At 38.3% G+C, this 118,977-nt stretch overlaps 1 protein-coding gene across 1 annotated transcript; it reads right to left on the bottom strand.

Annotated features, from left to right (window-relative positions):
• Positions 1-23,776: 23,776 nt before the first annotated feature.
• dchs1b (dachsous cadherin-related 1b) lies at positions 23,777-117,574 on the bottom strand. Its single transcript, XM_032576163.1, has 29 exons — positions 117,074-117,574; positions 100,140-100,979; positions 99,853-100,050; positions 98,791-99,564; positions 48,313-48,495; positions 46,801-47,032; positions 45,942-46,178; positions 43,872-44,924; positions 43,483-43,670; positions 42,872-42,968; positions 42,614-42,771; positions 39,773-40,213; positions 39,155-39,450; positions 38,887-39,002; positions 37,120-37,359; positions 35,570-35,695; positions 35,255-35,464; positions 34,114-34,370; positions 33,817-34,023; positions 33,334-33,730; positions 33,126-33,239; positions 32,801-33,012; positions 32,517-32,668; positions 31,674-31,804; positions 31,283-31,569; positions 30,314-30,455; positions 30,055-30,226; positions 28,839-29,248; positions 23,777-28,758 (listed from the first exon to the last, which is right to left on the bottom strand). The coding sequence occupies exons 2-29, from the start codon at positions 100,959-100,961 to the stop codon at positions 26,714-26,716; spliced, it is 9,897 nt and encodes a 3,298-aa protein (XP_032432054.1). The 5' UTR covers positions 100,962-100,979; positions 117,074-117,574; the 3' UTR covers positions 23,777-26,713.
• Positions 117,575-118,977: the final 1,403 nt, after the last annotated feature.

The following is a 118,977-nucleotide window of genomic DNA, read 5'->3' as shown; positions in this document are numbered from 1 at the left end:
TTGTTTTGGGACAATGCAATTGGCTCCACTAGAAGTCTAACAGCATAGCAGAGTTCATAAGAATGTTCTATAAAATCACTAACTACACTTTCCCAAAAATACTGCGTATATAGATAACCGCTGCCAAGTATAAAGAGCTTGTTGCTTCAACACCTGAATAAGACGCAGACGTTTCCTCTGATGGCTTAAATATGAGTATATCTTATGTAATTGTTTACATCTGTTGCTGCCATCATTTTTATTGACTTATTGCATGAATAAGCTTATTTCCGTGTGTTTTTAATGTAATTTCTTATTTAATGGAAACAACACAATTGCAAAATTGTTTTGTTTTTTATCCACATCAGCAGAATACCGACAGAGATTTGCTCACATTTGTAATGGAAACGGAGCTAAGGATTTTGAAAACCTTGGTTGATTTTCTATTTTTTACAATCATGTCTTATACTGTGTCGGCATATCACTTATCCCAATAATATACAGTAAAGACCAAAAGTTTGGACACAACTGTGTGTCCAAACTTTTGGTCTTTACTGTATATTAAAACTCATCTTTGCCACATAATAATTATGAGAAAAGGGGTGTGAATGCTTCTGCAAGTGACTATACAAGTGACCGCCTTTTTACCAAAAACATCAACATGTAAACAGCAATCATATACAAAGGCAAATATTGAGCCTACTATTTAATCGAAAGAGACAAATGGACACTAGCCAATACATTGAATTGAATTGTCCAAAAACCCTGATCTCAATCTCTGCAGCCTCTTACGGTGACATGGACATAACATTATCCAACTTTGTATATTAACATTAAACTGCTTTTTAAAAACTTGACAGCATCCTCTCTCCTAAATGGTCTAACTCAAAATCTAAAAATCAGACTTTGGCAATTTAAAGCAGGCATGCACACAGACATCTGCTTTAAGGATTGTGGACAAGGTAACATTATAGCCTTATAAGGCAAGCATGTTTTTGTTTTCCTCACTGTGCTGTTGGCTGGGACCAAAACATTGACTCGCTAGGAGAGTTGGAAAATCCTGAGCCTGGGTTAGTAGAGCACAGAATGTTGTCTTCCAAGAGATCTGTGCTACTGATGTGACGAATGGATTTATGTGTTCTGCTGGTTTTTGAGTTAATAATGAGGGGTTGTCTTCAAAAATATATTTAAATTAGTCAGTAAATTTAGCCATAATAAGAAAAATGCTTTTATAAAATGCACCTGTTTGTCATAGCTTTCTGTGGTATTGATAATTTTTGTGTATAAGTAGTATTGCCTGCACTGTAAACAACCACCCTCTACTGCAAAGAGAGAAGTGCTGATCCGATCTGTTAATGTTAATTCAACATTTGGAAGAATAGCCAACTGAACAGCTCAGTTCACTTCCTCTGTTGCAATTGATAAGCCTACAAACTAAAATTCTAAACCAGTGCAGAAAATTGATATCATTGTTCACAACTTCTCCTGTTTGGTGATTGGTCCAATAGAAGTTCTACTGGAAAAATCCAAGTAAATGGGGTAAAGCCCAGACTGTGAGATTTTATTGAGCGGAATAGCACAGGAAGGCAATGGCCAGACTAAAATGAAATCGACTTTTGCAAACCCTACTCTAAGAAGGAAAAGAAACTTAAAGTAACCAGACTCAACATTGCTTCATGGGACCAGGGCTTAATCTGTGGTCTGTCATGAAAACTCAAAGCTTTTGATTGGGGCGTACTATTCAAATCAGCTTATTTTTTAATAGCTGGAGCTGGCAAGATTGCTGAGACACATGGTCATAAAAAAACTCCATTTCGATATTTATTTTTCCCCACTAGTTTCATCCACTTCATCTTCAGAAGTACCACAAGTAAAAAGAACATGGGTTTTACTGCTGTGAATCAAAATAAATAGTAGAGGAGGCATAACCCAAAGATAGATGACTGATTAATGACATTCATTTGGAAAAACATATACGATCAAAGTCTCTGCACTTCAAATGTTGTCATGTTCCAAGATAAACAAAGGATGCATTCTCCAGATGTTAAGAATATGCTTGATTTCAAACTGTTGTTCAATGACATCATGCGTCAGGTAAATTAATAACTTTCAGAATAGCATCTTCTTTTGTGGGTTCTTTTCTTCACATCATGCTTACTCAAGCATGATGTGAAGTACGAGTACAGACAAAAAGTGACAAGTATTTGCAAATATTTGCAAAGCACAAACAGCATCCCGAACAGGTTTATCTTTCAAAAATAAGTTTCATACTTTATTCAAAGTATGCCAACAACACACAAAAAAATCATCCAAAGTAGATGCACATGTTGCCTCACAGTCCTTACTTTGTTATGAATTTGTGGTGCAATTGGCAGATGTTTGGCTTGCTAATATTTGTTTTCAGACCTGTGTTTACGTACATGAGAGAGATTCTCGAAATAGCTCTGATCTACCTCTGTATCTCCAGTCTTTGCTAATTCTGCACATGGTTCTTCTTGCCAAACCCGTATTTTCTAGCTTGTTGGACAGAAATGTTTTCCTTTAACGTCTACTTAGCTGCATAGAAGATCTTGGATTAAATAAGTGTATACCAAATTACATAGCAACAAAACAAAAAGGATGCCACAGGGAATCACAGAGAAATTAATTTTTAATGTAGATCAGAGTTTTTCCCCAGCTGCACTGTTCTGACAATGCATTTACATTTCTCAATGAAGCTTTTATGGTAGGTAGAAGTGTAAATGTAAGCAGAGAAGTGTAGTCATATCAAACATAATCAGACAACGTTGAAGTGTTTTTTTTTTTAAAAACGCACATTTGTTCTGAAATTTAATGCCAAAAACCTGAAAAGCGGCAAGGGCAACAAAGCACAGAAGAGTTTGTGTAATGCCTTTGCAAACAACAATTGGAACCTCTTGTAACCAATTATGTTAACCTAAAACAGGCCCTGAACATGAGTGGATTTTAGAAAGAGCTTCCAAAACAGGCAAAGTATGTCAAAAGAAAAGATGGAGAAGGATTTCACATTCTGTGAACAAACATATGAGCAAGATATTTTAGAAATCCAAGAATGGCACTGGAAAAGATTCATGGATTTTAAAGGTTGAAGTAATCAAGAGGAAACAGTTTTTTTTGGTGCAATTGCATATACAAAGACAGGTATTATTTGGTCAAGCAAACAGTGGAAAAAAAGCCACTGTCTTATTAAAACTTACATAATATATTTTTTCATTAAACTGCTGAGAGGGTTTAGGGTGAGTGTAACCTTTAGCTCAGTTACCCTGAACCCTCAGCCTCATGTGATTCTGTATTTCCACAGCCATATTTTATTATTATTTACACTTTAACAAATTAAGATCACTCAAAACTATGCAAAGAGATGTCATTAACTGGCCTTTAATAAATTACTTTTCAAATGCCATGCATCTTTCAACTTAAAAACATGCAAATAAAACCAGATACAAAACATAAACATTGAACAACAATTTCAATTAGACCAGGCCATTGCCTTTTTAAGCAATTTCACTCAAAACCAATCTCACTTCACTGCTCACTCTGAGCTTTCCTCCATTGAAATGGATTTCTGCTGTATAATTTCTACTGGGCCAATAAGCAAATAGAAAGAGTAGTTGTGAAGTATGACTTTGACTTAATGCACCTTTTAGAAATGTAGTCTGCCTGTACTTTTAGCAAACGCAAAGCAGGAAGTGAATGAAGAGATGGTTGTTTACAGTGCAGGAAATCTTTGTCTGATATTTCAGTTCATTTAAAGATCTGAAACATTTAAGTGTGATAAAATAGCAAAAGCAAAAGAAACCATAATGAAGTACTTTTTACAGTATTTCATTATGTAAAATGCTGATTGTATAATTTCTTTGTTTTTTTCCTGTATAAAAAAGCAAAAACATAAAATCAGTGTACTATAGTATCGCTTCCCGGTCATCCTGTCTCCTCATATTGTTAATTCCTTCTCTGAATCCCTTCACAGTTTTACATAAGTTCCAAGAGGCATCAGGTTTCAGTTTCAGTTTTTTTTTTTTGTCTGATACTCGATCATCTGTAACGCCTCACCCTTCCTAAGGACTTTGTGTGTCAACCTGTGACCTCTATGCCAACATCATGTGGATCTGACTCCCTCGAGATTAGTCTAAAATTCAGCTCAAACTATAAAACACAAAACAAGTAGAGCAAAAAACTGTCAGCAAAACATAAATCGTTCAGTTTTTTCTCTTGCTTATAATTAAGGATTTGAATGTGTCATTAGTCAACTTATTTTAAGAAACCAGACTTGCTATCTGACCTGGATGTCCAAAGCTGCTCTTGTTGCAGTCAACCGAGAATCCCACAGAGAAATCACTCACATTCACAGAAGGCTAACATGCAAACAAGTAAATCAATAGATGAATAAATTGGCCTGTTCAAGGGGACCCAAAGGAGAATTAAAGGGTAGTCAAATTAAAGGGCAAGTGTGTGTCTTTCCAAAGAAAACTAGCCCTGAAGCAAATCTGCTCAGGCTGGTTTTGCTTTAATGAAGTTGCCCTCTTGAATTTAAATAAGCAAGATGCTGGAAGAAATAAGGGGATTGCAGGAATAAAGGGGCACACCTCAGACAAAAAGATGCCTGTACTTCATGACTTATTCATGTGCCCTGCGTGGATGCTTGGCATCCCATGGGAGGAATTAGATAGATGGGAGGTAACACAGTCAACCAGTTGATTTCTCCAACACCACGAGGTCACACAGAAGCTCTCTGAGCAGAGCTTGGCCTCTTTTCACATAAGTATTAAGGCTGACTTAGACTGCTCATTAATAAACAGTTATCAACCCATAAATGTATATGTCAAGTATATGTCTCTCTGGGACATGCAGTGGTCGGCCACTAATTCATCATTCTGTCTGTCTCTTCTTCAGATTTTGGTGGAATTTGCTTTTGTTATGCAAAAAAAAAATAAAATAAAAAATTCTCAATGGCTCAAAAAACTGCTTTGGAGTGTGTTAATGTTAAAAACACTGAAATAATCCACCATCAAAACCGAAATTCTTAATTCAGACACACAAAAACCCTACCCCTGATGGCTGGAGGGAACAGTACATGCCGGGGAGTTGACCTGGTCTTTGCACTGGCTGCAGAGTGTGACAATCCAAACCATTCCATACTGAGAGGGAGGCAGGGAAAGACAGCATGCTGAAAACGCATTAGCAGATGGACATAACTCACCAGGCAGGAGCTCCCTCAGTCAGCGGCAAACTCACAGAGTTTCTAACATGGTTTCAAAGACCTCTTGGTTTTCTTCCAACAGCACTAGAACAGCGGCGCTTTTTTATGCCATTGAGAATTTAATGGGATTCAGAGTTGTGGTGTTGACTCAGTGAGGTTTGCCTTGGTTTAGCATGGCAACCATTCATTATGGTAGGACCATGTGAGCTCAGAGTGTACTCAACAGTTGTGTTTATTCAGCTATGAGATTATTTAATGCTGTTGTGCTTCTCTGTGGTTATTTGTGCAACTGTTTGTTAAATGCTGTCTTGTTCTCAGATGCTATAAACCACAAAGAAAAGGGCAAAAGATTTATATTTTACATGGTTGAATTATAATAACCAAGATCTATAAATCTCAGAAAATATTTCTTTATTCTCGCAGATGCACATATTGTAAAACAAACAGAAAAAAAAAAAAAAACTAAAAATTGTACATATTTCACTGGCTTTTTGAAATCTCTAATGGTCTACATTTCTTTTTGTACAGTTTCATACTGTGTTTTTCCCCCTAATTATGGTGTGAATAACAGTGGTTGAAAAGATGTTTTTTATTTTGATTATGTGGCATCTTTTGGGCATTAGGGACATTTAAGGGTGACCTTAAAACATAGTTTCACATCTCAAATAGAGATGGACTGAGATGGACATCATAAAAAGCTAAAATCTAAAGGATGTTGTCTTTGGTTTCCATTTAGTTTTGTAGCAAATACTTTTGCATGCACTATTTCTCATATAACTAAATAAGACTAGAATATGAGCGAGAAGAAGTTATTTCTAATGTTGCTGTTTTGACCTAAACACTCAGATCTTTTGTCCAAGTCTATATAAGAAATAACATTTTAGATAAAACTCAAGAATTGAAAAGTAACCTGATTGCCCTGAAGGGTATGCAAATCAACAATGTAGAATAAGATCAAAATTTAGCTTTAGAGAAAAGAGAGGAACAACAAAAGAAGAATGGACAGAAGGTGAAGTGCAGTAAAAGTGCTCTGGAAGGATCTTTATTTAGGTTAGACTCAGACCCTAAAGTGAAAGCAGATGGGACTTCAGTCTTGAATAGTTTCCACTTGAAGTCTTGTGCTTGTGTTTTCTCTGCGTGCTGTTTCTGACTTCATTCCAGTTTTCTTCAACAAGAGAGTCTGAAGCCCACATATGCAAATCCTTCCTCTGCTTACAGGATTGTCAGGGTGCACATCCAAACATCTACAAAGGCATGCACTGGGAATAATGCTTTGCAAAGCCTGAACTGGTCAAATGTTGTCAGCTGAGAGAGTCTCCGCAATGACACATGGCAAGTTGAGACAAAACACAAAAGCAAAAACAGTGAGATGTCCTGGCGAACAATCCGTCTAAACAATGCAGAATGTGGTCCAGTTCAAGTCAGCTGACTATGTTGTTGACATGTAAAACAATAAGGTGCAGCGAGATCTTACACTCTGGTGACATTTTATTTTGTTCCTGTTAGAATAATGTTTGTAATTCTTCCGTCTGTGCCATGGTGAAGAAAAAGAAAAGTGGTCAAATAACCAACAACTGGAGTAATTTCTTCATGGACAAACAACGTCCTTGCCTTTTTTGTTCGGTGATTTGGACAGAGTTTGAGTTGAGTTACGTGAAAGACAAGAAGTGTTGGTGAAATGTATTTTAACTCTGCCTTCTTAAAAGTTTTTAAATGAAATTTTTCACTTTCAATTACATTCACTCAAGAGTTTTGATTTTCTTTGACTTTGTATCGCGATCGTAATGAGAGGTATTCCATATCAGTTGTCATTGAAATGTTTATGTAGCATAACTAGTGTCCAATTGCACCTAATGGAATTTATTGGTCAAAGAATTACAAACAACTGTCCAAATAAAGGTCCTGCAGTTCATGGTTTATGTCAGAGTAAACAAGGAGTAAATGTGGGGATGTGTCCTAAACAATTCCTGTAGCATCAGAAATACCAAACTCACAATCACTTCAAAATGAAGTCTTGTAGAACAAACCTTAAAAGATCAGATTCCTCATGTTAGTAATCTATAAAAATAAGTCTAGGTCAACCAGTTCACTAACAAGTCATTGATCTATATTAGTGAGAACCAGAGTTTAAAATGTAAGGATTGCGTAGTCTAAAGAAGGCCAATTGTGAGTAAAGGTTTATAGATAATTGATCAGATAAAAGCCCCTACTATGTTGCAAAAAATATGACTGTCTGTTATGAATTCATCAAATTACTGCACATCTAAATTACTCTTAGATCATAAAACTTAGAATCCTTCTAAATAGAGACTTATAGAAAACAGCATCATTGTGCTGGGACATTTTTCCTTCCAAAAGGTGATGACATAGATGAAGAAATGAAGGCCAGAAAACTCTCTCTGTTCATATAGGCAGCTGCACTCAGCCACACACACACCCACCCCCATGCACGAACGCACGCACGCATGCTTACATACATATACACATACACACACGGAGTGGGTTATGGTTAAGCAGTTCTCACCATTTCAAGATTCTCTGGAGAGAGATTGTTTGGTCACATTCTCTATCACAGAGATATGCTTGTTTTATTTTTAGTCTGTGATTAATAATATGAGCTTCATCTACCAAAGGGATCTAACATGCATGAACTATGAAGTGGGAATCAACAATATCAGGGCAAAACTTACACTAGTGTGTGTTTGTGTCAAGCTACTCTCAGCCTGTTTCTTATCTTGCCACATATGGGGAAGAAACTAAACATGTTTTTTGGGAGCATTTTGTGAAACATCAAGATTTATCTCTGACATGCATTCAACTCATAAGATCACAAGATGCATAACTTCAGGATCACAAGATTAGGGAGTATTTTTGGAAACTACAACTCCATTTATTTGTTATCACAGAATTTAAGTCAAGGTTTCAAAAATCAACAGCAGTGTTTTAGTGACTGTAATCAGTGAACTGGAAACAATTCCAACTATGGCATTTTTATACATTGCAGTCTTTGTGCTTATGTCTGATTCTGGTTCTAATGCCGAGAAAAGTTTGGAAAGGTTCCCTAAATAGGATAAGTGATTCATAAATCTCAAAATGTGCTTTTGAAGACTCTGCTTCAACAAACAAGAGAGCAACAGAAGAAATGGAGAGGAGAGATATAACCTGATTTTTTTAGATGCTGATCACTTATCTTAACCCAGGGTTAAACAAAGAGCTCATACCTTAACAATTCCAAGACATGTGAAGAATGATCTATTTCAAGGTAAAAACAATCATTTATATGTTTATTAAATTATGTTCAAGAATCAGTCAAATAATGATTCTTTGTGTATCCACCAAACTCAGGAGTTCACTCTCAGACCTGAGGCAGCCAAGTAGTGTAAGAAAAATTTCAACAGCATTTAGAATACTGGGTATTTAGAACAATCATTCAAATATTTAAACCTGTTACAGATGTTTTACAAAATTTCACACTAAGCTTAAAGTGTTTAATCTGACAGGCAAGGGTAGTAAAATTTGTTCTCTCTCATCATCCATCTTATTTCAGCACAAGGTCTCCAGGATTCGTTTGGCTCCTATGTATTTCTCCCTCCACCATGAATGATCTAACTGCTCCTCTGAGTAACATGCCACTCTATCTGGGATTTAGTTTATTTGAGCATTGAAGAACCACAAACCTTATCCTTTCCAACCTGGACAGTACACTCAGCAGAGGGTAAGAGAGGTGTGAATGAATGTGAACGCAATTTCAGCACTTTGTGGGTCCAAAATACCAAAGGTCATCATGTCAGGTTATCACATTCAAATATGTAGTAATAGTAAATGCTTTTTTTTAGCTGCTGAAATATTCATACAACAGTCATAAATGCTGACAAAATACAGAAGAACATCTAAAACTGGCAAGGTACCAGCTACCAGATACCTGTACTCTCTTTCTCTTTAGCTTTCTAGCAAACTGCTGAAGGGTTTGGGACAAAGTTAATTAGTATTTGAGACCATGTTGTTTTATCTCCCATATTTTTTAACCTCCACTTCCATTTAATGAACAGTAACTCCAAAACATAATGCTGCCATCACTATGTTTCACTGAGGATGCTGTTCTTTTAGTGTAGTGTTGCTTTGGTGCCAAGTACACCATTTGAAAATATGGCCTACAAATTTAAGTTTGTTTGTTCATTAGTTTTGAGAAGAAAAAGAAAAACCCTCCAGGTTATGCAATGATCAGTTGTTCCATATATTCTTTTGTTACTGGTGACTGCATTCACTGAGTCATGGTGTAGACAAGATAGTGTGGATCGCTATGCATGCATGACCTGACTGATACATAAAGAAAAAAATGGACCCTTTAATTAATTTAAAATTAAAAGATTTAAACAAAGGGTGAAGGGTGTGCACAGTTATGCAGCCATGCTACTGCAGCTTTTCATTTTTCATGCTCTCTCCACTATTCATTATTTTTGTTTTTCATTTGAATCATACAGGATAGAATCACATTATATGTGGAAATAACTTTGAGAGAGTTTATCTAAGTCTCATTTTTTACATCACAAAAAACATGGCAGTTTAAAATGGGTGTGTACACTTTTGAGGAACAATGTATTGATTCTTTTCCAGGCATAGAAAATCACTGAGCAAATTGTAAACTGCAGAAAAATCATTTCTCATTGCAGGAAGCTGAAAATCCATATGGTGGAGATTTATTTAAACAGATATCAGGGTGGAGTCCTAGAGGAAAAGGATATGTCACACAGGAATTCTCACTCTTCCAATTTTATTCATGTCAGCATGACCTAAAAATGGCTCAATCAAATGCAAAATGGATCCATTGAAATTTGACTTCTAGGTGTAATCCCACTTGTATTAAATCAAATTTATGTCTTAGTGCTGATGTCTCTTTAGCCAAACCTAAATCTCCACAGACGTCCTGTTTGAAGAGACCTACTGTGCAGCGATCATTTACACTTACAGGAAAAAATGCAAATAGAAAGCATTGATCAAAACCAAACTATATGGTAAATTGACTTTAAGCTGAGAAATAAACTGTCAAGGGTTCTTTTACTGCACCAAATCAGAAGGAAATAAGAAAGAATTAGACTAACAGTAACTTAGTCTAGTCTAGTCTAAGAAAAAGAAATGCATTTTCTTGTAGCACATTGGGAGCTGAAGGGGGTAACTAGGAGACAATATGGTTGAGGAGGTGGCAATGATGGCTGTGAACTCTTATGCAAAGGTTAAGGAGGGAGTCAACTCCATTGACATGACAGAAAATGTGAGAGACTTGGGAGACTCTTTGAGGATGTGCACATTAAGACCTCATAAATCTTCATCATTCGTGGTTCAACATGTGTGACATCTATATTGTGCACTTAGCAGCTTTCATCAGTTAAATGACCAGACCCCTTCCTTCAGATTCCAAACGTTAATTACAGGAAAACGCTCTCATTTGGATGTGACTCACTTTATCTGCACTTACACCACCCACTTTGATTGAGACAATTCTTTTGAGGCCCTTGACTTTTCAAACATGGATACGGGTGTGGAATAAGATTTAATCAAATTTAACAATGATATAAATCATTCCAAATTTTCCTTGGTTGGAAAGCTACATTTTTTGGAAGTAGCAAAACCCAAACCTTGTAAATTTATATGATTTCACATGACTCCAGTTTTGTGGACAGGAGGAGAAATGTGGTTGCATTACTAATGCCGGCCAAAACCGATTCTTGTTACTGTTTTTTGGGGGGTTTTTTTCCCTCTTCTAAGACACACCAGGAAACCTGTGGAGCCCTGATACATGAGTAATCAAACTCATGAGCCACAGTACCCTGACTCAGTTACTAATACTACTGGCAGCTGTAGTGATTCGTTCTTTTCAAAGAAACATTTAGATGCCATTTACAGTAATTATTTACATATTTAACATTGCAGGTCACATACTTTTGATGTCTCAGAGTTAAAAGTATTAGCTATCCCCACTAAGTCTAATAAAAGGCCTGTGATACAAAGAAAATAAATATTTGTTTGATCCGTTTGTGTGTATTTTAATGATCTGCTTCTCCACCTATGAAACTTCCTAAAAATGAAACTATTGCATGACTGTGTTTGTCAGCAATTCCACTGCTAGTACCAACACATAAGCAAACCATAAAACTGCAGCACCAGCAAAAGAACAGAACTTCCATTATCTATTATGCTGCAACAGCAGTCCTCTGTCAAATAAATGAAGGATGCACCTTGAAGAACTTCATTCAGCCTCTCATGTACAGTTATTTTAGTTTCACTGCTGAAAGTAATATATCACTTTTATACTCTAAATGGGCAGAAGTAATCAACATGCACTGCTTTCTAAGCAGATTCACACCCATTTTTCACATTTTGTCAAGTTACAACCACAAACCTCTGTGTATTTTGTTACCATTTTCGGTGAAAGACCAACACAAAATAGCAAATCGTAAACAGAAAGAAAAACGAATCACACATTCTCAAACAAAAATCACACAATAACACTTGCAAATGTAAAGTGTTGTGAAAAGCTATTTGCACTTCTTGAGAACCATTACATAAGACAAGAGTGTAGCTTTGCTACATCTACTAACTGGTAGCCAGTAAGCATCGATGGCCACTCCCACGGAGCCAAGTAAACGCTACAAAGGTGAAAATGAAGCAAAAAAAGAAAACAGTACTCTACCACGTCATGACAACAGGTAGACTCTATCAAGTAATTAAGTCTCTTCTGAAGGCAATTGGCTGAGGTGTGTCAAATTAAAGGGCTATGGAACCATGGCAAACTTTTCAGATTGTTTTCTAAGAAAAAATTTTGCAAAACTATCTACTTTATAAATATTCACTACTTTTTGTTAATCTGTCACATAAAATGTAAATGGAATTCATTCAAGTTTATGAAATGAGATAAAAATGTGAAGTGGAAAAGTAAAGTATAGTTCTGCAACACATTGCGAAAAAGAATGTAGGACATTGAAATTCAAATTTATGCTCTCCCAGTTTGTTTTAATCCATAAAACTCAAAACTGTAAAACATTACTTTTCACAAATCAAAACTACAAAGCAACGTATCTCCATTGTGACAGTAACATCATTCAGACTCAAACCTTCTCTGTGCTGAGCCCCACATAACTCAGTTTTCTTCTTATAAAACATAACATTGGACTTGCTGACACTTTGTGTGCAAATATGGATATAATTCTTGTTGCTGTAATACTTTCCCCCTTTCAGCTTAATCATGGCATTCTGTTTGGATTACGTTGTGCCTAGAGTTGTTAAGCAGGTCAGTCCTTTTAGCTGAAAGATAGGCCTGATTATCGTCTCTTCTTCTCATAAATACTCCCTCATTCCCTGCTTTGCAGCTCCATTTTGGGTACACTGACTCATAAGAAGATGGAATGACTCTTTTTTCTGTGAGCTACTAGAGGCTCTACGAGTTTGTTGTGACACGTGAAAAGTAACAGAAACAATGAGAAAATCTGGAAACAGCTTCTTCTAAATGATTCACTTTACTATGAAAGCATTGAAAACATGACCATGTTTAGAAAGAGAACGGCACATGTATTTAACTGTCAGAGCTTTAACTGCCTTGTTTCATTTTTCTAAAATCTCCATACTTAAGTGAGTTGAGAATGCTAATTAAGAAGTATTAATGCCAACATGATTATGTAACATTGTTCAGCAGCTATTTTAGTCTCAAAGAAAGGATAAGGATGATTGACAAAGACCCTAGCCTGCAGATGACGTCCATGCATCTGTCTGAGTTGGACACATAGGCCACATTTTATAAATTTTACTAAATCAGTGTCAGGTTTAAGACCTCATCTTGATTAGGAAGCAGGAACAAATTAATCAATAAGCACCATTAAATGGAGATGTCTCTATCAAGGTTTCCAGGTAGCATTCAGATTCTTTTAAGATTAGGCATACTGATTAAGAGTCCCAGAACCACAATTAGCAGTAGAGCACTCACATTTCAGGTACGTACAGTACAGACCAAAAGTTTGGACACACCTTCTAATTAAAATGGGTTTTCTTTATTTTCATGACTGTTTATAAGGCAATAAATCCCACTTATTAACCTGACAGGGCACACCTATGAAGTGAAAACCATTTCAGGTGACTACCTCTTGAAGCTCAACAAGAAAATGCAGAGTGTGTGCAAAGCAGTAATCACAGCAAAAGACTTTGAAGAAACTAGAATATAAGGGGTATTTTCAGTTGTTTTACACTTTTTTGTTTAGTGCATATTTCCACACGTGTTATTCATAGTTTGATGCCTTCAGTGTGATTCTACAATGTCAATAGTCATGAAAATAAAGGAAACTCATTGAATTAAAAGGTGTGTCCAAACTTTTGGTCTGTACTGTATAACTGCTTCTAAATCAGCGAAATCATGGTTATTGCTATTTAGACAGTTCACTCACCTCTGGTAGCTGGATGCTTGAAACAAAGTGAAAAACTGATGGTAAAATTTTATGTTATAATAATTTGGATATGACTGCTTGGTAGTGCTCAGAGAACATTGAAATGTCATTTTCAGAGGGCAAGTTGATTTTTTAATATGAAAACTGTATTATTCCACCCCTCATTTTTCAATATATAGAGAGCAATATTCATAACATAAGTACATCAAAAATCCCTATTATTACTCACCTCTATGTAAATCCATAGGCATACATTGTGGGATCAAAATCAAGTTTTCTTTCACGTTTAGCATTTTATATGTGGGTCAAAAAGTTAAAGGTTGCTCTCATCTGACCAGAGCTAGACAGTCACATAAAATCCTTCTAAAATAAGCTGAAGTTTCTCATTGTTATGGCACTAAATTAGGCAAGTAGTTTGCGACTTGGGAACTTTACAATTTATTCTTTATGGCTTAAAGGAGGAGTCTTATTAAACATAGTATATGATAACATGTCAGGATAAAATGTTAAATCGGAGCTTTACCAACGAGATGAGCGACCTCCTCCATCTGTTTTCACTGGGTTCAAAACACAAAATAGGGTATGTTAAAAAAAATATGATGGAGATGTACAGTACAGACCAAAAGTTTGGACACAACTGTGTGTCCAAACCTTTGGTCTGTACTGTACTTACAGTTTGCTCTGCTTTAATTAAATCCATTCCAAAGTTTTGCATGCATGAGGTTTTGAGTATCAGACAAATAATTTGAAAGGAATGCTGTTTTTAACCTCACAAGTAAAGCTGCTGGTTATTGTTTTGTACTAAACAATAAATCTGCAGAGGATAATGCCTCATTTCTCCCTGACTGTGAGAGGTCTGTAGCCCACAGCTGCAAACAGAACTTTGGAATCTGCTCCATGCACAGTTGGAAAATATCAGGTATATGTGTAATATTTGTATCATGGAATAAATACATGGGCAGCTGAGGTGTTAAGAGTTGTATTAAAAATGTTCTGTGCTGCTTAATGGAGTTCTTCCATCCATGAAAAGGCCTGACTGTCAGTCTATCAAACAATTTATCATAAAACCAAATTTGTTTGTAATGTGGAGCATGCCTGGCTTCCACCATCTTCTCAGTTTTTCCGATTTAAAAAATAGTTTCCTTGATCTTGTTTTGTCATTTGCAGCACCAAAACAATGTGGGGCTTTGTTGTCATGCAGTTTTTTCCCCCCTACTGCTCACAGTGCTGGATTAACCTTATTGAATGAGGGTCAGGAGTGTTTTCTTAAGTTCTATATCTCTGTCAGGCTTTTTGGCTTACATCTAGCATGAAAAAGGGCACAGGATAATCAAAACTGGCAGGGAGAAGGAGATGGAGAGAGGACGGTGACAGTGTTATAGGGGAGAAATAGAAAGAAATTTTGAGGCATGAAAATCGAAGTAACACACACAAAAAAAAGATGAAGGAAGAAGGGTGGAGGAAGTGAGGAGGTTGAAGTTTACAGAGTGAGTTGCAGATGACATTATGACAGTCCTAACAGGCTGAGAGGCATTTGTATCAGTACCAGCTCTCCTGCTGCAGTTACTTACTGCAGAAATATGCGGCAAGGGAGAGAGAAACAGAGGAGACTGAACTGAGTGAAGAGATCCTGAAGACAGAGGCATGGAGTGCATTAGAGCTTCAGCAGAGTGGGGAAGATTGAATAATCCTGGCAATCGTTCACTTAGCTCCCCTCCCCTTTATTCTTGCTTTTCCACTGGGTATCATCCACATGAGCTTTGAACCCATTCTCAGCAACCGTTGTGCATAACTCATGCAAATAAATGATTACTAACCAAAAATCTGCCCCACCCTGTAATGTGCTTTCTGGCGACATCATAACCCTGCGCAGAGCTAAATGGCCCATTCAGCCTCGGACCATGAGATCATGAATAAATGGGTTAGTGGGCTTCATCACTCTTACACTCTGTACTGTCACAAGACAAATGTGTTTTTATTTCTGCTAAAGTAGTGATGGAATGACTGACCTTTACTAGTGATCTTTTTCCAGTGAAACACTTCAACCATCAAAATAAGCAAACCTAAACCTTATTCTTAATCCTACTTGTCACACAGAGTAAGTAATGAAAATCTGATTTTCAGTAAGCCAGAGAGGCTAAAAGTGTTTCGTCACTACAATCTTATCTACAAGGATATTGCGCCATCCAAAAGTATTCTTACCCCTTTTAATATTTACAATTTAGTTCACGTCCCCACCGCAAACTTCAATGGATTTCACAAGAACTATTTTAAATGATAGAACAACAGAGATTAGCACGTAATTTTGAGGGGAAAAAATGGTACTTGATTTAAAAGCTTTTTATATGGATGAAAATTTGAAAAGTGTGGCTTATAGCGTCCTTCAATCTGAAAACCCTAATTACAATTACTATACATATATATATATATATATATATATATATATATATATATATATAATTACTATATATATATATATATTCCTAAATAGGAAATTTACAGATGTCTGCCTGTATTTAATTTTGTTAAAAAAGGCCCTAGAGGGTTGTTAGAGAACATTAGTGACCAAACAGTCTAATAAAGGAAGAGTTGTGGAAGAATAGGAAGGAAAATGTAATTAGAAATTCTGCAGTTTGCAACCTCAGACAGTTAATTGAAGATGTTCTGGTCAGAAAACCAGCATAATTTTTGGGGGGCTTTGATTGTAACATGCTATGTGGAGAAAAACTAACAATGCACATCATCTTAAGCATGTTGTATCTGTGTGGTAAAACATGGTGGTGACAGCATCATGTTATAGGTTATTTTATTTCACAATGGCCATAAAGCTGCTTAGAGTCGATGGAAAGATGGATTGAGTTTAATACAGAGCATCGAAAACTTGTTAGGGACTAAAAAGTACCTTAGACTTCTTTGGAGGTCCAGCTTTTAGCAGGACAAAGACCTCAAACATGTAATCAAAGCTATAACTTATTTCTCAAAGAGGATTGGGCAAAAAAATCTAGAGTATGTGATTCTTACTGGTAGAGGTCACAACAAAAAGTGGTTCTGAAACTATCACAAACCCCTTTGGACTTTTATTTGTCAACCCCCCCGGCCCCCCCAAAAAACATGTCTCTATTTATTTCATAACTGTGTGCTATTTCTGGATGGTCTATCCCATAAAAGCCACCTTGAAATATTTGAATTTTTATGTTAAAAATGTAAAAAGAAAGAAATCAGTAGCTGTAATTACTTTTGCAAGGGGTTGTAAAGGATTAGTTGAAAAGTGAGTATTCTTACTCATCTCTTTGCTGTGACCCTAAACATGAACTTTAAAGTGTACAGAAATAGACTCGATTTAAGGCCTTTTTTTTATCTATAATGATTAAAACAGGAAGCCTCTGAAAAAAAATAAATAAGACCCTTTGACAATTTTGATAATATCTTTTCTGTTTTCTACTTCCTTCTTTTGGTTCACTATTTAATCACTCAATTACATTAAAAAAAAATTCTAAATGTTTATCGACATCTCAAATGTTACAAGCCTCAAATTTTATAATGGATAGTCATATAGGTAATACTTTTACCTGATACTACCGAACAATTCTGGGAACAATTTGAGATTAATATTTTTAATCTTGCACAAGCTGGGTTTTTTTTTTTTTTTTAAAACCGACCGCAAACACAAATTTATATTCTTAATCTGCAATGTCTAAAACCTGCGTGTTCTTACAAGAAACATGTTGAAGTCTTGGGAAAATTTTCAGAGGGAAATTTCATTTTTCATACAATTCGCTTGTGAATTCTCGGCACGGAAATCCAGAGAACAGGTTTATTTTTATAACATTAAAAGCTGATTAGCCATGCTATGTTAAACAATAGATAAACAAATTCCTTTATGGAGGGCTAAAATTGCAGCACACTGGAATACTTTGGATCAGTTATCGAAATGTCCAACTAATTAGCAGAACAGTAGAGGTCAAATGCTGACTTTATATTTTGACTCTGTGGAACATGATGTGATTCCATTTTTATATCCAGCAAGTACTGCAGCGTGTTTTTGTTGCTCCCTTCTCTCCCCCTCTGTATGAAGTGAGAATGACACCACCACCAAGTAAGTCCCTTAACACAAGGTCAGCACAAATGAGAACCAGGCTCACACTGACTCAACTCTCTTCTCTCTCCTGCCATTTTCCTCTGTTTGACACCACAAGAAAAAAATAACAAAATGTAGAAACCCACTAAAAATTGCCAACCATGGGCAAAAAGCCAAATAGCTACAGGGAAGGTTTTTCGTCTTTAATTTACACAGCACAAAAAGAGGAAGAAAGTTAGTCTAAATTGCTACTCAGGGATAATATAATAAAAAAATTCTGTGAAGTATGTGTTTAAAGAACAATGCTACTTGTTAAAAGAAACAAACAAAAAAAACCAACAAAATAATAGGTGAACAGTTCACCCTGTGACATTATTAATGTGCGAGCAAGCTATAAAACAATAGGGCTCGAAATGTGTCCATAAAAATTACACCCAAATGTTCTCAGCAGAGATACACTTGACATTCCGACTACAGCAAGACACATTCCAGCGCTATCAGAGCAACTGATAAATGGTATGAAACTGGATCTCTGCACCATAAAAACTCCTGTTGAGGCCTTAAATGTCACAGACTGCGGGGATGTTTGTAATCTCCTCCTGTGTGGACTGCTGGAGAAGCAGAATCAGTGGGAGGCGAGTTGTCTGACCTCAGAGCAAAACTCAACTTTGCCAAGTTTTTTTCATGGTGCTTTTTTGTCAGTTTTACCTCGTACATTTATTATTGAATAATTTATATCTAACCTTGATTTGGAATACTACACGATTGAGTAAGTGTGGTGGAATAAAACAAAATTACAATGAAGATAGTCATTTTACCCACAAACAATACTCTCTTTATGAGCCTCTTTTAGGTATGGCAAAAAGATTCTAGACAGACTGATATCTTTTCAAAATTTTCTAATGGTGGCAATCTGCATTGTTTCAATTTTGCTATGAAGAGTGAAATGAAATGCAAAGTTTATGAAAGCCACTTTCATCGCAAAAAGATAGATTATTGCACTAAGGTGCAATGCATTATTTCTTTTTGCCTGAATCCGATGTGCAGAAAGGTTGCTTTAAAACTGAGTGTTGCTGAAATTCTTTCTTCTCTTTTCTAGAATGGTTACTGCCAAATAAATGCATGCTGTTGTGTTTGCATAACTTTGAAACAGCTTTAAAGACGAGATTCTAGTTGCTTGTCAGATTGCACACAAATCATCCAGTTATCAGATCTTCAAGAACTTAAAGGAGATATGTTCAGCTGTGATGAAGAAAGCTTGGGCTTGCTCAGGAAAGTTCAATAAGTGAAGGGCTGTGTTCTGAAAAACGTTAAGCTAGCTAGGACAGAAACCAGCAACCTTTACAACCTAAATAACCACTTTTACTTTCATTTAAAAGCTCACTAATCACTACATGTGTTTGTTTTGTGGTTAAATTAACAGCAGATTGCAAACCTTTGAGCACTGGTGGCAACCTGTAACAGCCGTAATTGTGTAGTGTCTCTTTAAGATACATTAGTATTGCTAATGACGTCACAAGTATGCGCCACGGCTTCTCTGTAGAGAGCGTGGGAAAAACGTGCTAGACGGACATGTTAGCTTTCTTTAGTAATGTTACAGGTTGTTTGGACTCTGCTCACTTTCATGCCTGATAATATAGCAGCCGTTCAACCGGGCTTGTAAGGTTGGTGAAGAGTGTGTTTATTAAAAGACAACACTGTGGAAATTCCCAGTACCAGTGTGGTTGTGCGTTTTTGATCGCCCTGACAGTCTACCGCCTCCTCTCCTCCCTTAAATACAACCCAACCGTTAGAAACCCCTTTTTAGGTAAGCACTATGTTTGCTCATCAATGGTAGCAAGGGGGGAATATTTCTGCCCACATGTTGAGATGCAGACTTTTAACTCTGACGCAATGTCCATAAGAGCAACAAAGAAACCACTAATTTTCAAAAAAAAAAAAAAAAAAATCCAAAACCCAAAACAAAATGAAATTTGTACAGAGCAGCAGGATTCCATTGCAGAGGGTGGGACAAAAGTATTTCTTTTCTGATTGAATTACCTTCAGAGTGTTTATGGCATCTGGAAAAGGAACTAACTGTCCAGAGAAGAAAATGTGAGGGTGAAGCATCCCGTAATCATCCATGTGCAGAAATGACCCATGTCCAATTAAAAAGCCAGACTCATAATGGTGCCAAAAAGAACTCCCATGAATAAAGAATGTGTTAAAATGTCTTTCATAAGAAACTTTTTCTCCATATGAAGGAGCCATTTGGTGATGAGTAACGCTTCTTCCAGCATGACGAAACAACTTGTCACAAGGCCAAACTGATAAAGCAGTGAAGAATCAAACTGATAAAATCTCAGGTCCCCAACCAGAAAACTTTCTATCTTAAGTCCTTGTTAAGATAGAAAGTAATCTTTAAAAAGCAAGTAGACAAATAAACAAGCACCTCCAAGTACTGATAAAACAAGAATAGATCACCATTAGTCAAAAGTTGGTGTCCAGTACACCAGAGCAAATGGCATGAATGTCTAAATTTCAAATATTTGCACTTAAACTTGATGGATTGCTCATTTAAAACCTTTGAAAGGTATAAATCTCTCATTGAATCTTAATCTTCCATGGAAACATTGAACCAAAAATATGCAACAACAATGAAGCTGCATAATTTCTGTCAGAATTGAAACATTTAGCCACACAGTTATATTTTGATGCCCACCAGCAACGAATGCGATGCCTTCAGTTTTAAGTCTGTAAATTCGTAAACATGAAAAACCAAATGTGAACACCGAGTGCTCATGTCTTCTTTGTAAATGAGTTTCATGTGAAAATGTGGCTTAGCTGGTAAAAATAATAATAGAAAAATACAGTTGGTGCTTGATTCAGGGCATTTCTGCTCTGGAAATGTAAAGGTTTTGATCCCATAATTACAATTTTTATGTCTGAAAGAAGGTTCTTTTGTCAAATAAAAGTTGGAAATCCCTGCAGGGGCTCAAGCTAAGCATAAAGAGGCAATAAAAGTTGTTACTTTCGGAGATCTGGTCTATATTTTCCCTCCCTCTTCTCTGACCTACATTCACAAATGCTGTATCAGTTGGTGGGGCGTCTTAAAAGTTTGCCTTACTTCTTAACAGCTGCATGTAGCCAACATTAATCTTTTTAATAGCTGTGTGTTTATGTGCACTTACTGATAAATCATTTAATTAAATTAGGCTGATCAAAGTCCAAATGAATGAGCACCTGGACACTAATTTCCTAGTCAGAAGTGATGGTTTGCAGTTTGATTCCCATAGAGCGCAGCTGCAGATTTTCCAGTCCTGTTGGAAATAAAGAAGTCTTTATAACAGAGTGTGCTTGTTTGGAATGTTACATTTGTGGAGACCGTGATTTATCAGAATCCATGTTTTCCAAGGAGGTTGTTTCTGTTCCAAACATTTGGTGAGCCTTTTCTGTCATTTAAGGTTACATTCTAAAAACCGTGACAGTAAAAACAATATTTTTTCAACAACAGAATTGCTGTAAAGTGGATTCCACAAAAATGGAATTGCATTTTGAGAGCTACTTATGCTCTCATAACCTTTCTTAAAGGGGTAGTATTATGTATTTTTCAGGCACATAGTGCAATTTATACCATAATTAAATTACTATGTTACCTTCAGTTGTTATGAAAATGCTGTATATATGACTTCAAAGAAATTTGACTTTGTAATTTAACGCCTTGAAATTAGACTTCTGTCTCTTTAAAAGCTCCTGCTCTTTCTGAAATGGCATTTTCAGAAAGTCATCACACCGCTCCTCTATCAACCCTTTAACAACGTTTTTACCTACATTTTACTAAGAAGTAGCTCCTATAATGAGCTCAGCAGATGTGCAATTCCACCAGGATTTGCTAATTGCTGCTGGCGAGTCTAACAGATCTGAGTGGTGGCGTCTCAGAGGAGGGCTGCTCTGTGAGGCTCAGAAGCTTGGAAACTGCAGCACCGAGGAGGAGCTGTGTCTTGAAGGCGGCACTAGGTCCAACCAGGAATTTTGCATAACTGAGTGGTTGCAACAGGAGATTAAAGGATTTCACAACCTGAAATAATCAGGGAAACACTCCATGTATGCTTTTGATGAGGGAATAACATTACAACATGGTGTAAAGCTAAAAAAAAAAAATCAATTTTAGATAATACTGCCCCTTTAATTATCTAGTATGTGTTTGCATTTTGGTGTGCAACAAATTTAAATAAATATAGACAGCAAACTAAAACTTTTTTTTTTTTTAACAAAACAGTTTGTACTGTACATGAGTAAAACAACCTGGAAGTACTAGCCGTTTTGGCCAGCTAACAGTCCTTTTTCTGGAGGATTCCATCCATTTTGCAAATATATAACTGCTTCAATTAAAAATACGCATTGAGAATACATAAGATGCATTTCCCGATTTTCAAAAATCGGCAAATACACCAAACCAACAAAAATGTTTGATCAGGAGGTAACACTTTACAATAAGGTACACAATATTTGATAAACTACTTGGAAACCCCTTTGGAACTAAGGATGTACTAATGGAGTAGTACATCCTTAATGGGGAACACACAATTACCTGGGAAACAAAGAGGGACTAATTGAGAATTAAGGGGTTGCTATCAAGAAAACCAAAGAGGAACAAATCAGGCGTTAGTGGCTATTTAACCAGTACTTACTGGGGAACACACATCCCAGGTTTACTCAGGGACTACTGATAAATCATTATGAAATCAAAGAGGAATGAATCAGGAACCAGTTAACCAGGGACACACAGCCCAGCCTTACCAACCAGTACTTATGGAAGAACACAGAGTCCAGCTTTAGTAACCTTTACTTATGTGGAACACATAGCCAAGCCTTATTAGAGGACTACTGGTTTTGTTGCCACAGAAACAGAGGAGAAATGCTCTTTGTGGGTTCTTAATAAATCCTGCACCACTGAGGTCACAGCTCGTAATGGTCAAAATCAAAAACCTATTTCCTAGTGATTGCCAATTCTCTCTTTTGTAAACCTATAATGCAAGACATAAGCAATTTTATATTTGTGTACTGTGGTCATCTTAAATATGTCAGACTATCCTTTTCTGAGGAAATCACCACCTGGCTATTCTTTATTTTCTTTTAGGTGGGACAGTTTGTAGTTGACAGAAAACAACAGCACTTTTGTCCTGTTGAATGTTGTAGTGTAACAAACATTTTGAGTAATGCTTTCTTGTTCATTTCTACATTATTTTTCATTGAAAAAGCAGCACAGTTTTAGTTTGTTCACTGAAAAACAGAATCTAGGCCAGCTATTGTTAGCTAGGTAGGCTGATGTGGGACATATGTGGCACTGAGCAGCAGTCTCCAAGTTAATTTATCTGTGTGCTTGTAATTATTTATTGTAGGTTGAGGCAGCAGACTGCAGACAAAACTTTGTTTGCAGGTGAATATCTAGGTCAAGCCAGCAAGTTTTTCTTTTTGATATCTGCAGGTATACCGCTTAGTTCATCTGTTTAAATTGAAATTATGTAGACTGATTGTATGTGTATGGATAACAGTCTAAATTTAGTAACTCACAAATGGGAGGATTTTAGTGGTTTGTCCATTGAACAACTCTCCACTGTAATTAGAGTGCAATTCTGTTTTCTATTTACCAGCTGAGATCATATAAATACTAAAATCTTTACCCTTTTTAAAAATAGATCATGCTCATTCAGTCACATTTAATGTGGTTTGTTTGAGGAGTATTTTTTATGTCTTTACACAGATTCTCCATCCATCTTCCTATCAACTCTAACCAATTTTGGCAGCAATTATTTTAGTTATTGATTAATTTATCAGTGAAAATTATTAATTTTCAAAGAATTTACTTTTTAAATTCTATTTTCTTCTATTCAGAAATGTATTTTGTAAGTTCAAAATATGTCTATAACAAATGCACACATAGTTTGACCTAATATATGCACTAGATATTTGCAGCTTATTTTTTACTTTTGTTTCTTTTAAGTCTGATTAACTTTTGTAACAGTTCTTCTCTAGTAATCTTAGATTACTAGAGAAACTTGGATATTCTACAAAGATGAAGTCTGACTCCAGTTTGTCAAAAGAGATCAGTAGGAATTTATTATTTGCTTTAAATACATGTACAACTTGTCTCATTGTTATTTCTTTTGGCCATTTGTCCACTGATCAGTCACTGGCATCCATGTTTAAATTGAAGCTTACCAACACAAATGTTTTTGAGCAGTAATAAAATTGTCTTAGCATGTCAGCCACAGCATTCTGCTTTGCATGAGAGAACATGCAGTGTTATGATGAACAAATAACAGAGGTAGAAAACGTATTTTGGAAACAACGGCACATCCAGAAAATGCAATTTGGTTAGATGGTCTGAATGGAAATGAAGAGTTAAAAACAGCCCCTGATGTGGCTTACAGCAAGAAACACCAACACAAAATGCATTAAACCTGAAAGTAAAACAGACACAAACACTGCACTGTTTGCCAAAATCTTTTACATTCATTGGGGACTGAGGCTTTTGCTTCCCATTTGTTTGGCTCATGAGTTACATTTCTCCAACTTGATTTTCCCACCAAAGCAGTTCCCGTCCTAGGCTGGGGTTAGAGCTTGCTTAACATAGGATCTTTCTGCTTTGAACGCCAAAGTGCAATCTTCAACCCTGAAAAACACTGCTGTATCAACACCTGGGAGTTGAGTCTGGAAGTGAAGTTAAAGAGATGTTACTGACAATCGTGTTAAATAAATACAAGTAAGTGTAGCATGATCTATGCGAGTCTAGAGAAAAGACTCACATAGACATAACAAAATTTGTCTTCTAAGCAGTAAGAAAAAGCTATTCAGTTGACTGCGGTAATTTTCAACAATATAAAATTTGCTTCATATGTATCATGAACAGGCTTTTACAGATTTTGATCAAAAATGTCTTGAATAAATATTGTTTCTGAGAAGAAGGATTTTCCAGAAATCCTTCTTCCAGCTCATTCTGGGGGATAATGAGGTGTCCCAGGCAGAAAGTAATACACCACCTTAAACAAGTTCTGGCTAACTCCTCCAATTAGGCTGGGGAAAATCCTAGTTTCCTCGTTGTGACCAAATCCTCAAACTACTTCAGCCAAGAGTTTTCATGGCAACGGATTAGATATGTTAGATCTCAGTGATGATCAAGTTTTTCACCTTTTTTGCAGGAGAAACCCAGCCTCTTTACAAAGTAAGGTTATTTGAGCCACCTGGTTTCCTTAAGTGAAGGTCAAAACATTCATAGAATAGTAGGTCAAGCTTCACTTTTCTTCATGACAATAGGACTGCTCTGTCCTATTGTCACTCGTGAATAACACTCTTTTGTTGTTCACAAAGGAAATCAGAAGGGAGAGAATCAAACATGTACTGGATTAGAATATTGTCATGATGTACCTCATGACAGCTTGAGGTTTGAACTATAAAAACAGTTCTTAGTTTTGTTTTTATTTTTGCTTTTTGTTTTTTCATGGAAACATTCGGGAAACAGCTTTCACTCCTGCCCAAATCTAACAAATGAACTGTTTTGTGGAAAAAACCTCTTATGTTTAAACTCTTTCAGTTAAGAATCTCAGCTTGTTCATTGTCTTTTCATTAAGCTGAGATGTAGACCTTCATAGCCTAATGGCCGTGAATACTGTCGTTGAGGAAGCACTTTTTTCAAAGACACATAGGTGATCAGGAAATTCAGATGTCCCTGAATGACAGTGGGAATGTGCCACTATGTGCAAGCACACACAACATAATACTGAATTACTGGAGAAGCTGAGATTTATATACTTAGCTTAAAAAATAACAAAATTGTCAAGATTTTGTAACAATGATGTTTGGGAAAATATCTTATTTTGTTTAAAAGCCTGTTTATTTTTTTTAAAGGTGCCATGTTTAGAAGGAAAATGTACGCATTTCTGCTTAATTGTGGCATCACTTTAGAAGAAACAAACAGACTTTTACACACTAAGATTTCTTTACAAACAACATTGTTATAACAACAGCCAAAACAAAAACAAAAAAAACAGACAAAACATAAATTTTCTTATTTTTTGTGCTAAGTTTATGTTGATGATCTTCATTCGACTTCTATTTTGGAGTTGGGCTGATCAATAACTTGACCCCAAAAAGAAATCGGAGAGTAACAATAGGTCAGAAACAGATCAAACTGAGCTGTGCTTGGTTTCCTGTTGCCAAATTGTGGCAGAAAGTCTGTATTTTCATATAAATAATTGTACAAAAACATCTTCCAATCTTACACAACTGTCACAAGAGTCTCTAAAAATGTAAGAGATACATACAAATATACATACATGCAAATACACAAAACAATAACCTCTCAATGTAGAATAATAGACCTGAAATCATATATTCATATAAAAATATAAAAATAAAATCAAAACAAGTGTTCTTTGACGTGGAGGGAATCTCCATTTCTGTCCACTATGTGATGCCTTTGTGGGTCCATCACTGTGTCTCTGCTCATGTCCAGAAGCCATTTTAAAAAGCACCCACAACACAAGTTTAATACTTGTAAAAACGTTCATTGACACAAAGAGAGGGTCCTTAGCTCTCTGGCCAGCCAGTGAGGTAAACATGAAAAACAGCACATCTATCTATCTACACACTAAGAGATCTCTGACTTTAAGGGCTGGTCAGTGGAAACACCGACCTCCTGACCCTGTTCAGTTCATGGAGACCTATGTCAATTTAAAAAATAAAAGAGTTTGGCTGGTTTTGTCAAACCAGACATGTTTTCACTTTTGTGTATTCCTACAACATTGACAAGTGTCTGAATAACAAACCCAAGTATTAAACTAGGTAAATGTGCAGTGTTTGTCCAAGAGATGTTTGAAACCAAAATTGATCAGCGCATTTGTGAAACGTTTTTTTCTTTTGATGAAATCAGTTATACCAGAAAAGTATATGTTCTTCAAAAGAACATTTAGAGGGCTTGCATGCTTTGGTCATGACATCAGTCTTAAATCCCTCTGTAAATAGTGCCAATCATATTCTCATCTCATGATCAGGACTTTGCTCAAGTGAAGGCTCTCTGGTGCTAATCATTGATGCAGAAGGCCCTTGGTTGACTCCAAATGGAGAAACAGCTGGAGACCGAGCAGCCAAAGGTGACAGGGAAGGAGAGAAGCTTGGCGACATTGCTGCTGAGGAAATTGATCCTTCATGACTAATAGGAGACCTACGAAGAGAGGACAAGTGGGGGAATGTCCGTCCAATTACAGGGACTTTAGGGGGCACTGTCATAGCCCCTGGGTGAGCCACTGATGTGATGAGAGGAGGAGGGTCAATTCTAGGTTTGGGATCCATTTTGGGCTTGGGTTGAAAGGGTTGGCGAGGGTTCTGATTTTGCTGAGTGGTTTCATCTTTTAGTCGGGCAATCTCAGTGAAGACATTGGCGAGAGGTTGGAACTGAGGACACCAGTTGAGCAGGTAATCCCAGTTATAGCTTCCACGAAGCTCCTCATCACTCGCAACAATAGCAGTGAGCGAACCATCAACTGATGGTTTACCATCCTCAGGGAAGGCATAATCCTTGGGGAGGGAAATATTTAAACCACGACCTACTCCTAGGTAACCACCTCCTTCATCCCTGTAGACTGGGAGCTGGCCAGAAAGCAAGGTCCCACTCAGACTGCCACCCAGTTTCTTTCCTTTGAACCACGTGCTTCCCTCCAAAGCTGCAGGTTCACAGGATATGTCCGAAAGTTGGTCAGCATCCTGCTGAATTCCAGAATCTGGTCCTCTGGCTGAGATGTGTTCCTGCATGGACGAGGTAATAGAGGCAACGCGAGGGTACTCATTAATCATTCGGATTTCATCATCCTCTGCTGCCTCAGCTGATCCTCTACCACTGGAATGAGAGGGGTCCAAAGAGCCTCCTCTAGGGTAGGGACCACCACCAGCTCCTCCCTGATCAGCAACATAACCTGGCAAAGTCTGGTGGTAAATATTGTCTCCTCCAGGTCCCGAGGTGCATTCATCCAATTTCTTTAAGGCAGTTCCTGATGCAAGAGTCCTGTCTTCTGTATCTTGACCTTTTTTCCTTCTGTGTGACTTGACAAGGAAAACTACCACAGCCAAAACTACAAGTAATATGATGACTCCCAGAGACACAGCAATGATAATAATAAGCAGTATGTTTACATCAGCAGCCAAGCCAAAGTTGGTATTAGTGACGTCAATGGAGATCTGGGTGGATGTAGAACGAGAGGCATCAAGTGGACTGTGAGCTTTTACATCCAGGGTCATAACCCTGGTTTCCCGTTTAGCCCGGCCTGACCCACCGCTGCTGCTGCTGGAACTATCTAACTTAAGAAAAATCACACCAGTAGTTTTGTTTACATCAAAATATGGTGAGTTGGAAGTTATAGAGTAGAGAACCACACCATCCACTCCTTCATCCTCATCCTGTGCTTGAACCTGGCCAATGCTCTGGCCTTTCTTGGCTCCCTCTGGCACTTCGAAGGACAATTCACTGGAAGTGAACAGTGGGTCATACTCATCTTCACCTGTGACAAACACCTGTACGGTTACAGTTGCCGAATGGTTGCCTGAATCCACAGCCAAGGCTTCAAAATTGAAGGAGTTGATCTTTTCATAGTCAAATGTAAATTTACTTCGAATTTCTCCTGAATTCTGGTCCACAACAAAGTTGTCCTTTCCTTTTCCAGACCTCTCCACCATGTAGTACTTCAGTTGGCCAAAAACCCCTGTGTCATGGTCTATGGCATGGAGAACAGTCACAGCTGAGTTTGCTGGCTGGTTTTCCTGAATACTGGCTGTTAGGACATCCACAGGAAAGAATGGATGGTTGTCGTTTACATCCTTTACTTCAACAATGACTGGAGCTAGTGCAAAATGGCCATTGCCATCTGTGGCTTGAATAATGATAATGTGCATAGATTGGTGTTCCCGGTCAAGTGTTTGCTCAAGCTTAATGGCTCCAGTCCACTGGTCAATGGAAAATAGGTTCACCTCATCTCCAGAGCTGATGGTATATTGGACTTCGGCATTGGGAGTTGAGTCTGGGTCTGCAAATTGAAACAGAAGAAGCAGATTAAAAAGAAGGGACAGTAACTAAATTAGGTAAGCATATAAAACATTTGCCCACCTGTTGCAGTCAGTCGTATAATCTCAGTCCCAGAGGCCGCTCCCTCGCTGAGTGACACAGTATATTCTGCTCTAGTGAACACTGGAGGGTTGTCATTAACATCAGTGATGGTTATCATTGCAGCAACATTAGAACTCCTTTGGGGGACACCTCGGTCTGACACCACCACAGTGAGGTTATAAAGTGGTTTGATTTCAAAGTCAAGCCTCTCAGCCAATAGCAGAGTTCCGACTGTCTGAAAGCCCCGTCCTTCCAGGAAACGTACGCTGCTCTCAATCTGAAATGCATTTCCTTCATTTCCGCTGGCAATGGCAAAGTCAAAGCCACAGTTTTCTCGTGACAGGTCACTGTCAAAGGCCTCAAAGGTCAAAACTGTTGACCCTGGGATGGCGTCTTCAGAAACTGTAGCCCTGCATACAGAAAAATATCACATACAAGAATTAATGCTGAGACTATGCCACCATGCTCCAAGGTTTACTAATACAACAGAATCATTTAGAATATTGCCACAAAGTTAATTTATTCCAGTAATTCAGGTAAAAAGAAAAATTGACATATATAACAAGGATAACCACAGCCTTGAGAGGATTGTGAGACAAATATCATTCATGAGTGTGCTTGAGATCAACCATGGCCTTATCTGCCATTTACCATAGTATTACTGCATTTGTCTGAGCAGAAAAGCTCATAAACATAAATAAAATATTAAAATAAAAATATTCTAGGTATTGTTAGGAGCAAGATAAAAGACAACAGACCCAAACCATGCAGAAGAGCTAAAAGTTGCTTTTAGGACAAGTTGGTCTTCTTGAACACCCTTGCAATGCCACAGGCTGATTGTCTTCATGCAATGCAGCATTCATGTATTAATTAATGCAAAATCAAACCCAACCAAGTACTGACTGCATTTACTTTACAATATGTGAATATACTGTATTTTTCAATAAACAAACTTTTTTCTTTTAAATATTTTATTAGTCTTATGTAATATACTTTTCTGAGAAGATGAATTTGGATTTTTCCTAACTAAGCAAAAAAACAAAAACAAAAACAAAAAATTCTACAAATGAATACTTAGATATATTTTTCTGTTTTTATGGAATCTATATAATATGAAATAGCTATAATAGCTTTTTCTATGTGCTGCTGAAATAAATTAACTTTGCAATGATGTCCTGATTTATTCAGATGCACCTGTAAACAAATGTTGACTAACCTGTACTCTGACTGGTGAAACACAGGAGAATTGTCATTGACATCAGATATTTGAACTTGGACTGTAGTAAGAGTGAAGAGTGGAGGTGAGCCTCCATCTCGAGCTTCAATGACAATGTTTACTGCTGGGCGTTCAGGGTCAAACTCAGCTCGGTGGTTGATAAACAAGGTTCCTGGACAGAAAAGGCAATCTAGTCACTGCAAAAAAATGCAGTGAGGATCAAGTAATATAGAAAACTGCCAAACGTAGATAATCTTACCATTGTTGGGGTTAATATAATAACCCTCCTGAGTGGACGACATCACTCTGTAGGTGATCTTTCCATTATCTCCAGAGTCCTTGTCAGTAGCTGTTACTGTGATAACTGCACTTCCAGGTGGTGTGTGCTCAGGCAGGGTAATCTGGAGGTTTAAGAATTGATTAATTAATTAACAGTAAACAAATAATTGGAAAATGTACTGAATTTATGTAGCATCTTTCCAGTCATACTGACTACTCAAATTCAAACTTAAATTGTATTTATCAATTGACAGCCCTAGCTTTTTGTTGCATACAAATATCTAAAAAATTGACTTTTCAAACAACAACTCAACAAAACATGCCAGTTTTCCCTTTACTAACAGAAAAAAATGTGAACATGTTAAAATGTTTTTTTGGGATAATTTGATTTGTTGTCTTTTTGTGAAGAAGTGTGAATGAAACAGTTACACCACAGGGCAAAAAAGGGAAACCAGTTACATAAATACTGTGATAAATCCTCTAAATCCAAGTCAAAAGGGCAACAGGCAGTAGCCCCACAGATGAGGAAAAGCACATATCATAGCACAGTCCCTGTTTTTCCTCAGAGTGTGCTAATGTTGAGGTAATTTCCTGACACAGTTTATATAGGCTCATCTCTACAACTTTTCACCAGTTAAAATTAGGCAGTTAACTTTTATCGCCCACAGTGTGTGCACACAGGCAATGCGCCTGCATGTTTTTACAACAGTTTTAAAGCTGTGTGCTGCAGCGACAATTTCTGGTGTAAAATTTATTATGGTGTCAAGTCTTTAGAGGTGTGAAGAGGTCAAAAATGTAAAAGAAAAATATGACTGCGTGCATTTCCTAATGCAGATGTAATTTATTGTGCACATTAAAAAACAATGATTTCAATGAGTTTACATTCATACAACAGTAAAAAAAAAAAAAAAAAGGAAATTTTATTTCCCTTCTTTATAGGTCATCCTACCTGATAGAGATCTTGGGTGAATGTAGGTGCATTGTCGTTAATATCCTCCACGACAATTGTAATGTTTGCCTCAGTTTGGTGCTGGCTGTCTGTGGCTCTCACGGTTAGGGTGTACCATGTTTTCTCTTCAAAGTCCAGCAGGCCAGTGAGTGATACACCCCCACTGTAACGGTGAATCCCAAATTTTCCTAAAGCTGTTGGGTCAAGCTGCAAGGAGTAGGACAGGGCAGGACTGGAGTCAACGTCGTTGCCCGTCACGAGAGTGATCTCTGTGCCGATTAATGTATCTGACAAGAAAGGGTATTAAGAAAATGAGACATAAATGTTTGTTGTACTTAACAGTTCATGATGAACATGAAACAGATATTGTTTAAACGTTAAAAATACTCACTTTCTGGAATGTGAACCTCCTGAGGTAAGGGGATAGTAGGACTGTTGTCATTCTGATCAACAATTATCACTGTCAGTGTAGCTGAACCAGCCAGTCTTGGACTTCCTCTGTCTGTTGCAGTAACTACTAGCCTGTGAGTTGGGAATTTTTTTTTTTACAAAGATATTATGGATATCAAAATATATAATAGGAAGAGAACATGAATATGTACATATAAAGCACCCAATCAAGTCATTATGGTTAGGCTGTGTAACAGCTCTTAAAATAAAAATCATATTTTATTGCAGTAGCATAACCTCACATTAAACATTGCTAAAATATATTTCCCTGAAGAAATTTCTTCATTTCACAACAACAAATCATTTCTTACAATTAGCCCAACCACTAAAAATTCAAATGAAAATATAATGAAAGCATCTTTTTGGAGTGTCTCAAAACTTTTAGCAAGTACTCCATAATCTTCTGATTCATGAAGGGCTACATATACAGTAGATTCATATTGAAACAAATTTCTTTCAGTCATTTCTTAAAATGAGAAACACAACAAAACATGCAGTTTAAGGATTTTACATATCTGTTCAACTTTACTAGTCCGGAAATAGCGACAACAAACTAGCAACACACCTAAGTCTACCGAAGTCTAACAACTTGAAGGGTGAAAAACAAGAAAAGGAACAACTAAAAACTCCATGTACTTACAAGGAGTCTTTTGTGATATTACAAACACTTATAATGTTTTTTGAATTAATATTCAATATATTGTGCAGCACTAATATGTATTCTGCAAAGATGTATGTTAATTGTTTTTGTGCATGTTTATCAGGACTAATGATTTATCCTCACTTGGTTTTTGTAAAGATCTCCCGGTCCATGATGGCAGCTGTCGTGATGCTTCCTGTCATCGGGTCGATCTTAAACAGGCCGCTCATGCTTGATGACTGGATGGAGTAGGTCACCTGACCATTTTGCCCTTGATCCACATCCTCGGCTACCACCTAGGAAAAGAATTGAGGAGGGAATTTTAAAAAACCCAAAACATGTTCATTTTACCTCTAGAACTGTCAGTGGGTTTAATACTGATAGTAAGAGTTAGTAATGTAAAGTCAACGTTAATGACTTTTAGACACCTGTATAATTGGCATTTCATATCCTTGTGCCTCTTTCATGTAGGCAACATAATTCTGCAACTGGAAGCGAGGAAGGTTGTCATTGACATCCTGAAGCACCAAATTAATAGCCATGAATGATGTGGAGGACACAGTTTCAGCTTTCACAACAAGACGGAGTCGGGGACTGTCCTCAAAATCTAGTCCCTGGGAGCTCTGCACCCAAATTTCACCTACAGGACAGATGGTGAAAAGAAAATATCTGTTAACAAGACTGATGGGGAAGATTCTCAAACTGGGACAGCTTTATACACTAATAGTTTTCAAGCAAACTGGATAATCTCACCTGTTGAGGAGCTGATACTGAAAGCCTGCTTTTTGTTCCCACTAAAAAGACTATAGCTGATCCCCATATGTGTGCCATCAGGATACTGAGCCTGAGTCTGAGCCACTGCTGTGCCTAGAATTGTGAATCAGAAACAATATTACTTACTGTGAGATTAGAGAAACTGACAAACAATTCAAGTCCCTGATTCCAAACAATGCTCCCCAACCTTTTGCAGCATTTTCCTGTATGCTGACATCTCGAGCATTCCTTGAGAATCGAATGCCATTGTACTCCACTTCCTTTACAAAAATTACCACCACTCCTTGTGCGGACTGTGCTGGGCTCCCTTGGTCCATGGCCTCCACTATCAAGGTCCTTTGAGCCTGAGTAAGGTCTCTTAGCGGTTCAGTGGCCTGGATCTCCCCAGTCAGTGAATTGATGCTGAAGCCCTTCACAGATGTGGCAAAGCGATAAAAGACAGAACCGTTGGCACCAAAGTCCTTATCCTCAGCCTTCATAGTGGCTAAAACACGCTGGGAACGCCTGTTGGAAACTTCGATGATCAACGGGTCTTGTATGAAGAAGGGAGCATTGTCATTGACATCAAGAATGGTGACCATCACCTGTTGGGTAAATGTCCCATAAGTTAAAAAGATAAAATCATTGTGTGAGTGTAGCAACTGGTCACCATCAGCACCAATGTTTTTACCTGAGCAGAAGAGTTCTTGGGCATAGCAGGAGAAAGGTCCACAGCAAACACCTGAAAGCTGTATGATGCCAATTTTTCCCGATCCAAAGGTGCTGACGTGGTGATACGACCACTCTCTTCATCGACTGTGAACGCTCCATGTGCCTCCTGGCTAAGAAAATACAGGATCTTCCCATTAAGATCATCATCAGCATCTGTTGCCGACACCTGGAAAAGAAGGATAAATTATTCAGCAATATGTTAATAAACTGAGTGCTCATTTGAAGCTCTGATTATTTTTTTAAACATCTGTCTTACTTGCAGAACTTGAAAACCCTCTGCAGCATCCTCAGAGACCTCCGTGTTATAGCTGTTTCTTTTAAAAACCGGGCTATTGTCATTGACATCTAACACTTTCACTCTAACTGTGGCAGTAGCACTGAGAGGAGGACTCCCTCGGTCCTTGGCCACCACCTCCAAGTTATATTCCGCAATTGTCTCCCTGTCAAGTCCGCGTGAGGTGGACAGAGCTCCCGTGCTAGGGTGGAGTTGGAAGGCTCCGTCAAAGTCTCCCGCTACAATGATGATAGAGGAAAAACATCAGCAAAGTCTTGTGTTTCATGGACCCTTGATCTTTTAATAATTAAGTAATCCAAGCAAGTTTGTGGTCACAATAAAAGTCTCTTGAACATGTAGGGAGCACAGTAATTACAAAAGCCAGATGAAATGGAATTATGTGCATCTCAAACAAAAGATATCACCATATCTCTGATGATATAGGTGCACAGGGATTGTTTATTTTGCTTTCAAACTAATGAAAAAATTATTAGGGATAGTTCATTTGGAAGTACCATGTACACAAGAATTAAAATTTAAATTACATTAAACACCACTGGGCATATTAGTATATAAACAATTGCTCGAGCTCCAGCTACACTTTTATTTATTTATTTATTTATTTTGAAAATGATAGCAGTATAAAGCAACTGAATTATGTTGTTACTGATTATATTGTTAATGTAATCTGTGACATAGGTTTCTGTATAATCCATTCTGGGCAGATGTAATTATTTTTAAAATATTATTTAATACTGTAAAATCAAAACTGGATGTTGTCAGCACACTGGCCACTTAATGACAAAAAGTACTTCTAGAATGTTCTTTTGTATTATGTTGAACATGCATCAACAGACATTTAAGTTGCGTTATTACTGGAAGGTGAGTCAGTGTCATTACAGCAGTCCAAATGGGGCTGATTACATAGATACTGTATATCAAATTTTAAAAAATTGCCAGGTCCTTTCAAGCATGGAAAAACCTCAAAATAAAAAGCATTGTTTGGACACATTCTGAAACACCATTATGCATGATCTGAAGAAACATACAGAAATTAACCCGATAACAAAAACAAATAATATAAACCACTGTCTAAGATTAAAAACAAAATGCTATCTCTCACCTGCAATTCTGTATTCGAGTTCTCCACCAGGACCAGAGTCTGGATCTGTGGCCTTGATAAAGCAAAGCTCTACGGGATCCTGGTTTTCTGGCACCTCGAGTTCATACAACGACTTTGCAAATATAGGAATGTTGTCGTTCACATCCTGGACCTCCACACGGACCACAGCTTTGGCAAAATTTGCAGGAAGTCCTCCATCTCTGGCATACACTGATGAGAAATTGTCAGCTGACAGTTTATGCTGATACACAAACCAGGGAGCTTTTCTACCTAATAGAGCATGTTCAGTTGTGTAAAATAACATGTTTTGATTACCAGTGAGTGTGTAATGATCCTGAACCTCTGTGTCAAGTTCCTTTGTGGTGGTGATGACTCCTGTCAAAGGATTTATGACAAAACCATCTTCTGTAACACCTCCATATGTTATATGACCATTAGAACCTGTTATGAAAACAACAAAACAAATGAATTATTTATGGAAACATGAAACATTAGTGAACAAACAGTATGAAAATCAAGGAATACAGGCTACAGCTGACAGGTGAGAAGTACGGCTTTGAATCTATAATTCGAAAATATGATTGGCACAGCTTCATTCTGATCCGGGAAGCTGATTAAAGTTGTTGGGTTGGATGGAGCTAAATACAGCGAAATCCTAGAATAAAACCTGCTAGAGGCTGTAAAAGACTTCCTTTCAGCTGGACAATAACATTAATCAGTCTGAGCTCCAATGAAATGAAGACCAGGCGTTTTAAACTCTTTCACAGAAAGGACCAAAAGTTTAGAAAAAAATACATAAAAGCAATAGCACAATATATAACAGAGAGGTGAAAACATGCAATTTAGCAGAAAAAATGGAACACACGCAACAGTAATAGCCATTTTTTGCCAGATATTTGGCATTGTTTTTGCCACAAGTTCATCAATGTTTGGAGCCAGATGTTTGGTGTTTTTATTGTGCTGCAGCTCAAAAAATGTCACCAAAACACCATCATCTGAGAACAGTTCCTTACACACGCATGTACTAGTCGGAGCTGCAACAATGTCTCTGGAATGAAGAGCAGAAACTGTGCAGAACCCAAGGAGTCATACTTTGCCTTGAGTGAGCTGACATTCCATTTCTGCTTTCTGCAAGCTCCATCAAGATTTGTGGAGGTGCCCTATTTGCATCTACTTGAACCGCAAGCTTGCTGTCGTGGTGTATTAAAGAATCCATAGTTTGATTGGTGTGGCATTATGTATTCCACTGGTGGGTTAAGAATAGAGATATAAAATTATGTTGTGGGAAGGACACAATTCTGTTGCAAGCTGGATATGCCATGTGGAAATTGAGCTTGACATATCTGGTTTAGAGCAAACCATATTCTGTTTTAGAATGGTTCAGTCAAAGTCCACACATAAATCTAGTTGAGAATTCTTGGCAAGACTTGAGAAATGCTGCTCACTGACACTCTCCATCCAATCTGACTGAGCTTGATCTATTCTCTTAGGTAGAATTATATATATATAAAAGAGTTTCTAGATATGCAAGGTAGAAATATAGCATAAAAGAAGTTCAGCCGTTAAATTTCAGCAGTTCACGTTGTCTCTAACTAACTCAGTGGTGGGCTGAATACAAAAACATTTCATGTGGCATCACAAAAGATGGGATGCAAATAATTTTTTCAAGGCCTATAAGCTCCTGTAACTGCAACATTTGAGTAACTCAACACTTTTCTCTCAGTATTTATGAATATGCAAACTATCTTTGCTACAGGATAGTAGCAAAGATAGTTTTAATGAGCTATGTCTAGCCCATTAAAAAGTCAGAACCTATTAATAAGTCAACCAGCTTTATTTTTATCATAGACTCTCTTTCAGCAAACCTTGATCTCGATCTGTGGCCGTTATAGTATATACAGTGGTTCCTGGTCCTCGATTTTCCATTATTTGGGCCTCGAACTCAGCCTGATGAAACACCGGCGCTTCGTCGTTCACATCAATAACCTGCACACACAACACCTGGGAGGTGGAGAGCTGCGGTACCCCATGATCCTCTGCTACGACAGTTAGATTGAAGACCTCCTGCTCTTCCCGGTCCAGGGCTTTAAGGATAGAGAGGGAGCCTGCAACAGAAAGAATGTATAAAATAGTTTATTGGAACTCTTTAAAAAGTATTACTTTACCTTAAAGTTTTATAACCTTAACAGATTTTCCACTGAAATTGCTATTTAATTTACACACTTTTAAGTTGCTTTCAAATCTCATCTTTAAATCTGCAAGGCACCAGCTGGTGTGTGAATGTGTGTAACTTATGTGAATCACTTTAATTCACATAGATCTGTGAATTACAACCTGAGTGCTCAGAGACTGGGCTCAGTTACTTTCCTCGCTTTTCTGTCTCCATCCCTCAGCCCTACTGCAATCCCACCAACTAAAAGAAGGGTCAGCCAAAGTGAGAGGAAATATGAAATACATGTTTGCATTTGTGTGTTTGTACTTTACAGAGAATTGTGCAAAGTTTAGCTTTAGTGCCTGAGAGATGTGTAATTTATAAATGCCACAGCAAATCAAGGATACACTGTGTGCTGATGTCTTTGTGAGAGCTGAGACTCTAATGTCCCTGGAGGATTTTTGTCTGTTTCATTTAAAGGCAGGAGCAGGAAAACCATGTACTTCTATAGGTCATCATGACCCTTGTTTTTTCGCGCCCTTTCCTTTTTACTTATTTAATAGCAATTTGTAGGAAAGACCACCAAATAATTCAGATCAAAATTTTTGTTTACAGCTGTTAAGTGTTGCCTTAATTCTCTGACTTTCATGTAACATAAATTATTCTCTACAAATATTAATTAGAGTTATTAAGTAGAGTTATGTGAGCAACCAACTCAGAAGAAACCTTTCTGAGCACTTCATAAAATCAACAAGAAAACTTAACAGATTGTAGGGCAAACTTGGCCATTTATAAGCACTAAACAGTCTAATGTTACCTTCTACATAAGCCATTAAGTTTGGCAAGCCTCTTCACAATGCATGCTAATCTGCCATTACATCTCAAAATAACTCCAGACTTAGCGCCACACAACCCAGAAGTGAAATCAACCCAACAGATACTCAAAAGTAATGACGTTAAGACTTTCTTCCTTCTGGAAGTTGCATTAAGTGTCTGTTTTATGGTTCTTAATCCCAGTCAGAGCTGAGTGTGCCATCAATGCCCAGCCTCACATATGAAGTGTCAAAGCCTGAACATATAATTCCAATTCAGCATTCCAATTGCTAAAATAAAGATTATGTTTCATGAACAAATCTGTTAAGAAACATTAGAAAACTGCTAAAAATGCAAAACATTTCTTCAAAGGACTGAGTGTTCCCCTAGTACATTAAGTTATGAGAGTTACTTAAGAAGTTCAGATGGAGCACTTTAAGTGAGTATTTTTTATTATCCAAGTTTCATCCATATCCATGATAAAACTATCGCTCACAAACCAGAGAGGAAAGAAGTCCTGCTATTTCACTGGACTTCTGAAATTTTCTTCTTCTGTTCATTGAAAACCCATAAATTCCCTTGATTAAATACAATCTCTGCATATAATTTTTGTCTGTGGAACATTGTCTTGTTTTTGTTTGAAGTTTCATACTTAAAATAAGTTTACCTGTGTTAGGATTGAGAGTGAAACGACCGGCACTATTGCCTGCTTGGATTCTGTAAGATACTCTGCCATTTTCACCTTCATCTTTATCGCGTGCCACCACATACAAAATCACAAACCTGTTGGTGAAGATGAAAGCAAAATTAAAATCACAACAAAAACAGAGGAGTAACTTTAATCTAGATTCATTTAGAAATTAATCTTATCTTTTACAATCTTAACTTGAACAAAAAGTGTTAAAAGTGCTTGAAGCCACTGAAGATAAACTCACCCGACAGGTTGATCCTCCATGACACTCACTGCAGATGGAGAGCTAAATATTGGAGCATTGTCGTTTTCATCCGTCACAAACAGCCGTGCAGTGACCGAGCCCCAGTGCCGCTGAGATGGATTCACTGCCTGGTCCGTGGCTCGCACCACAAGATAGAGGGACGGGGTAGTCTCACGGTCTAACGTCTTCCCCAATGTAAGGACGCCAGTAACAGGGTCAAGGATCAGGAGGTCAGATGTGTCAGGCCAGTGATGTTCAATGGAATAACGTAGCTCACTGTTAGGCCCACTGCCATCCTATACAACACAAAATGTTAAGATTGCATGAAGTAGCCTTTTATACCTAATAGTATAATAGTAGGACTTTCATAGAAAGTGAACAACCATTTTCTTTTTAAAACATTTCAGTACTAAAATGAGATAGCTACACTGCAGGTTGATAAGATGGCAGATATAGTTAAAAAAAAAAACATTCAAAAAGTCAGAGGAACTACTGATGATAACTGCTGTTACAGATGACTATAAAATTCACTCATTGGAATCAACATACAAAGTGAGCACATTATTTGGTTCTGCCAAAATCTACAGTAACTGGTTAACAATTCAACAATTGTCTTACCCCATCCACAGCCTGGAATGTGTATACAGAAGCCCCTGGATCTATGTTTTCTTGGATCACAATTGTCACTGGGTCTTCTGAAAACTCAGGAGCATGATCATTACTATCCTGAATGTTGATGTCGAGCTTGACTAGATGGCTGCTTGGAAACGCCTGAGAGAAATCAGACACCTCAATGTGCAGAGTGTATCTTGACCCCTTCTCATAGTCCAGCTCGCGCACCAGGTAAACATCGCCCTCCAGGCGGTCCACCATAAAGGTTCCGTCCCGGTCGGTTCCTCCCACCACCAGGTAGGTCACCTGGCCTTCCTGGACAGTAGAATCCTGATGGTCAGGTGACTGTAGGGAGCCGATAATGGAGCCAGGAGCAGTGCCTTCAACAGTGTTCAGGGTCATAGAAAGGACATTGGGTGTTGGGGATGACCTGGAGTTGCTGAGAACCTGAAATGAAAACAAATAAAGTGAAACAACTCAAGTTTTTCTAGTATTTGCTGTCAATTGAGTTACCTAATAGTGGTGACTCAGATAGCAATCGCATGGAACTATTCCCTACAATCAACAGAGAGGTTGAGCCAAAACACACTGAAACAAACTTAAGAACATTTTAATGTATCATTTAAATGAAGCATGGGGGAAATCATCAAGGCAAAGTCTGTTCTATGTAACAAGACTGGAATTCTTTTAAATTTCAGGAGACAGTGCAGCTGTAAGGGACATACATCCCTAAACTTGAACTTGAGATGTGCCTGCTTTTTTGGTTTTTGTTATAATTTCAAAAACCCTCATGGGCATTCTCACTGCACATGGAGGGAAAATGTGCAGTATTTCAGAATAAATATCCTCCTGCAGCAATTTGATTTCATCTGGGGAGTAAAAGGTCTGTAAAATAATACACTAGGATAAAAGGTTTGATGGGAAACTTGTAAATAGTTCAATTCAAATAAAGCAAAGCAATAACCAACTTCCACATAACCCAGTCTGTGCAAAAAACAACAACTGTGCACCACAGAGGCTAGGACACACTGATAAGATTCTTGATTGTCCATGTTACTGGGCTGTTTTTCAATCATATACACTTTTCTAGTAAAGTGATTCTTTTTTGTTTTTCCAACAGCTCCGACGTGTCGCAGGGCAACGTGTGTGTGGGCCCATTATTAACTTTGTTCAGTCTAGATGGGTATTTAATGGGTCTGGGTTAAAATCACCATCTTGCATGGAAGCTATTAAGGTTGGCAAAAATATATATTTTTAAAAATCTAATTGAGCAGTAGGGCTACACAACATTAAGAAAACTGGATTTTACTGGTGAATGTTGTGATATCAGTGTGATTTGTATTTCAACACTTTATATTGATGTTCATATAAGAGATAATAATGAGATATTTGTGACTTCCTGACTGATTGTGTCATGTGGCCTGCTGTCCCCAGAAATGGTGCAGAGGATTGTTACACAACAAGCAGCTCAAATTTCAATCATTAAAGTTTAGAATGTTCAGATCAAAATGCTAAGTTTATGAAGAGAGATAACCACTATTTATACTATATATCTATGCTGCTTGCTTTGTCTGTATACAGTATTAACTTGAAACACACAAAAATATGTTATGAACCAAATTAAAAAAACAAGCCATATTAAAACAAAGAGTAAATACGCTAAGGCTATACTGGTTCACATGGAAACATGTCAACTGGAGTTAGACATGAGTCAATAAAAGCTTCAACTGTGTGAGTCGAATGAGATGAATGTTTAGAAATTCTGCTGGGACAAAATATATGTTGCTTTCAAGAAAAACAGCTGCTGGAGCATCCAGAACATCAATAATGATGTTATTTGGAACACAATCACAAAATGAATTTACACAAAGTGATACTGATCTGTTATTTCACAGGTGCTTTAAAGCTACTGAATTCTCAAGCACATCCATAATATTGATTTTAACAAAGAAATGTACAGGGAAGTTGTCTCAGCAGATGTCTGTTCCTAAATGACTCATATCAGGACAAAAAGTCCCCACCATTATTTATTGATTTACAGTGCTTTTTCGATTCAAGACATCCAATATTTGTGCGACACTAATTGTAGTGTGCAACAATTTTAACATGTTTGATTTTATCCACTACTTTTTAAAATGTTATCTCAAAATCAATATACCGGACATCTAAAACAAGTGTTTCACGATGTCCGTGTGCATGCATGTGTTGCTCCCTGCTACTGTACAGTGGTGCACATTCCCTTTTTGTTTGTATGATTCACTGCAGCTGGCTCTCATCAAATCTCATCTGGGAACGTTTGATTCCAAGGTGCCTGTTTCCCCTCTGTCTAATCACACTGTCACACAAGCAGCGCACGAGTGAAATCTGAGGCAAGCACTCCTGCTGCAATTAGCATCCTTTTCCTTTATGAAATCACATCAGGCAGAAAAACAAAGAGCTAAAAGCTCTACAGTGAAAGCAAGCCGCCGCCATCCTTTCCTTGAAGACATTTTTCTCCTGCAGCCGAATTCCTAATATTGTATGTTGATATGCAGGATTGACCTTCACTGCTGAGAATTCCGAAAATTAGTCCAGGCCAGCACACTCCCAGAGCGCAACATCACCCTCTCACCCTGGACTTTTGTTACCTCCATGACCTCCGAATCAGGAAACGCACACTAGATTTGATACATGCTTTTATTTACATAGGCATGGGTTCAGCTTCACTCGTTCTCATAAAACTCTATAGCAAGGAAAGCAAAAGGAGTGAGGTAAACTGTTACCCGTTGGGCTTTGCACAAAGGGCTTCAGCTCCCCGCTTGATTTCGACTAATTTGGACAGAAAACAAAAATGTATATACTGTATACCTGTATACGGATTTGGCAGGTTGAGCTGAGGCCTGGAGTGCCGTGGTCAGCTGCGGTCACGGTAAATCCGTACTCGGCTCTGTCCGCCCATCGCAGAGGTGAATCAGTTCTCAGCTCACCACTAGTGGGGTTCAAGGAGAAACGCTCTGCTCTGGGTCCTTAGGAATGTGAAACAGATAAAACAGTAATAAATAAATGTCATCACTGCTCAGTTACAGCAGTGATCACTGGATCAGCGTTTGACCACGTTGGAATTACCTGACAAAGAGTAATGCAGGGTACCATTCTCCCCTTCGTCTGGGTCCTTAGCTGACAGAGTTCCCACCACAGTCCCTGATAGAAGCCCCTCTGTTACCTGCAATAAAAAAATAAATAAATAAATCTCAGACTTTAAACAGAACTAGTTCACAAACACTTCCTTATATTTGTTTTTGCACTTAACTTGTGCATACAGTAGTTTCTTCAAGTTTAAGTGGTTACCTTAGAAGAAAAATGTACCAAAACCACAGAAAACTGTAGGTTGATTTGTCTAGCTTTTTTCCCCAATAATGAATGAAATCATCATTCTGAAATCACTTTTTATATTTACTATTTTTGTCTAATACAAAAAAGCTTTAATTTGTGAAGCACTTACTGTAAGTGCAACTGAAATGCCCAAAACAGAAAAAAAAATAGACCTTTTTTCTGGCACTGTAGATCAGGTAAAAATTAGTGTGTACCCTGTAAGCAATGTTAAGGTATAGATGACAAAAAATAACTTGCCACACAAATAATTCTTACTGACACAGCATTTAGAATTTGTCAATGACAAAAACAGAAATAATGCAGATGTATGCCTTGTATATTGACATATCTCCCTTGATTCTCACCTGAAATAGCAGCTCCCGTTCAGGTCTTACATGAGTGAAATTGGGGGCATTGTCATTTTCATCCAGCACAGTTATGTGAGCAGTGCCTGTGGCACTTCGAGGAGGGGTACCCCCATCCTGCACGACCACCACAAGCTGATAACTCGACTGCTGCTCTCTGTCAAGGGCGAGGCGGGTGCTGATTTCCCCTGAAGCAAAATGGAAAATTACACAGAAAGCAATTTAATGGTTTCATTAAGATTTTACTGATCATTAAGTTCTGAAGGGAAATTATGCAGCTTTTAATATGCAGTTGCTTTGAGTTTGCTGTAATACTGATTTTATTTTGATCCAATTAAAACTGTTAAAATGAAGTGATAGCATAGCTACTGCATGTTGTTTCTAGTCACCTGTTTGGGAGTTGATCTGAAAGTGTCTGTCTGAGTGGAGCAGTCTGTACGTGAGTCGAGCATTTAGTCCTGCATCTCTGTCTGTCGCAGACACTCTCCCAAACCCGGTTCCTGCCAATAAATTCTCTCGGACTGCCAAGAACACTCTCTCCTGGCTCAGCCTCGGGGAATTGTCATTTTCGTCAGTTACGGTCACCCTGACAGTGGCGCTGCCGGTCCTCCCTGCTCCACCTGGGCCTGAGGTAGCTAGGACGGTCAATAGGAACATGTCTTTAACCTCTCGGTCCAGAGAGCTTCGAACAAACAGCCATCCAGTGTCTGGCATGATGCCAAATCCAGCCGCATCACCATCAGGCCTCAGGCGGTAGGAAACTGAGGATGAAGATGGAGAGCTTCCAGAATTCCCTGAAGCCTCTTTGTTGAGTGCTCGAACCTGCAGGAAACGTGTGTTGAGAAGCGTGTTCTCCCGTAGCTCCACCCTGTAGGTGAGGGTGTCGAAGGTGGGGCCTTGTGCATCCTGTGCTTGGATGTGGACCACAAGAGTGAAGGTGGAACTGAGCTGAGGTGCTCCACCATCCTTCGCTATCACCTGAAGATCATAGCGTGGGACACTTTCATACGAAAGACTTCCAATCAAGCGTACCTCCCCGCTGCCCCGGTCAACACCAAATGTCCTCTGGCCACTGCTGCCTGCAGCCCCGGCAGAGATGAGGTCAAAGCTGAGCTGACCGTTGTGACCGGAGTCTTTATCTGTGGCCTGAATACGGTAGATAACTGTTCCCATTTTGGTTATTTCAGGCAAAAGGAGGGACTCCGATGAGGAGGGGAGAAAAGTGGGGGCGTTGTCGTTGACATCTGAAATAGTTATTCGAACATGACTGTTTGCGTAGGCAGGAGGAGAACCGGAGCGTGCCTGGATCTCTAGATCAAGACTGGAGCAGGTTTCATGGTCAAGAGGAAGAGCTGTCCTAATGGTCCCAGAGGTGCTGTCCACTGTAAAGTAGCCATCAGGATCTCCAGAGGAGATGGAGTATAAGATGCCTTTAGAAACACCTGAAAGGAAAAGCAATGTTAAAGGTCAATGTCAAGTCTCTATATAACCCTTTTTAACAAGCATCTTGCACCAAAGTGCTGCATAACATGAATTATAAATGAAGAGAGACACCAATACAAAAACACATTAAAGCCTCAGTAGGTAAGTTTTATAATAAAATTGTTTTTTACATTTTGTTCAAACATTCACTATGTCATAACAGTATAATATAAAACAGATGATCTGCCTTCTCCGCCTCCTCTCTGTGATCTTACTGCCATCTGCAGAAATACCCTGCTAAGTCAGAAACAACCAATCAGAACCAAAAGTAGGGTCTTAGCACTGTCAATCACTCGTGTGCACGCTGCTCAGTGTAAGCACGTACAAGCTCAAGATTGCTGATTTTCTGAAGCTCATAATTGTAGAGAAACAACCTAATATTGCAGAAAAACTGTTTATCTGCCATCATCGGTGTCTGTGCTAACTAGCCTGCACATTCACTGCAGGCCCTGCAGTAGTAGGAGCTGTAGCACTGCTGAAAGCAAATGGGAGGGTGTGAGCAGTGCATGATTGACAGCGCTAAAACCCTCCTCCTGATTGTTTCTGACCAGGAGTGCTACATTTCTGAAGATCCCAATAACAGAACAGGGAGGATTTTTTCAAAGATGATCTATCTCATAATATACTGTTAGGACATAGACACACATTTAACAAATCTGTAAAGTCAGTGGATAAAATAAAATAAAAATCACACAATTATGAAAAATAATTAAATCATACAAATTAGGTTATGACGCTGTATTTGATTCAAAAGTCAAAATGTAGAGTTGGGATTTTAAAAGTTCACACTTTTAAAAGTTTTTTTGTTATTAGACCTCTGAACATTGACCATATTTTTTATATATATGATTTTAAAGATCCTTTAAAGAACTATGTATTTCACTCATTACACATCAATCTAAAAATCAATTACCACGAGTAAGACAGACAATAACATAACAAAGAAAATGCTTAACTAATGGCACAAATATTCCCACCTGCTTTTGTTGCAGCACGGACCACTCCCACCGCCGTGCCTCTCAGAACGTCCTCAGAAACCGTAAAGAAATACTGTGCCTGTTCAAAAATGGGAGATGCCACAGAACCTCCCACCACGCTCACATTGACTCTGGCATTAACTGGTGCTGTTAGACCGCCGCCATCCTCAGCCGATATCACCATGGAAATAACCGTGTTGGATTTACCATGGAGTGAACGGGACAAAGAAATTACTCCTGCAAGTACAGAAAATAAAAAAAGTATAAATTCTTTCATCTTAATTATAGACAGCTTCACAGCCAAGATCAAGACTGTACAAACTAAATATATTACTTTACAATTCTCGTTAAGTTATTAATAGTTAATTAATTAATTACTTTGTTTTGTGTGCCTTGATGACAATCAACTCTGCTGGAGTCAACTATATGAACAGACTGGTTTTTGTTATGCTCAGTACATCGTTTTATGTTTCCTAGAATTAGGAGTAAAAAAAAAATCTAATAAATAATGAAGAGAAAATGAAATACCTGGTTCAGTTTGATACAGTTTGCAACCCGAAATTCAAAAATGGTCTGCATTTTTAAGCCAAAATATTTTTCATTTGGTTGGTTGTTTATTCTTGTCTTCAGTAAGAAAATCATACAGATGTGATTCGTTATGCCAAACAATTTACAGAATCACAGTAACACTGACAATTAAATATAATTATTGAAGTGCATTTGAATCAAAATTGGTCCAGTTAATGTAAATATGAGTTCTTTATATTGTCTTCCTCTGTCTTGAAGTTTAAATGCAGGGAGGGAGTTAGTTTAAATGTTTAGTTATTGTTGCCTCCTCGCTGCCTCAAAGTAAAATCACCTGTGTCTTTGTTGAGAGTGAAGAAAGTGGAGCCTCCTCCAGGAACTGTGCGGTAGGTCACCTTGCCGTTTTGTCCAGCATCAGGGTCATTGGCTGTCACCTTCACCACGGAGGTTCCCGGGGCACTGTGGGTACTGAGACTGACCGTGTACACAACTGGATAGAAGGTGGGCCGGTTGTCATTGATATCCACCACAGTGACCCTCACGCGAGACACAGAGCTCAGACCACCCTGTATGAATAAAAGAATAGTTCAATCAACAGTTTCTATATTACTACAAAGTGTAATATCACAGCATTTTCTGGCTCAACACTCAAAATGAATTAAAGTTAAACTTGGGGAAATAAAGTTTTAGTAAAGTAGCTGTGCAGTACATCACCACCGACAGTATACTATTTGCTTTGTTTTGTGTGCCTTGATGACAATCAAGTCTTTTATTAAAAGCTCCAACAATAAATCTGAGCAGTTTTAAAGAAAACCAGAGAGATGAGCTTTTTGTTGACAATCCCTTAAATATGAAGCCACTCAAATGCTGTGTTTGTCAGCAAGGTAACGGGTTTACACTGTAACTGCAGGGTTAGTTTACGAGGTCATTATAAAAAAGAGATAGCTGAGACAAAGACAATAGACACTGTGTGGATAGAGCTGAGAATAGTGGATATGCAGTGATTTTCTGATTTACAGAAAACAACAGGAATGACTTATTATTTTTATTACACAAAAACCGCTGATTAGATCCAGTTTCACATGTATCAGCTGATTAAATGATACTTTAAATTTAAGTAATGTAAATGTGATCCACTTAAGGCCTCTTTTGATTCCAATTTATTTGACACTTATTTAACCAGAAGGGTACAATTAAGACTAAACTTTTTTTTCAGTAGATTCTGTTCAAAGTTATCTGGTAGCAATTAATATTGAAAGGCTGGCTTCTTTTTTCTTTATCCCCGTCCCTTCCTGCATTTCCTGTTTTTCACTGATTGCTTTGCCATCCTGTTGCTCCCTTTGATTCTTCAAGTCAGTGCAAGGAACAGGGGGTTCTGACATGAGCGTCACTTTGATCAGATTTATTTCAGTGCAGTGGAACACATCTTTGATTTGTCTACAACTTCAAAATTGATCAAAAGTTATTGTTTTTTATGCCGACAGATTGTCTTTTGTCACAAGAAATCTGATATCAGCTGATGTATATCTTCTCCTGCAACAAATCAAGTTATTTGAAAATTTTACTTTAGCTCTAAATATTAATTACTAAATATCTGATTATGACTGCTTAACGGAAAAGGGACAAATTATTCCCATTAGACCAATAGCTTTTTGATAGATTGGTTGATTTGTGCCTTTAAAATAATTCAACAAAGCATTCATGTTTATTCATGCAACAAAATCAATAAGTAGTGTTTTAGCTTGGCAAAATTTGTAAACTAGCACTGTTTGCAGGTTTAAATTTAAGTATTACAGTAATTTTAAATACTAGAGATATAATAGCAATAGATGAAATGGGCTCTTACTCCATCTGTTGCTGTCACAATTAGATCAAACTTGTCCAATCCCTCATCTCTGTCTAGAGCCGTGCTGGTACATAGCTGGCCCGTCTCCTTGTTAATGGTAAAGGGAAGTGTGCCTCCAGCATTTGAACCCAGGGTGTAGGCAATGGTCCCAAAAGAACCTCGGTCCCCATCTGTAGCCGACACCTGATAGAAAAGACACACCACTTAGGAAAAGCACACAGGCATCAAATTGTTCATGCTGTACAATATCATGCTTGTAAAACCAGAAAGGTTTGGTTGAAAGAAATTTTTCCAGTGTCACAGTTTTAATACACAAACAGAGAACTTTTGTGTATCACAATAGCATACCATAATTCAGTCACCTCATAGGCATGTAGTGCTCCTGGTCAAATATCACATATCACTGCACTACTTACTATGATTTCCAGAACACCATAAAAAGAGCATCTGTGCAAGTAATCCACTTTATTACACTCCATTATAGATCCCAGATTTGTCGGAAATGTAAAAAAAATAAAAAATTAAATTAAAATAAAAATACATTTCCTCTTTGGTCTGTTTTGAAATGTGGCATTTCAAAGCAAGAATTTATTTCATTAGGTGTCTGAGTCCAGACATGAAAATCAGTTTATGCCACTTAAACAAGTGGCATAAACTGCAATGAAAAAAAACTTTTTTAAATGACACACAAAAAGAATATAAAAAATAGGACTCAGGCTGAGGATACAGTTTAATTATTTTCTAAAAGTGACAAAATACTTACATAAGTAATGCCATTGTCAAATTAAAATTAAATTAAAACTAAAAATTGTGGTAAGTAAATGCCTATTGTTGAAGCAAGCTTTTAGAAATTTGAAGGTCTAACTTTCTTTAGGCGTCATGCTGCTGATTTTCTTGCAGTCAGTTGTCTGACTTTGGCCCGATAAAATAAACAAGTCTTTTCCCCGATAAAGACATTATCTCCACAGGATATGTTGATTAAAAACCATCAATATTCGTTAATCACGTCTTTAACAGGAAGACCTGGTAGTTGGCACCATTTCCTCACAGGATGAGGGTCAAGGTTTCAAATCCGGTCTCCATGGAGCGTTTGCATCTTATCTACATGGTTGTAGGAGTTTACTCTGGATAATCCAACACAATGTTGTTAATAATTATAAAAACCACTCTACACAGCCATAGTTGCTTGTTGTCTGCATCTCTGCATTGGCCATGTGAGGTACTGGTCACATGTCCAGGGAATGCTACTTCTCTCACTTGTTGAGTGTTATAGATAGAGAAACTAGCTCTGAAGATAGATGTCTTCAGATCAAGTTCTCCATGCAACTGGTACTTAGGTGAATACCCAGAGAGATTAAGGGCAGTTTATGTGGCCCAGTGTTGTGACGGCAGCTACAGTCTATGTCTGATTTCCCAACATTTCCTCTGAGTTCCCAGGGATCTCACAGCAGAGTACAGCTGCAGGATATTAGGAAATTATGCAATGGTACTATTATTTTTAATCTTGATGATGTGAGTTCACTCCACATTCTTCTAACTCCTCATTTTTACATCTGTCATTACAAATGCTTCCAACAGTAACTGATCTTTAGCTTCTTGTATGCTAAAGCTGTGTCAGATTGGAGTTTATATTAAATGTCACTACATTATTGGCATGCAAAATGTAATAAATAAATAAAAACTGACCAATGTTAAATAACTCAGCAAGCAAAAAATAGTCTTTCTGAATTTGGAGAGAAACTCATGAAAACATTGCCCACATATTCTTTCACAAATTATTGGACCCTTTTTTATTTTTACCGCTGAATGACTTCCTGGACTGAAACAGTTTTCTATCAATTTTCTATTTAACGTGCCATTTAAATTATTTTAATTTCCATTTGTTGTACATTTCTATTAAAAATGAGCCTTTTTAGACCTGATTTGAACCATTTGTTATTGTTCTCTTCAAATCATTCTTTCTACTTGGCAAACTTAAAAGCTCCCCCTCGTGTATACACAGAAGTTCTGACAAATCTAGGAAAAACACTCAGAAATTCCATAACAACAATGATTTCTTTGGAACACACAAAAGGGGAAATGTCGTGTTTAGGCAAGGGTCTGGCTTTTTAATGTAGTTTTGTGGTGTTTATGGTGCTCAGATGTTGAAATCTTGAAGCAAAGCCAAGATCCGCAAGCTCCGATAACATCAATCCTTCACTGTCACTGTCATAGCTGTCAACAGCTGGAAATTATGTCTGTTAAACCTGCAGTTTCAATTTTATCTAGTTTTTTTCTCTCTTTTTTTTTTACATTTCCTGAAGTCTGTTTTATACACATCCCTTCGATGAACATTTAAGCTGTAGTCTAGAAAATTTATTTGATTTACCAGTTTAAAATTATCCCTTTTCATCATGTATTTTTACTTTCAACAACATCTGACTGAATTAAAGCCTCCAATAAATAATGTTGATGTTGCTTTACTAAACCCCTAATTTACCCCCCTTTCAGACACATACTTTCACTGGCCACTTTCTGAGATACACTAGTTCAGTTGTATATTATAACATTTGACAAATCAGCCACCACATGGTAACAACTCAATCCCTACAGGAATCTTTAGGAGAAGATGACTCTGAAGTGTTAATGAAGCACTAGAATGAGGAGAAAATTATTTGAACATCCATCATTGTCTCTAGGCTACAAACAGTTACAGCAGTTCTGAAGGTAAATGGGGCACCAATCTGATACTAGCAAAATAGTATCAGATTGATTTAATTTTCGATTTACAAACATAAGCATTGTTTTTAAACCTAGAAATATAGACGTAAGAGAAATTTTTTTATAGTTTATTTTATCGAAGGACTGAGTTCTGGATTTGAACCCACTCTGGCTCTGAACCCAACAGAGAAAACAAACACATATCTGATGGGATACGTCCTTTTGTTCCACCGACATGTCTTCACCATTATGAACACCTATTGGCTGCAGACAGACAGAGACCCAGAGAGAGTTGTTCACATACAAGTTAAAACGGGGCTATTAGGACAATCTCTTAGGGAATGTGGCTCTAGCCAAAGCTAGACAATTCGGCTTTTCTGAGGAGCCTTAATCCACTTTCTTCATTGATTGAACCGGATGTTTGGGGCTTAGAGATCATTAATGGAACTTCCTTTAAAGTACAGTGTTGAGACTAACACTATCTTCTGCGACGAACACGTTTGTCTAAGTGTTCCTCATTTCCTCCTAGCTGTCTGTGATGGATTAGCCACCTGTGGTGATGGAATATTGCGTGACTTTAGATTACCCACACACCACCCACATATGATCAGGATCATTTTCACTTAATCTAATTAAAAGAATTTTAACACCCACAACAGTCCACCCCATCATGAAGTGACTTCATTGTCGCCTCTGACTTTAAAGGAGATTCCAACTAAACATAGCAAAGACACCACCTTGTTTATAAAAAAAAAATTAAAAAGCTTTAACGTAGTTGATGTAAGCACACTTGGAAGTAATTCTGTAGACTGAGTCATCCGTGGGAAAGGACTTGCAACACTGCTGGAGTAAAAGTACGACACTAATTCTCCACACATTAAACTTTAATGTTACAGATTCTTCATACTGGAAAAAAAAACTGCAAAAGAAACACAAAGTTGGACAAGAAATTTAGTCTTCTAACCATCGGAGTTATGACAAAAGAGGTAATGATTTCAGTGCAGTTTCTTAGTATACTGCACACAGGGCAGTGGTTAGGCTGATTGAAGACTTTGGCAGTCTAAGCAGAACTTTTAAGCATAGAATCCATGACCATATTGACAAAGTACAACATTTATAAATTAGTACCAGATGAAAACCACATTACTGAAGGAACAGGAGCATGTAGAAATTATTTCTGTTATCAGCATTGCACCAGCATTGCGAGACTCAGTCTAAACTGCACAAGCCAACAGGAACATTTAATTTGGTACCAAAAACTGCTTACACTTAACTCTGTCTCCGTATTTTCAGCTCATATGTAAATTTCAAAAGGCAAAAGAAGGTAATCTAGAAAGAGCTCAGGCTTAGCAAGTCTTCATAAATCTGGTGTGTTAGACTCAGAGGAGCCTGCACCCTGATCACATGACAAGTCTTCCAGACGTCAGAGTGCAAAATCATTCCTCACTGAACTCTTTGTCATCCTAGAAAGGTAAGCATATAAGCACAGAGCAAAGAAAGCTCAGACTTAAGTTAATTCCTTTCAACATGTAAATCTCATTGGGTTTGTAGCATGGCATACAGTTATCTCATGCTTTTCTCTGTTGCTTGGAGAAACTGCCATTAAAATGAGCCATGTTTAAGCAAGTTTTTAGATCTGGCTTTAGAGAGAAGTATCAAAACTATTAATGTCATCTATCTACACGTCAGCTTAAATAAGAGAAAATGTCTCCAAAAAAGTTAATGGTCCAAAACAGTCAACATCCAGTTTGTTGACCTTGGACCATTGTGCACTAAGTATGCAGTATACTTGATGTTGCTGCAATCACAAAGATATTGAAGGCCCTTCGTGGTCATTGGGAATCTCCACCACCGTACTTTCACTGTGGTCTTCTGATTGCCCTTTAAATGGTTGTTTTTGAAGTTTAATAACTAAGTGAGCTGAAAAAACCAACTGGTGTCTAAAATCGTCAGACTTTTAGCTTGGTGAAGGGATAGTCAGAAACTCAAAATCAGCTTGTTTCACCATTTTGTCCTGCCAACAGTTTTCCATAAAAAAATAGTCAAATCATATATTTTTAAATACTGCATAATTTGTCAAATCTCACAAGAGACATAGCATAATTCTGCCATTATTTCAACGAAGAATTTTTTCTTCTTTGTTACGTTTCTAGTTATTACGTTTTACCCATTCAACATATTTATTCCTGAGGTAATTTTCTATTGCTGCTCTTTTCAACTTCTCCATTCTTATCTTCACCAGATGTTGGAGCCAGTGCAGATAAGTCTTGCTGTACTCTGCCGTTTGTCTGTGAAACACTGTTTTTGTCAAAGTAAATCCATCCACAGCATCTTGGATACAGCTGCAGCTGTCCTGCGACTCAAAGCCTTCATGACTTTGTGTGAAAACAAAAGCAGAAAGTGGGTTTTTTGGACATGATTTTTTTTCGACCTTGATAATATAGAGAAGCATTGTAATGAAATGGACCTCTGTCTTTTGACTTGTGCTAGGATGTAAACTGGAATTTGAATAGTAATGATTATCAAAATATTTTCAGTTTCTGTTGTCAATCACATTATCCATATCTGCCATAATGAAATCACTTCTTAGCTGCAAATAAGCATTGATAATTATTGCCAAATAACACATAAAAAATTATTTTAGTTTAGGCGCTCTAGTATGTAGTTTTTAAATGAAAGAAAAAAATCATTGGGAAATTCCATAAAAGGAAAATTCAAATAAATAGGTAAACAAATACAGAAAAACACCATCTGTGATTGGATGTGTCATATAATCTTTAAGAGATTACTGGCTTTAAATCTGCTTTGACCACCGGTGTTGATCAGTGATTTCCTTTAACTTACTCATGTTTTATTATACAGGAATGTGGTTATATGGCCACTGTAAATATCAGAAAAAAGAGAGCAAAAATAGAGTGCAATACAAATCATCATAATACATATGCAAAAAAAAAATTATGATTATTAATCAGGTGCAAGGCACAAAAAACTGACATGCATCAGTCAAGGCAAGTGTCAACATGATTTATGAAATGGAATGAGGAAAACAGCAATGCATGAGTTAAAATAGAGGTATTGGTTGGCAAAGGATTCTTGCAATTCAGTACAAATATATTTTGTCAACTCACAGCAAATTTCTTTATAGTATATATATATATATATAGTATGTACCGCCTGAGGCCTATGTATATATAGCTCCTCCATGGGCTGCCACCTTATCGTGGTGGAGGGGTTTGAGTGTCCCAATGATCCTAGGAGCTATGCTGTCTGGGGCTTCATGCCCCTGGTAGGGTCACCCAAGGCAGACAGGTCCTAGGTGAGGGACCAGACAAAGAGCAGCCCGAAGACCCCAATGATGAAGGAAAACTTTGGACTTGGTGTTCCCTCGCCCGGACGCGGGTCACCGGGGCCCCACTCTGGAGCCAGGCCTGGAGGGGGGGCACGATGGCGAGCGTCTGGTGGCCGGGCTTTTACCCATGGAGCCCGGCCGGGCTCAGCCCGAAGAGGAAACATGGGCCCCCCCTCCCATGGGCCCACCACCCGTGGGAGGGGCCAAAGGGGTCGGGTGCAGTGTGGGATGGGTGGCAGCAGAGGGAGGGGACCCTGGCGGACCGATCCTCGGTTGCAGAAACTGGCTCTTGGGACGTGGAATGTCACCTCTCTGGTGGGGAAGGAGCCGGAGCTAGTGCGTGAGGTCGAGAGGTTCCGGCTAGAAATAGTCGGTCTCACCTCGACGCACGGCTCTGGTTCTGGAACCAGTCTCCTTGAGAGGGGCTGGACATACTTCCACTCTGGAGTTGCCCAAGGTGAGAGGCGTCGGGCAGGAGTGGGCATACTTGTTGCTCCCCATCTCGGCGCCTGTACGTTGGGGTTTACCCCGGTGAACGAGAGGGTAGCATCCCTCCGCCTACGGGTGGGGGGACGGGTTCTGACTGTCGTTTGTGCTTACGGGCCGAACGACAGTTCAGATTACCCACCCTTTTTGGAGTCCTTAGAGGGGGTACTGGAGAGTGCTCCTCCTGGGGACTCCCTTGTTCTGCTGGGGGACTTCAACGCTCACGTGGGCAATGACAGTGAGACCTGGAGGGGCGTGGTTGGGAGGAACGGCCCGCCCGACCTGAACTCGAGCGGTGTTCTGTTGCTGGACTTCTGTGCTCGCCATGGATTGTCCATAACGAACACCATGTTCAAGCATAAGGGTGTCCATATGTGCACTTGGCACCAGGACACCCTAGGCCGCAGTTCGATGATCGACTTTGTCATCGTCTCATCGGATCTGCGGCCGTATGTCTTGGACACTCGGGTGAAGAGAGGTGCGGAGCTGTCCACTGACCACTACCTGGTGGTGAGTTGGCTCCGGTGGTGGGGGCGAAAGCCGGTCAGACCTGGCAGGCCCAAACGTGTTGTGAGGGTCTGCTGGGAACGTCTGGCGGAATCCCCTGTGAGACGGAGCTTTAACTCCCATCTCCGGCAAAACTTCGAACACGTCCCGGGGGAGGTGGGGGACATGGAGTCTGAGTGGACCGTGTTCCGTGCCTCCATTGTCGAGGCGGCCGATCGGAGCTGTGGCCGCAAGGTTGTCGGTGCCTGTCGCGGCGGCAACCCTCGAACCCGCTGGTGGACACCTTCGGTGAGGGATGCCGTCAGGCTGAAGAAGGAGTCCTATCGGGCCTTTTTGGCCTGTGGGACTCCGGAAGCAGCTGATGGGTACCGGCGGGCGAAGCGGCATGCGGCTCGGGCGGTTGCTGAGGCAAAAACTCGGGCGTGGGAGGAGTTTGGAGAGGCCATGGAGAAAGACTTCCGTACGGCTTCGAGGCGATTCTGGTCCACCATCCGGCGTCTCAGGGGGGGGAAGCGGTGCAGCACCAACACTGTTTATAGTGGGGATGGTGTGCTGCTGACCTCTACTCGGGACGTTGTGGGCCGGTGGGCAGAGTACTTCGAAGACCTCCTCAATCCCACCAACATGCCTTCCACTGAGGAAGCGGAGCCTGGGGACTCTGGGTTGGGCTCTCCAATCTCTGGGGGCGAGGTCGCCGAGGTGGTTAAAAAGCTCCTCGGTGGCAGGGCCCCGGGGGTGGATGAGATCCGCCCGGAGTTCCTTAAGGCTCTGGATGTTGTAGGGTTGTGTTGGTTGACGCGACTCTGCAATGTCGCATGGACATCGGGGGCAGTTCCCCTGGATTGGCAGACTGGGGTGGTGGTCCCCCTGTTCAAAAAGGGGGACCGGAGGGTGTGCTCCAATTATAGAGGGGTCACACTCTTAAGCCTCCCTGGCAAGGTCTATTCAGGGGTCCTGGAGAGGAGGGTCCGTCGGATAGTCGAACCTCGGATTCAGGAAGAGCAGTGTGGTTTTCGTCCTGGTCGTGGAACGCTGGACCAGCTCTACACCCTCGGCAGGGTCCTGGAGGGTGCATGGGAGTTCGCCCAACCAGTCTACATGTGTTTTGTGGACTTGGAGAAGGCGTTCGACCGTGTCCCTCGGGGAGCCCTGTGGGGGGTTCTCCGGGAGTATGGGGTACCGGGCCCTTTGATACGGGCTGTCAGGTCCCTGTATGACCGGTGTCAGAGTCTGGTCCGCATTGCCGGCAGTAAGTCGGGCTCGTTTCCGGTGAGAGTTGGACTCCGCCAGGGCTGCCCTTTGTCACCGATTCTGTTCATCACTTTCATGGACAGAATTTCTAGGCGCAGCCAAGGTGTTGAGGGGATCCGATTTGGTGGCCTTAGGATCTCATCTCTGCTTTTCGCAGACGATGTGGTCCTTTTGGCTTCATCAGATCGTGATCTGCAGCTCTCGCTGGAGCGGTTCGCAGCCGAGTGTGAAGCGGCCGGGATGGGGATCAGTGCCTCCAAATCCGAGGCCATGGTCTTGAGCCGGAAAAGGGTAGAGTGCCTTCTCCGGGTCAGGGGGGGTGTCCTGCCCCAAGTGGAGGAGTTTAAGTATCTCGGGATCTTGTTCACGAATGGGGGAAGAAGGGAGCGGGAGATCGACAGGCGGATTGGCGCAGCGTCTGCTGTCAAGCGGGCGCTGTACCGGTCCGTCGTGGTGAAGAGAGAGCTGAGCCAAAAAGCGAAGCTCTCGATTTACCGGTCGATCTACGTTCCCACCCTCATCTATGGTCATGAGCTTTGGGTCATGACCGAAAGAACGAGATCGCGGATACAAGCGGCCGAAATGGGTTTTCTCCGTAGGGTGGCTGGGCTCTCCCTTAGAGATAGGGTGAGAAGCTCAGTCATCCGGGAGGGACTCAGAGTAGAGCCGCTGCTCCTTCACATCGAGAGGAGCCAGTTGAGGTGGCTCGGGCATCTGGTCAGGATGCCTCCTGGACGCCTCCCTGGTGAGGTGTTCCGGGCACGTCCCACCGGGAGGAGGCCCCGGGGAAGACCCAGGACATGCTGGAGGGACTATGTCTCTCGGCTGGCCTGGGAACGCCTCGGGATTCCCCCGGAGGAGCTAGAAGAAGTGGCTGGGGAGAGGGAAGTCTGGGCCTCCCTTCTGAAGCTGCTACCCCCGCGACCCGACCTCGGATAAGCGGAAGAAGATGGATGGATGGATGGATGGATGGATATATATATATATATATATATATATATATATATATATATATATATATATATATATATATATATATACGTATATGGTGTGTTTATCTGGTGTGATAAACACACCAAAAAAAACATCTGATGTAACTTTTCTCTCTGGTATTGCTAAGTGTTTGGACAACTGAAAGTATGCAGCATCAGAAGAGTGGTCGCAAATTGGAGTAGTAGTCTCTCAAGACATGATTGGATCTCAGCTTGATAAATTTGAAACTCTAATGACTTAGAAAATGATCAGAAATTATGCTGTAACATCTTTATTTATTTATCTTGGTTTTAACATTTTTAAATAGCTGTGATCATATAGCAGTTTGAAAATGGAATCTATGAATGCTGTACAAATAGACACCACTTAATCACAACAAAAGGAATCAAGGGTGTGGGTGGGTTGATAAGCAAAACAAGTCATTTTGAATTGGATGAAGTTAAAGCACTCATTTACCTTTTTTTCCCACTCATGTTCCCCTCACACATTCCTTTGCTCTCCAGTGAGCAGCATTCCTAATAGCATTCCGACATCTCCAAATTAATTTCTGTTTCTCTCTTGCCAATGAGTTCAGGCTCTCCGGGTACAGTTAAGATATGTGACATGGAAGGAGGGAATGGAGGAGAAGGTGGAAGATGGAACGAGCAATAGGGAGAATAGTTTGGCAGAGGAACAAAAGGCCAGGGATAATGATAACACGAGACCTTGAGACGGGAACTAGGAGGACCAAGGCCTCATCTCCCAAGCCACTCAATCTCCATTCCTCCCCTGAACTCCCCTTTTCTGTCTAAAGATTCTTGCCCATTTTCTGTCCTCTCTCGCTCTCGTTCTTTCAGCACCCTATTACAGCAAGTGCTTGTTGTCTTTCATGTGGAGTTCACGGCTGGAAATGATTAGGCCCATCAAGCCTTGCAAAGAGAGAGAGGGAGGGAGGTGAAACAGGCGGCGCGAGAGAGATTGATTTCTATATTTGGAAGAAAGAATGGTTAAAATTATCAATGAACATAATAAGGGATGATGGTTGCCAAAAACTCCCTAATGCTTGTAGTTTATTGCACGCAAAGACAGAAATATATGTAGATGAAAGGTAAATAGCTGTTTTTATAGCAGAGTAACATGAGGACACGGGGTGTGATTAAAAGTTATCTTTGGGCAGCATCTTATGCTAAAAAAAAAACTGAAAAAAGAAGTGTAGCAATACATTCAGTTCGTAGAAAGGAACAATACAGGATATTGCGTACGAGAGATGGGACATTTTGGCAGTATGATGTGAAAAATTTGGATTTTCTAATATCTTTCGGCCCTATTAGAATTCACTATATCACATTTATTTCACACTTGTGTTCCACACCAGCATCCAATGCTTCAAGGTGCACCTGTCAGCATTATCTGTTCAGTAGTTTTGGTGCTTCTGATAGAATAATTTATTTCAAAAATCCAGTAATTTATGTTGAATTTGGTTATATTTAAGTATTCCTGCTTCAGCTCGTAAACAGAGGCGTGCTTTCAGACACCACCCTGCAACTTGTCTGGTTTGGCAAGCCCCACTTGGCTCGGTTTTACAGAAATAGGGACGTGCACCACCAATTAAACATAGTCTTAAGATAGCTCCACCATAATAAGACTGATTGGTCCTACTCTCTTAGTTTCCTCACAGGGCTATCTTGTTTTTTTGGTTTTTTGCAAGTGGTTCGATTCCCAAATATTCATGTGTGTCTTCGATGTGAGTGAGAGAGAAGTATTGCCGTTTTTAGCCAGCTAGAGAAAATTCCAGTCACTCTGTGGTATCTCATGAAAATTACATAACATTTTAGGCATAATATAGCAGAATGTCTCTGCAATTCTTGAGAACTTTTAAAAGCCTTGACAATATGTAGCAAAAACCCATCACTTGGTCTAAAACCATCAATCGTCACTTTGATTGGCAGCTTTGTGCTCGACTGACTACCAATCATTCTGAAGTTATGCTTTTTTTTTACTCTGCTGCTCTATGTTTAACCATTCAGACACACAAGCAGATTTAAATTATAATTGGTGGAGCCTAAAATCCCACAAAAATGTAAGCAGGACAACCGTCCCAGTTGAAGCCTGTTACCAGTAACACCAGAACTCACCAAAAATCTGTCTCCCTCAGAATGAGCAAGTCTTTTGAAACGATAAATGTGAAGTTGGAGGAAGATTAAATCAGGATGTTGTAGAATGTTGAGGTAAAGTCTAGTGATATTCTTTTGCATATCTCTGCAGAGTTGTAGGAGATTCAAGCACTCCACCTATTTAATAGCAACTTATACTTAATCGACGTGGTCCTGATTAGAGGTCAGGTCAGTGAGTTTTTTCCTGAAGTACTGCGAAATATTAATAGCCATCTAAACCCCGCCTTTCTGTCTGTGGTCGAAGGGTCAGTAAGGGGAACTCTGGCTGGTGCGACAGCTGCCTGAAACAGATCTGGGCATGTGTGAAAATACCAGGGAATTTTATTGTGGCAATCTACTAACACAGATGCTAATAGGGAATTTCAAATTAGGTGCTAACACAAAGGGGGAAATGTACACATTTACCACCTAGAGAGCCTATGCTATAGTTGTTAAATGGTCCTGTGTGTGCTCACAGCAGACGTAATATGGTCCACAATTGTTGAGACTCTCTAATAACCCAATTAGGGAAAAGAACAATACAATCTTGCAAATGACCCTTGATCAACAGTCAGTTGATTCAGCTGAGGGGCTGATTAAATTTAACTCTCTTTTAAAAATATCAGACTAGCTCAAAAAGTTAATCAAATGCTAAAATAAGAGAGGAAATTGAAATTCATGACAGTAAAGCATTCTCTCAGCCATCATATTTCCTTTATGCAGAAAAGTCACTACTCTACTATAGAGTAAGCAACAATTATCACTCATTGTGTTGCAGTTTTAAATTTCCTTCAGAATGAGAAGAAAATAGTAATTAGGAAGAATGAGAGCACACAGACGGACTGGAGTTGGACCTCAGACTGAGGTCTGCTGTCTGAGACTGTCTAAGCTGGCGGCTTTTTGGATGAATGAGGGCACATATGATGAAAAGTGAGAGGTGCATTGTTGCCTCAGGGAAACCGCCCTGTGTCATTTTAATTCCTCTAACTCATCAGGAAAAGCAGAAAGATTACAGACGTGTTTAAGTAGATACATCTGTGTTTAAGCACACATGTGCAATGGAGAAAGACATTTTTGGGGCATTTCAGTGGTTTGTGTTTGACAAAGAGATAAAAAGAGAGAGGAATCTGCTTTGTTGCTTCTATAAATCAAACACCAGAGGAATACAATTTTAAAAAAAAGTTTAGAAGCTTTCAGACCACAGGAGTAATATTTCTATGAGAAATGGATTGGTTGTTGGTTAAAAAACACCAACATGCTGAAAACAGAAAAGCAACAAATCTCATGTAGGGCAACAAATAGTCTCAAATAAATTACTTACCTCATACATCTTTTGTCGAGTACAAATAGCAATACATCTGTAAACTATTTACACAACCAACATCAAAATATGTAACGTCAACGCTGGATTACGTTAAAATTCTACGTAAATAGAATATAGTAGTGACTAAAAAAGAAAAAAAAACGTTCATTATGTTCTTCTGAATACTGTACTGTAGTATGTATGCAAATTGGCAACTGTTTTACGAGATTTAGAAAGTGTTCATGTTTTAATATGAAGAAACAGAAGGGAGTTCTGATTGCTGGTATTGACTGATCCATGTCTCACAGCCAAAACCTGAGATCAATGCAAATTTGAATTATCTACCTTGATGACAGCTTCTCAGGGGAACATAGCTCCCTTGGAGATTTAAACTGGTCTTGAGCAGATTCTGTCATCAGCAATTCTCTGCTGAATGTGCATCTTTTGTCAGTAAGCTAAATGGCAACCTACATGTTGAGCTCCATGCTTTTGCTTTGGCCTTTCAGTTCTGCTCTCCTTTATTGTCACAATCCTTCATTATGTAAGTTTTGGACTTCAAATAACTAACAATTCTCGTATTTCTTTGTCCACCTGTTTTCTGCATTTGGATTATTTTCTGCAACAAATGACATGAAAGGTTTTGGGGACTTGCAGATATATTTATTCCCTGGACAATAATCTAGCCATTGCATTAAAACATTTATAGGTGATAAACACACACTAAAACACAAATGACAACAAAATAAGCATTTTAAGAGCAGGGAGCAGAGAGTACACACTGTTCAGTGATAAACTATCAATAGAGAACTTGGGGGAGCAGCTGGCAGGTGGGTTCCATTGCTTGAGGCCACTTCAGAAGTGAACAGAGAGGAGTACATTGCTGTCCATCACTGACCAGGTGCAGAAGCATCTTGGTCAACAAAGGAAACAAAAATGGAGCCTTTTGACCAGAGGCTAAACTTTTCCTTATAAAACATATTCTTTAATTTCTCTTAAAATGTCTTTTGAGCAGTGACCCTGAACACAATGCCAGAGAAAAACCACCATATTTTTCCAATGTTCTCCACCAGAAGCCCTGAGTAAGACATGTAAAAAAGGCAGACCCTCAGAGGTAAACTCCAACAATGATTTGTCATTGCCACAAACATTCCTTGTTTCTTACTCCTGCAGAGCTGCCGTTGTTAGAGAAGCATTGGATCTGTTGCCAGATGGCAGTCTTTAACTCAAAGACTTATTACATCATTCACCTATTACCATCTGTACCCAGTGGCAACGAAAACAATAAATCTGGCAAACTTGAGTTAAGGGATTCTATACTGACATGTTTCCATTTCAAATTGAATCACAGGGACCAAGCTACATCTGATTGAAACCAAGTGTCTATGAGTGCAGAAGGGGCCAAAAGCTTCCAGGCAAGCAGACTTTCTATAAAATAATGATAGGTTAGTTTCATTGTGTTTCTCAAACTACAAAAAAAGACATGGCCATGCAGGAGGCTCATAGTATCAAGTGTGTTTATAAGTGATTATAAACTTTATTATAACTTTATTGAGAACAGACTAAATTTGCCCCACCCAAACAAGAATGATTATAGAACACATATCCAATTCCAATTTGACAATATTCGCTTTAGGGAGAATGTAATAGAAAAAGGTGCATGGGAGAACGTACAAGTCATGTGTGTGTGAAAGATAAAATTAATGTGAGTCGTAAAGGGTCAAAGGGGAGCTCCGTTTCCAGCTGTGCTTTTCTTTTGCTCAACAGATGAGCCTCCATGTGTGTTTTGTGTGTGGGTGGCTAACAAGTCACCCATGATGGGGTCTGAATGAAATGGTGACACCTGTTATTCTTGTGCAAGTGGGGAATAGTCATAGTATGAATAATACAAATTTATTTGTATTTGCAGCAGAACGCTGCAACTATAAAAGAGATTTGTCTTTTGAAACAATATGCTAATTTGTGTCTTGTAATTTTGTGTTAAGAGTAACATACATCACACAACAGATCCAAACAGATGTGCATTTTCTCTCCTAAAAGCCCCTATTTGTGTTTTCCATGTAGCTTCTTCTCTTTGTTCATTGTAAAATCTTCCATCCATTACCTCAGGGAGGTCATAAAAAGCTTAGCATCTGGTATTCCTTAATTTTACCACAAACTGTGAAAATCATCTGTTTAGTTTTGCATATGTCCACCTGACAAAAAAAGTAAGAAAAAAATGTGTTTGGACAATTCTTATGTATTTTTTAGCAATGATTCTTAATCAGCCCATTCAGTCCAATTTACATAGTGCTGTGTCTGTAAAAAACAACAACAAAAAAAAAAACAAAGCTGAGAAAATGCCATTTGAAGTCAATTTCAAAGCTAAAAATGTTATTCTACTATTATAAACCAAATTCTCCTCCATAAACAGCTCATAAACAGATCTAATCGGCTTGTTAATTACAAATGTTTGGAAGTTCCTAGATGGTAAGAAACGACAGGATTATTTATAAAACTGCACATTCTTTAGCATATTTTGAAGTGATTATTTGTCTAAAAAGTAAGGGCATATGGTTGCTTCCCTTTAGATACAGTATTCTTAATCTTTACGTATGAGGTCATACTTACAGAGATAAAAATCTGTTGTAGTGACAGCAGTCATGTGTTCCATAAGGTTCCAACGATAAGCAGTGAAGACCAGCAGCTGATAATAGTGGATGTTTGACTACCAATTGAAGTAATTCGATTGAGCAGATGGGGTGACGGTCCTCTACGATAACTGGATTAGTCCCTCACTGAACTGAGACTGAACCACATCAAGAGTCAGACGCGGGTCATAGGTTGTGGATGTGGAGGCAGAGGTTTTTGCCTTAGTGCTCATTAGCGGTGCTGTTTATGACAAGTCATGACTAAACATGGGGAGTAAATTAAATTCTTAGATGGTTAAACTATTTTAGGCCAATTCAAAACCCTCTATGTCTTAAAAGTTGTGCCACAGCACATGACGTGTCAGTGCCTTAAAAGCCATTAACAGCGATAAACAAATAAAATACACACGCACACACACAAGTGCTTGGGGGATAACTTCAAATCAAATCTTAATGAGTTTCATTGATTAACTTGATTCTTCTAAAGGTTCCAGAGAAAAGTCATTATAGCCCAAAAACACATGTTCAGTTAAATCAATGCTGTCCTTAATGGCAAAACAACTAAAAGACTATATTTTTAAAAAACTAATTCATGTTGGCTTGTTCAGTATCAACAGAGTGGAAGTTTCTGCTTAGTGTTAACATCTTTCATCATAAAGAAATCAGTTATACTAAGAGATCTCAAAGAAAACATCAGGACTGTGACAATGTGTTAAGTTTTTGGCAAATGTAAGGACAAAGTTTGTTTTAGGGGTCAAATTAACACTATGGTGGTGGCAGTATCTTACTGTCGGGTTACTTTTCTTTGGCATGGAGCTGGTTAGAGTTCATGGGAAGATGATTTGATCTACTTACAGGGCAGTTGAGGAAGAAAACAGGTTTGAGGCTGGAAATGACGCGAGACTGGGGCTAAGGTTCACCTTCCAGCAGGATGACGACTGGCTTTGATCAAAGCATATTTTTGCCTTAGAAAGGCTCAGTCAAAGCCCAGACTTAAATCATAATGTAAATCTCTGGCAAGATCTTCCACTTCACAATTATGCACTACGTTATGTTGGTCTGTCACATAAAATTTCAATATCACAGCTACACATTTAAGTCTGTAGCTGTGATGTGACAAAATGCTAAAAATGCCCAAAGATTACAAACACTGCATATTGCATAAGGCAATGTATAGTATAAATAGTGGAATAAATGGTATTAGACAGTCTGCTCTTAGATAGCTTGAGGGGGGTTAAAAGCAGGTTTATCCTTTTTAAATTAATTTCCCAACTCCGCACATGTGAATTTACTATGAGGAAGTGCCGAGTAAGGCAGCCCTAATTCCTAGAACACCTGTTAAATCACACTTTGTGCAGCACCAAGTCCAGGTCGTCTGAATTTTGACCATACTTAGCAGTAGAGGCAAGTTATTTTGTGGATAAACTGTTCAGTCTAAAGCTGCTTAAATGGTCTTTCTTCTTTGTACTTTTTTTCTTTACTTGTTCTCCACATTTTTCATCTTTTCTCATCAATTTCTCCTGAGAGAATTACAGTCAACTGCTCTTCTGAGTGCGTGACTGTCACTGGTATTTCTGACGTAATGAAAGAGTCACTTCTGGCAGTAATATTTCATTTGAACAGCAGGAGGTCTAACAGATTAAAGCAGACTCTGGAGGCTTCATTAGATCTAACAGAGACTTGGTAAACCCAATTGGTGACGTAGATAGTCCACCAAACACACACAGAGGCTCAAGAGCATACATAAGCACACTCTTCCACTACTATTATGATCCCATCCTCCACAAGGAGCACAGCCAACTGGAATTTCTAAGAAAAACAGGTTGGATATGCATGATGCAGCCCCGGGGTCAAAGACCCAGCCAACTCCTGTGGGGAGCAAATCAGGCACGGATAAAGAAAAGAGGGAGAGGGGGGGCTGTGTGCTTGAGGAAGAGACAGGGGGTTAGAAAAGCGGGTGAAGTGGGTTAGCACGTATATGCAATTGAAACCAGATATTTAAACGCAATGAATAAAAGCAGATATCCTTTTTTTTCCTCATTATCCAACTAAATCTGTCCAAACCTTTGCTTTGTTGGATCAGTTTAAAATGACCAAAATAGTTTCTTTTTCTTAAATTCCAGCATAGAAAATCTTTTTAAACAGTGTTCAAAGATTCATTTAAATATACACGTTTTGATATATGTTAGTAGTATTTGAAAAAAATTTTCTCCAATTTCTATGGAAAGGGTCAAATGTCTTGGACATCCTTCCATGTTTTTTTTTACAAAAGCTTCATGGAGTTTTGGCCCATTCCTCCTGACAGAATGGGTGTAAATGAGTCAGGCTTTAAGGCTGCTTTACTCAGATGCCCATTTTTAACTCTGCCTACACATTTTTTATGGGATTGAAATCAAGCCTTTGTGATGATCAACAAATGTTGACTTATCCTTAAGGAACTTAACTAAATTAGTGGTATGTTTGGGTGTATTGTCCATATGAAAGAACAATTTGTGACCAAGCTTAATGTCCAGGATATGTTGAGATGTTGTCTTAATGTTTCCACTTAATTTAATTTCCTGAGGTTTCAATCTATGTAGTAAATTGAACAAGTCCCATGTTAATCAACATAATGATGCTAAAACTCACAGTCAAACTCACAGTTTGGATGGTGTTCTTGAGTTTGCAAGCTTAATTGTTTTCCTCCAAATGGTGATGATGGTCATCAAGGTCAAACATTAAAATTTTTGTTTTATGAAACCACGGAACATGTATTAAAAATTAGGCTCTTTTTCCCTGTGTGTACTACTGAACTGTAATTAGCTTTTTATGTTATTTTTGGAGTAATGTCTTCTCTGCTGTGGCCTCAAAGGGATTTGAGAGGCATTTCAGCCCATGTCAGTACAAAGCTTGTTTCATTGTGGACAGTGACACTCTTACAAACTTCAGCCAGCATCTTCCCATGATCGTTTGCAAACATGTGAACATTTTGGCACCAAAGCCCATTCATATTGTGCTCAGTGGACATTCCCATATACTTGTGAAAAGGCATTTGGAGGTCTATAAGTCTCCTCCTTATATCTTTGCTTATCTCACAGGTGTGCCTCCTTTTGACTAATTACGCAATGACATCGCCTAATTAAATAAAGCCCTTGTAATCCCATTGTATATAAATTAAATGAAAATTAATTTTGAAAAATAGCTCATATATTATTCAGGCATCAAGGAAATAAAAGTAACTTTGGTAATCTTAACTGACCAAACACAGAAAATTATTTACCTGTTTTAGTGTCAGATTTAAAAAAAAATTTGTTTTTTTTAACTGTACATAAACTGTATATTTATATCGTTAATATAGTCTCATTCCAAATAAAAAAGCAATACTATCAACAGAAAAGCTGAAGGACGTTAACTGGACTAAGTTTGTCTATGTTCTGTAATAAAACTATAAAAACGCTCTGTGGGTTTTCAAAGGAATGCCGAGAGCTTAGACTTTTATTTTATCTGAATGCTGAGAAAATGAAAATCTTAATTGCTGGAACGAAGGCAGAGATAAGTTGGAATGTAGATCAACTTAAAGCCGAGCTGCCTCCATGGCTTCAAACAAAGAAATAATGAGATTCAACTAAATGATTAATTGCTAGGCCCTCCTCACTCCATCTTTTCCATTGCTTGTATCTGTAAAATGCTTTCATTTACTGTGCTGAATTAGTTCCAGCCTCTGACGTCATCATGACAAAAAACAAAAAGTTTGACTAAATAAAACACTGATTACCTCATCCCTCCCAAGAACAAGATACTGAAAACAAGCTCTTTACATTCCACAGTACATGCAAAATGGAGGAGAACTCCCTATTTTCACTATGAACCAATAAAAAACAGCAGCAGGAAATGTTGTATGCTGACATTAATTATGGGGAGTCCGACACAGGACTTTGGAGATGATCAGTTGCAATGCGCCGCATAAATCATAACTGACCCAACATCGCTGTCTCAGACTGCAAAAAACAAAGGCAGTGGAAAGAGAAGACGAGACTTACAGGGATGAAAGAGAGATTACACAAATGTTCATGATAGTGAGAGATGAGGTGATGACGTGAAGTGAAAGTGTGAGTGTGAGCAATAAGCATGCATGAAGAGAGGTGCACAGGAAGGACACATGGGAGCTGAACTAATGTGGTGTTGTTAAGAAATGAAACAGAAGGTAAAGAAAGCCAAAACAAAAGGGACAATGGAACACTACGTTTGTTTGAAATATCCATAAAAGAAAGTTTCAAATGTATTTAAAATATTTGATATTTGGTACTCTGATAAAGAAACAGCCTGGATATAAAGGTTGAGAGGCTTTACTGAGACTTAGATGGGAGATTAGCCCAAAGTCACGGGGTAAAGAGACCTCCAGCACAGTAAGTCAAGGGGTTCAAAGTGGGAGGGACTGTGTGAGATGCACTAAGCCACAGAATAATGAGAAATGATCTGGTCACAGCTACCACGTGGCTGGTCACACCAAGCCTATCTTGAAGTAAGATGAGGGTGGTGAGGGCTTTTAAGCTCAAAGGAACGTTGGGAGATTTGGCTTTAGAAATGGGAGGAGGGTTAGGCAGAAAGTGAGATGAGAGATGTACAAGGCACTAACAACAACACTCTTCAGTGTGGGAGTTGTTGCCAAAAGAAGAAGCCTCAAAATGTTTTACTTTCTGGATAAATATGATGTTAAAGAAAAACCAGGATCAGCTACAGTTGATGTTGGCTGGTTAAAAGTCGACAACACCTAGAGATTGTCACACTTATGATTGTGCTTAAAATGTTTGGAATTTCTTTTAGAAGATATCCATAACTAAATATTTTCAATCCATTATTGTGGTCCATTATTGCCTCTTTTTTTTTAAAGCACTTACTTGACCTCTAAAAGGGATCCTCATTATGATATTCTTCTTCCCACTAATCCCCCCTCCCACCACCACCGTCAAAGCTCAGATAGCAGCATCATTCCTTAGCCAGCAAAGCTTTACCTCTCAAAGGGGGGGTCACATTTAGCTCGTCTCAGCACTTGCAAAGAGAATCACAGAGAGAAACTGATACGGTTGCAGAAATATAGTCAGGTGGGAATGGGATAAGATGCAACATCAGACAGTGGTTATTGGATAAAAGCAAGAGGTCCCTGTTGTATATAGTGGAGTCATGTTTTATTACCTGGTGTTGACTCGGCACACTGATGCTGGCCCTGTCTGCTTTAAATATGATTGACACTAACAAGGAAGCACGATACAAGTAAAGTAAACATTTCATGACAGCATCTAATGCACAGGAGAAATTTTCACACTCCTTGAAGAACTGTTAAAAGGAATCAGAGACATGGTTGACTTTATGGAAGACTGGCAAGAAAAAATCATTTATAAATGCAACAAAGCCATGAAAAAAAACTTTATTTACAGAAACTATTCTGGTTAGGTTACACCAAAATGTGAATTTTTGCTCTACATTTCTCTGAATTAATCCAAATAGCTTTTAGCCATAAAAATAAACTTTTACACACTTTTACACAGTTACACACTACTTTGTGTTTTCCAATTACATTAAATCCAAATACAATATTTTAAAGTTTGTGGGTGTAGCTTACAAAATGCAAAAAATAAAAATAAAAACATTCCTGAGGTGTGAATACTTTTGCAAGGTAATTGCAGCACAGCATGAACAGGGTTTTTGTTTTCTAAGTTAAAAGGATTGGTCCAGTGGCAAATATTAATGTAAGGTTAATTTTGGCTTCACTGAGCATTCAGAAAAATGCCCTCCAGATGACAAAGGGCTTCCTCCTACAGTATGAAAGAAGCATGAAAACAGACCAGTTTCAGTGACGGAAACGACAGTAACTGCTTCATTGATGTAAAAACAACACTCGCCTGTAAATTTCACATCCCAAACCCATTGCTCCCTCAGGGGCCTGTCAAAACAAGCCTGTCAGACCAAGTTAACCACCAACTCTAAATGTACAATGGCGCCTTACATGGTTAGCCTCCCTCTTGTTAAACCATATACACCTCGACAGGGTGTTTCCCTTCAAAGCTTTCACCTTCTCATGCCTCCATTTCCTTCTCATCTTTAAGATGTCATGTCGAACTCACTCCCATCACCTAGGTCTTACTCTGTCCTTTTTTTTCTGCTGCCTTTTAATTGTCTTATTGACAATTTGTCTCTACAAGCGTGAGCTCCAAAGACAACGTGTGCAATATTCTTTGCTGAGACCAAAAATTTAAAAGCTTGGGCAACTGGCCGTCAAATAGCAATGATTAGTCTTCCTTTTTTCTTATTCTTTTCACCAATTATTTTCATTTTAATGCTTGTTTTGAAAAATTATGTTGTGTTTGTTTTTGTCTGTTTCTAAAAAGACAGAGTGTCTGGTTATTTTCTATTCATTCTCACTTTACTAAGAAGAAAAACAAGAATATCAAAAATAACTGTTTCATGTCAGCAGTATTGGTGCAAAAAGTTTGAGCTACTTAAAATAAGAGTTTTTACTGTTATTATCCTCACATGAATTTATTTCTTGAGATTTGAACTAATACAGGAAATGTCACTAACATAAGCTTTAAAACTCAATGTATCTGAACTTCAGAAAGCTCTGAAATATGAAATTACATTTTCAAATTGTTCGGAAAAGAAAACGTTGCTGAATGACTCAACTGCCACAGCTTTGGAAGGGTTTTATTCTGTTTTTCATGGCACTTTAAGGATGTCTCTGCTCTCTCAAACCTCTCCCACTGTCCATTCTTGCTCCTCTTTGTCTTCTGCGCTCTCCTCCTTATTTTATCTGCCCTCCAGTGAGTGCCAGCCTCAGTTCTCTTTGTTCTCCACTAGGTGTGGCCGATTACAGCTATAGGGGGCAGCAAACTCAGCAACCGTTCTCATACTCCTTCACTGATTAGCTGCTGTGTTGTTGCATACTGGCTCAGAATGTATGCAGAACTGCAAATATAGCTTACAATTGCTTGGGGCATAAGATGCATTCTAATTTAGGCTCAAGAGCATAAATTTAAAAAAATGTGATAACTGACACAACATGGACAACCGACAACATTATTTTTTTGTGCAAAATGCATGATGACAAAATGAGAAAAGGTGCTTGTAGTTAGGACTGCAACACCAAAGACAGCTGCAATATGCCTTGCATCAGAGGCACTAATGTTACATATAATTGTTTGAGCAACATACTATAAACAGCATTGCACTGTTTATGGTGCTTTCTAGTACTTTTACTTTCTTTTTTACTCTATTTACATTTTTACTGTTTTAGTTTTGTTTTGCTAGGACAAAGTAATTTCCTTGCGGGGACGGTTAAAGTAAACTTGTTTCTTGATTAGTTGGTAGAGAATTTGCTGCATCATTAGAAACCCAGAATAATTTATTGCACAGTGTCAAATTAGGAAAAAGAGAACCAACAAAGAAAGGTTAAGTGGGGCATCACACACTCAGATGCAGCAAAATAATTTGCCTTGAGTTATTCACCATCATCACTCTGCCTGACTAAGGTGTCTCCTCTTATTACAGGATGAGACATTTTAGCAAAAAAAAAAAGTTTGATTTTTTTTTTTCTTTTTTAATCAAACCTGAAAGATTGTGTAAGCATTCAACAGCTCTTGCACAGCACAGGGCTAGGTGAAACATGGCACAAATGAAAGTACACAATTCCAGTGTGCAGGGGGACACACTTTAGCCCAATGAGTTGAATAAAGTAAATCTACACTCAGGGTTACTATACATTTTTCCTCTCAAAATTCCATACTTTAACAGGCTTACATTTCTTGGATGTTTGCCAGCTTAGCTACTTTATAAAACAGAAACACAAAAGTTCACTGACAACAGATATTTCTAGAGAGATCAGGCTCATGGTACCAACAAAAACCAATGGATGGATGGATGATTTGACAGATGGATGGATGTATGCAATCTGCCACAAACCGTGAAAAGATACATATTTTCTGGACTGCTAAGTAACATTTTTTGTCAAACAAGAGCTAAAATGTGTCCGAAGAACACTTCATTGTTGCTATATGCCAACACAAAACATTCATATTGTATGAATTAACCAAGTCAACTGAAATTAATAAAAGAAAGATGTTAAGCAAACCCAGTTTAACATGAAAGTCTCTTCAATTCCTACTGGATTTGGATCTTTTATCGCTCCGAGCACTGAAAAGGAGAGCTAGATAAGGAAAAGGACTTAGTCAGTGAGGCCTTTTTTATTTGAACCTGCTTCCATCACGTCCTGCAGCACAATTTTCACAGCCTTCATCAGAGTGTGCAGCTGCTGAATGCAAGCTCTAAGCCAGATGTATCAAATGACACCACATTCAAAGCCTTCAGAGAAATTCAGACTTACCGGCATCACTTAATATTTGGAGATTAAGCAAAGATAAAAAAAAAAACAATAATGGGGTTTTGCTAATAATCACCTGGTTGCTTACAAGACAATGAACTTAAAACAATACCATGGAAAAGAAGCAAGTTGGTAAGATCATTAACTTTTTTGAAATGGTGCGAAAGAGAACTATATCATTCATCCAGTAGTCACAGTGAAGCCACTTTGCCAGACCAAAAGCAGAATGTACACTGGAAAAGTCATGCTGAGACGCTTAATGTTTCAAACATAATGAGAAACAGAGCTAGTCACGACTGCTAGGTAATTGGTCTTTCTAAATTGCCCTTAGGTGTGAGTGTGGGGGTGTGTATGTGTGTGTACAGGATTGTTTGTCTTGAGTGTAACCCACATTAGAAAATCTGTCATAAAATAATTAAGTGTTAAAGAAAACCCTTCATTTCAGAAGTGTGTCATAAAAACTTGTGTTTAAAAGTCATAGCATCTAATCATTAAAATTTTAAATTAAAAACATGTTAAAACTATAATATCTTACAGAGTTCAACAACCAATAGAATAAGTGGTTTTGAGTAACCTACACAAATCATATTGATTCCCACCCTTATTTTGCGTTTCGCCTTTCCAAGTTAGTGCAGGTACACAGTAGCAGCTTTGCTGTAATGGAAAAAGTATGCTAACCTTGTGCTTTAGATAAACCTTGTGAGGAGACTGGGTATTTGATGTAATAGCCAATCGAGCAGAGGACTGACAATGGGTTCCCTGCCTAGCCTGAGTTTGTTGCACTGGTCAGATTTTGGTATTAACAACATCTGGAGTTCTAGCAAGCTGAGAAGTGAGACAGGATCCACAAGCTTGATTTGTTATAGTTTCTTATTTTCTGGCCTCTAGGCATTCCTGAGATCTTCTGAACTGTCCTAAGTTAAGTGGAAAATTTCCAATAGTTAACCCTACCTTTTATTCTTGTTACCTGTAAAAGATGTGTTACCGGTTACATGAGTGTCTCTGTGTTGCCCTGTGGTGGACTAGCAAATTTTCCAGAGCTTCTTATCCAAAGAGAAATATGCACTAGCATTCTGCAGGGACAAGAAAGATGGGATGAGGAACCAGAGCTCTTTCTTATAGCGTGAACACAAATAGTGAGTTATGAAAAGAAAAAGAAAAAAAAAACTAATTAATATTTCACCTTTTACCTAAAAACTTTCTATCTTTGGGGTGCATTTACTGTGTCTGGGACCGGACATTAATACACAAGACTGTGTTAGAACTGAGACAGGAAGTGATGCGATAAACCAGGAAATTTCTACTATTGTTTGGAGTAAAAACGGAAGCTCTGCTCAAGGCGATATGTTCAGGCCCCGGAAGTCTATTTGAAGAAATCACATAAGGACAAACTAAGATCACACAAAATGTACAGTAAGAACACACATCAGCACCAATTCAGTTTGGTATTTTTTTTTAAAAGAATCTGAGGAATTCAATGTCTTACTTTTCAAATAATGCTTACAGCAAGGTCCCAGATAGAGTTGGGTGTATTTCTGTGCCATTGATAAACTCCTACTTCAAATTTTATTTTTCTCATTCACTAGAGTTGAAATTCATTTAAATTGTTATGTTTTGCTTTCCACTACATAAAAATATTGTTATATCATTTGTAGATCTACCAGTTTCAATATAAGGCATAGGAAAAAAAAGTCAATTTTTTGTGGTAAAAGTTCTTTTCAACCTAAAACAGACTTTAATCTCTGACAATGGCAAATGCAGAAAAAAAACATGTCCATTTTTATATGCTGTGAGGACTAAAGTCACCAAAAAATAGACTGATCCATAAAAGTTCTATGGATTAAATGAGGCATTTTTGTACTCAAACGATGAACCTGAGGCAAAAACAGAAAGGAAACGACGTCCAAAGGCTTTTACTTCAGGGACAAAACCAAATTAAATAATAAAAATGAGGGTACCAAAGCTAATACTTGATATTTAAAAGCATAACTTTTAATTTGAACTTGTTACAATTTTTTTTTAGATTGGCTGAATTCATTTCAGTGCTTTTAAATCTAAACTAAAAGTTCTGTAGGCAAATTCAATAACATGTACCTGTTTTCTATAGCTTGACATTTTCTTTTAACATATGGTATTTGTTGCTGCATCTTGGCCAGGACTCTCTTGAAAAAGAGGTTTTTAATCTCAATGTGGTTTTTTTTGTCCTGGTAATATACAGGTTTAATAACTATAACAAAATAAAATAGAATTGATTCCGCCTGTCTCTGGTTGGTATATCAAAAATGACTTCATGACTTTGCAAATTAGATTTCTCACACTCTCATGCCATGAAATAAACTTTAAAGGTTCACAGACACCTGAGTCATTGACTGCCATTTGAAAAACCACAGCTTTCACATAATAACACTAGCAGTTATTCGGGTCTGACTCAACAATGTAATGTTTGCTGACATGGATTTTGCACCTCTGCTTTAGAGATTTAATTAACCCCGTTTTCTCGCCATCGCCCCAGGAGACAGAAGCATGTCTCACTGTTCTTGTACACATTCCTCCTCCTTTCATCCCTCCATTGACACACATAAAGCGATTTGAGTTAGAAACGGTCTATTTACTGATTTAAACATCTAAGCTGAGCTTAAAAACCTTATCAATGTCCCAAATTCTCACACAGCCAGAAGGACAGATTTAAAAAAAGAGCTGACATAGATGACACTTCCCTCAACCAACCAGTGTTTTGCTGGTCACTTTCTGCTCTGCTTTAACCGACTATTTTTGTACACTGGAATAAAGCTTATTAAGGGCAACAAGAGTATTTTGTCAATCAGACGGTGATGATTAAAATGTACTTTTACTGTCCAGACCAATAGAATAACTGCTTGTCTACACACCAACATATTTATGTGTATAACCAAGCACCCGGCCTTGTCTAGCAGACTGTATGAGGCGTCAGGGATTAGGCATGAGAACCAATCTCGACCAACCCTGACCAAAGCTTTGTAAAACAATAAAGAAGAAAAGCTTTGCAGACAGAGGCTGACATAAAATGGTCCTTTCATTAGTTCATTAGAGGAGCAGACCCACTGCTGGACACATCTGGATTACTCATACAGCTGTAATCACACAACCAGCCACAAGTGCTAGTACTCTGAAAGGAGCATTGCAGGCTGAAAGGAAGTTACAGTAAAGACTTTGCATGCATGCCTGTAAGCAAATTCTTTTTTTAAGAATAGTATTTTATGAGCGATTTAAATCTTGTTTATTTATAAAATATTTAGTTAACATAAGTTTTTACATTCAGATGCTATTCAAATTTTTTTCAACATTTTCTTCTGTTCCAGTCAGAGAATATACTGCCTTGCAAAAGGGCTACAAATTGTTTGCATCAGAGAATGAGGCAAAAGAACTGAGCCAAAGTAAAATGTTAATTTACTTTAAATCTTTACTCCTCTACCTTTGTTTGTGCGTCATCCTAGGGTTCAAATTTTAGGGGTACCTTACTTTCTTGACAGAAAACACCTATTCTTATTCCCTGTAGCTCAGGCCTAGAAGACCTAAATTGGACGGTGTGTCTTAAGAGTTAAGGAGGGAGAAAGTCTTTGAAGCAACCGCTATTCTGGATAATGATTTCCAGAGTGGCTAAGTTCAGAGAGACTGGGAATAATCCTGGAGCCTGACTTGCCAAGATTTCATACAAAGTGATGTACAAGAACTGTGAGACAGAACCTACGGCTAACAACTAAGACTGGTGCTTTAAAGTACTCAGTCTGGTTTTGGGAGGGTGGTCCTCTAAACAGCCTCTTCTTACTGGCACGTGATCAATAGGCCAGTAAATGTTTTGGCACCAGGGCTACAAGAAGCATAAAATATTAAAGCAACAAAGTGAAGCACAACCTTATGGAAGAAAGAAACAACTGTAAAATGTGTGCATGTGTGTGGGTGGGTGAGTGGGGAGAAGAATTGCACTCAAGGAGCCATGAAACATTATAAAATACACTATGAGTTACTCTGCAATCATAGGGTATTTTATTCATTTCTCTTTGACTTGTCTACGAGACAAGGAAAAGACAGAGACCAGACCGTATAAGTATTTCGGTCTTCACATGTTTAGTTCTTTAAAAACAGTAAATGCCATTTTGTTTTCAACATTTCATCAATAACACTTGTCTCTCTTATGGGAATTCATTTATCAAGCTCTCTGTTTTTACAGTAGGTGTACATATAAATTGACTCAAGAAGACTACATATAATTTGTTTATATATAAGCTATTACTTAGCTGGACCTTCAACAACTCCTGACATGTGAAGTTATGTAAGCCACTATACTCCACTCACCACAGGCTCCACAGGATCTAGCAAACTGTATATAAGTCAAACCCAAACACTTCTGCTCACACATGAACTGACTGACTATCTGATGCATATTTACATCATGTACTTCATGTAACTTCAAATGCAAGCAGCAGTGCAGAGGCAGACCTGGCCTCAGGTTGACACAAGTGTTAAATGACAACAGTGATAAGCGATTGGAAGTTGAGCCTGTGTGCAGTTTTTTGACACCGGTAACTTGATAGGCTGCTTTTCTGACAAAGTATACCTCCATTCAGTAGGAGCTGGTGAAAGGGAGACGACGTCCTGCATCATGATAATTGAAAAGGAAAGGTAGCGCAACTGAAAGCCTCAGCGGCCCTGTAATCAATTTTTTTATTTTCAAAAAAAGAACAAATGCTAGCACAACATTCTTGTTTTTTTATGTAAACAAGAAAGTTCTGACAAAAATGTTTAATTAGCAGAAAAGAATGAGTGAAAACCCTTTTCTTCCTCACATTCAAATCCACATTCCACATGATCCAATCTATAGACTTTGCAGCAAGCCTCTTAACCCTGTGACGACCCCCAGCAGGACCACAGAAACACAAGCATATGTTCATCCTCTTAAAAAATAAGAGGCCATTTAATCAAAATGGCAAAAAACCCAACATTAGGTGTGAATCACCTGCACCTTTCCACACTTTTTTTCTCTTACTGGAAAAACCATCAAAGTTTGACCCATTCGAAAAAAAATTCTTTTCGTAATCTGAAACTGCACACAATTACAGAGATAGGAAGGCTTTGCAACTTTCTAAGCTAAAACGAATGCAGATTAAGCAACAGGGGCTGTGTTTCTAATAAACTAGAATCGTTCTTTTTGGTAAAATCTTATGGTGGTAAAAAGTACACTTTTGCCAGTGTCTAGATCCTAACCAAAACAATGGTTTTTTTTTTATTAATCACATGCAATTTAAACCAAGAGTTTAAATTGCAAATAGGGTATGAAGAAGTACAAGGAGTTTGTTTCTGATTGGAAAAAAAACAATGTAGAGGAAATATCAGTTTTCAAGAAAATAGTGACCAGTGAAAAATTTCATTTGGTATTACAACAGTCAAACTGTTCTTATAATGGCTGGGCAGCTTTTCGCAAGTTTCCACAAGTACATTGAGAATTTATCTCTAGTGATCACCTGCAAGTCTTTGAGGCTGGAACTCCTCCATGCCATCACCCTAAACTTTAGCTCCCTTCACAAATTCTTGACCAAATTGAAGTCGGGACTCCGGCTGGGCAACTTCAACACATGAATGTTACTTTCAGTCAGACAAAACATATCAGTAAAATAAAAATAAAAAAAATGGATGAAGAACTTTTAACCAAACAAAAGCTCTCTTGTTTGGTTTGCTCAGTATTTGTGCCACTGAGCAAACCAAGTCAGTGGTACAAATACTCTAGAGACAAGACATGAGAGAGACAGAGTGAATATTCTCAAATTTGGTCTTTCTGTTCTGTGCACATTCAAACCAACCATTAGATTAATTTCTTCAACGCTGAGTCACCCACAAAAGGTCAGTAGTAAACTACATGGCAAATGGCGAATACAGTATGGCGGTGATGAGATCATTGTTGATAATTCACTTTTTCCCACCATTCAATAAACGAGCAGGAAGACAGAGCAAAGGAACACGTGGGAGTGTTCGAAGAGTGCAATTCAAATCATGAGGCATGGAAAATGACACAAATAATGATGTCATTAGAATAATAGTAAAATATCAACACTTCAGGATTAGTGCCATTGTGAGATGCAGTACAGTGTTGACCTTCCGCCAATAATCAGCAACACTCAAGCGCACATAAAACCATGGCTGAGGAATTAGGTGCAAAGTTTGCTGCTGCCAACTTTACCACCAACCAAATTGTTTAGGAGATGAGGTGAGAAGGGATTGTGTGGGGACTGAGGAAGCAGCACGCCTCTTATTATTAGCTGTAACTGATCATTGGAGAAAAACCCAGAAGAGGTTTACTGAAGGTAAAACGGGGAGAGGTGGGTTACATGAAAGTGAGACCAAAGCCTCAGACACCCTGAGGGGAAACGTTACAAAGGTCCTTGTGTGTCCACGTAGACTCCAAGATTTACTGCATACGTAAACATACAGCATGATGTGCTGGATATAATGTTTTCAGTTATGAACTGTGTCTGGCTTAATGAATGAGTAAAAAACGACAGAGTGAAGAAGAGCAAAAATAGGAAAAAGAACAGACCTCCAATATGGAGACTGAGAGCATGGACTATATAAAAGCTGCTCACGGTAAATCACAGTAATAGTTCTCTTTGAAAACTCCCATAAGAGTGGACCAGCTGAGAGACGCTGCTGGCCAATTTAATGGTGTAGATTAAATCTCTATAGTTGGACTATAAATGAGCGTCTCTGTTTCCATAGGTCTTCTATAGTCTGCATCTCGCATTACCTCCATCCTGACTCTGTGGTCTGCTCACTAACCCAGCCTGACTCCCAACTCCTAAACCTGTCTGGTTTCTCCTCAAGGTGCCAATAACCTTGGAGCAGCGGTTCCCAAACTAGAGAGAAGAGACCAACAGGGTGGCTAGAGAACACTCTTAAGATAAATAAGTTTGTTTTGGGGATTTTGTGCGTTTTAGAGAAAGTAAAAATTACATTTATGAAAAGGATGAAAAGATAAGGAATTACTGAAAAGCAGCACTATTAGGGTTAATGCATTAAGCAGATGTTCAAGCTTTTAGTGTTTTAACTGTAGCTACAACTTATTCTCTTCTTTCTTTCAAGCATAATTTAATTTTAATCAAATAAGCTATTTTTATTCTTTATGTGTTATGCTACAAGGTATGGTCTATTCTTTCATAGTGTTTTAAAAGACTTTTTCTTTGTTGATTTTTAACTTTTAAATCAAATTTGATTTTTGTTTTTTTTTTCAGGAAAAACAGTTTGTTATTTTAGAGTTTAAATTTCTGTCTTTGTTTTATGTATGTATGTATGTATGTATGTATGTATGTATGTATGTATGTATGGATGGCTGGATGGATGGATGGATGGATGGATGGATGGAAAGTAGTGTAATTGTGATGTACGAAAGTGTGGTGTTGAAAGTTTTTGACCGTCATCGAGGTTAAGGGTGAAATAAAATCTAATTTTGTTATCTTTAAAACCGTGCATCTGAAAGATAATCCCAAAATGGCCAGAAGTTTAGGAAAAGTACTTCTCTCCCTTGTTATAATTCAGAAAGATTTTTAGTAGGTTGAAGGAAATATATTTATATTTGGAGATCTCAAATTGCTTTGTTTTTCTTAACTGACCAACTGCAAACTTAGATAAATGCCAAAAACAGTGCTCTCCATTGTCCAAGAACATGTTCTGCATGTCAGTCAAAGATTTGCTCAGCATTCTTTTGCATACTTCTTTTCACATATAGAAGAGTAAGTCCTTGCTTGCCCAACCTAAATATGATGGAAGTTGCAGCTGAGACTCACGGATGGAACTGTCAACTGTAATTCGGTCCGAGGTTTTAAGATGTAAATGTACCTTTGTTTCTCACATCTGAGAAATCCTAGTACATCTGACACAAGCGTTCTGTTTTGCCCCGCTTTGCACAAACCCTGACTTGGTATGAATTCAATCTCTCAGCTACTTTTTGCTTCAAAAGGAGGGGGACACTGATGGAAAGAGCAGGTTTTATATTTTTATGTTTCAAGCTTATCTTCCCTAACACAGGCAGGAGTAGAAAATAAATTACAAAATTGATTTGATGTGATTGCTTATTTTTTTAGGACCGCATTCAATTTGTTTATATATTCAGTATTTTTGGCTTTTATGAGCTCAAATGATAAAACAGTTTGATTTGCTGAAGATATATTATACACTATGGTATTCCTCGGTCATTTCCATTAGTTGTAAGACTTTCAAAGTTGATATTATTTGTCACTTTTATAAGCCAAATAATCTCATCACACAGCATTGTCATAAAAAGTGACATAAAAACACCACTTTTCATGATGAACCAATGCTGTGCTGTTTTGTTACATAAAATCAAAACAACAGCAATTTCCTTTTCTTAAATGATCCACACACAACTAAGTGAAGACTAAAGAAAGTTTTATGGGACCAGATTTTCCATAAGTGGGAACTCCAGGAACATTGCCCCTCACTCTGCATTTCTTTTTTTTTTTTATGGAACCCTTTGGAAGGAATTGTATGGGTTCTTACCGACACGCAGACGAACACCATATCTTGTGCTTAAAGATTGTCTGAACTTTTGGAGAAAATCCTGCACCTTCCTTTGTCTGTGAAAGTTAGAAAGTGATCTAGTTGATCCATTGTTGATGGTTTTATTAATAACTTGCAAAAAGAGACACCTTTACCATTTTCTGATCTTCATCACTGACTCAGAGTTCAAAAGTGTACAGGGATGTCTTCAATCAGTATAATTCCTATGCTAGAAAGAGATTGAATGGAATTGTTGAAAAATAAATGGAGATCTAGTGAAGACAGTGTGTTTTCGTTTTATTTGTGAGAAATGAGGCAAATAGGGAGTCCGAGATCATACGAATCACATAAGTTTGGACTGTACAGGACTGTTCTTATGAACCTCACACTTGTTTAAATAAGTGTACAGATGTTGACAGGATGGTGAATATGAAGTGAAAGCATTCACACAAAATCATAAAGTGATGGATTTATTAACTGTCTAATTGTCACAGCCCTCTGTTATCTTGGCTGTCAAACTCTGTTTGCGTCCAGCTTGTACGTGCGGGCGTGTGCGTGTGTGTGCATGCACATGTGCACATGTGTTCTGAAGTGTGCAATATGCAACAAAGTGGGATTAATGGGACACTCAGCATACTAGCTTGCACACTGACCATGTAGACCACCAGCACCGCGTTAACCTCATATACGTAGATATTGGATCAGAGTGTGAAATCTAGAACAAAAGCTGAGCATGAGTTTTTCTCCGACACCACATGTGTGTCTGTCTGACTCATTTCATTGTCTGTTTTTTTCTTTTTGTACAACCTTTTTTTACTTTGTAATTAAATATTTCAAATCCTTAACAGATGTTGAAACAGATTCGGTACCTCTTCTTACACTGATCCTTAAGTGGCCTTTGCATCATTTTATCTCCTACCCTGGTGACTCGGGATATCTGATTTAGAATTTCAGCCAAATGCTTTCTGGTGTGTATCATCGTGAAGAGAGTCCAGAAAGAGAAAAAAACAAGAAAAATTTGCACCCATGCATGCAATCTCAGACACCCGGAGACTTGTGCCAGAATCTCTTCTATTCATCAAACCTGACCTTGTGAAAATGACAACCTCAGTGCAATCCTTTAAATCACACAAACAGAGAAAAAAGGCCAGAAGATTTTATTTTAACATGCAGAGGCTGAACTATATTGGGGATATTATTGAATCCCTAATAATGTAAGTGAAAATAAAGAAGAGATCAAAAAGATATTATGTTATAAATGAATATAAAGGAAAACTCAACTATGTTTAAAGAAAGTTCTGAATTCTGAGCAGTAACCATGTAGGTTATGCGCTGTGGGATGGGGGAGCAGGCATTAATTAAGCTAAATATTCCTTCCTTTACAAAACATAGGTGTGGTGTGCGATGTAGAGCACCGGATAGCCTGATTAACCCTATGATGGTCACTCCCACTCGACTGTTTAAACAGGGACAGCTGCAAGAAGGCAAGACTAAAGTGTTTGTCAAAAGATTGGGACTGGATAAAGAATCTGCGGTCTGCTGTGAAGAGAAATTCAAATGATTAATTATCCAGAGAATAAAAGAAAGCGTCCAGTCCTCGCTGTGGTCTCCAGCTTTTGCATTTTGCAGAAACGACAGTAATAGAAATGACTTTTCAGTGTCACTCTGGGATTATGAAGGCATATAAACACATCTATGAACACATGGAAAGCCAAGTCCCATAAACTGACATGAATAGGTTTACTACTCCAGTTTGAACACACACACACACAAGTTAGATATTGGGGCAGTCTGTGAGGTGATTGTTCCCAGATGGGGGGGAGGTCATCAATCTAACCCTACTCTGTGACACAAAAGATTGCAGGGACATTTCCCTCATTCTCTCCTCGTGTGTGAGGATGCACATATGTGTGTGAATATAAAAGATTTTTCAAACGATTCCTAGCAGTTCCAGGGAGAAGGGGGGGCTGTTTGGTTAATGAATGAAGGCTACCTTCTCTTCTCATACTAGATGAGCTGGCAGCTGGCCCATGTATGTCCCATTTAAAAGGAGAGATGTTTAATTTGACAATCATGAAAACAAAGGGTGTCATTCGGAGTCACAGTGAAAGCTGAGGATATTGCAAGCATGTGTGTGTCTTTAAGGACATTTTTTATGCTAACTGAAACACCCAGATGTGGAAGTGCTTAAGATAAAAAGCTTAAATCAAGCTGAATTGTCACTTAAACACACGTAGAAATCCACACACCCTATACGTTTATAAATTATTCTTATTCTTATCAATCATGGAGAACCAAAATTTAGTCTTGTAAAAAAGAATTATAATTATTTTTGTTGCTTTTTTAGCTGATGCCCTTTTCTTTTTGTCTTTCTTTTAGTTTTATTGTTTTGTTTGTATTTCAGTATTCGTAGTTAAAACTATGGTCCTCGTTTACATGATTAAAGACATCTCATAACATAATGGCTTGGTAAATATATTGTCAGTGTTGTTGAATGTAGTTCTTACTGAGAAATTAGAATCAGTATTAATTATTATCAACAGGTAACAACTTCACAAAAACAGAGGCCAAAAATTAGCTACAGATTTATGTGCATCTTTACTTCATAAGAACAACAATAAAGAAAGACGTAATAATTCTAAACGTGAATTGACTTTTCCAATTGAAACCACAGGGCCGCTTATGTGCCAGCCAAACTGGTTCAAGTACAGCATATTTACAGTTGTGGGAATAAGGCATTACCTCAGTTTACCCCAAAGCTGCAGTACACCACGGAATTTTAAAGGTGATACAAATAAATCTGACTCAGTGTTCCTATGAAGCTGGCCGAGTATTATGTACCTCACATTATGCCACACTTCAGATACTGTAAGAAAAAGCACGTTGAGATCTTAATCATGCAGACACATTATCCATTTTCAGAGTTTGCATGAAATTATTCCACAAAAGCTTGCACATATCCAAACAAAACACATCATCCTTTATACGACATGGACAACTATACAGCATTAAAGCCTGATTTTTAGGAAAGTATATGAACACATTTTTGCGTTAGGAATGCAACCGTTTTTCTAAATCACAGAAAATTGTTATTCTTCGAACAGCTGCACGTAATTGTAAGCATTTATAGGCCTGAAACCAAGACGCAAGCACATCTTTATGTATGCTACATATGACCCAAACAGCATTAATTGAAATTGTGTGAGTTTCTATGTAATTTTTTTTAGATATAATTTACAATAATTTATTTATTTGGCTACTTTGTTTAGACAAGGCCAAACAATTCCATCAGTGTGCTTATCAGAGAATAAAGACAACAAGCCTGGTCCTGAGTAATTCCCTCTGTCGCCCCTTTTTTTCCCCCACCGCCTCCCTCCTCTCTTTTTTTTTTGCTTCCCTGTGGTCCTGAGAGTCTCGTTTCCATGGTTACCGCTGAACGATGGCTGCAACCGTTTGAAAACCATCACACTTATCCCCCCACTGCGCACGTACACCCGCTATCTACATGGAGTAATGGCAATCATCCTTCACATGGGTATGTGTTCATGCGAGGAGTGTCTGTCTGCTTCTTTCTGAGCCCACTCGCAAAAACATGACCCCACTCTCCCTCTGACACCCATGAAAAATATGCCATGGTGGAAGATTCCTCCCTGCATGCGCACACACTTCTATTTGCACTCCTCTGGTTCTAATTCACACACAGATGGTGTTCCCTCAGTGCTGCCATTATGAACTTATCAATTGCATGTAGTGCATCACAGTTATAGATTTCATTTTGAAAAACAAAGGGAGACAACTTGCTTAAATACGAACCAGACAGATCTATTCTTTGTAAAAGAAAAAAAAAAATCAGCAGTGCTAAACACCCTGTAAGTCTGAAATGCCCACAACCAATTTGCACAAGCATTGCCCATTGCTTTGGGGACTATGCAATTCCCCAGTGCAATGTTCCACTTTTTCAATTTATTTATGTATTTATCCATTATTCTAAACAGTGTGTGTGCAAGAAAGATGTGGAAAAAAGAACCAGCCTGTTTCAAGGGCACACAGACAGCTAGAGGTGAAGTCAGGCACACAAACTCACACACACTTACACAAACGCGAAGCGGTGATGAATTGGCTTTGCACCACCTCCCCCTCTCCTCCCTCCACGTCTCTCATTGGCATGGCAACCGTCAGCATCGCCGCTCCCTCTTGTATTCATCCTTTTTCACACCAGCCATGCCTTTCATGAGCCTTTCGATGCTGTCTAAAATCTGCTGAGTTGAAATCTTTCCAGACCCTTTTACCAGTGTATGACAAGTCAATCTCTTGTCAAACCGCCTTCACAGGTTTATTGTGAAATACTGAGGTTAAGCTAAAAAACATAGGCATTTTTTATCATAAGGTAGTTTCATTGTGGTTTTGTAATGCATCTGAACAAATCAGGTCTATGTTTTGAAATAAGACTTTTATAAAGTACTTAAAAATGAATCATTTTTAAGCTGATAGAAAGAACTGTAGCACTCGTGCTGCAGTGGGGTCTCGTGCTCGCAGACCCCATTGTCTTTGTTGTCTGAAGAATCAATTAGTATTACATTTGATCGTGTAGGAACTATGAAAAGTAGGATATTTTTTAGCTCCTTTTTTCTCATGTTTTGTGACCATGAGTCCAAACCCTTTCTTAGTAACTTGTGCATTTTTACACCATTTTTACACCATAAAATTATCAAATAGCTTTAAATTTAGTTTACTTCCAAACAAAGCTAGGTATTTATAATCAAGATTCACCAAAAATGTGATGTGATTAGTCTGTTTGAAATGGCTCTGTTCAGAAATGCTGAACATGTCACACAACAGGAACTCTGTTTTTTCCTTTAGAGACTTCAAATTTAGTATAGCATCTCGGTTTTATAATAACGGTGTTCATTTTTGAGGGTAAATATGCACAGATGTACACACATATGTTTGCTGCAGCAATTTCTAGAATGCCAAAATTTTAATTAGTTTTCATTTTTTATAAAAAATAGTAACACCCTGTTTTACAGTAATTCTCACTCCAGACACAAGGTGCGGCATCGCATCTCCTAATTTAAATAAATCATGTTAGAAAGGCTACAATAAAAATTTGGGATTCTGTTGATTATAGTTTACAAATGGAAATCAGAATAAAAAAAATATATATAAATAAAACTGGGCAGGAAACTTTCTGAGCTTTAATACATGTTTTTTGTTTTCTTTTTCTAATTGGTTGCCAGGTTTTGATGATACTTCAACTATGTGGATCAGATATGAAAGAAACGGTTTCCCTTCCCTGTAATTTAACAAAGCTGGATGTTGCTTAACTCATAACTTTTTAAACTGATAAAGAAAACATCAATGCGAATTGTACAGCAATGAATTTTCACTAAACTTGTTGTGACCATTTTCTGCCTAATGAACTAAAACCTTCACCTTTTGCCACCATGCGAGGCTCTTGCTCAAGCACATGTATCCACAGCAGAATACACAAGAATTCCTACAGACTGATGCAATGAGAGCCAAGACTAAAGAGGTGGGTGCTGATGGTGCAGCTAAAGCAGAACTGGAGTTAATGATTCCAACACCTGCAGTCGACGGTGGTCTTCTTGCCAAAACCAGCTAGCAAATCCAGTGTAGGTGCTTGTGTTGCCAAAAGCGAAAACTAACTATTATGCATGTATGTGTGTGTTTTTGTAACATTTGAGAAAGGATAGATTTATTTTAAAATGAGGACATATAAATTAGTATAGATGTAAAAACTGTTTTACACAAAACTACTTTTCTTAGTTTTTTTTATGTAGTAAGCTATGCTTATGTACCTAATATTTGGAATCTACTTCATTTTAATTGTTTATCTTATAGTCATGATTTGAGTCCTTGAAGCTCAGCCTCAGACTGCAATCTAATATCAGAATGGAGGATTTTGTTAGAATAGAAAGTATATATCAATTGCAGACAACAGCATATCATCTGTTCTGCACTTCCTGTGATCTCATTTTCTCCATATGCATGACTTGAAAGAATAATCCTTCAGATAAGATACAAAGGCTCCAAAGAAGAGAAAATACCCTTCGATAGATTGCATTAGTCCTCACATCCGGCATGAGAGAAGCAGTTCTGGTACTCTGAGCTCCTTGCAATCAAGCAGCTCCTCTTTAATTGTCCCCTGGAGTTCTGCACAAAATACGCCGTACACCCCGCCATGGTATGGGTGTCAACTAGCATGTACATGTCCCAGTGTTTGTGTGGAAGCACGAGTCTACATAAATGTTTGTACATGAGAAATGTGTGTTTATTTGTGTGAACAGCATTTGACCAACTCGGAAATTCCTTCCAGGATTCTAAATTGATCTTTCCCTAGAGACAGGGATGCTAGCCGATACACAAATGTCTGCAACTAATACAGACACAACGGAAGACTGGATCACTCAGTCAGTCCATTAGCAGAGACAATTGGTCATGCAATAAATACAAGAGTGTCAATAAAATTTCAATGCAAGAGGTTAGCACAAAAATTCCTAGTGTTGTTTGAAGAAATCAACAAATCTGCTGCTGACGGTAATCTACTATTTTTTTTCCCTTCACTGACCTTGATTGCACACCAGCCAACTGAAAGTTCAAAATGTTAGTCTTTTTCTGTTGGTGAACACACCTTTGTAATATGCTGCAATGGAAATTTCGTTGAATTCTGTTCAATGACAATAAATGCTATCTATCTATCTATCTATCTATCTATCTATCTATCTATCTATCTATCTATATTTACCAAGTATGCTGACAACAAAACTCTTCAGTGTGGAAATTATTACAGCAGATTTGATTTGGTCATTTTAGCTTTCAAACATCTGTCATGGAACATGATGGATTTGGAAATTCTGCCAGCCTTTTGGAAATCTGAGAATTATTGTTAAGGACCTGGATTTTGAAGGGCAAACACTTGGGCAGTGGAGATTCTATTTTGTTAACAGTGCTAGTCATGCCAACTAGATAATATTAGATCCCAGGGTTCGGGTTGTCTTTGTTTTAAAAAAGACTCCATAAATCTCTGATTTATAACTTTAATTATGTCTTTGAGAAATTGTATTTTTGACATGTACATAGTCAGAAACTCACACAGCTTGTACAGTAGTAAAAAAAAATACTGCTTTCCACTCATTTAATAAAAATAGACTAATTACTTATACAATAGACATTCCTTTGCAGCTTTCCAACTTCCAACTGCTCATTTAATAAAAATAGACTAATTACTTATACAATAGACATTCCTTTGCAGCTTTCCAACTTCCAACTGCTCCCATAGCAAATGCTGAAGAAACCACACTGCTGAGCCAGGATGTGAAGACATTAAACTCCAGTGAAAAACAGCAACTGTGATACAAGACATGGACATCTAATGAGGGTTGGTGCGTGCAGCTTTTTCTGCTGTCATTTCTTTTAATTATTTCAACAGGAACACAGTCACAATCATCTTTTTGCAACTACTTCAGCATTTCTGATTGCTTTTAAATGCTAAATTCTCTACAACTGACATGTTATTTCAAACCCAAGAGATTTATTCCAAGTAGTATAAAGAGGTTCCTAAACTGCACAGTGCACTCAGGGCGTGTTTGGCCACAGTGAAGCGGTTCCAAAACCACTGAGTTGAAAATGGGCCGCATGCTCAGAAAAATGTTGGTTCTCCTAAATTGACATTAAATCTGACACATCCTTACTCAAAAAGTTAAATCACATACAGCAGCAAGACCAAGAATGAGGATAAATGAGAGGATTTACCTTTCCCCAGCCAACACCTCAGCCACGCCAGAAGGCTGAAAATGTAATCAGTGCGAAGTTAAAATGTCACATAGCAACTACTGTTTCATGTCAGAGAGATTCATCTCAGAGTCCTTTTGCAGCTCCAATAAAAACATGTGATGTGTGATCTGAATTCTGTCATATGGCTTGTAAGAGCTAGACTCTGTGTGGATGGCAGTAAGGGAATACTGAAAAGTGGTGGGGGTATGAAAAATTATTTCCTGCTAATGACAACTTAGAGTTAGGCTGCTTGAAATTAGGAAAAAGACCACCATGAAATGGATCAAATGCAGTTCGAAGAAAAATTAGTACATATTTTAGATAAATAATCAAATGATACCCTTGTATGACCTCTGAAATATATTTCACATTTAAAAAATATATATATAAACAATTTCTCCTAAAATTAGTCAAAAATAGAAGAAATAGGATAGATTAAAACTTCATAAAAATGTTTTGAATTAACATTCTGCCACTGGGGAAAAAATAATAGTTGTTGTCATCTGTCTTTTATTCATTCAAGTCAACTGAAGATTTTCACAGTGAATTGAAACAGAGTCAAGCATGTGGCCATGTTAACAGGAAAATTATTTCCACTCCTGTTACACTTCCATCCCTGTCTGACACAGCTGCCTACAACCACACAGTTGCATGCATGAGGGCCGCCAGTGGAAATAAGCTTCCTATTTTATGTGGTTTCGACTCTTAAAGCCTATGCTCTGGTTTCATCCTGTGCTGCAGTTAACCTTTGTGCACACATTTAATAATAAATAGAAATATTAATATGCCATGCAATATGCCATGAAATGTATGTGAAAGTGCCAGTTTTTAGTGCTTGGACAGCCAAGGACCTAAATGGACTTACAGAAAAAAAAAAAGAAAATGAATAGAATAACAGCAGTGAAGGCTAGCGAGGGCAGGTGAGAGGTTGGAAAAGATTTCTTGTGAAATATTCTACTACAGGCCAGTGGAAATTTTCCCTAACTAGAACCATAAATAAGCATGTTGTGGGGGGAACTGTTCTCATAAAAGCCAAATTCTGAAGAAAAGACAGTATGAGGTGTACACATGACAGATGTGCATCTGGGAGACGAATAGAGAGCAAGAGGCGTGATGTGGATCATTTTGTATAGAAAATATCCTTCATTGCTCTCTCCCATTTATGTGACGTTAAACAGACAAAGCTGAATGAGACATCAGATATGTTTAACGCTATGTCTTTTGGCACCATTAAGACATGACTGATCTGGAGTATTACTCCCTTCTCCTTTCCTTTCAGCATCCATATACATTTGAGTTTCTGAGGAGAAAGTCACAGAAGACAAGTGGAAAAATTTTAACTTGATTTGAAAATCAAAAATTCCATATTCCACTTGTTTACATATCAGTAAATGCACCATTATCTGGACACCAATTTGACAATAGTAATCTGCGCAGAAGCTTGTCATGGTGAGAAGAACAACTATGCTTAGTGCCATTGAGGGGTTTAAAAATGAAGTCGAAGGAAGCACAGAAATCTGAAAAGCTAAAAGAATTTCTAGGACAGGCTGCAACATATTTGCAGTTCATTCAGGCTGTGAGAGCTTTTAAACTTGAAAAGACCACTGCAAAACAAGATGGGGTTGGAAATCCTGTTGACCATTTGGGACTTTATGGTAAGGATCTACGTATTTTCTCTAATAAAAAAAGAAATTGATATTTTGTCATTCTCACCAGTCTGTCCACATTAATTGCTAATGTGATATGTTAAATTCAGTTTAAAACTCAAACACTATCATTTCTTGTTTGTTTTAAAATATTAATAATAATGTGTTTTACAGTGACTGTTCTCCCCAACAACTTGCATTTGCCACTGTTCCTGATGTAAAGAATTACTGACTGCTCATGCAAGAATCCCAGAAAACAATATTTTAATGGATGTATATGTTCTTTTTAATATGCTTCTTAAAGATAAATTGGAATGAGCTAAAATGTCTATTGGCAGGTCAATGTTTTTACAAAAACTAGGGATGGGAAATCAAAGGTCTGACTGGCGCACAAAGATTAAGAAGAGAAAACTAGAACCTATATCTGAACTGTCTTTGACCCTTTTGAAGGAGAGTAAAAAAGCTGGGACACTAACAGCACTGCTTGAGTTGAACTGGTGCCAGAGTTATTGGTAGAACACACTTTCATATACACAAATATCCACTTGATTTTAAAAATTAATTTGCTCTGTCACACTGTGAAAATACTGTTCTTGACCCTCACTGACTTCTCATCTGAAATCTCTCAATGACAGAAACTGATACACTGGGAAGAAAGCACTTATACCTCACTTCACTCTTTAATGATCAACCACCTGCTGCTAAAAACTGCAGAACCCATTAAAAAAGAAAATGTGACATGGAGAAAGAGGAAGCATGCTAATTTAAGGCAACTTAACTTGGTGTGACGGAAAATTAGATCAGTAAGACCTAATGAACTGAAGAGAACCTTGGGATCCCCTGCTGTTCTACTGCAGTAAGACTATGACCTTTTTGTGTGGCTGACTTTCCATTTTTTTTATATGGCTGACGTTGTTCCTTCCATTCTCAGACTGCAGAGAACAGGGAAAATAGATGATTTAACCAACAAGCAGCTATACAGTGATGAAGTACTGACTCAAAGAGAAAGTGAGTGCTAAAGAGGCAAAAACAAAAACAGAGCAGGGAAGCTGGTGTAGAGAGATATGCAGGAAGAGAAAGACAGAAAATATGTCTATTATGACAAGTGTGTGCTCTGTTCAAATTGTAGTGACTGCAGCCGTTTTATAATGTGGTGTTTCACAAATTGATATCACTATCTTTTGCTCTGGCTGAACATGTTCTCACACTATAGAGGCAAACAACAACAACAACAAATAAAAAAATGCTTTACTTTTTGCAAATGCATTATGCCTATGCTTTTTGTCTTCAACGGCCAGAGCTATATTTAACACTAGGAGTGTTAAAACCTCCTAGTGTTAAAGCACTGTCAATGTTAAAAAACTGGACTGGATTAAAGCTGCAGTAGATAACTTTCATAAACAATAGGTTTATTACATATTTGTTAAAACTGTCACTATGTTTTTACATACTGGGTCCTATTACTGCACACAGTCACAAAATCTGGGCAGCCCATGGTCATCTGCAGAATACTACAACAGGCCTTCCCAGACGGATACAAATGACTAATTTTACATTTGCCAGGAATTGAGGCTGAGTGTAGTGGGTGGCAAACCATGAATTTGGTCTGATGGTTGTTTTCAATTTATTGTTTCATTTTGGGAAAACATCATAAATTCTACAAAATGCAAATTTTATTGCATGGCTGTTTTACTATGCTTTTACCATGTCCTCAAAAGTGACATCCAGAGTTTAACTGAGTTCAAAAAGTAATGATAAACCAATACTTAGGAGGACATGAATCAAAAAGCAAAAACAACATACAGGTGAGCACAAAGAAAGAAATATTTTTGACAAAGCAACTATCAGAATAAAAGCCCATGAGACATGAGGTGAAGGGGTGAGTGGATGAAAAACCGAACAGAGAGAAATAATCCATAACAGGTGAGATGAAGAAATGAAACAGAAGGGAGTTAAAAATGGAGAAAAGGAGAGAAAAAGGCAGTGAAAGAAGGAAAGCTCCTACTACCATATGGTACAGAGTATTGGGCTTAATGAGGCATAAGGCCATCCCCTCTACAGAGGCAATGGCAAGTCAGGTCACACATGAATGAACACTGATAGGTTTGAAACATGGCATATCCCAACAACTTGTGATGTGGAACTAAAGTACTGCTTTTGAAAGCATTTCCACAAAAGAGCTGAAAAATGTTCCATGCAAAAGGAAAGCTGTTTGATAAGAGTTCAACATTTGAAGTCAATTACCACTGAAATTATTCTAACAGAGAGATATTTTCAAGATCAGTGGAAAATCTGGGCTATTTACCAGTCGCTACAGTGTAAAAAGAATGTTGTGTGCTTTCACTATTGGGTTCCTCTGAGTAGATTCCAGTCTTAGTAGGTATGAGAACAACCGATAATTGTAAAAAGTGTTTAAAGTACAACAGTAGTATTGCGGTAACATTACAGCATAGTTCAAAGTGCACTCCTTTATTTAAAATGGATCTTTGCTGATGTAAACTGTCTGCAACCTGGATTTTTAACCTCACAGAGCAAAGTCTGAAGTTATGAAGAAAGCCCACTGTACCCTCAGAATATCCATTTTGCCCATGTTAGAACAACTGCCATATCCAAGAAGGTTGGAGGTCTTTTAAATGTAAAGATTATTTGGATAAAAAATTAAAAAAATAAAATCCACCTTAAGTTGGGAACATCCTGCTAACAGTCTACCATGACAAAATAGCTACTGCATTAAACAAAACTATTATATTTACATCTTTTTAACTGTCTTTCTCAAGACAAACTGAATAATCAAAACAGCCAAACACCTGACAACCATAATTGAGTCATCAGTAAATCTGGGTTTCTATATAGGGAAAACTCAAACTCCGGGCTTAACATTTATAGGGATGTCTAAGTAAGTTTTAAGGACCGATATTACTTCAGCTTTTGAAGATAAAGCCAAGCTCATTATCTGTAAATTTCACAGGCGCAGCCAAGCCATAATGGATTTTCTCTCTGGGATCTGAGTCTCCAGTAGCAAACAGGTGATGAATTCACACTGAGCGATGATGGATGTTATGAGAATAGCTCACATAGCAGACACACTGTCTTGATCCCTTGTCACACACATCCTGTCAACATAGCCTGGACCTAGGAGATGTGTGAGTTGGTGAGAGCAAGTCGGGTAAATTGACAATATGTGTACCACAGAGACCAAAACATGTCAGAACAGAGCCAGCTGTTAGCAGCATGGAATGATTCACCAAATTTTCTATCACAGTGGTGTCTCTTTGTGTGTGAACCCTGCCATTTGTTAACATTTATCACCTGTTAGATCCTACTGACACATTTGGTTCCAGGGATCACAGGAAACCACAACTTGTCTTCGCTTAGCTCTTGACCCAAGGGAGAAGATGCTAACAGATAAATCAAAACACACAAAAGATAAAGCTTAAACAAAGCATGGCGACTCTTTATTGACCAATTGGCAGTTCACAAAACAAAGCAGGACTGGAAACATCAACTGGACAATAAATTTTATCTTCCAACACATTTTTAAGCCTAATAAAATTCAAAGTGGGTGTTTTGTGACTCTGGGCTTCAACAGACTGTCTAAACTCCAAGTTCAAACTGTGGTTTGTTCTGGCTCTGGTTTCCAAAGAGAGGGGCCCAGATTATGCACGACACCAGCAGGAGACTAGTTGAGTCTTACGGGAAGCTAAAGATGAATAACCTCCCTGCTCTCGATGCATCATCATACGTCTCCCGCTCCATTGATATGGGTTTAACAAATGCAATTAGTCCCTAGAGCATGTGTGTGTTTGTTTTAAGTATCATTAGTATTTCATTATTCAGGGGCTACAGAGACTTCAGGCAAATGGATCTTGAATATGGCTGTTACACCAAAAGAGCTGATTGCTCTGACAGAACAGGGTGTTGTGTTTGTCTAAGTGGTTTTGTGGGAGATTCAGAAGGACTAACACCACCTGGCAAAATAAATTTTTCTCTCTCCTGTGTGTAAGCTCTTTCCTTCATCTTCACACCATATGCACATACAGTATGCTCTTGTTCAATACCGTCTGCTGCTTTTTTAGACTTACATCAGCAGATTTTCTCAATGGGCACAATTTAAGAAACAAAATAAAAAGAATATTAATCACCTGGAATCAAATGGAATAGAATAAAGATGCAAACTTCGTACTGCAATGATGTACTTGATTTAACTATAGCTAAGACTGATAAAATATGAGGCAGCACAGATGGTATTACTACATATAAAAAGTGGTATTCTCAGAATAAAACAAGACTGAGATTCTTGTAAAAATATTTTTAAAAAACCTCAAAACATTTTTTACACATAAAAATCTGAGGTGTGACATGCTTATCTAATGGAATTATATAAAATCTAATAAAACCCATGGCTTTCAGGGGTTATCAAAATAAGATTACTTGTGCAATTCAAACTTAACTTTATCCCTGCCCTATTTGGTGCATTTCTTGTTTTTGCACAAAATGTTATCTAACAAACGCCTGAGACTTTTACTGAAAAGTTAGATTTAAGCTGAGAATAAAGTTGGGCAGGATAAAAAAAAAAATCCTGCTTTTAACATCTTACATAGTTTTGTTCAATCCATCATTTAAAAATGCAAAGTGCATTGCACAGCTCCAAACCTAACATATTGCCATCCAGCTTGATTGACTGAAAAGTAGCTTACAAGCCAATAGAAGCCCTAGAGGAGATGTAACGATTTATAGCTCAGGTAGTCATGTGCTCTACAAATATGACATTTATGAAAGAGTAAAAAGAAGCAGTTATTTAAAGAAAACCATTAGAAGTGCTTGACCAAAAGCCCTGTAGGTCACACAGCAAACATGGAATAAGTTGCTCTGACTAGGAGAGACTTAAATTTATTTTTAAATCCTTTGTATGGCAAAAAAGTAAAATTGCATGTCAACTTGAACATACCATTTATGTTCACCGACGTTTTCTATTCTCTCCGATTGAGTCTGACCTGTTTTGTAAAGAAAATAAAAATAGCCCAGTGAATAGGCATGCAAAGCTAATATTGAAATACTTCAAAAGACCTGTATCTTCAATTGGACCAAATGGTGATAGCTCAAAGATTTGACTCAAGGAGGCTGAATACAATTGCACAACACACTTTTCATATATTGGTTTGTAAAAATGTTGAAAATCGTGAATACCTTTTCCTACTTCTTTACAAATAGTCACTATTTTGTGTTAGATTTTCATATAAAATTCCCATAGATACATAGAAGATTGTGTTTATAATGTCACAAAATGTATAAAATGTAAGAGATATGAATAACTTTACACTTTATCTAGTTTCTAATCACTTCCATATGTTTGCTTTTACTTGTTTTCTTCCACCATTCTCAGAACATTTGACCACAGTTGAAATCGTTTTTCTTTTCCATTTTGCAAATAAGAGAAAACATTGTATGTGGTCACTAAAATATGGTTAGTTACACAGAATTTTGTCATCCAGATGTCTCAACCCTGTTTCAGAGAGTTATAAGAACGTTCACATTTAAAATGCAGATGTTGTGCAATATGTACTTAGAATGTCAGCAAAATATTTTGTAGCTACCAAAGCATTTGTAATTCATTGCAAATGGCTGACAAATCTTTGTAATGCTGACCAGAGCTTTATTCACTCTTGGACATTCAGAAAGTTACATCATCCAAAACCACATGATGATAATCCCTGACTCATTTGTTTCTTATTGCTTATGACCACTCACATTTCAAACAGTGGAACTGAATTTTACTAACATACATTGTGAAACATCTGAATTGCAGCGGTGACATTCTATAGCAGCATTAACGAGCAAAAATCCCTCTCTCAGATGTGCTCCCAAATGGGCACATCTGTGTGTCTGTCTGAGTGATTGAGTGCTGTTTAACAGGCCTGACCTGAAAACCACATGCTGAACATCACAGGGGAGACGCATCACCTGCTGAAAGTGATATCTTGGCCTCGGGAGTGTACACAAGTACACGCAGACAGATGCACGACATATAGACATGCACCTGCACATATGCTTTCATGAGAGCTGTTCACTTTGTTTTTGCATGCTTAATTTCCAAAAACTTGCCTTTTTTGATTTTACCCTCTTGTTTATTGCATAAGACATAATTTTCCGTTTTCTTCTATTATAATTTCATCTAGCATGCAACTAGTAAAGTAAAGTCTGATGATGGTGCATTTCCTCCCCAACAGAGATCTATCTATCTATCTATCTATCTATCTATCTATCTATCTATCTATCCCTCTGTATTTATTTTTGTTCAAAATAATTTGAAGTCCACAAATGGTGTTGTTATTAATCACGCCTGTGATTTTATTAGAACAAACCTTTTCAAAGTAAAACAATAATGCTGCAAATTATTTTGTACCACTATTTAAAGATAAGGAGAGTAAATCAGTTAGATTAAATGACGCCAAGTAGCTACGCAGGGAGAAGGTGGGGATTTGCATCACGATGCACTTATAATCCTTCTATAATCACCTTGAAGCACTCTAAATCACACCTGAATTGAATTATGAAATGTCTAACTATCCCCCCCCCCCCCATATACATACAATAAACAACTACATACAACAATACAACTTTCTAAAGAAAGTCATTTTTCATTCCCATCTTCAAATTCTGGTTGTTTTCATGCCTTTTAACACCTCAGATTATGGAAGTGGCCATTAAGAATATATTTCCCATACACACTAAAAGGCTCTATAACCTCTCATGCTTGGGAAATACTTGAAGGAACCGAAGGAAAAGGAAAGCAAGGAAACCAAAAAAATAAATAGCCCCTTTGTGTTGTGGCTGCATAAACAGTCCGGCACATTAAAGATTACTGGAGTGGCCAAACTGATAAGACACTTCCTATGCACAGAGTGGAAGTGAGTATGCTTGAGCAAAGAATGAGAAGGAATAAAAAGAGATGTACTGAGAAAGATATTAAGAGAAACAGCAATGGAACAAAAAAGGAAGAAAAACCATAAGGAAACTTGGAACCGAACCATAATCAACACAAGAACAGCATAACCTCTACATTTTTTTGATAACACATTTCCTTGCTTAGATATTAAATATTGGCTAGCTTACCCTGTTTAATATAACCGCCCAAACCCCAGACCAAGCCAGCCAAGCCAGCATGATAATTTAAAACTCCAAACACTGATTGTTATCTTCTATAAATATTGGTACAATTCTGAGAACAGTCCACATTTGTCTCGACTCCCAGGAACGTGACAATAGCTCACAACAGGATTGCCTATTTCAAATAACATCCCACAAAAAAGTAAACTGAGGTGACCCAGATCTTCAATTTGTCCTTAACTGACAAATTGGATCGTGTAATCCAAAATTACACGATTAACAATAACTGTACAGTTTTTGAAAAAAAGAAGAAAAAAAAGATTTATTAGGCTGTAGTACTGCCTGTAACATCATGTGTAAGCATCTGTGTCTCTTCTAAGCAGCCAAATATTCCACTAACTGAAAAAAGAAATTTAACATTAGCTGCCATTATGCTGCAAATCACAACTCTTGCAGGGAGACTCTTGCTCAGAGACTCCTGGCCTGGTCACACCAAGAAAAAGGAAACCCTGAAAAACGTGTTGGAATGAGCACATGAAATCTTAGTCATACTGCAGTCTACTGGAAAAACCACCCATAATGTCTGGCATAGGATTACATCAGAGCCTAATGCCAAAATATCTTCTGGCTAGGAGGGATAGATGGTTGCAACAGCTAGATTGGGGGACCACATGATTTATGTGAGAATTATATAAATTCAGCAGACTGGCTATCACAACTACAGAGTTGATATCAAGTATGCTGTGCATTGGCAGAGCAGGCCAGTAAACTGATTTCCACAGACAACATTTGTGAAAGCAACCAAAACAAATGTAAACAAAAAAACTACTTCACTTCTAGTTCAAATAGTTTGATCAGTAGATCAGAACATTTTATGTGAATGCAGTCCAACAAGTACGGCTTCTTTAAATATCTTGAGCATCAGTAATAACTTCCATTCTTGATTTCCTTTCCCTTTGCTTCTCAGAGGAGCAAACCCAACCTGTAAAAACAGATGGTCTAAGCAGTTCATGATGCAACATTAAGACCTTGCTGGAAACAAACAGGCAGACTTGAGCTTTCATTTCTCACAGAAGTTCTCCTATTATACATGAACTGCTGGAATTGTGATGAAAGGAAGGCAAGAAAATCTCCAGCGAGATAACAGACACATACTTAGAGTTCACTGTATGCAGCTGGATTGGATGCCATGGTTACCCCATGGGGTTAGAGAAGGGACATACAAGTACTGAGTAAATCTGCTTGCAGTAGCTTCAGGAATTCAGTTAAGGTTTCACTCCCTTGTCTTTCTTAATGGCTTTTCTTTCTTTCTTTTATAAATCTTTTCCTCCTAAAATAGCTGCTGAATGAATAATTTAGACCTTAGACATAGAGCATTCTCTTAAACAACCTTTGAACCTGAGCTTTATAATTGTGTTTTACTTTATATACAAGTGTGAGTTCCAGACAGCTTTAAATTCATGTATAAATCAGGCTTTTGTATTAGATATAAATGTCAAGAATATGGTGCGAGAGAAAGGACAAACTTAACAAAAAGATAAGAGCACAAGGGAGACATTTATGCTAGGGCTTTTTACCTTTATAAGTAGGACAATATTATATTGGTGAGACTAAACGTAATGTAAACTTGTAGGTAAGATAGCAAAGATGCCCAAGGGGTCAAAGTACACTTCTTGCTTTTCTTACCTCTAAGAAGCATGTTCCAGCTGAGGTGTTCTCCTTGATTGAAGCATTGTAGAAACTCTTGGAAAACACAGGCGTGTTATCATTAACGTCCTGTAGCACAATATCTACCTTCACTGTGGAAGACAGTGGCGGTCGGCCACCATCCATTGCAACAACAGTTACACTGGGGGCTGGCTCTGATTCAAAGTCAAGAGCTGTTGCTGTGGTGATTATCCCCGTAATTGGATCAATTGAAAACCAATCAGAGCGAGAGTTTTTACCCTTTAGCAGGCTGTACCGCACATCTCCATTGGGACCCTGGTCCTTGTCCCTGGCCGTTACCTGAAGAACAAACGATCCTGGGTAGACCACCTCAGGAATGGTTTGTCTGTAGGCCTGCTGGTCAAACAGTGGAGGGTTGTCATTGACATCTGTCACCTGGATAGTGAAAGATGACTCTGCTCTGAGGGGAGGTGTGCCTGAGTCTGTGGCCATCACCCTGAGATCATAGGAATCCCGCTCCTCTCTGTCCAAGATCTGGTCCACATATATCAGGTAAATTATGCTGTCTTTGGTTGTTAGAGCAAATTTCCCATCGCCCCCCTCCAGGGAGACATTAACATTCGCATACTCTCCATAGTCTGGATCAGTGACAGAAATCCGAGCTACATACTGGCCTGGTTGGGCTCCTTCTGAGATTCTCGGGGAGCCATCCTCACTGAGGAAGATGATAGTCATGGTAGGCTGGTTGTCATTGAAATCACGGACATGAATTGTCACAAATGCATTGGTGACCTGGGAAGATGTAAAAGCACAATCAAAATTTTTCCTCACAATTGTTTGCTTTTTTGTTTGCTTTTATAGAACCATTAAACTACTGCTACATTGCTATACTCTACAGTCGCTTTGTTTTTGCCACAAAATTGCAAAATAAATCAGCAAAAACACGTCACTATTTTTTATCACTTATATGCAAAAATGTCATCAATAATAATCATCAATAATCATCTGCATTTTTACCTATAATAAAAATTGTCCATTGTACCTAATGCTCAATGCAGTGGATAGCTGTGATGGAATTACCTCAGGCTGGCTAGCATTATCTTTGGCCTGTACCACCAGCTCATGGACTCTCTTCAGCTCAAAGTCCAGTGGTTTATTGAGAGTGATGACTCCTGACTTAAGATCAATGACAAAGTAACGGTCAGGATCACTCTGGCGACGGTTGATTTCATAAAGGACCAAACCATTATCACCTTCATCTTCATCAGTTGCAAACACCTGCAAACACAAAGAAAGTCAAACATTAAAGCAGCCCTGTCCACCTAGTTTAAGTCAACAGCCAAGACACTAAAAAGCCTTGAACTGACCTGTAAAATGCTACTCCCTTGTGGAAGATTTTCAGAGATGATTGCATGGTATCTGCTCTGATTAAAGACTGGTGCATGGTCATTGATGTCTGTCACTGTCACCTCTAGAGTCATAGATCCTATCCTTCTTGGTGAGCCCCCATCAAAGCCCTCTATCACCAGGGTGTACGATGAGCGCTTCTCTCTGTCCAGCAGTCCATTGACCACCAAGTCTAGATAGAGAACCTTGTTTGCACCCCTCTTGGTCTCAAGTCTAAATGTTTGGCCAACATTGCCCTCGCGAATAGTATAGCCTTGGGTAGTCAGCTGATCCTTGTCAGCATCAGTGGCAGGATCCAGGGAAAATCTTGTCCCAACTGCTGTGTGTTCTGGGATTTTCAGAAGAGATTTCTTTTTGGGGAACACAGGTGCATGGTCATTGACATCGTTAACGGTGATGGACACCTGAATAGTTGTGCCAGTCATTGTCACCGCAATGAAGTTATAGTGGTCTCTCTCCTCTCGGTCCAAGCTGCGTGCAGTGGTAATGATGCCAGTGGTCTCATCAATGTGAAGGTCGCTGCCGACGCCTGTGCCCTCATGGTCAGAGATGAAGTAAAGAGTCGCTGTTTCACCAGGTGGTAGCCCTGCACTGATGTCACCAACAATGGTCCCTGCTGGCTGCCCTTCATCCAGCTGGAGTTCTAGTGCTCCATAAACAAGTGTTGATCGAAATAGGATAATGAAAATATAACAAAGGAGCTTCTGTTGGCCAATGCTTGAAAGCAGACAGAGTCTGCCGACCTGAGCCCTACGTCTAGACCCTTTACTTGTTTTTGGCATGGCTGGCGTCTGTTATACCTAGAAGGAAAGAGAAGAGAAATGTATATAAGCACATGTTTTTAAGAAATGTTTGCACTTTAATTTATTTTGATTTCATTTTAAAACATCTTGGAAAATTTGCTGAGCTCTTTCAGCACAGAAAGAAATAAAAATTTTCCATATTTCAAACTTCAGCATGAATTCTAAATCCTCGGTTGACAGTGCACTAACACTTTTACAGTCCGGAACAAATATTAAAGATGTTTCCTGATGAATTTCAGCTTCTTTTTCTCATGAAGAGAACATATATAATGTTAGGAAAGAACTCTTCAGCAATGTCACTGAGGCTTTGAAAAAAAGCATGAAAATGGAAATCTAACTCCGTCCAGGATCCACACAAGCTTCAACCACATTGAGAACAGAGGCATAAAGTATATTTATCTTGAGGATGGCCTTTTTTCTTGCTGGGTGAGAACATGGTGAAGTATCTACTACATCACACGATGATATCCAGAGGGATATTTAGGATGTTAATGAGGTTTTCCCAGCCATTCCATCCAACACGTTAGAAATGTTATCCTGTAGCAGCTTCAGTAATTGGAGAAAAACAACCATTTAAAATACAAAAATAACAACTTAATCACTGCATTTAAGTAAACCAATCTATAAAAGATGAGTACACCCATAAAAATAACATCCTTCATGTCTAAATGGCAGCTCTATCTCATTAGTCAAAAACTTTTATCAGAAACTACATGCAGAAGTGTGATTTTGGTTTTTGAGGCGTGCCAGAGCCTTGGACGTGTCTTCCTGTTTGGCACATGGACAAATAGTTCACTACAATGCTTCAAAAACACTATCAAAAACTCACCTTACACTCAGCTTTGCAGCAGTAAATAATTAAAGCCACCATCTGGAGCTTCCAGCAAGTTAAAACAAACACCAATAATTATTTGCAAATGGCAGTGACCCGGCTTTGACACACATACAGTGTTTTTGCACACTATCATAAAATTAAGAACAAAAATACCCTCATAAGTCTATGAAAAGTCTATAGATGTTTAAAGCAGCTTTCATTAGATGGATGCATAGTCTTACCCTTGATGAGGTCTACAAATATTTAGATTACCTTTTAAATTATGTTTACATATGCTACGCCTGTATTTATAGACTGAGATTTATCAAGCATGAAACTGCTTAAAACATCCTGCAACAGGGAGATCCATCAAGGTGTCAAATAATTCCTTCATAAAAACTGCGCGACCACAAAAGGGTGCAGCTTTAAAAATATTCTACATCGATCTGAACATCAACACTCTCTGGGAAGTGAAGGAGTCCTGCTTCTACCAGGAATATTTTACAAAAAAACTCTCCAGGAAAACAGCAGTAGCAGACTAAAATGGGAATTATAAGTGGTGGGTGTTGGCCCACGTTGGCCAGCCATATTCACCCCAGATAATCACTCCCAAAGCGTGTGCATAATCCGGACAGTAGGAATGTCTTGCAGCCTCAAAGCAAAAGCCAGGCTGGTACTAGCTGGAGTATTTGCTAGTACATTATTCTGAAATACCCACATAAATTGTTTTTTAGCACAATTACCGCAATTACCAACAGCATACACAATATCAGAGTGTTCATTTCAGTTCCAGATAAGGATTAAGTACTTCTAAGCTGAGGAAAAGTTTCCAAGAAAGTTTCAGAAAAGTACATGGTAAGATGTAGCAAAGTACCTCAGTTACAGTAAAGTAACTTGAAAGAATGGCCTGTATGTGCCACCACATAAAACACACAATAGAAAAGTAAGAATAATTATTTTTAAGTTACTTAGTAATAGCTCCTTAAAGAGAAGTCAGAATCATTTAAAATTTAATGATTGGATGGAGTGTAATTGCACCCCTCCAAATTTATGCATTTTTAGCACCAACAGTTTCAGTCATGGGAGATAAAATTGGCATATAGTGGAATATTTTTCTGTGGTTTTTCAAAGCTAATAATGGCTCACTGTCTCCCTGTAAAAAATAATCTTCTTATTGATTTTACATGGATCCTAACAGACTGCTTTGAATACAAAAAGAGCAAAAAAGAATACAAGACATCATTTTATATCTAATGAGTCCTATTGCTATCTTGCTAGTCTTCCTCCCCAACATCCTACAGTAGTTTATGTGGGCTTTGGGGAGGAAAGATTAATAAAGGCTATAGCTCCACTGGGACAGACAGAGGGACACTGATACTGACCCCTTCCAATGCAGTCAATGACCCTTACATCTGGTCCAGACGGCTGCTCTGGACAGTTGCTGCACTCCTACACAAGAAAGGAGCTCAGAGCTTAGACTGTTCACAACTCGTGCAATTGCTTCACATGCTTGCTTGCTCGCTATGTGCAAAAGCAATGATGGCAACATTTGCATGCGTACAGATGAGCATGTCTTAAGCAAGAGTGGGAGGAAAAAGAGAAGCTGAAAGAAGATCTGTGAGAGACACAATTAGGGGTGTATTTATGAAGTCTTTCAAGTCCGCCGCTGACTGGGGAAACTCAGAGTCAGAGCTCAGGCCTTATGAGACCTAGCTCTGATGAAATTAACCCACAGAACTGAACAATCAACCGAGTGGGAGGAAAAGGTAAAGAAAAGAACAAAGAAAACAAGTGGAAAAACTGGATGCAGGACAAAACAGAAAAAGGAGTGATTACAGTTTGCTTTGGCCTGACAGCCTTATTGTCTTTAGGGACCACAGAGCTGTGCAAGGCAATCCTTTTGTTAGAAAAAAAAAATCTAAAAGGGTATTTTCCAAAATGTGTTTGTGCACACACTTTTTTTACATCTTCAATTTCTCCCTTGTTGCTTTACGAGTGTCAGTAAAAGGTTATATTTGAGAACATATCACATGACTGCAATTTGTCACTGTCAATGAGCAGTCGGACAATGACATCATTCCCCCCTTTTGACACGTACTATAATACACTTGTGTTTACTCTGGAAAACATGATCTGATGAGAAACAGAGTGAACAAAGGCTCGAAGCTCACATTGGTTTAAACAGTGGAGTCAAAGTTTAGCACTTGATTTACACCCTCTAGTGGTAATCTTTAATTTTTCTGCAACCTATAAAAGTTTACATCAATAATTTAAGGTAAGGTGTGAAGAAGTACATGATGCCTAAGTTCAAACTTGAATTTGTGGTGTGTTGGGATTTTGTATGCCCATGACATCTGCATGCAAATTCATGTGAGACCACCCCCCCGCTCCCCAATAGGGCCAACCGCTGAGGGCTCCATGCAGTCTCAGCCACATTATATCTGGCAGTGCTCCTCCATAATCTGCCTTTGCCGCCGCGTGCAACCCTCAAAGCCTTAAATACATCCTCCACTCTAAAGTGCTGTTACTAAATATTAGCAAACCATACTGTTTTCACTACGAGACCATCTAAAAACACTGCCGTTTTTCCTGTCGTATCTCAGTAGTCAGGAACAGCTTCATCTCCCTTTTACCCCAAAATGTTCACTCCACCTCCTTTTTTTCCGCCAGTCCCCTCTAATTGATTTAACAGATTTTGCTGGGCACGGCACAGCTACCCCACAGCCAAGTTAAACTGGACGCAAAGTCACAAAGATGGCCTCTTCAGTTCCGATCTTTCTTTGCCTGGTTGCTTTGGTTTCAATAGTACAGCATGCAGTTTTATTCAGCTAGTTCCACAATTGCTGAGAGGACTGGCTCTCCCTCTAAATATTCCAGTTCTTTAGATGTTTTTTGTGATAACTACAAGCACTAATCAAACATAGAGAGATGGTCAAGTGAAAAACACAACAAAATGATGGGAAAATATGTTCTAAAGACCTAAAAAGCAGAAATTTGATTCAAAACTTTAAGTATTCATACTTATTAAACATTTTAAGAATTTGCTAAATTGCATCTACAAACTGATTTATATTCCAAAAAAGTTTTATTTGACACAACACAAATTATAGTACAACTGTTTAGTAGAATTTTAAACAAATAAAAGATACATATTGCACAAATTTGTATTTTTACTTTTACTAATAACTACTCATTGTCATCATATGCACATCTTAGCACCTTTGACAATTTATAGTGTAATATTTTTACCTCGTTCTTTGCTGTAGAATAGCTCAAGCTCAGCTAGATTGGATAGATAGTATTTATAAACAGCAACTTTTCATGTGTGGCCAAAATATTCTCAATTGGATTTATTTCTGAACTTTAACAGGACTATTGTAAGATGTAATGATTTGATCTGAACCATTTCATTAATACTCTGGTCGTATGCTTCAGGTCTGTACAGGGTTCTGCAGGAAGGTGAACTTCCACCACAGTCAAAAGTCTTCTACAGCTTTAGTAACAGGTTTTTAAATCTGTCCACTTACTTTATTACCTCTGACCAGTTTTCCAGTTCCTTCTAAGTATAATAGTCCCCACAGAATGATGCCTCCCCCACCATTGTTTTCACGTGGTCAAAATGTCTTCAGGGTATTGTACAGTGTTTTTCTTTTTCACACAAACACAGCATTTTAAATGTAAATCTAAAGAATCAATTTTGGTCTATTCTGACCAGACAATTCTTCTTACAAATATCTTTATGATGCACAGGGCTTCACAGAATAAATGTATTTTATACAGCTGAAGCCACATGGAATTACTTAACCTCTGAATCCAATAGGTTGCATTTGACTGTAGTTGATGGGTGTCAGACTAGAAGTGACAAAAGCTTTTTTTTAAAAAACAAAAAAGAAAATGTAATCGTTAAGCAATTTGAAAACCAAGTGTGCTTTTCTTTCGGCTCTGTAATTATGTGCTACTTTGTGTCAGTTGTCCCGATAAAATACATAAATGTGTGTGTGGCTTTAATGTGAGAAATGTATAAGAAGTCTAATGAGCATGAATGTTTCTGCTAAGTGCTGTAGATGTTAAGACATAAAAATTTTCCAATGAAGCCAAAGTACAATGTAAAGAGATCTGAGGTTCCGGTTTTAGTGTCACTTAAAAAGTGTAACAAAAATCTGTTTCTTGACAAGTGTGTGACTGAATGACTGAGGATTTGTGATGCTGTGATGAAACCTGGTGCAGGGTGCTTAAAAGAAAGCTTTGCAATAAAATGGATGGAGGAAGGATTCTGGGGGGAAGGGGGTTGTGGTACATGGTGGAGTGCTTTGCATCTCAGTTTTCATGCGGTTTGGGTTGTGTGTGTACTTAAGGGGTCGACAACCGTGACCCCATCACCTCCTTAGTTGCCTTTTCCTGGATATCTGGATATAGACATCCCATTTCCAACCTCAGCTGTCGTTCTGTACATGCGTATGCATGCGTGTGTGAGTGTATGTGAGCATATTTCGCTCTACGTACATATACACACACATTTCCTCCAATTACATTTCTACACTAAAGCTGCATATCAGTTACAATTTGTTTGCACAATTGGCTTAATTAAAACAGAATAACCCTCAATCTCTGTAGCTGCACACCACCGTCTGGGCAGCTAGACACCGGCTGAAATATACATGCATGTGGAGTACAAAACATAATAAATATTAATGAAGGAGTGAGTTCAGAGACATGTCATACAACTCGCATACTATAGGCAGGGGAAGTACCTCAGCTGGGAACACAAAGTATCTGGGTCAAGGAGGCTGGAGGAGTCTAAGAAGGTCTGTTTAAATTAATTACTGCTTTCTGGGTAGTTCCACCTCATAGCTCAAGTGGTTCATGTAGTTCAGAGTGATCATTAATTTATTTACCCATTTACTCTGAGGGAGATGTGAAAGTTGACAGATTGTCCAAAGCAAATGTATTTTCTGTAAATCCTATAAGATGCTTGCCATAGTACGTGGTACATTGCTGTGACAAAGTATTTGATTTCTCAAATATTTGTTCTGTTTTTTAGTTTTTTGGACACATGTACAGTACAGACCAAAAGTTTGGACACACCTACTAATTCAATGGGTTTTCTTCATTTTCATGACTATTTATACGGCAAGAAATCCCACTTATTAACCTGACAGGGCACACCTATGAAGTGAAAACCATTTCAGGTGACTACCTCTTGAAGCTCATCAAGAAAATGCAGAGTGTGTGCAAAGCAGTAATCACAGCAAAAGGTTGCTACTTTGAAGAAACTAGAATATAAGGGGTATTTTCAGTTGTTTTACACTTTTTTGTTTAGTGCATATTTCCACATGTGTTATTCACAGTTTTGATGCCTTCAGTGTGAATCTACAATGTCAATAGTCATGAAAATAAAGGAAACTCATTGAATTAAAAGGTGTGTCCAAACTTTTGGTCTGTACTGTATATGTTTCGGTTAACAAAATAACATTTTATTATCAGTCTAAGATGATCTCAGTTTCTAAATGAAGATTTGATCAGGGGAAAGAGCTATCCACAGCCACCTGACCGTATGTGAAAATATAATTGCCTCCCATGTAAAGTCAATAAATAAGTGTAATTGTCACCATTTTTTTGTTTTATTTCATTAGCCACAGCTAGATCTGACCTGACTTTTAAAGTAAATACATTATTAAAATAGAGCCTGTCTGTCAATATCAGGTAGGCTAAAAGATCTCAAGAAGCAACAACTTGTACCCTGACTAAACAAATTTCAAAACAAATGAACAAAATCACTGACAAATAGAAGTCTACCAAAGGCAGTTGCCATTTCAAAGGCTTTGGTGACTGGTGATGTATGAATCTCTTTAGCAATAAGATGTCACCACAACCTGTGACAATGACCGTTATTTATTCTCACGGAGATTTCCAAAGAGGAATCCAAACACACAGTGACAAACCAAGTCCCATGAGACAAAATGTCCCAGATTTTACCAGCCAGCCAGGCCAGAAGAAAAAAAAAGTAAAAACATGAGAAATAGATAAATATAAAACTACTGCACTGTTTACAAATGTAAAGGCTACACTGCAGTACACCTCAGGAAAACACATGCAGAACTGTCTTGCTGCATCTTGTATTCCTGCTTATTTCAAAAGGTATCCAATATATAAAAGTATTCGGATAGAACAATACGTTCTCAGTTTAAAAACACGGAAATATTTCTTTACAAAATACAAAACATCTGTTCCAGATGATGGGCTTGCATGCTCCTTCAATGCATAGTAAAATGAGCAAGTAAAGGCTCAGGGGTAAAAACAGCTAAAAAACAGAAGGTACGGTAGAAAAAACACAGCTGGTTGGACAAGCGAAACAGTTTATGGACAGTGGTGACTTTTTTCTTTTATATGCATCCCTCCACCAGAATACCTGAATTAAATGACTGAATGACTCCTAATTGGTATTGCAAAGGAGTACGGAGGCCTGCTGATGAGCCATTTGTTTGAAATAAATTCAAAGTTGAGTCATCTGAAACAGCCAGTCTGTTTAAAGGGTTTAGCTTCTTTTTTCTCAATTTACACAGTGGTAGAAGACTAATGGAGAATCTAGAATACTGTAAAAGGAATTGCAAAAGTGCTTAGTTGAATTATATGATTCCCTTTTATTCTGTTCTTTATAGAATATCCCTGAGAGTATATTAAGCTATTATTTGTCAGTTAATTGACTGGACTATCATGTAGCAAACATACCGTCAGCTTCTTACTAAATATGCATCTCTACCTTTAAAGCACAACCTAAAACTTTTAAAAAAACCATGCAATATCAACAGGTGGCTTTCCTTTGCTTTCCATCCCATGACTTTCCAAACAGCTGACTTCCTCACTTCCTATCTCACAAATAAGAAGGAGTAGGAGTGACCAGCAGTGCTGCTTAACAAGACTGGGACTGCCAAGCATGGAGCGCTGCGGAAAAATCACTCCACATCTTTTTGTCAAGTCATTGTAACCACTGTGAACCACAGGAACAGTAAGACAGAAAAGTTTTGGTAAACTGTATGTTTTTTTTATTCAGTGTACAGGCAATCCATCCATGTTTAATCTCCTAGTTTAGTGAGATGGAGGCATTGTGATACCCATACAACTAAATGATCTAATTTATTTAAAAGTAACAATAACAATAAAAGAAATATTTATAATATAAATCATACCTTGGAGTGCATTTATAGAGAAAGTTTATATGACAGAGAAACAGTATTTTTTGAAGCCTTACTTTTTACAAATTCCAAACAAGCATTTAGGAATTTATGTGTCAGAATTTATCTGACACTAAACAGGGATTCATTTTAACCTCTTGCTTTTTTTTCACAGTAGCAGCCACAGATTCAAAAAAGTTGTTAAACTTGGTCCTCCTGAGGGCACACAAATGCTGTCTCTCGCACGCAGACATAAATAACGCAATTGTGAACCATTCATGAAGCCGCAGAGAAAGTGAAAACACAGCTGGGGGTTCTTCACCTTCCTCTTAACCTTTAAGACCAAGTCAAAGTACTGCAGTGCTCCAGAGTGAGGGCTGCTTGAGTATATGTGATACTTGTGTTTTTTATCCACAAAACCATCCAGTGTGTGATAACAATAACTTAGAAAATGCAGAAAGTAACCTGCTGAAAATAATGGATGCCGTCAAGGTGAACCAGCAGCTGCTTTTGACCGTCACTCACCACCCCTCCCCATCCAAGCTCGCTTAATATTCCACAAGGGCAAAGCTGTTGAGTGGAACCATGTCAATGTCGATGTCAAATATTACTGAACCAATGTTGAAGCTCATATATATGTCCTTACAGGGTGTCAAGCAAATAGTTTTGAATTGTATCCTATGGAGGAAAGCATCAACTCTGTATTGTATCAGGGGGAAGGAAAAACCTTGACTGGAAGCAATTAAGCAATGTGGAAGATATTAAAATGTACAATCAACTACCTCATGAGTCAACTTGTTTCAGCTGAAAATTAAGCTGTATGGTTATATTAGTACTGTGGTATTTGTGTGTAATTACTGTTTGTTTAAGAGTCTGTACCACTAAAGCCCACAAATACTTATATACATCACCCAAACCTTCACCTAATTATTGTTCTTGGCTTTAAAATGTCTGTTTTCTTCACAGATCAGGAATTTTGTCAGAGATGAATTCTTCCACACAAGGCTGTAGCCATAAACTTTCTTCCTCCACATACAATGAGAAAATTACAACACGTAAACATGGTACACCATATGAATCATTAATTATCAAGCTAAAAGAGGAAAAGGTCAAAGACAAAACACACAGATGATAGCCACAACAATATCAGGAAAAGGGAAACAGTAGATCCAATGTCATAGCTCCACCACACGCGGCAGAACAAACCTTTCCTAATCTGTTTCTGCATTCCATCTCATGAAATAATCAGTGACATAGCCAAGCAGCAAGCCAGCCATATTCGGATCAAACCGTGTTATTGTTTCTGAAAATGCATAAATAATAATCAAAGAGATAAGATAATTTGTTGAGGAGTTTGCCAGCTGGCTAATTGTTGGGGGTGAAAGGAGGTGAGTATCGTCATAAGAAAAATCCTAAAAGCTTAATTTCTGCTTCTTCTTCTGCTTCGTGGGTGACAGTTCTGGGAAATATATCAAGAACTGCAATTACTTAACTCTGGGTCAAAAACTGAGACAGTTACTTGGCTTACTAGATATTAAATTCTCCATCAACTCCTTAGTTAGTGGCGCGCCGGCAGCTGTTCTCCAAGAAAATGCCTTTGTATCATATTACTTTATTTCACTTCTTGTGGTAAGTCTGGGGTTTGAGCCTGTCTGCTTTTGTTTAACACATCAGTTAATAATGACAAAATAAAAACATGATGAAAAGACACACAAATGGGGTTGACACTTTAAAAGAATGAATCATTTTTTGCTTGATGCGAAATATTATCAATAAACAAAAACTTTTGCAGCTTTCCTTGTTTTGTTTTTTGCATGCCACACACAACCAGTATCCAAGTCCCTTAGCATATATAAAAATCTGCTTTACCTGAACAACACAGCTCTCAGCACTGTGCAAGTGTTTGAAGTCATCAGAAGCTCAGATCATCTCACTAACTTCATTAAAAACGCATGAGGTGCTTCACAGGGAAGCTCTCTCCTCTTCCCTCTGAGCTGAGTCACTTTTTAGTATATCTAGCAACCAGATGGAAAGCAGCAACTGCATTTCATTCATCTTTGTTCAAACAGAGCCACCTTCATATCTATATTTTCATGACAGTTGTGACATTAGCAAATAGCTTCATTCATAAAAGTGTGAAATTAAATGGCCACAGGACTGCATTCATCTTGGACTCAGTCGGAAAGATTTAATAAAAAGATCTAAGCAGAAATCTCTTATGGTAATTAAAGTGAACAGACACAGAGCTGAGATTCCTGATAGGATAATCAATAAATAGACGATTAAGTCACAGCGATAAAATCCTTACCATATGAAAGATAAGTTAACTTACACCACTCTCCTGAAGTTGTATTAATATCCAAAAACATTAAAAAAGAAAGGTTGACTCCTTATCAATTTTTAAATTATATTTTTATATAAGTGGAGTAAAGGTTTCATGACCCACTGCCAGTGTTTTAAAGAATCAATTTTGACAAATTCAGTCCAAGATTTTTTGGACTGTCTTAATGTAAAGACACACCAATGGCAAAAAGAACATCGACATAATATTTTAGTAAACATTGGGTTTGCATAAATGTATCCAGTTCAGGCTTTATCAATTAAACCCCCTCCAGGGGGTCTTTTGTGGGCTCTAATGTCCCTTATATGATAGTAGGCTGACAGGAAACTGGGAAGGAGAGGGGGGAAGACATGCGGCAAATATCGTTGGGTCCGGGAGTCAAACCCGCGACGGCTGCGTCGAGGACTCAAGGCCTCCAAATATGGGTCGCGCTAACCCCTACGCCACCACGGCACGCCCAACAACTTTAGATTTTTAAGTAGAGATGATCACATGCATCATCTCTACTGCTTTGAGAACAGTGAACTAGTCCTTTAGTTTGGCTCCAATTGGAAGACATTAAGCAAATGCCATCTTCAGCATTGTTAGCCTGATACAGTACTCTCAAGCCCCTGGTATACGTGAAGAGCACACCTTTAACTTTTTAACTTATGTTGAGGCACCCAGAAATAAGTGTAACAAGTACATGTAAAAAAAATACAAAATTATTCTGTTTTAAAGATTGGCAGCAGAGAAAAAGTCTATAGTTGAAGTGACTATCCTGATATAACTCTAACTCCATGGTTTGGCTTTGTAAGTGGGCATCTTTAACCTATTTTTAGAAACATTTGCAATATTTTGCAATAGTTATGTGCTTATGATAAATTGACTGAATTTGTTTTTGCGTCTAGCCTGTTTTTCTAGTCTAGACCACTCAAAGTGCTTTCTACTACATTCACTTTTACCCAGCCGCACTCACAAACACTCACGCATATGCCAATACACAAATCAGTAGGTAAGTCAGGGTAAAGTGACCAGCGACGCATTGATATGTCACAAGAGGAAGCTGGAATCAAACACAACATTCCGATTCCAAGACAACTACTCAACCCACTGGGCCACAGTCACCCACTATGTTTATATACGGTCATGCATAGCTTACTAAAAACAAACTGTTCTGTGGTTTTCTCATATTTCCAATAAGTCATCTGCCTCTTCAAAGCACATTTTCCTCAAAGCTTGATTTTGTCTACTATTACAACATTATCAAAATATTAAAAAAAAAATTTCCACTTCCGTTAAAATATACAGATTCACAACAGCCTCTCTTCCTCTGCATGAGCAGAATAACACTAAGCATGCAACTGACATCCACAAACTTAACTGTGACAAAAGTGAAGTTTAATATAGGCTAAAAATCTTGTTTTTTAGAATGAACAGCTCATGACATCTACAGATTCCACCTGACCAGATGTCTATGATTGGTCCATTGTGTGCCATATTTCAACTCAGCACATTGTTCAGTTTAAAGGATCCCTTCAGCCAGGACAAAGACGCTGAGTAATGAACAGCAGGTAGATCAGAAATGGGCCTCAGAACAAACAGAAATTGGACTGTACTGTCTCAGGGCTCCAGCTCCACTCTGCATCCAACAGGAGAGTCCAGTAATTTCCTTTGCCTGGCTGGCTAAGGCATACTGTAATATCTTCTCCAGAGTCATGGAAAAATAAGTCTCAACACCATATGAAAGAGTCTATAGACAACGTAGAACATTTTAGTAACTCAAATATTATTCTCAGGTGTTGCAAACGTAATCACAAGTGTTAAATCAATGATTTACTTTCATTTGATTATTACAAAAACAACAAATCCCCAGAGATAAAAGTTATAAAGTGAAATCTAAAAAAGAAAAAAGATTCCTTATCAGCTGGGATCTCCTTTCAAAACTCTTCTAGTAAAGCTATTAATAACTGTCTGGCTTTAGTGTGGCCAGATGATTCAAACACAAAGTGATTTTCCAGAAAACTAAACATCTCGGGGCTCGTTTCTCCTCACACAATGCTCTAAATCCGCTAAGCACTGGTTCAGGGTCCACATTTTGCATGATAAATTAGAATGGCATCAAAATCCCCCACAGTATATAGAGTTTATGCCTTGTGTTATGTCTAAAGTGGTGGGTGAGAGGTAAATAAAAAAAAAAATAAAAAAAACCAACACAGTCCTCGGGCTTCAGCATCAACCAGTCGGTGAAAGATGAAGGGTAAATATTTCCATTGGCTACTTGGGGAGCAAAGAAGGAGGAGAGACAATCTCTTTTTTTTCGCTGTTTATCCTCATGTTTGCTTTCTGCTAGCTGTCATCTGCTAGATGTTTACCAGTGTAGAGCTAACCCTTTTGTAATATACAGCATAATCTACTAGATAAGACGCTAATATTTATTTTTGCTTTATTTTAACTGTTATGTAGTTGCATTTGAAGGAATTCAATGATATGTGTTCAGAAGGGTTCACAGTTAAGAATATAATGGTGAGGTAATGTTAGGGTTGTGGTTACTGTGCAGGCGTATGTGTGATTGAGAAAGAAGGAGGGAAGTCTCTGAGTCACTTTCCGATATTTGTATACAGATGGTTATGCCCCAAGAGTAAACCTAAAGCCACAAAAGAACTACTCTGAAGTGCAACTAAACTAACGGTCCAAACTGTGGGATTCTGTTATGAAAATGCTTTCTGTTTTCCCTCCTGTCTTCCTTTGTTACTCTTGTTGGCAACAATGTCATGGAGAGATAAGGCAGATTTTACCAGATATGCACAGAGAAATCAGCTGGTGAGAGAAACTCTAAAGCCAGATCTTTTGCCAGTCAGTGAATGCAACACAATTGCGTCCAGGTAGCACAAATGACAACACTTTTCACTATGAAAGTTGTTACTCAGAGGAAAAGACTCAAAGTTACCAAGTCCAATATTAGTAACCATTTTAAATTTATGTCCAGAGGAACCTCGAAGGTGTACAAAAGAAAACTGTTATGACAAATTGTGATATGTCTGTAGTTACTCCAGGCTATAACAGAGCAAGAGAGAGCAAGACTTTCAGTACATAACAGTTAATATAATGTTTCAGGGCATGTTACCGTTTCTCAAGTGCGTTGACCAATGAAATTCTGCTTATATGTTTTTTTTTCCATTATCATCCAGCCCAATTGCTTTCAAAATTAGGATAAATTTCTAACAGTCAGACAAAGCTGAGGACTGCTTAAGATGTCAAGCCTGTTTGACCATTCACAGCCAAGTAGGTAATATAATATATTTTCATTGTTGTTCCAATATCATATTACTCCTAAAATATGAAATGTCTATCTGCAAAGTTTTGTAAAAACAAGGGTACAAATAAAGGTCACTAAACTCTAATCGATGCATGTCTGGAGTTTACACAAGAGCTTTAATACATGACTGTTTCGTATGCATTTCATTTTACACATAGCTTCCTGTGAGTTGTGTATTGTAAGAAGTTGTTTTGTCTTTGTCAAGATATAGAATGATAAAAACACTTCAGGCAAATACATATTTGTACATTTTATGTGGGTTATGTGGTGGCCTAAACTGTATACAACACTAGTGGAATTTCAGTGTCAAAGTGGGTGGCAAATGTGCAATCTGCAATGTGTATTCCGATTCCAAGTAAACTCCCAAGGCAGCTTGAGAATGGCAAGAAAACATCAGCCAAACGTGACAAAAAGCACAAACAATAAAACTGAGAACTACAGAAATCTATGTGATCAATCTGCATTCCCTTTCATCTTCATCAAACAAACTTTACCTGTATTCATCAGCAAGATTTAGACAAAAAAATCATATTCATGTTGTTCATCAAATACAATGCAAAAAACAAATCAAGACTGATGCCAAGTTGCAGCTATTATGGATGTGATGCAGCTCAAAGCTGTAATATTAAGTCATTCAGCAGATGTTTCTGTCACAGAAGTGTGTGAGTATCCAGCTTGGCCCTGCTGAAAATCAAGCCTGTGACCCCATCTGACTCTTTACTCACTCGTTCAGCAATGCAGAACCACAGAAAGTGCAAGACAAACAGCAGACTGTTTATTCTGTTGATAAACTCTAAACGGACTTGACTCAAAACCGAAGGAACTGACCTCTCTGCCTTGACAAGCTGATACAGACACCATTAAAGACATTTATTTTCAAAATCCTTCTGAGATATGTTTAATGTAGATGAGTAAAACCACCTTTTAAAAAGGGGCCCAGGCGAACAGCTGAGTTACCAGACTTCAAAACCAACCCATCAAAATCACTCTACAATGCAATCTTGGCTGAAAATATTACTGATAATTAAACTCCAAAATGAGTCCATGGTGAAATAGTTGAAAAAACATACTTGGCTGTTCAAATCATGTTCATACAAAGAAAAGTCTGCTCCTCTAAGCTGCTGATAAGAGGAACCATAAGTTGTTTGTACAGAGGCCCTATACAGTCACTGCTGTACCAACTAGATATACATATGGTTCATGTTAGAAACCGTCCTTCTTGCACACCCCATCGCTCCACAAGAAAAAAAAAACAAAAAAACTAAACTCTCTGTGGTTTTTATGCAGACCAGAGGCTGACATCGAGGCCAGCGGACTGCTGAGCTGGAGCGTGCAGGAGCTGTTGAAAAAGTATAGAGTAACAATGCGAAAAACGTCTGTATCCTTTAGTGCAGCAGAGAAGCAGAAGCTGTGGAATTAAGTGAAGCTGACATCAGATATGCCTAACTGTTGTGGTCAGGCACTCAAATGTAACCCTGGGTTCTCCATTTTTAGGTTTTGGGCATACAGACATCACTGGGCTGCTATAAATACACTTTTATGACAAAGGAAAAATGTTACGTTGAGCCAGAATCAGTTTTTCAGAAAGCCTAACAAAGTCAAAACTCTCTCAATGTCTTACTTTTACAGTCTATAAAGAGAAAGACTCACTCATCAGTGAGTCTTTCGGTTTTAGTTATTTCCTCTTGTGATTTGTGTATCTCCAGGAGATGTGCATCAATCAGCCTTTTCTGTAGCCAACATTCGTACATTAGCAGTTTTCCTTTCAATCTGAGCTGCTGATCACACATTTTCAAAAACACAAACATATGATTAGTGACAAAAAGTGCACCATATGTGTTTTGAGACTTAAAACTGTGGAATTTCTTAGTTTTAATGCATTCAATGTGTAGAGATGAAAAAAGTGCAGATTTTTCTTTATTGAACCAGTGGTTCACTGATCTGAAACATTCAAGTGAGAATTGGTCAATTCTGATTTATGGCTGAATGATCGGTGCATCCAGTATTCAGTCAAGTTTTGACACACTTTGAGCAACTTTGTAATGTGTGGTCACTGAATGCTGCCAATGTTGGAGAAAAAGCAATCAACATAGTGGCAGCAAATATTTTCATATGGTCCAATAACCTTCTTTGGCATGGTAGGACTGTTTTATTTTCCATTGAGGTCTCAATAAAACATGAATCATGTTCTTCATTTTGTTAGCTGCCTGAGGTCAATATTAAATGTTTCACTATGATCCACTGATCTTGAGTTGCTTTTATAGCCCTTCTACCACATTGAGGCTTTGCACAGCAGCCTGAACAGCTGCCAGCTCTGCATACAAGGTGAAGGTGCAGGATGCACCCCTATAAGGAGATATCTGACGCCCCCACCCACCTATCAAGAGTTTATTTCAATTCTAGGTCCCAACAGGAAAAAAATAACAGCAAATACAGAGTGAAGATGAAAAAATAGGAGTCACTTACATTCATGGGACTCAATCCTGCTGTGGATGTGCGCTCTGGTTATAACCTGATTAGTATGCAAACGGGTTTTCAATGTCCCCCCCTAGACGAGAGCCAATCTGCCCGGACAAAATCTTGAATGGAGAGAGCTTTTTGGGGTTGTTTTGAGAACATCCACACAAAGACGGCAAGAGTGCCAATTCCACAGACTGTCTAATCCGGCCAAACAGAACAGCAGGTTAGGCTACTCCACCGGTGAAGCTTCTTTCTCTATCAGGTGAGCGCGTTTGGATCAGTTGGGAAGCTGATCTGCCTCTTCTTGCTCTGCAGCAAAATATTTTTTTAAAAAAGGAGAGCGACAGAGATCCTCCTGCGCAGCTCAAGCCGGGATCTTACCGCCTGTCTTAAATGTTTTTATTTCACCCTTCTCGCCTTCTCTCAGCATCCAGTCCCTCACAGCCGCTTCATGGAGCTGTGCACCTCTCTAGCTGAAAGCCGACTCCTCCGCCACAAGGCCCAGCCCCCTATACTCCTCTTCGTCCCCTCCTCCGCCACATCCTCCCCTCGTTTACCGACCGCTAATTTATTCGGGTAGCCACACACACAAAAGGGGGGAACAGAGGAGAGGGAGGCAGAAGGAAGGCTGTTGAGATGAGAGATGAGAGAGCAGACTTTGGTGCCCCCCAGCTCCATTCAGTGGAAGTAGGCTTTGTAGAGACAAAGGAGCGTGCCTGCACTTCTAAAGGAGCTGCAGCTCCCTGTGCATTATTGGAATTAGTCGTCAGCCTTTTTGTGTTACCGAATAATAAACTAGGCATATGCATAGCGGTTGCTTTAACTAGTTTTCAGCATAGATCTACCAGCTTTGCAATTCAGGACAATCTCATATGTTCAGTCAGATTAGACAAAGAGCATCTGTGAATAGCAGTGTTCAAATCTAGCCACAGATTGTTTACTCAATTTTGGTCTGAACTTTGATTAGGCCACTCTACGAGCATACGTATTCTGTGGTACCCCAGACATTGAACTTCTGTCCCAACCAACCTCTGCACCATGCTGCTGCCCCCTCCATGTGATGTGCAGTGTTAGCTTTCCACCACCTTCTTTGTATGAAGGTCAGAAAGTTCAGTTTTGATCTCATCAGTCAAGAGCACCCTCTCCCTAACCTGCGACACTGAAATTGTTTGTGGCACACTGTAAATGAGCTGTATTTTACCTTTCTTTATAGCGTCTTTCTTCAGCCTTCGAAGGCTAGATTTGATTAGTATATCTCTAAAATTACACTATTGACTGAAAATTAATTAGATATAGTTTTTCTTTTCTTTCACAATTTATGAGTTGCTTGGTGTACATAAAAATCCAGAAAAAATACATTGAAGTTTGTAATTACAATGTTGGTTTGTTTTTCAACTGGTCAATTGATCGACTGGTCGATTGATTGGTTGATTGATTTTTTTATTTATCACTCAGTCATCAAATAATTTGTTATCCATGTTTTAAAGCACTGGCAACAATTTAAACAACTTGACTGAAAAGGTACATGCAAAAGCACAAGGCTAATATTTATACCTGTCCTACAATGTGACAATGTAAACATTTTCAAGTGATCTGAATATTCCTGCAAGCCACTATATTTAAAAATCCCTAGAACAGCTCAATCCAAATACCAGTACAGAGATCGTAATACCTTATATAGTTATAAGATTAAGAACCTGGAAGCAGAAACAGCAGATCAGCCAAAGCTGAGCTCTGAGCAGAGACACACTATTTAGACTACTAGAATCAGTAGTATGGGAGTAATTCATCACCCCAGATTATAGGGCAAGCCTCTAACTTCTTCACTGGGGCAGAACGAGGGAGAAGATGAGGAGGAGGGTGACACCATGTGCAGGATTTGAGCACTGGGCGTGGGTCTGAAGATGGGT

Source organism: Xiphophorus hellerii, chromosome 11, assembly GCF_003331165.1.
Source record: "Xiphophorus hellerii strain 12219 chromosome 11, Xiphophorus_hellerii-4.1, whole genome shotgun sequence".
Lineage (NCBI taxonomy): Eukaryota > Metazoa > Chordata > Actinopteri > Cyprinodontiformes > Poeciliidae > Xiphophorus > Xiphophorus hellerii.
This window is presented reverse-complemented; position numbering and strand designations above follow the sequence as displayed.

What these genes read in the sequence shown, in the direction of transcription:
- dchs1b (XM_032576163.1), bottom strand. Translation starts at nt 100,961, where the DNA reads ATGCCAAAAACAAGTAAAGGGTCTAGACGTAGGGCTCAGGTCGGCAGA. An exon ending in AACGGGAGCTGCTATTTCAG is followed by an intron (nt 42,969 to 43,482) that starts GTGAGAATCAAG and finishes TTTTTATTGCAG; the next exon opens with GTAACAGAGGGGCTTCTATC. An exon ending in GGAGGTTCACATTCCAGAAA is followed by an intron (nt 31,570 to 31,673) that starts GTGAGTATTTTT and finishes CTTTCTTGTCAG; the next exon opens with ATACATTAATCGGCACAGAG.